This window comes from Nyctereutes procyonoides, unplaced genomic scaffold (genome assembly GCF_905146905.1).
Source record: "Nyctereutes procyonoides isolate TBG_1078 unplaced genomic scaffold, NYPRO_anot_genome, whole genome shotgun sequence".
NCBI classification, from domain to species: domain Eukaryota; kingdom Metazoa; phylum Chordata; class Mammalia; order Carnivora; family Canidae; genus Nyctereutes; species Nyctereutes procyonoides.
In genome coordinates, this window is record NW_026575146.1 from 71,679,932 (window position 1) to 71,818,421 (window position 138,490).

The window sequence follows — 138,490 nt, forward strand, 5'->3', positions numbered from 1 at the left end:
TTTTATTGGGATGTAATTGACACATAACAATAAATCAGTTTCAGGTATATAATGAAATGATTAGATATTTGTAGATATTGCAAAATGATCACCACAGTAATCTAGTTAACATCATCATACATAGTCACAAAATTCTTTTCTTGTTTTGAGGGCTTTAAGATCTGTTCTCTTTTTTTAAAGATTTTATTTATTTATTCATGAGAGACACACACACACAGAGAGGCAGAGACACAGGCAGAGGGAGAAGCAGGCTCCATGCGGGGAGCCCGATGTGGGACTCGATCCTGGGACCCCAGGATCACACCCTGAGCCAAAGGCAGCTGCTCAACCGCTGATCCACCCAGGTGTCCTATAAGATCTGTTCTCTTAGCAACTTTCAAATATGCAACACAGTATTGTTAACTATAGTCACCTTGTTGTACATTATATCCCTGGGACTTACTTATTTTATAACTGGAAGTTTATACTTTTTGACCTCCTTCACCCATTTTGCCCACTACCCTCCTACACCTGTTTCTGGTAATCACCAATCTGTTCTTTATATCTATGAACTTGATTTTGTCTTTCTTTTTTTTCTTCCTTCCTTTCTCTCTTTCTTTCTTTTGGGGAGGTGTGTTTTTCTTTTTCAGATTCCACATATAAGTGAGATCATATGTATTGCTTTTCTCTGACTTATTTCACTTGGCATAATGCTCTCAAGTTCCATCCATGTCCTCATAAATAATATGTCCTTCTTTCTTTTAATGCTAGATAATATTCCCATATATATTCTATGATATATATATCATGTATGATATATGATTTCTATATCTCTCACATTTTCTTTATCCATTCACCCATCAGTGGACACTTAGGGTGTTCCCATATCTTGGCTATTATAAATAATGTTGCCATGAACATGGGGGTCCAGTTTTCTTTTTGAATTAGTGTTTTCTTTTTTTTTTTTCAGATAAACACTCAGAAGTGGGATTACTGGATCACATGATAGTTCTATTTTCATTGTTTGACCAAACTCCATAGCATTTTCATAGTTGTTGCACCAATTTATATACCCACTAACAATGCCCTGGGGGTCTCCTTTTCTCCACCTTGTCTATTTTGGAGAAATAAGGCCAGATTATTTACTGCCCACCAGCTCTCCGTCAGAATACAGGTGTGCCCTGGGGTGAACGTTCTAGATCTCTGACATTAGGTGAAAGCTGGAATCTCCAGGGAGTTTTAATTAGCATTTCCCTTATTATAAATGATGTTGCACATGATTTTATATAATGACAAGTCGCTTGTGTTTCTTTTCTCTTTTTTCTTTTTTTAAGTAGGCTCCATGCCCAATGTGGGGCTTGAACTCAGCACCCTGAGATCAAGAGTTGCACGTTCTACCAACTGAGCTGGTGGGGAGCCTCTGTGTTTCTTTAATTTTGGCAAGTCTTTGCTTTTTTTTTTTTTTAAGTCTTTGCTTATATTCTTTGCTCAGTCTTCCACTGTGTGACTTGACTTTTATTATTCATTTTTTGACATTTTTTTTCAAGTTAGAGAAATTAGCTGTTTATCTGTAATAGGAGTTGCAAGCACTTAACTGGGTATGCTACTGTGATTGTTTGGGTTTTTTGTTTGTTTTTGTTTTGGGTGGTCAGTGATTTTTTGATGCTTGGGGATCTATTTATACCTGTAGTAAACATTTATCAATCTTTTCTCTTACAGCTCTGCTTTTCCCCACTTTGAGTTCATAAAAACAAACTCTCTGCCTTTCCTCCTGTGCCCTGCTCTCTGAAGGTTTGCCTCACTCCACACACTCTAGTTCTGACCCTGCAGGTCTTATTATATTTTCTCTGGGCACACACAGGCCTTGGTCATCTTTGCATTCTCTAGTCTTCCTTCTTGCAATGCCCTGCCACAGCCCTATCATCATTTGGCTGTCCCTGCTTGCCCCTCCCACTTGACTTCAGAAGCTGCCTCCTCCAGGAGGCCCTCCTGGACTTGCCAGTCTCATTTGTGTTGCCATCTGCAGGGCCTGCCCAGCTCCGTGTCACTAACACCTCAACATGAGTCATGTGGTATTGGGAGCTCCTGGGTCCCTGTTCCCCACCAGACTGTGAGTTTCTAAGAGTGAGCCCCCTCAGAGATACTGCATTAAATCAGTAAACTCGTGTCAGGTGGAAATATAAGTAAAAGGACAGAGTTTTCTGGGTCAGTCTGGGTTCTGAATGAAGGACTTGGAATTTAGGGTAGGGCTGACAATGTGCATGGGTATCCTGAAAGCCCAAGACCCTCTGTCTGTGCTTCCTGGGGCCTACCTCCAGCCAGATTCCATCAGGGCAGGGATGAATCTGCATCAATGAGTGCAGAGAAAGAAGGACCTAGGCAGCCTCTTATGTTCACTCCTCCTCTCTGGGTTCCTCTCTGAGTCTTGGTCTATCTCAGGCTATGTCTATGTGCCCGACTCTATCCCTCTCTGCTGGTCCCCATTTGCATCCATCTGCTTTCTCTCAGCCTCTTTGTCTCTTTTACCCTCTCTTTCTCCAGCACCCGCAGTCCTTGGAGAACGGTTTGTCTCTTTCAGTCCTGGAGGGCTAATCCCTGCACCTGGTCTGTGTGATCAACAGCAACCCCCCCCCCCCCAGCAGACTGAGCTGCACCTGGGGCAGCCTGACCCTGAGTGTCTCAGTGTCTCACAGCCCTCTCCACCCTGGGGTGCTGACACTGCTACAGGTACACAAGGGAGATGAAGGAGGATTCACCTGTTGAGCTCAGATGCTGTGGGTTCCCAGCCCGTCTCCCCGAGTGTCTCTCTGAGGAGTGAGTGTCCAGGGACTGCACACTGGACTTTAATGCCAGTGCCCTTCAGCTCCCTGGACCCTGAGCAGGCAGTCCCAGAGCCCTCTATCCAACTGCTGGTAGGGCACGGGGTGGGGTGAAGCCCAGATGCAGGTGGTCCCACATCCAGGGGTGCAGCAAGGCCTTGAGAACCAATGTCCAGAGCCCTGCTGGGAGCAAAGGACATAGGGTTGCAGTCAACCACATGAACACTCCCCCAGGGAAAGGGGAGGCATGGGGAGGGCGGGGACATGTGGCTGAGTCCCAGAACCAGTGAGGAGGAACTGAACAGGTCAGAGAGCAGGGCAGGCAGGAGGCCCACCAGGGGGGAGGATTCCACTGAGTGTGCAGATGGAATGTGCCTCCTGGGCTCAAGGTGATCTGTGGGACCAGACCTGCCCTCTCCTACCTCAATCACTCACTTCCAACCCCTTAACTGGGAACACGAGTGAGTCAGTTCACCCTGTACCACCACAGGTAGACTGAAAGACCCTGGTCTCTTCTCTCAGACTGAGGTTCCTCAGGAAGGAGACAGCCAGGCCTGCAGGGGTCATGGAGGCAAACACCATCCCCAGTTAATCCCTCAGCTGAGCGATGTGGGCAGCTCACCATCCAACATCCCACCAACACCTCCCCCAGGATGGCCCCAGGATTGTTCCACTCAGCATGGCCAGAGCTGAGCTGCCACATTCCTCCCAAGCCCACTTCTCTGCTGGGTTTCCCTCACATGGCTGACCTGGCCCCCATCTCTAAGACCAGAACAGGGGTGTGGCTCTCCACCGCGACCTCCCGCCTTTCTGCCTGATCCAGTACCTCACTCAATCTTGCCCATCCTCCCTCCTAAGCTCATCCTGATGCTGGTCTCCTCCCCATCCTGACCTGCTTATTCCTGTGGCCTCCTCTCTTCCACGTGCCTCCTGCCTCCCTCTCTCTCCTCAACACACTGAGCCTTGGAAGACGTTTAGCGTCCACTTCCTCCCCAGCATGAACAGCTATGATTCCTCCTCAGGACCAAGAATGAGGTGCAAACAGGCTGGATTTGAAGGCCAGGCTTGGTCCATCCTCCACTGGACCCTCCACCCAGATCTCTACCTCTCCCTACATCTTGCAATGTCTCCACACACAGCTGGACCAGGGCCTTCATGACTGTGAGACTTTGCATATGCTGTTCCTTCTCAGGAAATGCCCTTTCCTCCCCATTTTTGCATCTTCAGAGCCTGATCATATTCAGGGTCAGTATTAAATACCACCCACCTGTGTGTGTGTGTGTGTGTGTGTGTGTGCCCACGTGTATATATATACACACATGTAGTTGTATGGTTTTGAATGGAAGAATGATATTCAGTCATTTATTCACAGACTCATTCAGCAAATACACCTGCTATGTGCCAGCCTTGTTATAGGTGCCAGAAGTACATTTATAAACACAGCTTCAAAATTCTCTGTCATCCAAAGGACTTGAATAGATGTTCTGCAAAGAAGATATACAAATGCCCAAGGATAACACTAAATAATAATTAACATCATTAGTCACTAGAGAAATGCAAGTCAAAACCACAGTGAAGCAATACTTCACACCCATTAGGGCAGATCTCCTTGAAAAAAGAAGAAAAAGAAAAAAGGTAACAAGTTTGGCAAAGACATGGACAAATGGGAACCCACACACTTTGCTTGTGGGAATGAGAAATGGTGCAGCCTTGTGGAAAACTCTTTGGAATCTCCTTTAATAGTTAAAGAGAAATCAGGATGCCTGGGTAGCTCCATTAGATAGTATCTGACTCTTGATTTCAGCTCAGGTCATGATCTCAGCGTCGTGGGATTGAGCCCCATGTCAGGCTCCTTGCTGGATGGGGAGTCTGCTTGTGACTCTCTCTCTCCCTCTGCCTCTCCCCCTGCTTATGCAGTCTTTCTCTCTCTTTCTCAAATAAATGAATACATTTTTATATATTTTTTAAGGTTTTATTTATTTATTCATGAGAGACATAGAGAGAGAGGCAGAGACATAGGCAGAGGGAAAAGCTGGCTCGCCGCACGGAGCCAGAGGTGGGACTTGATCCCAGAATCCTAGGATCACGGCCTGAACCAAAGGCAGATGCTCAACTGCTGAGCCAACAGGCATCCCATAAATAAATCTTCAAAAATAAATTAAACAGGGATCCCTGGTGGCTCAGCGGTTTAGGGCCTGCCTTCAGCCTAGGGTGCGATCCTGGAGTCCTGGGATCGAGTCCCACATCGGGCTCCCTGCATGGAGCCTGCTTCTCCCTCTGCCTGTGTCTCTGCCTCTGTGTGTGTGTGTGTGTGTGTATGTCTTATTAAAAAATAAATGAAATCTTTAAAAAAATAAAAAAATAAATTAAACAGAATTACTGTATGACCCAGCACTTGCATTCTCAGGTATATACTCAAGGAAATTGAAAGCATCACCTAAAACAGATACTTGTGGATCATTGATCATGGTAGCATTACTCACGGTAACAATGGAACCAGTCCTGATGTCCATCATCAGAAAAATGGATGAGCCAACTGCAGTGTAGACACACAATGGAATATCATGCAGCCACAATAGGGATTACCCTTGAAAACAATATGCTAAAGGAAAAAACCAGACACAAAAGGACAAACACTGTTTGATTCTGCTTATCCGAGCTACCCAGAACAGGCAAGCTCATGGAAACAGAAAGTAGAATGGGAGTTGTTCTGAGTTTGGGGATGGGGGTGGGTGGAGGTTGTTGGGCAACTGTGCAGAGTTTCTGTTGGGGATGATGAAAAAGTTTTGGAGAGAGTTGGTGGTGATAGTTGCACAACATTGTGAGTGTACTTAGTGTCTCTGAATTGTACCTTATACAATGTTAAAAATGGCAAATTTCAGGACACTTGGGTGACTCAGTGGTTAAGCATCTGCCTTTGGCTCAGGTCGTGATCCCGGAGTCCTGGGATCAAGTTCCATAATAGGCTCCCTGGAGGGAGCCCACTTCTCTGTCTGCCTATGTCTCTGCCTCTCTCTGTGTGTCTCTCATGAATAAATAAATAAAATCTTTTTTATAAAAAGATCCTGGGTCTCCAGGATCACACCCTGGGCCGAAGGAGGTGCTAAACCGCTGAGCCACCCAGGCTGCCCAATAAATAAATTTTTTTTTAAAAAAAAGCAAGTTTTATTTTGTGAGTGTTTTACCACAAAACAAAACAAAACAAGGGAACACTAAGCACATCTGTCATCAAGGTGCTGCTCTTATGAGACAAGAATAAAAAAGTAAATAATAAATAAAAATAGAGTATGTCACATATTCATAGAGGCCTGGAGAAAAAGCTCTCAGGGAAAGGAGCATGCGGTGCCTTGGGCTGGGTTTTCTGGAGCTGAGAGGCTGTGGAGGTTATGTTTGAACTAAGACTCCAATGTAGGAAGAAGCAGACTCTTTGCTTGCCTAAAAGGAATCCTCTTAGGGGAGCAGTGAGTGCAGTAGCTCCAAGACTGGCAGCACAGAAGTGCAGATGATGCAGGTCCCGTGGAAGACCACTGCAGACCACTGCAGCCTTCAAGGAGAGCAGACACATGCTGGGACCCTCATTTAGGAGGATCCCCATGGCTACTCAGTTCAGAATCAGCCAGACTGGGTCCGTGGGAGCAAAAAAGAGATGTGGCACAGCCCTGGGGGTGGGGGGTGGTTGTCCAGGTGCACTGGGCCAAGGATACACTGCAGGTGGGGGAATATTTAGATATATTCTGAAGGTCAAGCTAACAGCATGTTCTAATGGAGGAGGGGGTGGGGGATAGAGAAGAGCAAAAATGATGCCCAGTATCTCCCCTGAGCAGCTGGAAGGGCAGAGTCCTCTTATGGGGAGGATTTCAGAGAGCTGGGTTTTGAAGGATGATGTTCATTCTGAGAAGCCACTTGACATCCAACTGGGGATGTCAGGGAGGGCTGAGTTTGAACGTCCAGAATCACAAGAGTAGTCACAGCTAGCTTGACGTGGTAATAGAGAAGGTTCACAAAAGGGTATGGCCTTTCCTCAAGAAATTAGTAATAGAGTTGCCATATAATCTGGTAATTCCACATCTGGGTACATATGCAAAAGAATTGAGAACAAGGGGCAGCTCGGGTGGCTAAGCGGCTTAGCACCGCCTTCAGTCCAGGGCGTGACCCTGGAGACCCAGGATCGAGTCCTACGTCAGGCTCCCTGCACGGAGCCTGCTTCTCCCTCTGCCTGTGTCTCTGCCTCTCTCTGTGTGTCTCTCATGAATAAATAAAATCTTAAAAAAAAATCTGTCAAATTCCTGAAGACAAAACATGCAACAGTGGTTGCAGGGACTGGGAGGAGAGGGAAATGGGGAGTTGTTCTTTAATGGGTATAGTTCAAGTTTTGCAGCTTGAAGAGAGTTGTTCTTGTTTACTACATGTCAAAAAAAATCTTGTACTCATATTTTTAGAAAATACCTAAGGACACATGGCAAAGTCACAGGTGCCTGCAGCTCTGAACCCCCCAGGGACAGTACTGTGTGGCTGGGGAGGAAGTGGCACCCTGGGTGGGGACCATGTCACAAGGTGGACCAGGTTAGACCCAACTGGCTTGTCTCCAGGTCCCCCAACACAGATGTTCACGAAGTATTTGGGGAATGAATGAATGAATGAATGAATGAATGGCTCCTGCCTTCACTACACCCAGGACTCCTTCTTTTCTTCTGCTCCGGACACTCACACAAACCTAAAGAATCCTTTAGAACCTGGAAGCTCTAGATGAAGCTGTGACCCCTCCAGATCTAGCCAGGAACTGACTAGCTCCCAGGTATAGACAATGCTGCTCAGACAATCACCTCAGTTGGAGGACGAGGAGACTCACTGTGTCTCATGCCTCACATGTCCTCAGAAATCCCAGTCCAGGCTCTGGTGCCATAGGGAAGTGCCAAGATGGGGGCAGGACACACGGTCAGGTGCTGGCCTCTCCTTCCTGGGGAGGGCGTCTCCTGGGTCTCTGGCCAGGAAATGTGGCAGGCTCTGTGCAGAGAGGGGGCCAGCTCTGGGGCTGCAGTTCCTCTTCTGAGAACCACCAGGACTCAGGCTCCTCCCTGGCACCTCTCCTTCACCCACAGGAAGCCCACACACCCTCCATCTCAAATATGCTGCTGCTGCCGCTGGTGCTGCCCTTGCTGTGGGCAGGTGAGTGGGCCCAGGGGAAGAGGCTGGGCAGGTAGAAGCCACTGCCTCCATTGCCTCCACTGGCTCCATTCCCTCCAGGGTTCTCTAATTCCGATTCGAGGTACTGGCTGCAAGTTCAGGAGTCCCTGACAGTGCAGGAGGGCCTATGTATCTCTGTGCCCTGCAATTTCTTCTACCCCAAGAATGGCTGGGCTGACTCTGACCCTGTTCATGGCTACTGGTTCCGGGAAGGGGCCTCTACGTCCCAGGATGCTCCAGTGGCCACAAACAACCCACATCGTAAAGTACAGGAGGGGACCCAGGACCGATTCTGCCTCCTTGGAAACCCCCTGGAATATGACTGCTCCCTGGAGATCAAAGATGCACAGAGAAGGGACTCGGGGGACATACTTCTTCAGGGTGGAGAGAGGGTCTTATGTGAGATATAATTACCTACAGAACCAGCTCTCCGTGCATGTGACGGGTAAGAAATGGGGCCAAGAAAAGGACATATGCCACATGCATGGGTCCTGAGGGCTCCTGGGGCAGGACTAGGAGGGGATCCCTGATTTCCATCCTGTCTGGGGAGGAGACAGCTGGCCTGGAGGTAAAGGCTGCTTCTAGGGGCACACTCAGGTACCATCTCCAGGATCTCTGTCTCTGTCTCTCTCCTCCTCAGCTCTGACAAAGACACCTGACATCCACATCCAAGAGCCCCTAGAACCTGGCCGCCCCAAGAACATTACCTGTAGCGTGCTGTGGGTCTGTAAGAGGGGAACACGCCCCACATTCTCCTGGATCGGGGTTGCCCTCACCTCCTGGGGCTCCAAGAGTCGCTATGCCTCTGTGCTCACCCTCACACCAAGGCCCCAGGACCACGGCACCAACCTTACCTGTCAAGTGAACTTCCCTGGAGCTGGTGTGAGCACAGAGAGGACCATCCAGCTAAACGTGTCTTGTGAGTGCTAGGGAGGGGGAGGCAGGGCTTGAGTGGGATACTTGGGAAGAATTCTTAGAGCCACAGAATCAAGATGGAGCAAACACTCAGGCTCCATCCCCTCGCTCACGGCCACCTCATCATACTGCAGGTGGCCAATTATTTGTTTCTGTTTCAGATGCTCCACACAACCTGACCATCCTCATCTTCAGGGGAAACAGCACAGGTGGGTGAGGTCTGAGGCACAACTGACACCTCAGAGGTCAAATAAGGGAATGTTGCAAGGGTCTGATGGGATGAAGCTCCATTGCTCCTTAATCGCTCCCTGGTCCCAAATCTGCCTCACCCCACCGCCTGGCTGGACTCTCTGGGGTCACTCTGAATCCTAGCTGACCACTCACTGTCACCATGGCTGCTTTCTCTCCCCTGACCTCTCTCCTCTCATTTTCCCATCGGACCCTTTTCGTGATTCTCCACTCTCCCTGTGGCCATGACATCTCTGTCCCACCAGGAGCCTTAGATACAAGTTCCTATAGCTGGGCACTGGGCCCCTGGCTGCTTTCTGCATGACGCCGTGAATAAGCCTGTGCCCTGGTGCTTCCAGTCCTGTGTCTGCCCAGGGATCCTCCCAATCTCTGTCCATCTCTGTCCAGTCCAGATCATCCTGAGCCCCCTCTGCTACCTTGGGGAGGCCTTTCCCACCTGAGCAACCTGAGTCCATATCCTGGATGTCACTTTATTTATTTTTAAGAGATTTTATTTATTTATTCATGAGAGACACACACAGAGAGAGGCAGAGACACAGGCAGAGGGAGAAGCAGGCTCCATGCAGGGAGCCCAATATGGGACTTGATCCCAGGAATCCAGGATCACGCCCTGAGCCAAAGGCAGGTCTCAACTGCTGAACAACTCAGGCATCCCTGGAAGTCACTTTAGACATTTCTGTGCCCCACCCAATGCTCCCCCACGACCAGTGAGTTTTGCAAACTCAACTTCAGGAAAATGTCTTAAGTAACTCTTTCTCCATCCCCACGGCAGCAACCCCACCTCGGGCCTCCACCTTCTCTTACCTGGACATGGTGAGACCACCTACATCTGGACCAGCTTCCTCTCTGGCCTGCCAGTCTCTGCCCCCATCCCCACCGTCCCCTCTAGCCCACCCTGGCCCAAAGGTGCCTCCACCTGCCCTAGGTCTGGCCCTGTTCCTCCCCTGTCTAGACCCTCCCATGGTTCCCTGTGGCCCTCAGAGGAAAGCCTGGGAGCAACACCTGTGTGCGAGTCTCCAGGTCAGACCTACGTGTGTCCCTGCCCCTCTTCAGAATCATACATCAAAGGGCACCGCCTCCTGGGATGTTCTCTGCCATGTCCAGACATGCCAGCTCTCGCTCAGGGAGCCATCCACCTGTCCTGGGCTCATTTGGTACCATGCCTTCTCCCCACCCCACCAGATGGCTTGTCACTCTTACTTGCCTTTGCTGGTAACACTTGTCTGAGAGACACTATTTTCCACACCCGTGTCTGTGGAAGGCCAGAGGGAGAGAAGGGGCCCTCATCTGTGCCCTTCTGGCTCTCTCTGTCCCCTAGTACCAGAGGCCCTGGGCAATGCCACCTCTCTGCGAGTTCAGAAGGGCCAGTCTCTGCGCCTGGTCTGTGATACTGACCACAAGTTCCCTGTGATGCTGAGCTGGTCCCGAGGAAGCCTGACCCTAAGCCCCTCCAAGCCCTCGGATCCCAGGGTCCTGGAGCTGCCCCGGCTGGTCCTGGGCGATGAAAGAGAATTCACCTGCCGAGCTCAGCACTTGTGGAACTCCTACCACGTCTCCCTGAACCTAGTTATGCAGGGTGAGTATGTGCGGGACACCTGCATTCTGACAGGGGGCTGTGAATGGGACTAAGGTGTGGAATTCAGGAAACTCCCTCTCAGTGAGTGGGTGGCTCAGTTGGTTAGGCGTCTGCCTTTGGCTCGGGTCATGATCTCAGGGTCCTGGGATTGAGTCTATCATTGGTCTCTCTGCTCAGAGGGGAGTCTGTTTCTCCCTTTGTTTCTCCCTCTGCCTCTTTCTCTGTGATTGTCTGGCTCTCACTCTCTCTCAAATAAATAAAACTTTTTTTTTTAAAGGAAACTCACTCTCCTCCTCCTCTCTCTCCTCCTCCTCTAGGTACCTCCAGTTCCTGCCCCCAGAACTCAGGGGAGCAGGGGGGAACCTGGCCTCTGGTCCTCACCCTGATCAGAGGGGCCCTCATGGGGGCTGGCTTCCTTTCCACCTATGGCCTCACCTGGATCTACTATACCAGGTGAGAAGTCCTTTCTCACAGCATCCCAGATTTTGGGACACCTTGGGTGGTTTCACTCTTCTTGTCCTCTCCAGAGCAAGCTACCCACAGAACTGGCCTCTTATCTCAGAATTGTGTTTTCCCTACAGGTTCAGAGGCTCCAAAGAGGGTAAGTCTGCAAGTTGTAACTGAGGTTCTGTCAAACCACAGTATCCTAGACTCACCCCTGCACTGCTCTGTGGAACAAGGAAATACTAGAGGACTCGACCCCACCTCCTCTCCAGAAATAATACCTCTTCACCTCTGATCCTTAAGATTCTTCCTGATGGTTCCACATCCATGGTGGGGAGGGTGAATGAGGACATAGACAGATATTTTTGTTATTATTGATTGAATTATGTATACTCCATGTAATATTTTGCTTCTGTGTGCTTATTGTAATTTGACTTGGATAAGTCCAAAATTCAACCCCATAATATATTGTTATAAATCTCATAATATTTCTCAAAGCAGTGAATTTTAGGACTGCCTGGGTGGCTCAGTGGTTGAGCATCTGCCTTTGGCTCAGGGCATGATCCTGGAGCCCTGGGGTCGAGTCCCAAATCAGGCTCCCTGCATGGAGCCTGCTTCTTCCTCTGTCTATGTCTTTGCCTCTCTCTCTCTCTCTGTATCTCTTGTGAATAAATAAATAATCTTAAAAAAATAGCTAAGCAGGGATCCCTGGGTGGCGCAGTGGTTTGGCGCCTGCCTTTGGCCCAGGGCGCGATCCTGGAGACCCGGGATCGAGTCCCACGTCGGGCTGCCGGTGCATGGAGCCTGCTTCTCCCTCTGCCTGTGTCTCTGCCTCTCTCTCTCTGTGTGTGACTATCATAAATAAATAAAAATTAAAAACATTAAAAAAATAGCTAAACAGTGAATTTTAAAGAGATTTTTTAAATTAGAAAAATAAACTATTTCATATTTATCCACATATTAACCATTCAGTAGCTTTTCATTCCTTCGTATACCTTCAGGTTTCACTTTCCTTTTGCCTGAATCTTTCTTGTGATTGTAGGTATGCTGGTGGCGAATTCTCTCAGCTGTTATTTATCTAGAGGAGTTTCTGTTTTCCTTAGCTTGCAAAGATATTTTTTATGGGATAAAGAACTTTAGGGTAACATTTTCTTCCCTTTCAGTTCTTCAGATTCTTTTGTCTTTCATAGTTTCTTGTGAGAATTCTGTAAAGTTTTTCCTTCCTTCCTTCCTTCCTTCCTTCCTTCCTTCCTTCCTTCCCTCCTTCCTTCCTTCCTTCCTTTTTTTTTTTCATCTGTAGTTTGTCTTTTTCTCTGGCCAGTTTTAATATTTTCTCTTTTTTCCCTCGGTTTAAATAATTTGATTAATATATGCCTTGGTGTGTGTGTGTGTGTGTGTGTGTGTGTGTGTGTGTGTGTGTGTTGAGAAGGGACAGGGAGAAAGGAAGAAAGATATTATCCTGTTTGGCATTTGCAGAGTACCTTGAGTCTGTGGTTTTACAATTACAATCAAATTTGTAAAAGTGAAGCCAATATTTATTTAAATGTATATATATTCTATTCTTCCTTTCTCTCATATTCTCTGGGCCTCTCCTTTTACATATGTTATGTGGCCTGATGCTATCTCACAGGGCCCTGAACATCTGTTTGCCATTTTACAGACCCTTCCCCACTCTGTCTGCTGTTCGAACAGGATCTACTGCTACATCTCCAAGTTTGCTGATCATTCTTCTACAACGTTGAATCTATTGTTTATCTCATTCAATGGAACTCTCATTGCAGATAATGTATTTTCTTCTTTAAAAGTTACATTTCTCGGGGGCACCTGAGTGGCTCAGTCATTTGGTATCCATCTCTTGATTTTGGCTCAGATCATGATCTCAGGGTCATGAGATCCAGCCCTGCATTGGGCTCTGTCCTTAGCAGAGTCTGCTTGAGATTTTCTCTTCCTTTCCCTCCACCCTCCCCTGCTCTTTCACACACACATGTATGTGCTTTCATCTCTCAAATAAATAAATAAACTCTTTTTAAAAAGTCACATTTCCAGGACACCTGGGTGGCTCAGTGGTTGAGTATCTGCCTTTGGCTCAGGTCATGATCCAGGGGTCCTGGGATTGAGTCCTGCATTGGGCTCCCCTCAGGGAGCCTACTTCTCCTTCCACCTATGTCTCTGCCTCTCTCTCTCTCTGTGTCTCTCATGAATAAATAAATAAAAATCTTTTTAAAGATTTTTTTTTATGTGGCTGACTGCTTGGTTTTGTTTTATTCCTTAATTAATTAATTAATTAATTTACTTATTTTTAAAGATTTAATTTTTTTATTCATGAGAGATACACAGAGAGAGGGAGGTGGAGACACAGGCAGAAGTAGAAGCAGGCTCCATGCAGGGAGCACGATGTGGGACTCGATCCCGGGTCTCCAGGATCACGCCCTGGACCGAAGGTGGCCTAAACCGCTGAGCCACCCCGGCTGCCCTAAAAATCTTTTTAAAAAGTTACACATCCTGTTTTTAATCTTATACTTCTTTGCTTATTATATAATGGTAATTTTTTCCTTTACATCCTTCAATATTTCTGGCACATACTTGTAATAACTCTTTTAATGTCTTTGTCTCCTAGTTCTGCCCTCTGTGTCATGTCTGACTCTGATTCCACTGGAGGACTTTTCTCTTGTTGAGTGTGTTTCTCATGTGTTCATACTTCTTTGAGTGTCTAGTAATTTTCATCGAATACTGGAAATTATCAATTTTATGTGGCTGACTGCTTGGTTTTGTTGTATTCCTTTATTTATTTGTTTATTTTTAAAGATTTTATTTATTTATTCATGAGAGACACACACACAGAGAGGCAGAGACACAGGCAGAGGGAGAAGTAGGCTCCATGCAGGGAGCCCGACGCGGGACTGATCCCGAGATTCCAGGATCACGCCCTGGGCCAAAGGCAGGCGCCAAACCACTGAGCCACCAGGGATCCCCTGTTGTATTCCTTTAAAAAAACACTGGTCATTTTTTTAAAAGCAGTTAAGTTACTTGCATGTTGGACCAATTTTAAAAAATATTTATTTATTTGACAGAGAGAGAATGAAAAAGCACAAGCAGGAGGAGGGGCAGAGGGAGAGGGAGAACAGGCTCCCTGCTGAGCAGAGAGACCCATGTAGGGCTCAATTCTAGGACCCTGGGATCATGACCTGAGCTGAAGGCAGGCGCTTAACTGACTGAGTCACCCAGGCACCTCTGGGCCATATTCCTAAGATTCTTTAATTTTCAGCTCCTCCTAAGACAGGTCTAGTGTTTGACTAATTTTCTTTCACTTGAATGCCATGGCCCTTTTGGTGATTTTACTGAATGCCCCATGGATTCAAGGAGGTATTTTCACTCTGGCTAGAGGGAATATACACAAGATCAAGCCCTTTGTGAACATTGGGAATCTCCCATCTAATAACTCTCCAGTAATTATTCTCCCCTTAGAAATTACTCAGGGCACCTGGGTGGCTCAGTGGTTGAGCAACTGCCTTTGGTTCAGGTTGTGATCCCAGGGTCCTGGGATCAGAGTCCCACTTCAGGCTCCCTTCAGGGAGCCTACTTCTCCCTCTGCCTGTGTCTCTGCCTCTCTTGTGTGCCTCTCATGAATAAATAAATAGAATCTTTAAAAATATATATATTCTCATTTGGCCTCATTGGGTTTTACCCTGTGCACATGTAGATTGCTATTTTCCAACCACTCAAGGACCTTTCTTGGAGACCTTGAACCCTTTCTTCACAATACTCTCTATTGTCTGAAACTCTGACCTACATATGTTAGCTATGTCAGTCTCCTTATCCCTCAAGTTTGTCTCTTCAACCCAGTGAAGTTTCAGTCCCCCTCCCTTTTTTAAAGATTTTATTATTTATTCATGAGAGACAGAGAGACAGAGACACACAGGCAGAGGGAGAAGCAGGCTCCATGCAGGGAGCCTGATGTGGGACTTGATCCCGGGACTCCAGGATCACGCCCTGGGCTGAAGGCAGGTGCGAAACTGCTAAGCCACCCAGGGATCCCCATTTTCAGTCCCTTTTATTATGACCTCATCCCCTTCTCACTCTGCTAGTTGCAAACAACTGCCTCACAAAAAAACTGGGTGATTTTATGGTTCACCTCATTTTTGTCCTCTCAAGGATCACAGTTCTTCCCTGCCTGTGTTTCATGTATGAAAACAGAGGCTTCTTATATTTTGTTTGGCATTCCAGTTTTTTACAGGAGGAGAATTCTGGACCCTATACTCTCTTATGCTAAGAAGCAGAAGTCCCCAGCAGACCTTTTTTTTCTTCTTAAGATTTTATCCATCCATTCATGACAGACACACAGAGAGAGGCAGAGACAGGCTGAGGGAGAAGCAGACTCCCTGAAAGGAGCCCGATGTGGGACTAGATCCCGGATCCCGGGATCACGCCCTTGGCCAAAGGCAGACACTCAACCACTGAGCCACCCAGGTGTCCCCCAGCAGACTGTTAATAACTGCTTTATGGAGGTATAGCTTATACAGTGTAAAATTAATTCATTGTAAGTGTACAGTTCAGTGATTCTTGGGTAAATTTATAGAGTTATATAGTCATTGTCACACATTTTGATTAGCCTAAAGAGGACTCTTATGCCCATTTGCAATAAATACCTCTCCCTTCACAGCTCCAGGAAATCATTGATCTGCTTTCAATCTCTAATGAACTGATGAACTGTTTTTATAAATATTTCACATACATGGAATCACATAATGTAAAGTCTATTGTGTCTGCTATCTTTCACTAAGTATTACATTTCTGAGGTTCAACCACGTTAGAGCACACACTAATAGCTAATGACATTTTGTTCTCAATATTATTACATTGTGTGAGTATATACCACATTTCATTTATGTGTTCACCAGTTAATGGACATTTCAATCGTTCCCAGTTTTGGCTTTTAAGAATAATGTTGCTGGTTCCCCTTCCATCCCTATTCCAGTTCAGGATAATGGAAACTCTATTCCAGGTAGGTAGAGCAAGAACACAAGGCTTCCTCTCCTCCAAGTCCCAAGTCGAGAATTATGGTACCCTCCCAGGAAAGGGCAGGCTGCCAGTACTTTTCATTCCCTGCCAGCTGTGTGTTAAAGGGACTAAATATCAGGTGAATATAGCTGAGAAGGTAGGGGCTCTCTTCCTCAAGCTGCTCCTTATCCACACGGCCAAGACTCTAGCTCTGAACACTGGCATTGATAGGAAAGGGCATGATGGACAGTATTTTCTAGAGTCAGAAGTGTTCAATCACCTTGGTAAGGGTTTTAGTTAGATGAATATATGCCAGTTTACCAAGTGATGTCTCAGCTCCAGTAGGTATCTGTCTTAGTCAGTTCAGGCTGCTTTAAAAGGGCACTACAGACTGGATAGTTTACAGACATCAGAAATTTATTTCTCACAGTTTTGAAGGCTGAGAAATCCAAGATCATATCTGGCACCTGGTGAGAGCACATGTCCTGGTTCACAGGGACAAGGGTACTTTCCGCAGTCTCTTTTGTAAGGGCACAAATCTCATTCAGGAAATGACCCTCACAACCAAATCATCTCCCAGATGTCCCCTCTCCGAATACCAACACACTGGGGAATAGGGCTTCAGCATATGAATGTTGGGAGGAATACAACATTCAGTCCATAACAAAGGTTAAAGCTGTAAATGATAAATATTCTGCAGTCATTCATGTTATCCTGGACTGGGGTGGGGATGGGGGCTATGTCGTCATTTTGTGGCTTAGACAATGTGTCTGTGTTAAGGCATGACTATGGAGTAGTCTTATCCTTATCTTATTCTACTCCAGTCACAAAGTGGGTTTGTCTGGTGTGAAATCCTGTGAAATCATTTATATTTAATAGGAGAACACCAGGGCCTGCCTGTCAATGCCAGCAGAGGCTGCTTTACACTTTATTAAAGGGAAAAAAATTAAAGTAAAGAGATAGTAAGCTGGGGAAGTAAACAGGAACCAGATCACAGAGAGCCTTGGGTCTTCACATAAAGAGTTGGTATTTCACTCTGGAAAACAGATAGTTGGAGATCCGTGGGTGGCTCAGTGGTTTTGCGCCTGCCTTTGGCCCAGGGCATGATCCTGGAGTCCTGGGATTGAGTCCCACATCAGGCTCCCTGCATAGAGCCTGCTTCTCCCTTTGCTTGTGTCTCTGCCTCTCTCTCTCTCTCTCTCTCTCTCTCTCTCTCTGTGTGTGTGTGTGTGTCTCTCATGAATAAATAAATAAAATCTTTTTTAAAAATAGAAAAAGAAAAGAAAATAGTTCACACGGACTGTCAAAACACATGCCAGTGAATAGCAATTACATCTGAAAACAAAGCACTGAACTTACAAAATTTTTCCTTATACTAGAAATTAGCAAATCCAAATTTATCCTGTAGTAGTATTTCTCTCACCTTCTTGCTTTTTAATACGCTATCTCCACTTGAAGAGAAAAGGGTGAAGGTCCAGCTGAGAACACAACCCCAACCTAGACAATTCGAAGATGGGACCTGATAACACCACATGCTATATACTGTGTCCCCCCCATCAATCTGTATGTTGAAATTTACCGGACCCCACATGTGATGGTAGTAGGAGGTGGTGCCTTGGAGAGGTGATTAGGCTGTGAGGCTGGAGGTCTCCTGAATGGGACTTAGTGCCCTTGTAAAAGAGGCTCCAGAGACTCCCTGGACCCTCCTATCACCCTGTGAGGGCAAGGCAGTCTAGAAAGTTCTCCTCTGTGAGTCAGGAAGTGGGCTCTTCCAAGATACAGAATCAGCCAGCTCCTTGATCTTGGACTTGCGGCACCCAAGACTGTGAGAAGTGAAAGTTCCCTGCTTAAGCCACCCAGTCTGTGATATCTCTGTTACAGCCCAGATGAAGCCATCACAGGAACATGTTTTCCCCCCCTGGCTGTCACATGGTGAGTGTGCCTGGGCAGGACTCCCATTTGAGAATGATGTGTGAGCATGGGACAGTACTGAAGTGTTTTATTTGTTTATTTTTAAATATTTTATGTATTTATCTGAGAGAGAGAGAGAGAGAGAGAATGGGAGAGAGAGAATGAGGAGGGAGGGATGCAGAGGAAGAGGGAGAAGCAGGCTCCCCGCTGAGCATGGAGCCAACTTGGGGCTCGATCTCAGGACCCCAGGATCATATACTTAACTAAGCCACCCAGGCGCGCCAGGCGCGCCTACTGAAGTGTTTTAAATTTGGGGAGGGTGGGTTTGCAGTGAGGGAAGGAGAGTGGTCACGGCAACTTCTTTAATAGCTTTCCCCCACCCCCCGCAGAGACTCGGTCTATTGAGATGCAGTGAAAGAACAGTCATAATTTGCAGGTGCAATGAGAATCAATGTAGCCTCTTGGGAAGAGCCGCGTTTGCAAATATATGCAGCACCAGGGAAATAGTCCCCGTGGAGCTGCGGCTTCTCCAGCACCAGCACCACCAGCTGCACCGGCCCTGGTGCCCGGGGCTCCGCGGGGGTCCTCAGCGCTTCGGAGGTGGCGCGCCTCCTGGCGGCGGCGCCCTGAAATGCGGTGGAGGCGGCGAGGCACCGGGTACAGGTCCTTTGCGGACAGATGACAGGAAGAGGACGGTGTGTGTGTGTGTAAGGGTTGGGGAGGATAAGATGCCCCTTTCCCCTACTAGAGTCTCCTCGGCACTCAGGGCCTCAACTGCAGCCAGTCCCCGACTCTTCATCCTTAACTGGGACCCTTTCCTACATCCCCTCGATGCTTCGCTCCAGTCTCAGGCCCACACCCCTGCTTCCTCCCCAGGCCCAGTCCGGAGCTAACTACCTCTCTCTTCCCTCTCAACTTCTCCCGCCCCATACCCGCCCGCCACCTCTGTCTCACTTCCTCTCAAAGTCTATCTTAGCGCCTCCGTTGTGCATCAGGGGTAGATGGAGCAGATGCAACATTTGTCAATGAGAGGAGAGGGGAGGCCTGCAGAGCTGCGTAGTTTTTTGTCTTTTTTTTAAAGATTTAATTTATTTATTCATGACAGATACACAAAGAGAGGCAGAGACAAAGGCAGAGGGAGAAGCAGGCTCCCTGAGGGGAGCCCGATGCGAGACTCGATCCCAGGACCTGGGAATCCCGACCTGAGCCCGAAGGTAGAGGCTCAACCACCGAACCACCCAGGCGCCCTTGTTCGTTTGTCTTAAAGGAATATGTTCAGAGAGAATCTGAACACTCCTGGGCAGAGAAGAGAGATGTTAGATGAAGGAAAAAGATTTCTGGGGGCCTTGGGTAGCCACCTGGCTCTTGTCTGGGCAAGCCTGGGAGAGGGGTGGAGGTGGTTTGGTCACTTAGAGGAAGGGCCCCAGAAGCCACAGGAAATTCAGAAGGCTGTGGAGGAGGGGAAACGTGGACGACTTCGAACTCAGAAGGGTAGGAGGGGCAGCCCCCCCCCAACAGCATTCTGGACAACCCCTAGTGTCATCCCCCCTCCAGTCCCCAGGTGTGAACAGACTTGCTGTGGGTGAGAAACACAGTGGGGATCCCTGACAGAATGCGGAAGCAAAGCAAAAGAGGGTTCAAAGTGAGCTTGGGGAGGTCATAGTGAGATAGGGTGAGCAGTTTGGGTGTTCTCATGAATATAGCAAGACACCATTGAAACGTTTAAGTAAGAGAGGGACCTGGATGGATTTATATTTGAAAAATAATAACTCTGTTGTGTTGAGAAGCCACCATGGAGGGGGCAGAGTGGGAGCAGCGAGAATAATCAATCACTGCTGTCACACGGAGGAGTGAAGGTGGTGGCTGGGATGCGGGCAGTCATTCTTCATCAAGGGGTAGGTTGCCATCGGAGGATAGGCGGCGATGTCTGGAGACATTTTTAGTTGTCCCAGTCCCAGCTAGAGTGGACGGGGTGCTGCTGGCATCTGAGGGGTGAGGCCAGGGCTCTTGTTGGACATCCTGCCATGGTCCCTATCCCTCCCCTCCCAGAACCATCAGACTCAAAATGTCAATAGTGCTAAGACCGATACATCTTGCAGGAGGTAACGAATGGTAGTGGGGGTGGGGGTAAATGGATAGAGTTTTTTAATACCTAAGAAGTTGAGCTAATGGGTTTTGTGGGTAGTTGTGTATGGAGTGAGGTAAAGGAAGCAGTCAGGACTTGGTGACACATAAAAATATTTAGATAGCCGGAAAGGTTTGTGGTGAGAAATAGGGCTGCACGAAGCACGTTAAGTTTGAGATGCACGTTACAGATTTCTGAGCAGGTGTCTAATAGACTCATCAGACTGTTTGTTGTTGCTGTGCTTTGGGATTATCTATTTTGGTTTGCTTTAAAACATTTTTTTAATTTAAATTCAATTTGCCAACATATAACACCCAGTGTTCATCTCATCACATGCCTTCCTTAGTGTCCATCACCCAGTTACCCTATCCCCCCACCCACCTCCCCTTCTGCAACCTTTTGTTTCCCAGAGTTAGGAGTCTCTCATGGTTTGTCTTCCGTTCTAATTTTTCCCCACTCAATTTACTACCCTTTCCTTATGGTCCCTTTCACTATTTTTTATAGTCCATATATGAGTGAATATTTTAGTTTGCTTTTAACTTCATTTTGAAAAAACTATAGACTCATAGGAGGTTGCAAAGAAATGTACAGGGACATCCCAAGGATTCAAACCTTCTCCCCCTGCCATATTATCATCTTCCGCAACTAAGGACAATATGAAAATCAACGATTTGGGCACCTGGGTAGCTCAGTGGCTGAGCATCTGCCTTTGGCTCAGGTTGTGATCCAGGGGTCCTGGGATGGAGTCCCACATCAGGCTCCCATCAGGGAGGCTGCTTCTCCCTCTGCCTATGTCTCTGCCTCTCTCTCTGTCTCTCATGAATAAAGAAATAGAGAAAGAAAGAAAAGAAAGAAAGAAAGAAAGAAAGAAAGAAGAAAGAAAGAAAGAAAGAAAGAAGAAGAAAGAAAGAAAGAAAGAAAGAAAGAAAGAAAGAAAGAAAGAAAGAAAGAAGAAAGAAAGGAAGAAAGAAAATCAGGGAATTGTCAGTAGCACAATCAGAATAAGCCCATATGAAGACTGGGGCACCCTTCCCTCCCTCTCCCTCTTCTCTGTGGGAGGCCCTTCCTCTCTGAGTTTGCGTTGTAACCCCTGGACAGGAGGCTCCCTGGGAGAAGGGATCCTGGGTCTCCCCTGATAAAGCCCAGGTTGGGGAGCAGGGACCTGGATCAGAGTGCCAAAGATGGATATTATGGACTGACTGAATTGTGGCCCCTGCCCTGGTCATATGTTGAAGTCTTTTTCTTTTTTAAGATTTTATTTATTTAAATCATGAGAGTCACAGAGAGTGAGGCAGAGACATAGGCAGAGGGAGAAGCTGGCTCCATGCAGGGAGCCCGATGTGGGATTCAATTCTATGATTCCAGGATCACACCCCAAGCCAAAGACGGATACTCAACCACTGAGCCACCCAGGAGTCCCCATATGTTAAACTCTTAACCCCAGGATCTATGATTGTTACTATATTTGGAAATAGGACCTTTAAAGGGGTAATTCCCTTAAAATGAGATCATAGAGCAAGCTCAAATACAGTAGTACTGGTGTCCTCCTAAGAAGACATCAGAGGGGGCCTCTGGATGGCTCAGTCAGTTATTTGTCCAACTCTTGATCTCAGCTCAGGTCTTGATCTCAGGGTCATGAGTTCAAACCCTGAGTTAGGCTCCACACTGGGCGTTAGCCCACTTAAAGAAGGAGAAGGAGGAGAAGTAGAAGATCAGGACACAGACATACACAGAGGGGCCACCCCATGAAGACACAGCAAGAGGATGGTGTCTATACCCCCAAGGTGAGAGGCTTGAGAAGAAACCAACCATGCTGACACTTTGATCTTGGGCTCCCAGCCTTCAGAAGGATGAAGGATAATTTTTCTGTTGTTTAAGCCATTTAGTCTGTGGTGCTTTGTTATAGCCACCTGAGCGCATGAGTACAGTGAACATGAGAGCAAGGACAGAGGCAGCCACATGTCACCTCCTCCAGGAGACCTCTCCTGGCTTCTGCATGAACATCTGTCCCAGCACCGGCAGGGATGAGGGGGTAGGGGGAGTGGTTATGAGCACTTCAGTGCTTTTCTGTTTCTCAGAAGAAGCTTCATTTACCAAAATGGATCCCCTTGAGGTCAGACACTGTGTCTGATTTGCCTGTGTCCCCAGTGTGCAGCATGATACCTGCCACCCCCAGGTTCAGTGGTTGGAACCCTTGTCTCTATGTGGCCAAGGTCATTTCAAGGGGAAGGGCTGGGTGAGGAGGACATCTGGGAGTTTATCCCACTTGCTCCATATCCCCCTTACCTGTGAGAGCAGGTGTTCTTTTCAGAACGAGTATTACAAGTAAGTGCATCCAATCTTAGGGCAGAAGAAAGGGAGCCTGAGAGGAGGACTGAGGTCCTGGGGGTGGGAGCCTCTGGTGGACCAGGGGATCAGTGAGACCACCAGCCAGGATGGAGGGATGGGACAGAGACCAGCCTAGGGTTACCAGATTTAGCAAACAAAAACACAAGGCATCTAGTTAAATTTGAATTTCAGATATGAACAACAAATATTTTTATTTTTAAAGCTATATTTAAAAAAATAATAAAGCTGTATTTATTTATTTGAGAGAGAGATAGTGTGCAGGAGCAGGGAGGGGAAAAAAGCAGAGTGGAAGCCTGCCTTCATGGGGCTCCATCCCAGGACCCAGGGACCATGACCTGAGCTGAAAGCAAGAGTCAGGTGCTTAACCAACTGAACCACCCAGGCGCCCCACAACGAATAATTTTAATACAAGAATGTCCCATTGTAATATCTGGGACATATTTCGTTAAAAAAAATTCATTGTTAAAAAAAAAAGAAAGAAAAAGAAAAAAATTCATTGTTTAATTGAAAGTCAACTTCAGGGGCGCTTGAGTGGCTCCATCGGTTTAGTGTCTGCCTTAGGCTCAGGTCATGATCCCAGGATCCTGGAATCGAGTCCCACATCAGGTCCCCTGCTCAACGAGAGAGTCTGCTTCTCCCTCTCCCTCTGCCCTTTCCCCTTTCTCATTCTCGAGTCCTCTCTCTCTCGTGCTCTCTCTCGAATAAATAAAACCTTTTAAAAAATAGAGAAAGAAAGTCAACTTTATTATTTTTTTTAAAGATTTTACTTACTTATTCATGAGAGACAGAGAGAGCCAAAGACACAGGTAGAGGGAGAAGCAGGCTCCCAGCAGGGAGCCGGATGTGGAACTCGATCCCAGGACTCCAGGATCATGACCTGAGCTGAAGGCAGTCTCTCCACCACTGAGCCACCCAGGTGTCCCAGGAAAGTTAACTTTAACTGGACATTCTATATTTCAAGACCAGCCCTTCCTCCACCCCCAGAATCCATCTCTGCACCAACCACCATCCCTAGAGGCACCTCTCTGAAGAAGGGTTCACTGTGCACTTTCACTTCTGCTTCTTCAGTGACCCAGGGCCAGCCCAGTGGGAGAGCCCCTATCTTCCACCTGCCCAGACCCCATGGCCTCACATGCCATCCACGCTCTCCCCCAGAGCTGGCTCCCCGAAGGACCAGCTCTGCAATCCTCAGCACCAGGTAGGCCCCTGAGGGAAAGACCCAGTCCTAGTGGATGAGGTGGGGTGGGGAGTGGGGAGGACAGGGACTGCCACGTGGGGCCCAGTATCAGGAGCAGTTTACACATCACGGGAAGCTCAGCTTCCTCTGTCTTCTCTGCACGGTGCTTCCTCTTCTGCCCTGCCTGTTGACAGTCACAGCGTCTGGGGAATGAGCCAGTCTGAGAGCAGGTCCAAGGACCTCCTAGTGCAAAGATGCTCCTGCCGCTACTCTTGGCCCTGCTGTGGGGCGGTGAGTGGGTCCATGGCCAGCAGGGGCCTGGATGGGTGGGGGTGGGGTGGGAGAGCCCAGGCAGGGTGGGTGGGGTGGTCTGGGCTGGGGGTGTAGCTTGAATCTCTGTCTCCTTCAGGGTCTCAGGCTCAGGACCCAAGATTCTCACTGCAAGTGCAGAAGGTCGTGAAGGTGCAAGAGGGCCTGTGCGTGCATGTGCCCTGTACCCTCTCCTACCCCCAGATAGGCTGGAGGGATGATACCCCAGCTTTCGGCTACTGGTTCACAGCTGGGTCAGACTCGGCCATCGGAAGGCCGGTGGCCACAAATGACCAGTATCGAGAGGTGCAAACTGTGCCCCCGGATCGATTCCAGCTTATTGGCGATCCCAAGAGTCAGAGTTGTTCCTTGCTCATCAGAGAGGCCCAGGTGGAGGACACAGCCATGTACTTCTTTCGGGTGGAAAGAGGCAGACACGTGCAATACAATTTTGTGAGAAACCAGTTCTCTCTGCAAGTGACAGGTATAGAACTGGCTCCAGCTGGGCAATGGGGTGGGGTCTCTCTGCCTCCCTGCCTTCCCCGCCACCGCTCCCCACACTGGGAAAGGGGAGTCTGTGGGGGAACAGACCAGGGGTCACCCCTTCCAGGGCTAGGATCCTGCCCTCTCTCTGTCTCAGCCCTGACGCAGAAGCCAGAGGTCTTCGTCCCAGAGGTCCTGGAGTCGGGGCGCCAGGTGACCCTCATCTGCGTGTTTAACTGGGCCTTTGAGGAATGTCCAGCCCCTACTTTCTCCTGGATGGGGGCCGCCGTCTCCGACCAAAGGAGCAGACCAACATCCTCCTACTTCTCCATGCTTATTCTCACACCGAGGCCCCAGGACCATGGCACCCACCTCACCTGCCGTGTAGAGTTCGCTGGGAAGGGTGTGAGCACAGAGAAAACCGTTCAACTTAATGTTGCCTGTGAGTCTGGTGGCGGGGCATCAGGGTGCGCAGGCAGGAACGGAGAGGATGTGCAAGTGGAGGGATGTGTCTGGCGGTGGGTCCTGAGAGGCCAGTGTTGAGCCCCACCATGCTGCCTCCGCCCTGAGGGGCTTGGGGATGCAGTCTGCTCCGTGTCCACAAGCATCTTTGGCACTTGTCCGTGGCTTGTGTCCCGCGGATAGTCATACTTTCTTTTCCCGGAGGGTGCTCTCTCTTACTGTGAGGAACTCCTCGTCCCTCCCCAGAGCCAGATCTCAATCTTGTTGCAGATGCTCCCAGAAACCTGGTGATCAGTATTTCCCGTGACAACACGTCAGGTACCTCGGGCCTGAGAGGGAGGGGCTGGTCCTCCTGGCGTCAGGAGGACGAGGGAGGGAGGGAGGCAGGGAGGGAGGGAGGCGGTGCTCCTCCCTGCAGACTTCCTCTAGTTGCTTCTGTCTCTACAGCCCTGGAACCCCAGGGTAACAGCCCACATCTAGAGGTTGAGAAAGGCCAGTTCCTGAGACTGCTCTGTGCTGTGGACAGCCAGCCCCCGGCCACACTGAGCTGGGCCTTGGAGGACAGAATCCTCTCTTGGTCCCACCATCGGGGCCCTGGAACCCTCGAGCAGCACCAGCTGGTGCTGCTCGGGGTAAAGCCTGGGGATTCGGGCCGCTACACCTGCCGGGCGGAGAACAGGCTTGGTTCCCAGAGCCGCACCCTGGACCTCTCTGTGCAGTGTGAGTGCCACTGGCCGGGGGCCTGGTTTCCAGAAAGGGAGAGGGATGAGGGGGGCTGCCAGGGCTGGGGGCAAGGTCCCAGAGCTCTAAAGGCACTCAGAACCCCAGGCCTTTGGGTACTGGCAATTCTCTGACGGCCAGCCCAGTGTTAATTCAACTCTACTGAACGCTGTCTACCTGGAGACATGTCAGATCCCACAGGTGAAGGGGCTCAGTCCAAGAGCCTCCCTCCTCTTCAGAGGCCAGTCACAAGCCCAGGTAGACCAACTGGCTATAGATTGGAGTTTCCCATGACTCTCTCCTTAGATTTAATTTGATAAAGTAGCTCACTGAACTCAGGAATATTTTACTTCCTAGATCACGGGTTATTATGGAAAAAAAAAAAAAACCCAGCAGGTGGAAGAGATGTGTAGGGCCAGGTGTGGGGTGAGGGCCCTAAGCTTCCATGCTGCTCTCCGGGTACGCCCTCATCCCTGCACCTCCACCTGTTCACCGACCTGGAAGCTCTCCAAACCTCATACTTTTGGGTTTTTATGGAGGTTTCAATACAAAGGCAGGATTGAGCAAATGATTGGCCTGACTCCACCTCCAGCCTCCCCAAACATGGAAGTCAGGGGTGGGGTCTAAGTCCCCAAGCCTCAGGTCACAAGGTTGGTTCTCCTGGCAACCAGCCACCAACCTGAGGTGCTTTCCAAAAGTCCCCTCGTTTACATAAACCCAGCTGTGGTGGAAAGGGGTTTGTTAGGCATATCAAGAGAGTTTTATTGGTCTCTTCCTTTAGGACATTCCTAGGGTTTTAGGAGCTCTCCCTACCAGGAACAGGACAGAGGCCAAATATATTTTATAAATTCCAAATCACAGAAACCAGTCCTTCTTACCAGTCTATTCCCTCCGGCCACTCAGGGGAGAATCTGTCAGAGGATGATTCGACCCGCCCCTCCCCATCTCTGTCCAGAGGGATGCCCCTGGCCAGTCTAGAGCCAGTACCCTATCTCTGTTTCAGATGCCCCAGAGAACCTGAGACTGATGGTCCTGCACAAAAATAGGACAGGTAGGAAGGGGAACAGAGAAACTCGGTACTACACAGGGGCATCGGTATCTGGAATATTGGCATGCAAAGGGGTCCCTGTGCCCTCAGCTGACCATCTGTCCTGCCTCTTCCCTCCCCTAGTCCTGGAAAACCTCGGGAATGGCACATCTCTCCCAGTCCTGGAGGGCCAAAGCTTGCATCTGCTCTGTGTCACCCACAGCAACCCCCCAGCCCGGCTGAGCTGGGCCCAGGGGGGACAGACTCTGAACCCTTCGCAGCCTGCAGACCCTGGGATCCTGGAGCTGCCTCAGATACAAATGGAGCATGAAGGAGAACTCACCTGCCGAGCTCAGAACTCGCTGGGCTCCCAGCACGTCTCCCTGCACCTCTCTGTGGTCTGTGAGTGTGGGGACCCCTGGGGGCAGGATGCCCAGGGCCTGGGGAGCAGGGGCACTGCTGACCCCTTTTCCTCCCTCCCTCAGACCCCCCGCAGCCGCTCAGCCCCTCCTGCTCCTGGGAGGGCAAGGCGCTGCTGTGCACCTGCTCTTCCCTCGCCCGCCCAGCCCCCACCCTGCGCTGGCGGCTGGGGGAGGGGCTGCTGGAGCAGAACCACAGCAATGCCTCCTTGACCATCACCTCCAGCTCTGAGGGGCCCTGGGCCAACAGTTCCCTGAGCCTCCGTGGGCCCCTGGGCTCTGGCCTCAGACTCAGCTGCGAGGCCTGGAATATGCACGGGGCTCAGAGCGCCGCCCTCCTGCTGCTGCCAGGTTAGGGGACCAACTGGGTGCCCCCCAGAGGTGGACACAGAGTGGGGCCGGAGCCAGAGTCCTGTGGTTGAAGCAGGAGCTGGCAGAGGACAAGCAACTCCTGTGGCTGGGGATACGAAGGGAAATCCAAATGGGAAGGCCTGTCAACTGGTCCTGGGGTGCAGCAGGGTCTCCATGACTTGGACATGAGGGGTTGCAGATAAAACCTCTGAAAAGGGAGCTGAAAGCCTGAGTGCCCAAGGGCAGGTGGGTGTGAGGCCCCACGTTCATGGGACAGGCTCAGAGATGGCTGTTTCCTTGTGCAGATAAGGGGCTCGTCTCAAAAGCATTCTCCAACGGAACATTTCTGGGAACTGGCATCATGACCTTTCTTTTCCTCTGCCTCCTCCTGGTCATGTGAGTTAGGAGCCAGAGCAATGGCATGTGGGATCTGGGGCTGGGGACAGGGGAGCTGGTGGGGCGTACTTGCAGGTGGGTTGTTTCCCTGGCAGGAAAATTCTGAGGAAGAAACAGACCCAGGAAGGGACTCCAGACCAGGCAGGGATCCCTCCAAGGCCCAGGGCCACACGGAGAAGTACGATCCTGGATTACATCAACGTGGTCCCTAACTCTGGCCCCCTGGTGAGTGGCTCTTGCTGCCTGCCTGTTCTTTTCCTGCTCAGACTTCTACCCTGGCCCCTCTCCTGTCCCAACCCAAGATGGTCCCAACCATCTTCCCAAGGGACGGCAAGGTGGAAAAGGTATGAGTGTTGGATTCAAGTCCTGATTCTGGCACCTACTATTTGTGAGACTTGGACCAAATCATTTGTATCCTCTGAGCCTCCATTTCTCCCCCTGCTTCCTTTGAGAATTGGTTTGAGAGTTAGAACACATACACTTACTCAGAATGGAGTAGCTGACCCATTATTACCACCTTGATGGTGTTACTAATTATAATTAATGATGTGATAATTCTTAATATCACTGAAAAGCAGATTATATTTAGTGATTAAGATCAGGGCTCTGAAGCCAGCCTGTCTGGGTTCAATCCTGGTTTTAACGCTGTGTGTTCTTGGACAAGTCTCTTAATTCTCTGTGTCTTAATTTCTTGAACTATAAAATGGGGAAAATAGTAGTAGTTATTACCTAGGATCATTCTTCATCTTTTTTTTCCACCTAGGATCATTCTAAGTATTCACCTTGCTTATTGTACCTGTAAAACATTTAGAATAGTGCCTGGCACCTAGTTAGGTGTTCTACAAATGCTGGATATTTTCAAGAGAGAACATTTACTGTGATGACTCTAAATTTTACATCTCTCAAGCTCACCCCTGAATCTTAGACTCACAGCCAACTGTTGAGGCAGCATCTCTGTTTGGATGTCTACTAGGGCATCTTGGACTTAGCCTTTCTGAGACAGAACTTATGACTGAGTAGGCTTCTCCTCCACTGGGACTATCTTAACAAATAGCACCATATCTGCCCCGTTGCCTAAGCTGAAATTCCTGAGGTCATCTTTTGCTCTTCTCTTCTCTACCCCACAACCAACACATCAGCAAATCCCCTTCAGAATACACCCAAACTACCTTCCCCAACTCCTGCAGTTCCATGCACCTCCTCACTTCCTGTGTGTCCTCCCTGCTTTCACTCTTGCCCCTCGCCCCTGCACCCCCCCTTTCTCTGTGCCTGGTATTCTTTAAAAGTCCAAACAAGTACATCTAACCCCATGGGATACTTCTCAGCGATCAAAAGGAACAAACATTTTAAAGAAGCTACCAGTTAGGGGCTCCTAGATTGAGCATCTGACTTTGGCTCAGGTCATCCCGGGGTCCTGGGATTGAGTCCTGCATCAGGCTCCCCGCAGGAAGCCTGCTTCTCCCTCTGTGTGTGTCTCTTCCTCTCTCTCTCTCTCTCTCTCTCTGTCTCAATGAGAGACAGAGAGAGAGAGAGAGAGAGAGAGAGAGAGAGAGGCAGAGACACAGGCAGAGGGAGAAGCAGGCTCCATGCAGGGAGCCTGATATGGGACTCCATCCCAGGACTCCAGGATCATGCCCTGGGCTGAAGGTGGCACTAAACCGCTGATCCACCCAGGCTGCACAAATAAATAAAATCTTAAAAAAAAAAAAAAGCTACCAATTGGAAAAACTTAGAGACCAAAAAAGGGGAAAAAAAGCCAACCTCAAATGGTCTTTGCGCATCACTCCATCTTTATAACACCGTGGAAATGGTAAAATTATAGAGATGGAGGACAGATTGGTAGTTGCCAGGGTTGGAGACAGGAGGATGCTGAGGACTTTAAAGGAATAGGAAGCAGGGGAACTTGGTGGTGATGGAACAGTTCTCATATTGAATGGTGGCGGTGACATGGAACTGCCTGTGCCTGTTTGCTCAGGCTGGCACAGCAAAGAACCACAGAAAGGTGGCTTACAGCACAGACATTATTTATTGCCTGTTCCTGCCCCAAGATGTAATTCCCAGTTCCTCAATCAGTGTCTGGCACATGGTAAGTAATCAAGCATTTGTGGAAGGAAGGAAGGAAGGAAGGAAGGAAGGAAGGAAGGAAGGAAGGAATAAAAGAAAGAAAGAAAGAAAGAAAGAGAAAGAAAGGAGAAGGAAAGGAAGAAAGAAAGAAAGATGGTTGTTTTTCCCTCAGGCTCAGAATCGGAAAGCCAAACCAAGCAGCCCTTCTCAGGCCCCTCCTCCGGGTTCCCTGGACTGTAAGAAGAACCAGAAGGAGCTACATTTTGTTTCCCACACTAGCCAAGGACCCAGATCATTCACTCAAGCCTCAGAATCAAATAACCTAGAGGAGCTCCATTATGCCACCCTCCACTTCTCAGACCCCAGGCCGTGGGAGCCCCAGGAGCCCCAGGATACCTATTCAGATTACGCAGACATCAAGTTCCATTGAGGGTCTCCAGGGCGGGAGCTGCAGGGCGGGGATCCAGGGTAAGCAGAATGGAGAGGGTGAGGAGAATAGCAGCCAGTCTCTCTCTCTCTTTAAAGAAAATTAAACTATCTCTTTGTGAGGTGAGCAAGCTAACCTCAGAGGTTAAGTCCTACTGGCTTGCTACCTATTTTTGAGCATAGTGTTTTTTTACACTTTAAATGGTTGGGGAGGGACACCCTGCTGCCTCATTCAGAAGAGCTTGTGACTGGATCTCCCTGTCCTGAATTCGAGCCCCATGTTGAGTGCAGAGATTATTAAAAGAATAATAATAGTAATAAACTTAAAGAAAATAAGTGGTTGGTGGGAATATCAAAAGAAGAAAAATATTTTGTGATATGTGCAAATGATATGAAATTCAAATTTCAGTGTCCATAAATAAAGCTTTGTTGAAGCACAGTCGTGCCCATTCTTTTATGTATGTCTATAGCCAAAGTCAGGCAGAGTGGAGTCTGAAATATATGCTGTCTGGTCGTTTCCAGGAAGAGTCTGCAGAATCTTTAAACTCAGCCACTTATTTTTACAGAAGAGGAATAGAAGCAGATGTTCAGAGTGAGCTCAAGAGCAGCCACTGCAAAAAGAGGCTAGCTGAGTGACAGGACCGGAAGTCCCCAGAGTGAGGTCTCTCTGGGCTAGAACATGGAGGGTGGGGGCAAATGCATTCTCTGACCCATCTAAGGATGAGCAAACACATGAGGGGCATGGAGGTGGAAATACTTTCAAAATGGAATAGAAAACAAACTTCACAATGTGCTCTGAATCAACCTGCTGGTGAAGAGAAAAGATGGCTCTATTTCTCAGAGAGGAACGTTACCCTTTCCTTCCTCCCTCCCCCAGAGATCTGTCCTAATTGCCTCCTAGAAAGCTCTCTTGGGGGATGGTTACTCCTTGTCAGGCTGAAAACTGAGGATCCCAGCATAGATGTTGGGATCTTTGCATTTAAAAAAAGAAAGAAAAAAAATAAAAATAAATAAAAATAAAAAATAACAAAAGAAAGAATGTGTTTTTTTGCCAGCTCCATTCCCAGCGTGGAGCTTGAATTCACGACCCTGAGAATGAGATCTGAGCTGAGATCAAGAATCAGATGCTTCCTTTTTAAAGACTTTATTTATTTATTCATGAGAGATACACAGAGAGAGTCAGAGACATAGGTGGAGGGAGAAGCAAGCTCTCTGCAGGCACCCTGATGTGGGACTCAATCCCAGGACCCAGTGATCTTGTCCTGAGCCAAAGGCAGATTCTCAACCACTGAGGCACCCAGGTGCCCCCAAGAGTCAAATTCTTAACTGACTGAGCCATCCAGGCCCCTCTCCCCACAAAAAACGTTTTAAATTATACAATAGAAAGACCAGAAGAGCTGGGGGGGAAACCCCCACAAAAGTAAAGCAGAAGAGGTTAAGGGTAATGCTGAAAAATATGTATGGGGGTAAAGCAGGTCAAAGAGAGTTTTCTCAGGTAACTCACCTTGTGTAAGTGGCAGTGTAATAAGAGGAAAGGAAGGGGAAGGAAGGAGAAAGTGACATTTTTGAGCACCTACCATGTATCACATTGTAAGCCAATTATTAGTAATTACCTCCTTCAGTAACAACTGGTGTCTGGTAAAGAGTGATGGAATTTTGGAATATAGGTGAAGTCCGGAGCCAACGACCAAGAAAAAAATTCTTGAGATGTCTTTGGTGCAAAATGGTGGCTTTATTAAAGCCTGGGGACAGGACCTGTGGGTAGGAAGAGGGGCTGTCCCAGGCCTGTGAGGGGTGGCTGATTATATACCTGGGAGTTGGGAGAGGTTTGAGGATAGCGTACTGTCTAAGGAATTTTGGAAGTAAAGTTTCCAGGGCCAGAGGGAGCTAGCTATTGTTGGGAAAAGGTCACTTATTACCGTCTAATAAAACCTGAGTCATGAGACACTTTAGATGTGTATCAGTGAGCCATGTGCTTGGAGGATGATCGCCAACATGTATCTTGGGGGTTTACAAATAATGGAAATCTCTTTTTAAAAATACGTTATTTATTTATTCATGACAGACAGAGAGAGAGAAAGAGAGAGAGAGAGACAGAGAGAGGCAGAGACACAGGCTGAGGGAGAAACAGGCTCCCTGCAGGGAGCCTGATGCAGACTCCAATCCCAGGATGCCAGGATCACAACCAGAGTCAAAGGCAGATGCTCAACCACTAAGCCACCCAGGGGCCCAGAGATAAAGGAAATTTCTAAAGGAATTTTTTATATGTTAAAGTAGACTTACAGGCTCCTGGGGGTCAGGCTAAGATTGCCTTTTGCCCTTAGCAAAGTATGAACATCAAGGCGGTTGAGTCTGTAGAAGAATGTCCCTTTGCTATTTTCAAGGACTTGTCAATGTGCTGCCCCAGACTCGTTTCTTGTCCTCAGCTAATCCTGTGTTCCGCCATCAAAGAGTATCCCCACTGGGGATGCCTGGGAGGCTTAGCAGTTTGGAGCCTGCCTTAGGCCCAGGACGTGATCCTGGAGTCCCGGAATCGAGTCCCGCGTCAGGTGCCCTGCATGGAGCCTTGCTTTCTCCCTCTTCCTCTCTCTGTCTCTCATGAATAAATAAATGAAATCTTGTTTTTTAAAGATTTCGTTTATTTATTCATGAGAGACACACAGAGAGAGGCAGAGACACAGGCAGAGAGAGAAGCAGGCCCCATACAGGGAACCCAATGTAGGACTCGATCCCGAAACTCCAGGATCACGCCCTGGGCTGAAGGCAGGCGCTTAACCGCTGAGCCACCCAGGGATCCCAAATAAAATCTTAAAAAATTATAAAATAAAATAAAGCCACACAGGAGAAATCTGTGAAATGAGGTGTGCATCCACCCCCAGCAACGGCCATCTGGCTCTAAAATCACAGCTTTTGGGGATCCCTGGGTGGCTCAGCAGTTTAGCGCCTGCCTTTGGCCCAGGGCGCGATCCTGGAGTCTCAGGATCGGGTCCCGCGTTGGGATCCCTGCATGGAGCCTGCTTCTCCCTCTGCCTGTGTCTCTGCCTCTCTCTCTCTCTCTCTCTCTCTCATAAATAAATAAAACCTTAAAAAAAAAAATCACAGCTTTCTTCACTGTTTTGCAATCCCTCCTGAAGGAGACGCTCTTGAGTGGAAAGGACTCAGAGCCCCAGGTGGGAATCCAGGGCACTTAGCTGGACTGAGATGTAAAAGGCCCATCACTGACCAAGTTTAGAGTGAACAAGATCACGAACTAAAGAGCAGGAGTGCCTGTGTGGCTCAGAGGTTTAAGCATCTGCCTTCGGCTCAGGTCCCAGGACCCAGTCTGAACTGGGGCTTCCTGCTCATGGGGGAGTCTGCTTCCCCGCCCCTGCCCCTCCCCCATTCCTGTTCTCTTTCGTACTCTGTGTCTCAAATAAATAAATAAAATCTTAAAATGAACTAAAGAGCAGGGAAAGGTTTAGAAGGGAAGCCATATAATTTCAAAAGGTTACAACATCGATGAAATGGAAGAAGCTGGTGGTTGGTGGTGGATATGTTAATGCTTTCCAACCTTGTGCAGAGGTGTTTGGCTGAGGTCCTGAGGTCCTGAGGCTTCGTGTCCCAAGTGAGAGAATAACAGGATGTTCACAGATAAACCCCACTTCAGCTAAACCCCACTCAACTTCCAGAGCTATTTCTTTGTGGAAATGTTTGGAACATTGACTAATGTATGTTGAGCACTTAGCCCACATGCTTTGTTTCATGCTTATATTATCCCACTCAATACATAAACTCTTTTTTTAAAAAAAGATTTTATTTATTTATTCATCACACACACACACACACACACACACACACACACACACACGCAGAGGCAGAGACACAGGCAGAGGGAGAAGCAGGCTCCATGCAGGGAGCCGGATGCAGGACTTGATCCCAAGTCTCCAGGATCACACTCTGGGCTGAAGGTGGCGCTAAACCGCTGAGCCACCCAGGCTGCCCCATAAACTCTTTTTAAAAAGGTTTTATTTATTTGTTTGTCAGAGAGAGATAATGAGCACAAGCAGGGGAAGGAGCAGAGGGAGAGGGAGAAGCAGAGTCCCTGTTGAGCAGAGAGCCGTACTCAGGACTCTCTCCCAGGACCCTGAGATCATGACCTGAGCTGCAGGCTGACCCTGAACTGACTGAGCCACCCGGGCACCTGTTAATAAGAAACTCTTAAGGTAGGGACCGCTGCATCCGGCTCTCTGCAGGGAGCATGCTTCTCCCTCTGCCTATGTCTCACCTCTGTGTGTGTGTTTCTCATGAATAAGAAAAATTTGAAAAAAAAAGAAAGAAACTCTTAAGGTAATTTTTGACTGAAGCCTGGGGAGGTCTCCATCTTGGGAGATTCTGATTAACTGGTTCATATAAGGCAGCCAGAAAAGTTTCAGAACTTTAAGAAAGAACAGATATTAATCCAAAAGAGTTCAACAAAACCTCTTAATTTGTCTAAGAAAATAGTCAATAATAACGAGCTGATTCTTGCTCTGGTTTCTTAGCCGCTACTGGCAAGATTTCTTTATCTAATTCTGTTCATCCTTTTGAGGAGTAAAGACCCCTTCTTCCCACCCCCACCACCATAATCTTAGAAAGACAAAAACAAAACAAATCGTCAACGGTGACCAGCTGCATCCTCCCCTCTCTTTTTTTTTTTTTTTAAGATTGTATTTATTTATTCATGAGAGACACAGAGAGAGGTAGAGACACAGGCAGAGGGAGAAGCAGGCTCCCGGCGAAAAGCCGGTGTGGGACTTGATCCCAGGACCCTGGCATCATGACCGGAGCAGAAGGCAGATGCTCAACCACTGAGCGATCCAGGCGTCCTGACTCTCCTCTTTGTATCTGAAATGACTGACAGGTCTCATGTCCAATCACAACTTTCCCCCTCATGTGAGCCACTAAGAGGCAGGTTCTGACTTTTCTCTAATATAAAAATTACAAAGAAGTTAGCATGTAAAAATTCTTATGACATAGGGCCAGATGTGAAAACTGAAGAATAGCTCACAACTTTATTCCTTTTATTAGTCACAACTTATAAAACTTCACTCCTGTGAATGAAATGACTGGAGCTTTGTGGTACCAAGGATCTCTTGGTGACAGTTTAACAAATCACAAGATCACTACACAGCAAATAATGAAGAAGAAGGAGAAAGAAACGAGGAGGGAATGGGGTGCTTAGGTGGCTCAGTTGGTTAAGCACCTGCCTTCAGCTCAGGTCAGTATTCCAGAATCCTGGGATTGAGATCCATCTGGGATTGAGTCCTGAGTCGGGCTCCCTGCTCAGTGGGGAGCCTGCTTCTCCCTCTCCCTCTGCCCACTACCCCCCCTGCTTGCGCTCTCTTTTTCAAGTTAATAGATAAAATCTTTAAAAAAAATCCTGTAAACCATCACCCAGACATTGACTATGATTATCTATTTATCACTAAGTGTTTTTATTTAAGTACGGGGGGGGGGGAGTACTCTTCTTTGATGCAGAAGAAACGAGAATGTATCTATTGAGATCAAATATCAAATAGTTCGTTTAATGACAACTATAACATTTTACATCTTCTCAGCTTATAAAAGCCTGCCTAGTTGCATTAGGGTCCTCCAGTCTGCAGGGGGGAATGCAAATAGCTTCAGAGAGTAAGATAACAGAGCAAGGGCGAGCACCATACTCACTGTCTCCTATGTCTCCCTGTTCTTCCTCCAGAGTCACCCTACGAGCCCTGGTTGGGTCGCTACTGGGTGCCTGATGGTATATATGGTAGGGAGACCCCCTCAGACATGCTTGGTCTCTTCAGTGCTCCAACACCTGCTGGGGACCGCCCAAGATAATTAGCTTCGAGGACTGAAGTTGGCCACTAGGGGCCAGTATCCACAGAGCAGAAGAATAGAAGACAGGATGAGGATCACCCAATGCAACCACCTGTGTTAGAGACGGGCTTAGAGAGGGACGAGGTCTTGCCTAAGGCCACGCGGGGAACCGGTAGAAGTGAAATTCAAACTCAGACCGGTCCTAGAATGGATGAGCACTGCACATCATGAATTCCTTTTAACAGATTTGAGAGTGGGGAGGATGCTGCAGTGGTTTTCCCACCCTGTACCCACAAATCCTACCATGAAAGCCATCCTTCAAAGTTTGTGTCACCTGGTAAATTCCAAGAGTGTGTTGCTACGGCAACAGGTTCAACCAGGGGTCAATAATTTTGAAATATGTGAGTTAAGGTCCTGACTCCTGCAATAATGACAGGACTTGGAGGTGGGGGAGGGTGTCATTGGGGATTTCTGATGCAAAGCTGTGTAAATGAAAACAACAAAAGCGATAATAGGCTTGGAGGCAGAAGTCTCAGCGTGAACTTTCCACGTTGCCAGATACTTCCTCTAATTACCTGGGAACTTTCAACCCCGGGAAGTATAAATACAAAACAGGTCTACGTTTCTGATCACTGACTCAATTATTCTCTGTCAAAACATTTTTTTCTTGGCTCCTAATGGTGTCTCAGATACTCTAACTTTCCAATCAGTTCTGATTACTTTTTTTTCCCCAAAGATTTTATTTACTTTTTCATGAGAGACACAGAGGGAGAGGCAGAGACATAGGCAGAGAGAGAAACAGGCTCCACACAGGGAGCCCGATGTGGGACTCCATCCCATGACTCCAGGATCACACCCTGGGCCAAAGGCAGGCACTCAACCGCTGAGCCACCCAGGCATCCCTCTGATTACTTTATTAAAGATTTTATTTATTTATTTGACACAGAGAGAGAGAGTACAAGTGATGGGAGGGACAGAGGGAGAGGGAGAAGCAGATTCCTGGCTGAGCACGGAGCCTGGAATGGGGCTCCATTGATCCCAGGACCCCGAAATCATGACCCGACTCCAAGGCAGATACTTAACCAACTGAACCACCCAGGCATCCTGTCAGTTCTAAGATTAAAACTCAGCCTGATCCTACACTGTCCCCTCAGATTCCCTCTCTATCCAGTGGAGATTCAAGCTGGGACTTGCGTCCTTAGAGAAGAGAGGGAGACCAGTTGTCCTGAACACACTTTTTCTGCATTCCCACTTAAAGCCCTAGCTTTCCAAAGTTTGGGGGCCTGGAAGAGAGACAGGCATGGGGACAAGTAACTCTTAGCCCAACTGGCCACAGCAGTGACCTCTTATTGGCTGAAGCTGCTTCTCTGGCTAACCTTGGCTGTGCCCTGCCTGGTAGGTGTCCAGAGATTGGCTCTCTCATGATGCAAAGGTGTGAGGACTCAGGTGGGCCCAGTGAGGTTTCCTAGATCCTCTGTTGACATGAGAGTGCTGGCCCCACTCTCCCACCCTGTATGTTTCTCCTTTACCCTTCCCAGCTACAACATTTCACTTCTGACACCAGAGGTCTGAGTTTTCCGCACGTTGAGCCATTTTTTGACACCAGGTTGGTGTCCTACAATTTATTATTTTATTTTTTTTAAAGATTGTATTTATTTATTTATTTATTTATTTATCTATTTATTTATTTATGAGAGATACAGAGAGAGGCAGACACACAGGCAGAGGGAGAAGCTGGCTCCATGCATGAAGCCCGATGTGGGACTCGATCCTGGATCCCGGGATCACGCCCTGAGCCAAAGACAGATGCTCAACCGCTGAGCCACCATGATGTCCCTAGTTTCTATTATTTTACATACACTTTTTCCAACCCACCACCTGCAGACACCACATGGCCTCTTGCTGCCCTGTTGGGGGAGATTCCTTTCTAGACAGCTAATCCTAGCTATGCTCTATGGGATCCACTTGACTCACAAATCCTAACAATGCTGGACCATGGAGGGTGCAGGATGTACTACCCCTACTCTCTTTGGACACCAGCCATGAACTTGAGATCCCCAGACCACCAGTGCTTCTGAGCCACTGGCTATAAATTCAGGGATTCCCATAATCACCTATTTAATAATTCTTTGTTAACAACTCACAGAACTCAGGAAAGCACTCTTTACACTTATGGCTGTATTTAAAGGACACAAATTCAGCACTCTTTACACTTACGGCTCTAAAGGACACAAATTTGTTTCTTTTCTTTCTTTTTTTTTTTTAAGATTTTCTTTATTTATTCATGAGAGACACAGAGAGAAAGAGAGAGGCAGAGACACAGGCAAAGGGAGAAGCAGGCTCCATGCAGGGAGCCAGACATGGGGACTCAATCCCGGACTCTGGGATCAGGCCCTGGACCGAAAGTGGTGCTAAACTGCTGAGCCATCCGGGATGCTCCCAAGGACACAAATTTGTACTAGGTCAATGAGATGCACAGTGGGACGTCAGAGAGGGTCCCAATTGTGAGGTTTCTGTGTCCTTGAGATGCGTTGCCTTCTCTGCATGTCTATGTGTGTCACCCACCAGGAAACTCACCTAAGCCTTGGTGTCTAGAGGTTTTAGTGGTTTGTTTTGTTTTGTTTTTATGTAGCCACAATGGATTGAATCATTGAACACGTGACGTTGAACTCAAACCCTAGTCCTTCCCTCTCAGGGGGTCAGGTTGATATCACAAGGCTCAAAGCCCCAAAGCCCTAATGACATGGCTGGTCTTTCCAGCATGGTCAGCCCCCATCTTGGAACCATCTAGGGGCCCACCATGAGTTGCCCTGTAACCATAAATTTAGGTATGGTTTTAGGGCCCACCATAAATATCAAAGACACCTCTATGGCTCAGAAAATCACAAGGGTTTAGAAGTTCCCCCACAAAAGCCAGGAACAAAGGCCTGACAAAATCTATTGTACAACATATGCCAGCCTTGGACTACATTTTTTGCCTTAAATCACAGGTGTCCTCTCCTGTTCCCTCTGAGCCACTTGCTTTCCCAGAAGCTATCACTAGCTCTAATTTTCCACTGATGGATTTCCACCTGATTTGTCACCTCAAACTTCGTTTTCCTCAAGGCCCCAAGAGAATATAAAACCTAAGAAAGAAGGTAGCCAGAGCAGCTCAGAAAGGCCACACATTTAGCGGTGACCTTGGGCAAGTCATTAACCTCTCTGTGCCTTTGTGTCCTCATCTAAAAAATGAGACTAATATCTATTTGGGTTGCTGTGAGATTGAGGTAGATAAAAGCACTTGAAAGAGAATCCAGGACCTATATGTTTTCAAAAATGTATTGTTTTCTCCCACTCTGACATCATCGTTACCATCATCATCACCATCATTGGTCCAGAATGCAGCATATGCAAGAAGAAAAGGCTCTGGATTTACAATGATAGTTTTGGTCCTAGCTGGTTTTGTTTGCAGTTTGCCAATATGACATGGGTAACCTCTGAGCCATTGTTTATTGGTCAGTAAAATGTGGGAGAATAGAGGTCACCCGGATGGCTCAGTTGGTTAAGCATCCAACTCTTGATTTCAGCTCAGGTTCTGATGTCAGAATCCTGGGATCAAACCCTGCAGGCTCCTTGCTCAGCAGTGAGGCTGCTCAAGGATTCTCTCTCTTCCTCTGCCTCTCCCCCTGCTCGTATTTTTTATTTTTTTATTTTAAAATTTTTTTAATCCTTTCTCTCTCTCAAATAAATAAATCTTTTTAAAAACTCGGGGTAACTAATGCATGCATAGGTAACCCACTGGCAGTAGTAATGTCAGGTCTAAAGTGCTGTGCCTCTAAGTTTGCTAGATAAGGACAAACCATTCTCCAAGAGATGCTGTGTTTTTTTTTTTTAAGTCATTATAACAAAGGGACAGCACAAGAGAATTTGCAGAGGATAATAGAAGTATTCTGTGCCTTGATTATGATGGTCATTACATGGCTACGAATTTGTCAAAACTTGGAACTGTACACCAAAGAGTTCATTTTGCTGGATTAATAGAATATGAATACAAAATAGATTGAGCACTATTTATTTATTTATTTTAAAGATTTTATTTATTTATTCATGAGAGACACAGAAAGAGAGAGAGTCAGAGACACAGGCAGAGGAAGAAGCAGGCTCCCTATGAGGAACCTGATGTGGGACTTGACCCCAGGACCACAACTTGAGTGTGAGTGTGGGAGACAGAAGAACGGCAGGGAGGGGGGGAGGGTAGTGCTGGGTCTTCTGAGAGTAAGAGGAAACCCAGGAGTCGGGGGATCTCTGAAGCTGAGGGAGGAGGATTTCTGAGGCTGAGGGAGGCCCCAAGGGTCACTCTCTGAACCCAGAAAGTTCTGCTTTGAGGGCTAAAGGGGACTGTCACTGAGTTGGGGATTGCTGTGTGGGAGCTCTCCAAATGTAGGGAAGCTCTGTAGGTGACCCCCTGAATGCAGGTAACCCTGAACAAAGCTGACAATACACAGACCCCTGGGTGGTTCAGTGGTTGAGCTGTCTGCCTTCTGCTCAGGTCATGATCCTGGGGTCCTGGGATCCACTCCCACAACAGGCTCCCTGCTCAGTCTGCTTCTCCCTCTGCCTGTCTCTGCCTCTGTTTCTTATGAATAAATAAATAAATAAAATCTTTAAAAAAAATGACAATGAAAAAAAAAGACAATGGAAAGGATTGTCCCAAATATACATCCCAAAGGGGAAGCGGCAATTCCAAAGGGGAGAGACTGATTTTTACAATTTTACAAGTGTGGGAATCCTGACCTGTGGGCTGGGAACCACTCCTCAGTCAGCAGCATTCTGTTAGGAAAAACGTAGAAGTCAACGTGTAAAGGTGACCCCTGTGCCTTGAAGCAGCTGGGAAGAAAGCAGTGAGGTCAGAGCCCCCAGAGGTGGGGAGATTCTCCAAGGGGAGGCAAGGAAGGGAGGTAGGGGGGACTTTGGGGACAGGGAGGATGTAAAGGTAGGGGTGGCAGTGAGAGGAGCCCCCAAGACCCGGAGGCCCTGATGCCTTCCCTGCACTTGGGAGGATCCCCAAGTTGGAGGGATTCAAAGAATTGGTAAGGCTCAAGCGAAGGCATCCCAGGGTCCCGCGGAGGGGGATGGAAGCGGAGACCTGAGGGAATCCGTGAGCCCAGTAGGCTGGAGGACCTTAAGGTCCAGTCTTGGGACTTTGTCCGAGACACGTGGAGGACAATGCAAAGAAGGGGATCCTAAGGTGGGGATGAGGCAATGGGGCTCCCTGGTGGGCCAAGAAGACCCCTGCAGGGATCCTTCCGCTCAGCCCAAGGCCGGTCTCCCCTCCAAGCTTCGCTCGTCATCTCTAGCCCTGGGACGGGTCTCCCAGACGCAGCAGGTGCCGCACAACAGTAACAATGGCAACCGACAACCCTAGACGCCGCCTCAAGAGAGTCCGGGGAAGGTCCCGATAAACGACAGCCAATCAGGGAGCGAGGGCGAGGGCGCGCTCAGAAATGTAGCCAATCAGAGAGCGAGAATGCTGGCTCGCGGATCTGACGGCGACGGGAGGGGACTCGAAGGCAGCGCGAGCTCCCTCGCCAATCAGAGCCAAGGATGACGCTCTCGCGCTGGGATCTGTAACGCGGAGGGGCGGAGCTTACACGAAACGCCGCCAGAGTTCCCCAGCCAATCGGAAGTTTTGCTGCCTCCGTCTCAGGAGTTGATTGGTCACTTTCAGAACTTGCCTGTCGCAGGCCCAGGGGCTCAGCGGTTTAGCGCCACCTTCGGCTTGAGGTGTGATCTTGGGGACCTGGGATTGAGTCCCACGTCGGGCTCCCTGCGTGGAGCCTGCTTCTCCCTCTGCCTATGTCTCTGCCTTTTTCTGTCTCTCATGAATAAATAAATAAATAAATAAATAAATAAATAAATAAATAAATAAATAATATATATATATATTTAAAAAAAAAAAAACAAAAAGGGGAAACAGTAACAGAGCAAATAGAGTCCGTTATGCTGGAATGGAGCAGGAAGCGCCAAGTCACGAAGAAATGGGAACCCAAAAAGCTTAAGCAGCTTGCTTTAGATTACGCATTTCTAAGTAGGGGCGTAGATTCAAACCGTCATTTCCGAGCCCCATTTCCACAAAATAGTCTTGCCCTGCCTCTTTGAGATACAACATAAGGGATGGATGAGACCTGAATCCTAATCACACTGGCCAGGAAAGGAAAGCCCTCGCTTCATGGTAAAAATATTTTGGTTCCAGCCACCTGGCCTTTGCTCACACCATTTCTTCTACATCAAATATCCACTCAGTCTAGAGCTAGTCCAAAGTCTACCTCCCCTAAAACCAAAAAACAAAACCGCCAGAGAACCACCCCTTGCCTGCAGCAACAAGGTTTTCCTGCCCGCCCCCCCTTCACCGGACATCAATCCACCCATTTGGGGCTCTCATTGTCCTTTACCTGTTTCCAGGCTCTGATCACCCTGGAATGTTACCGTCCCTCTCTGTCTGTCCCCCACCCTTCACAAAGCCCTTTGAGGACAGGTGACATCTCTGAGTCACCAGCATCATCCTGCACAGGGCCTGGATTCCAAGGAAGTCAAAAAGTGAAAGGTGGTATCTGGGCTTTCCCATCCTTAAAATGGGATGTTGTGGACTTCTGTTAAAAAAAAAAAATCATATTCTGAGACACTGCTCTGGCTGAAAACTTTGCATTATCTTTGATCCTCATTAGTCACCCCCGGGAGCCCTGCAGCAAATTCTGATGGTTCTTCTTTCAAAACACATCCTAAATCCACTCACATCTTCCCATCCCCACTACCCCCACTCTCCTTGGGAGTCACCACCACCACCCCTGGCCTGGAGAATAGCAATATCCTCCCTGGACTTCCTGCGACCACTCTAGCACTGCTCTTCCACCAGGGCCTGTTTTCCAAACCACTGACACGGTGCTTTTCTTTTCTTTTTTATTTTTTTTAATATTTTTTATTTTATTTATTCATAGAAACGCACAGAAAGAGAGAGGCAGAGACACAGGCAGAGGGAGAAGCAGGCTCCATGCAGGGAGACTGACGTGGGACTCTATCCCGGGTCTCCAGGATCACGCCCTGGGCTGCAGGCGCGCTAAACCACTGCGCCACCGGGGCTGCCCTTTTCTTTTTTAAAGATTTTATTTATTTATTCATGAGAGACACAGGGACTCCTGGGCGGCTCAGCACTTGGACAACTGCCTTCAGCTCAGATCATGATCCCGGGATCTGGAATCGAGTCCCACATGGGGCTCCTGCAAGGAGCCTGCTTCTCCCTCTGCCTATGTCTCTGCCTCTCTCACTCTCTGTGTCTCTCATGAATAAAAAAATAAATAAATAAATAAATAAATAAATAAATAAGTCTTTTAAAAAAGAGAGAGAGAGACAGAGAGACAGGCAGGGACATAGGCAGAGGGAGCCAGGTGTGGAACTCGATCCCAGTACCCCGGAATCATGACCTGAGCCAAAGGCTGACGCTCAACCACTGAGCCACCCAGGTGCTCTCACAGTGCTTTTCTTAAAACATTAATCAAATTACGTCATATCTCAGCTTACAAATGTTCGAAGTCATCTGAGTGTTCTAAAATTTAAAAACATAGGCACAACCCCCCCAAAACCCCAAAGTCTTCACTGCAGCCTATCAGGTCCTACAAAATCTGGCTACTACTTGTGTCTCCATTAGGAATGCAGATTCGGGGATCCCTGGGTGGCGCAGTGGTTTGGCGCCTGCCTTTGGCCCAGGGCGTGATTCTGGAGACCTGGGATCAAATCCCATGTCAGGCTCCTGGTGCATGGAGCCTGCTTCTCCCTCTGCCTCTCTCTCTCTCTCTGTGACTATCATAAATTAAAAAAAAAAGCCTAGCTCTGTGACCTCAAGCAACTTTTTTAGACTCTTCTAAGGCACAGTTTGATCACCTGCGAAGTGAATTTATTAGAATTCTAAAAAAAAAAAGAAAGAAAGAATTACTAATGAAAATAGACTCCTATTTTATAATGTAACTAGTATTCCTCAAAATTGATAAGGTTGTGAAAAGCCAGGAAAGACTGAGAGGAGACTAGGGAGGTGTGGCGATAAATGGTATCCAGCAACAGATTCTGAAACAGAAAAGAAAGGACTTTAATGTGAAAACTGGTAAATTCCAAATAAAGTCTGGAGTTTGGTAAATAGTCGTGCTAGTTTCTTAGTCCAACAAAGGTTCTATAACAATGTAAGAGGATAACATTAGAGGAGCTGGGTGAGGATTGTATGGGAACTCTGTATTATCTTTGTAACTTTTTCCATAAGTATAAAGGTATTCCAACAGAGGTGTGCCTGGGTGGCTGAGTCCTTTAAGTGTCTGCCTTAACTCCAGCTCATCTACTTTTCCTGCTGCTCCAGGAGTATACAGATGTTCCGATTTCCCTATCTAAATATCCCTTTAGTCCTAAGGAACACCAGCAGGCCCCCTGAAGAAATGGCTATAAATATAGACCGAGAGAGAAGAGGAGACTGAGGGCTCCACCTGCTGGGTCTGAGGGAGGAGGAGCTGGGGCCTGGACTCCTGGGTCTGAGGGAGGAGGGGGTTGGGGGCCTGGACTTCTGGTCAGAGGGAGGAGGGGCTGGGGCCTGGACTCCTGGGTCTGAGGGAGGAAGAGGCTGGGACCAGGGCTGTTGGGTCTGAGCAGGGAGAAGCTCAGTGGCCATACTCCTGGGTCTTGGGGACGTGTGAACTGTGGCCTGAGATGGGGGGTGGGAAGCTGGGGGGGATGGGGGGATTTGAGGAATTAGATCTCGAGATCTCAGCGTAAGATCCCAGCGTACTTTTCCGCGGCTCCGCGCGCCGACAGGCCACGCCCCCCTCTGGACAAAGTCCCACCTACTTCCTTCCCGACCCCTCCGCACCTCCCTGGACCTGGGAGAACTCAAAGGGAAGGTTCTAGAAGAGACTTGAGAGACTCCTGTAAAGATGGAACAGCAGGAGGAGGGGACTGAGCCCGAAGGGTGAGAGACACAAGACCTTCTCCACGGGGAGGAAAAAGACCAGAGAGGGGAGGGGACGGAGAAAATCAGAGACAGAGTGGACAGACCCAAAGAGAGTATCAGAGAGGGGAAAAAAAAGTCAAGTATCATCAGTTAGAAACAATCTTAGCGATTTTGTTGCTAGAGCTGAGCGAGATACAAACAGGGATTCAGTTAGGAACAGATACTCGCGGAGCAGGGAGACATTTCAAGAGGGAACCAGGAGAATCAAAGATCCCAGAAACAGCGGTAGAGCTGGAGACAGCATAATAATTGTCAGACCTGGGCCTTTCGTATGCGCCTTTGACACTCCCAAAAGCCATCTTTTGGTGGGAAAAATTAAGGTTCACCACAGAGAAGTGAGGGGCCCAGAAACATACCCTGAGGGAAGTGGCCCTGGAGCTGGAACTGTGTTTTTATATATATATATATATATATATATATATATATATATATATATATATATATATAACTTATTTATTCATAAGAGATCCAGAGAGAGAGGCAGAGACATAGGCAGAGGGAGTCCGTTGCGGGACTCAATCCCAGGACCCTGGGATCATGCCCTGAGCCAAAGGCAGATGCTCAACCACTGAGCCACCCAGGCACCCTGGAACTTTGTTCTCTCTGGTGCTAAAGTTCTGCCAGAGCTGGCTGTCCCTCTGTAGAGAAATGGGAAGAAAGAATGAGAGAGAGATTGAACCGGCAGGGACGTCAGAGGTGGATGCAGGACTCCCAGGAAAAGTGCTGGACTATAGTAGGAAGGATAGAAAGAGTTGGCGAGCCCTGTGGACCTGTCGTCTTGTCATTCCAGGAACAGGCCGCCCTTGTCTTCCCCTGGGACGGAATTTTGGCCACCTGCACCTTTTCCAGCCTTGCCACCTTTTCCCCTGGGCACCCCAGATCCAGCCCACTTGGGGCTCCCTGAAAGCCTGGCTTCTGTCACCATCCCCATCCGCCTGGACGCCCTCTCTTACCTCCTGCACAGTGCTCTGCTGGGGGCCTACAACCTTCAACAGTCCTTGCCCTCCTGCCCCTGCACCACCCAAGCATGCTGCCCCCAGCCAGGCACCGCCATCAGGCCATCCAGGGGACGCAGGGGCTGGGGCGTCCAGCGCAGGCTAGGCCGGGGCCAGGGCCCACAGCAATGGCGACCTGGCAGGGCTGAGAATCCAGAGAGGGGCTGGCTGGGGAGGTCTGGGGCTGGCCCCAAGACTCCTCCAGTGATCCCAGCATCACCACCAATACTGCCCAGACACGATGAGAAGAAGGAAGACAGAGATCAGGAGTCATCCCAGGACATGCCGCCTGCTGTAGCAGAAGACTGGGAGGCAGAGTACTAGGACCTGAAGGTCCAGCTCCCCAAACTCCTGAGTGGGCCCACCCAGGGTCACCAGGAGGGTTTTCCTGGTGCCCAGGGTGACCTCAGCTGAGGCAGAGATACTCCAGGAAACATCCTGTTCCCATGTTTCTTCTCCCAAAACCACAGCTTCAGAAGTGGGTCCTGCGAGCCACCCCATGAGAACTGGAGCTGACTTAGGATTCCACGCCAGAAAAAACCCTGAGCCTCATGCCCATGCCCAAAGCCATACCTCTTCCCATTCCCAACACCATCCCCAACTACAGTGATGACCCTAACCCCATCCCCACCTGCCCAACCCCCACTCTCAATATCATACCCCTAAACCCACTCATTCCCATTTCTATTCCTACCTCTCCCCTCAGGCCCAGCTCTGCACTCTCATTCTCTACCTACTTCAGGCCAACCCAATCCTCCCTCATCCTTAACTGCCTCCTAAACTTGACCCCAAACCTAGCCCATCTGTGACCCCAGCCAACCCTGTCCCATTCTTATTCCAGTCCCAGCCCCAAATGTGACATGCCCTGTGACCCACCTGCAAAGAACCCCATTGGCCCAGCGTACCCAGACACCTGCCACCCCCCACTCCCTTTCCTGCCCCTGGGGATGGGGAGCCCTGGTTGAACAATAAATGGATGACTGGCCCTATGTCTTGTGTCTCTGTGTGTGTGCTTACACAGCTCAGGCTAACCCAGTGGGTGCTGTGAGCAAGGCCTGTGAAAGGGTGGGAGGGTTGCTGGGAGGGTCACAGAGAGAGGTCAGTGGAGCCAGGGACTGCAGGGAGGGAGTGCTTGGATCCCTGTTTCAGCGAATTCCATTTGGGGCCTCTGCCACCACTGCACTTCTGCCTGCTGGAAGCTGCTGGGCCATGGGGTCATTGTGTGGGGAGGCTTAAGGGATTTGGGGGACCCAGGGAGCAGAGAGGCCAGTGACCTGGCTCGGCTCAGTCTGCACAGAAGGGCCGAGGCAGACAGAGGGCTTGTGACAGGCTCTGCCATTCAGGTAGGGACCAGGCATTGGACCTACAGGCCCCCTCCTCCACCAAGACCCAGGGGGCCATCCTCTAGCTCCTTCCTCTCCCAGGGGCCTGCTGGGGTCCCAGCCCCTAGCCCCCTCCTCACCCAGGACCCGGAAGCCCAGGCCTCCAGCCACCCCCTCCCAGGATCCAGGGGCCCAGGCTCCAGTCCCTTCCTCTGCCAGGACCCAGGAGTCCAGCTCGTGACCCCATCTCTCCCCTTCTTCACAGATCACCATGTACAGCTTCATGGGTGGCGGCCTCTTCTGTGCCTGGGTGGGAACCATCCTCCTGGTGGTGGCCACAGCAACAGATCACTGGATGCAGTACCGGCTGTCAGGGTCCTTTGCCCACCAGGGCCTGTGGCGTTACTGCCTGGGCAACAAGTGCTACCTGCAGACAGAGAGTATCGGTAAGGCTCTGGGGCGGGGTTAGAGGCCCTCTGGGGATAGAGCCAGAGCCCCCCACCCACCCACCCACTCACCCAGGACACAGCCTCTCCACCTGTTTTGCAGGTGGAGAACTCTGTGCCTCGGAGAGGGAAAGGCACCAACCAAAGATCACTCAGCAGAACTGGGATATCAGGATTTTTTTCTAGTACAATTATGAAATGTCCTAGAGGTTAAGTAGAGACGTGACATTTCCTGGCATGAAGTCAGGTAGGGCAGGCGGGGTTAGGGTTGTCAGACTAGCATTTTCTAAATATCTACTATGTATCAAGAACTAGGTTGGAAACTGGGTTACAGAAGAAATATGGATCCTAAATTTGCTAAAGACTGGATGGTAGTATTTAATACATACTGTGTGCCAGGCTATGTAATCTATCTGTCTATATGTACATGTGTATGTATATATGTGCATGTTACAATATATGCTGTAAAAATGGGGAAAAATAGCTCTCCCAGCATAGAGTTCTTGCAAGCTACATTATAATAATATATATTTTATATAAAAGATAATACATATTATATAGTATATTATATAATATATATCTATGTATCTCTCTCCATATGTATATACATATACCTATGTGTATTTATACATATATATGGAGAGATACATTCATTGTATGTTATATTATATAATATATAATGTGCATTATATATTAATATATTAATAATATATAAGGTTACATATTTTATATTTACTAAACAGTAGTAATAATAATAGTAATAATAATAATGATGACTGGCATTTATCGAATATTATTGTGTCCTATTCACTATTCTAAGTGCTTGACATGAATTAATGCCCTTTAGTCTCTCAACAACACTGAAGGTAGTACCACTGTTTCTGGGAATAAAATATGAGACTTGCCCTCAAAAAGCCAGACATTGGGGATCCGTGGGTGGCTCAGCAGTTTAGCGCCTGCCTTCGGCCCAGGGTGTGATACTGGAGTCCTGGGATCAAGTTGGCATCGGGCGGGCTCCCAGCATGCAACCTGCTTCTCACTCTGCCTGTGTCTCTGCCTCTCTCTCTATGTCTTTCACAAATAAATAAATAAATAAATAAATAAATAAATAAATAAATAAATAAATAAAATCTTAAAAAAAAAAAAAAGCCAGACATTCTCTCCAGGGAGTTTTTGAGAGGAAGAGCCAACCCCCCTGAGCCCTGTGATGGGCCAGATTTCAGGCATCCCATCTCATTGAACCTGCCTGGGAGAGGCAGCAAGATGCCCATTTTCAGAAGGGGTAAACCAGGGCAGCAAGCAGTGGAAAGATTTGCCCCAGCCTCCAGCTTCCGAGCTCAGTTGGCCTCCTGACTTCATGTTTCCCTTTCATTTCTGGAGGTCTCATTCATGCCTCTACCTACCATTTCTCCCACTTCAGTCTGGGAACACCCTGGGGGACACCCATATTCCCTGTCTTAACTCTGCTGGGGATGGGGAGAGGGAGGCATGATGGAGCTTTGCAAGTGCATTTGACCTCAAACCCAAGATCCTCAGGGACACACCTTACCATGATGGATTGCTGAATATCTGTCCAAGCAGTTGGCTCACTTTGCACATCAACTCTCAGGAGCTCATGAGAATCAAAGCAGGAGATGTGAACTTGCAGTGGCCGAACCCAGCTGCAGATGTGGGTGTATAGAGTTTTTAAAGTTTCTTAAGTCTCTGCCAGAATTTAAAATTTTGTATAAAAATTTTTATGTATAAAATCTGGGCTTGCAGCTCACTTAGAAAAATCCAGTTTTGCAACCTTTAACTGTGGTATATCTGTCAGGGGCCCCTCAGGGAAGCACATTGCGATTTAAACAGGAGAATTTTCTCTCAAGATGGAGCAGAGGGCCGTAGTGGGTAACTGGTGATGTGATGTTCATGCCCAATTCACAGCAACACCCCACCGTAGCCCACTGGACTTATTTGCAGCTTTAGGCAGGCCTCAGAGACATTTGCTCTTTCCAGTCCCACCTTAGCACACCATGGGAAGGGCATAGACTAAAATGTACCTGGTAAGCCCTCCAGGTTTGCATTTATTTATTTATTTATTTATTTATTTATTTATTTATATTTATTTTTATTTGTTTATTTTTAAAGATTTTATTTGTTTATTCATGAGAGACAGGGAGAGGCAGAGATATAGGCAGAGGGAGAAGCAGGCTCCCTGTAGGGAGCCTGATGCAGGACTCGATCCCAGCACCCCGGGATCACAACCTGAGCCAAAGGCAGAAGCTCAAACACTGAGCCACCCAGGTACCCCTATTTTTATTTTTTAAAGATTTTATTTATTTATTTGAGAGAGAGAGCAAGCACAAGGGGGGCGGGGAGGAGCAGAGGGAGAGAGAGAAGTAGACTCCCCACTCAGCAGGGAGCCCAGTGTGGGGCTTGATCCCAAGACCCCAGGATCAGGACCTAAGCTGAAGGCAGAGGCTTAATGGACCTAGCTGCCCAGATGCCCCTCCTCCAGACTTTTAAATACCCAGAGGCATCTGTAGTTTCCTGGGGCTGCCATTACAAAGGACCACAGACTGAGGCTCAAACCACAGAAATGTACTGTCTCCCAGCTCTGGAGGCTGGAAGTCCAAAACTAAGGTGTCAGCAGAGTTGGTTCCTTTTGAGGCTGCCTGGGAGAGTCTGTTGCTTGTCTCTCGCCCAGTGTCTGGTAGTTGGCTGGCAGTCTTTGGCATTCCTTGGCATGTCAGTGCATCATCCTGATCTCCATCTCTATCTTCACATGGTGCCCCATCCCTGTACCTGCCACCCCACCCCATGCTGTATGTCTGTCTTTTTCCAAATTTCCCCATTTTGTGGGGATACTGGTCATTTTGGATTAGGAATACACCTACTCCAGTAGAACCTTATCTTAACTAATCACATTCACAATGACCCTATTTCCAAATAACGTCCTATTCTGGGTATTAGAGCTTCAACGTCTGAATTTGGGGGTTGGGAGAGAGACACAGTTCAACTCCGTAACAACAGCCATAGAGAAACAGCCAGCAATTTTTCTCACTGACATTTGCACAAAACAAAAGCGCATTTTGCAAAGATCCAGACTTTTTATCTATTTTACTATTTTTTAAAGATTTTATTTATTTATTCATGAGAGACACAGAGAGGCAGAGACATAGGCCGAGGGAGAATCAGGCTCCCTGTGGGAAGCCTGATGCGGAAGTTGATCCCAGGACCCCAGGGCCCCAGGATCACGACCTGAGCCAAAGGCAGACACTCAACCCTTGAACCACCCAGGTGCCCTCAGACTTTTTACTTTTCAAGTGGCAGGACCCAGGCTCTGTCCCAGCTGCAGAATTGTCCTGGGTGTTCTGAGAGACAGACTAGGCAAGCAGTTAACAATAAGAGCTTTGGTGCTTGACTTTCAATGCCTGTCCTACTGCCAATTATGAGACCCTGGGTGAGTCACTTTACCTCTCTGAGCCTTAGTTTTTCACCTGAAAAAAATGAGGTCAAAAATAGTACGTATAGCATAAGGGCTCTCAGAAGGAACAAATAGGCCCATTCACAGAATGCATGCCTGGCACATATTTAGCAGGTGCTAAACAGAAGATGAGATCATAACTATTATTCTCAGGGCATGTCCTATAGGGCAAACCCAGAGCTAAGCACAGAAGAATGATTCTCATGTCTCCACATTCATTCATTCAGCATTTGCCCTGAGCACCCACTATGTGCCAGGTGCTCTGTGCTAGGGATGAAGCAATGAATGAGGAAGCAAGACCTTTGTCCTTGCAGAACTAAGAAATCAGGGAAAGACAGATATAAAGTTAAAAATAAATAAATAGGCCATTTTCAGGTATGGGCAAGTGGTATCAAGGAAATGAAAGACAGTGATGGGGCACACCTGGGTGGCTCAGTGGTTGAGTGTCTGCTTTTGGCTCAGGTCTTGATCCCAGGTCCAGGAATAGAGTCTCACATCAGGCTCTCTGCAGGGAGCCTTCTTCTCTCTCTGCCTGTGTCTCTGCCTCTCTCTGTGTATCTCATGAATAAACGAATAAAATATTTTTTAAAAAGACGGTGATCGAGAGAGTATAGGAAGTAAATAGCAGGAGGATAGCAGGGAATCAACACTCATTCATTATTCATTCATTCATTCATTCATTCATCCAACAAACATTTCTCCACACCCATTAGCAAACCTAACTTGAGCTGGGGGTGTTCTCCATGTAGACTCCTGGCCTTAGGGAGCAATCAGGCTAGAAGGGAAAACAAGCCAAGAGCCACAATCCAGAGCAGGAGGGAAAGACCATGCCTGATGGGTGAAAGGGTGCTTCCCAGAGGGGATTTGGGAGCTGGACTGTGGAAGATGAATAGGAGTTTGCCAGGTGCAGAGAGTGTTGGTTTGCAGAGAGGCGAGGGAGAAGCTGGGTCAGGATATGGAGAGAGGCAAGACATTCCAGCCCTCAGAGGTAGCAGTGTTCGCCACTGAGGGCAGGAGTGGCTTGGGAGCCTGGGAGTGACTGTTCGGTGCTACCACAGCTTATTGGAATGCCACCCGGGCCTTCATGATCCTGTCCTCCCTGTGCGCCACCTCGGGCATCATCATGGGCATCCTCGCCTTCGCTCAGCAGCCCACCTTCACCCGCCTCTCCCGGCCCTTCTCCGCAGGCATCATGTTTTTCGCTTCCAGTGAGTGGACCCACCCTCCCCCATCCCCACCCCCACCCCCAACTTCCCTGCCCATTTCCATCCCAAGCACTTCTTTCTGGGGGGTTTCTTCTCATTCTCAGCTCCATGACCCCAACCTTGATTGATACCAACAACCAGAGAGTTTCTGGCACCAACCACCCAGAGTTGATGCCATACCCCACAGGATTAAGGGCATGACCCCTAACAAGGCTGTGCCTACTTGGGTGGCAAGAGGGGGCCACAGGCCATCTGCACTTTTGGCCAACTGGCTATAGATTCGGGGGTTCCCAGAACCCAGGCAGATTAAAAAATTCGCTAGAAGTCACAGAACTCAGGAAGGCACTACACTTAACAACGAACATCTCAGCACTGGCTAAATAAAGAGATGTCTAGCATGAAGCTGGAGAGGGTCCTGAAGACAGAGCTTCTGCACCCTCCCCCTTTGGGGTCAGGGCACACTCCCCTCCCAACACACTGCTGTGTTAGCAGCCAGAAAGCTCCTGCACACTTGGATATCCAGAGTTCCTGCTGGGGTTTCATTGCCAAAGCACAACTCAGTCATTGATTGTGTGAGCGAATTTAATCTCCAGGTTCTTTCTGCAGAGGGTGATCTGATAGCTAGTGGCTCAAAGCCCCTACTGTCTGTTCTGTTTCTGTGGCTGGTCTTTCTGGTGACCAGTTCCTACCCTGTGTCATCTCAGCTCCACATAAATCCAATAATAACAAAAACACTCGTATTACTCAGGAAATTCCAAGGATTTAGTGTCTCCCTCCCAGGAACCAGAGACCAAAACCAGCCCAGTCAAATTCTATTACACAGCACTGGCCTGACCCATCCTCATCCAACCCTACTCCCCAAGCCTCCTCACCCTTTACACCTTCCCTCCCCTACCTGGGCCTCCCCCTTCCTCCATCTCATTCCCATCCCATCTCCAAAACCCATTCCTGCCCCCTTTCCCACCCATTACCCCCTACCCTCTCTCCCCAGCCTTTTTTGTCCTGTTGGCCTTGGCCATTTACACTGGAGTCACTGTCAGCTTCCTTGGTCGCCGCTTTGGGGACTGGCGCTTTTCCTGGTCTTACATCCTGGGCTGGGTGGCCTTGCTCATGACCTTCTTCGCAGGTACGAGGGCTTGGGGGTGGGAAAGTCAGTGTCCCTGGCAGAGTGGGCGGCACTCCAGAGGGCAAGATGATGGGGTGTCCCCTACAAGTCCCCTAGCAGTGAGCCAGAAGACAGACTCCAGGTTCTGCCAAAACCCAAGGAAGAAGGGAGTGCTGTGCTGGGGTCTTGGGTTAAGAGCCCAGGTTAGGAGGACTTGGGAGGTCAACTGGGATCTCTTCTCACGCAGGGATTTTCTACATGTGTGCTTACCGGATGCATGAATGTCGGCGCCTGTCTGCTCCCCGCTGAGCCCAGTGTACTCCCAACTTCATCTGGAAGTTAGAATGGGGCCACTGAAAAGGAGGGGGAGGGTCTAGAGGCCTGAAGTCCTGGTTCCTGTGGGCATGAGGGGGTTCAGTCCTGGACTCCGGGTGGGGACCTCTGACTCCTGTGTCCCAAGGGGGAAGGAGGAAGAATGGGGCCTGGTGGGAAGCAGCTGAGAAGACCCAAGGCCCAGCCCACAAAGGGGGAGTGTTAGAGAAATGGGATCTCCATTAGAGCGACTTTTTGAGAGTCTAATAAAACTGATGTGAAACTACTAAGGTGTGGTCCCTGAGGGGCTGGGGTGCTGAGAAACACGTGTGAGAGGTGGATGGGGTGGGAGTGGTTGGATTACTGCAGGTGAACCTGCTCAGTCTCTATAGGGATGGGGACAGACATGAATCACACAGTCCCCACCAGGGGTTAACTATGACTTCTAGGAAACAGATGTATAGGTACAATTCTGACACCTATTCTAATGTGTGTGTGTGGTTTTTTTTTAAGATTTTTATTTATTTATTCATAAAAAGCAGACAGAGAGAGGCAGAGACATAGGCAGAGGGAGAAGCAGGCTCCCTGCCAGGGAGGACCCTGGGATCACAACCTGAGCCAAAGGCAGATGCTCAACCACTGAGCCACCCAGGTGCCCCTGATGTGTTTTTTTTTTTTATCCTACATCACCAAGCAACTCCGTTCTGACACTACCCAAGTGGAGGTAGTGTCAGATACCACAGAGGAAGGACTGGGTCCTTAAGACTGCCCCACCCCCTACCTCAAATATCATGAGAAGTGCAGCTTATCACTTGGGCTTCTGAAGGTCAACCAGCAGTAGTTGGAGATTTCCATGACTCACTCTTTGGGTTTGATTACTTTGCTAGAGTGGCTCACAGTACTTAGAGAAAGCTTCTACTTACTAGATCACCAGTTTACTATAAAAGGATCTAAGTCAGGAACAGCCAGATGGAAGGAAAGTGCAGGGCCAGGTGTGGGGAAAAGGCCAGGGGCTTCCATGCACTCTCCAGGGGGCCACTCTCCCCATTATGCATGCATTCACCAACCTGGAAGCTCTCTGAACCCAGTCCTAGTGGGTTTTTATGGTGGCTTCATTATACAGGCATACTTGAGTACATCATTGGCCACAGGTGGTTACTGAGTCTCCAGCCCCTCCCTCTCCAGGTTGGGGGCTGGACTCCCTCTAGTCACCTGGTTGGTTCCCCTGTCACCTGCCCTTACCCTGGAGTGCAACCCACTTCCCCCAGTCGCCTCATTAATGTAACAAATAGACCTTCAAAGCCCTTATCACCCATGAAATTCCACAGCTTTGTGCCAGGAATAGTACAAAGACCAAATATATATTTCTTATTATGAATCATATCAGTGGGATAATACAATAAAAGAAAAGATCTCACTGTCCACTCGCAGCATCTTCAGGCAGCATTCCTAACAGGCCCTCCCCTCCTGGATGCCTCCCCCCCCCCCCCATCTAGAAGCACCAGATCTCTGATCTGCACATCCTCCTGCCTCTTCGCACACCATTCATCATGACCTTGATCTTCTCTTCATTACTTCATTCAATAAGCTGCACCCAATTGCCATGAGATTTACTGATATCTATCATAAAATAATAAGGCCATTTAGCAAAGCTAATTCTAATAATAAGAATATTAATTACAGGGATCCCTGGGTGGCTCAGCGGTTTGGCGCCTGTCTTCGGCCCAGGGTGTGATCCTGGAGTCTGGGGATTGAGTCCCACGTCGGGCTCCCTGCATGGAGCCTGCTGCTTCTCCCTCTGCCTGTGTCTCTGCCTCTCTCTCTGTGTCTCTCATAAATAAGTAAATTTAAAAATCTTTAAAGAAAATAATATTAATTACATCCTACGCTAAAACTGTCATATTAATAGAAGCTTACTCCCTAGAAATGTTTATTGAGGCATCCACAAATAACAATAGTACCATATTTATAGAGGCTTCCTCTACTAATAATGGCAATTGAAGCCTTCTCTAATCATAATTTATTGAGGCCTATTTAAGGAGTCATATTCAACGAGGCTTATTCCAGTAATCATATTTATAGAGGTTTATTCTAGCAATAATAATGATGTTGCAACTCCAGACTCATCTCCAATATCCGCTGGAAGAGCAGAGGCATCTCAAATCTCACGTGTCCTAGTTTCTTCCACGTCCCACACTAACTCCTCCCATATCTCCCTATCCTGCCCCACTGTCATCCAGCTACTCCAGCCAAGAGTGTTGGGAACATCCTCAGCTGCTTTGTTACATAGCACATCTGATTTATCAGCAAGCAGCTTTGGCTCTGCCTTAAAAATGTGTCCAGAATTTGATTCCTTGCCCATCCAGTTACCAGTCTGATCTTATCTCCCTTGGCTTATGGCCTCATCCTCCTAACCAGCTCTGCTGGTGTCTCTACCCTCCTCCTGCCACCCCCACAGTCCATTCCCTACACAGTATTTAGAGGGATTTTTGTTAAAGCATGATTCAAGTCATGTCACCCCTCTGTTCCAATGAAAAGCTAGTCTATAGGGGTGCCTGAGTGCTCAGTGGTTGAGCATCTGCCTTTGGCTCAGGTTGTGATCCCAGGGTCCTGGGATGAAGTCCCACATCGGGCTCCCTGTAGGGAGCCTGCATCTCCCTCTGCCTATCTCTCCCTCTCACTGTGTCTTTTATGAATAAATGAAAGGAATCTTAAAAAAAAAAAAGCTAGTCTAGCAAGACCATACAAGGTGCCACATGTTCCAAACCCTGCTAGCTCTTTGACTAGACCAAGAGCACTTTCAATTTCAATAATTCACTAGAAGAGACCACTGGAAAGCTGTTATAGTTACAGATCATCATACACAGCCAAAGGTTAGAGATGAAAAGCAGCGAAATGAAGAGGCTTGCAGGCGGCGTCCAGGAGACCAGGCCTGGGCTTCCAGTCGTCTTCTCCCAGCAGAGTCACACAGATAGTGCTTACTTACTGCTTCCACCAACAATGTATGACAATATACACAGAGTCCTGCCCCCCGGAGAAGTTCACCTGAGCCTTGGTGTCCAGGGGTGTCACTGTCCAGGGTCCAAGGCAGTTTTGTAAGCATGGAGAAATCATGTGGCTGACCTTAGCTACTCCAGGGGTCATCCTGATACCGTATGGCCCAGGGTCCCCACCATATGCCACATGGACAGTATATACCATTTAGTGTGGCCCAAGGACCCCAGGTAATCAGAGACACTCTAAACAGACAGGACATGCCAAGGATTTAGAAGTTCCTCCCTCAATCTCTTGTCAAGGCTAATGCTTGGCTTCCCACTCTTCTCTGAGCCTTGCTGGCCACCATGTTGGCACAGGCCTGGGCCACCTCTTCCTGGATGGCTCTTTCCAAGTGTCTGTCAGTTTTTTGTCTCAAAGTTAACTTTTTGCTGAGATTCCACTGGCCACCTTATCTGAAATCACAACACACTTCCTCTCCCACTTCCCTACTTTTACTTAGCTACAGCACTTTTCACAGTTATGCTGTTTTTCGTGGACACCATGTTTGTCTATCCCCAGCTGGAATGTAAATGTTACCAAAAGGGAGATTTGTATCTGGTTTTGGTCACCACTAGATCATCTTATAAGACAGTACCTGGTATATAATTATCACTCAAAAGAATGTTGCTAAAAGAAAAAAAAAAAGAATGTTGCTTAAAATACGTTTATTCAGGCCAATTAATGATACTATTTATCATCTTAGAAAAATATTTGTTGAGCTCTACCCTAATGATATTTATTGAGATTTAGTATATATGTATATTTTTATAATTAATCTGCTTATTTAATATATATATTTTAAATAGATTTTATTCATTTATTCACGAGAGACACAGAGAGAGAAAGAGAGAGAGAGAGGCAGAGACACAGGCAGAGGCAGAGAAGCAGGCTCCATGCAGGGAGCCTCCTGCAGAACTCGATCCCGGGACTCCAGGATCATGCCAGGCCGAAGGCAGGTGCCAAACCACTGAGCCACCCAGGGATCCCCTAATATATATATTTTTTCATTTATTTTTATAAGGATTTTATTTATTTGAGAGAGAGAGTGAGAGAGAGCACAAGCAGGATGTAGGGACAGAGGGAGAGGGAGACACAGACTCCCTGATGAGCAGGAAGCCTGATTTGGGACTTGATCCCAAGATCCTAAGATCATGACCCAAGCCAAAGGCAGATGTTCAACCCACCCAAGTGCCCCTATATTTTTTCATTTAAAATAAACCAAAAAAGTAAAACAGAGGTGGAAGAGCATATAATCCCTTTATGAGTTATAGGCTACACAACCAGAAAACATTACTTTTCCAAAGATAATATACAAAACACATATATTGCCTGTTTTACATATGGTATCAGACACTTTTATTACTATTAATTTTATAGTGAGACATTTCATAAGATCCTGACACACTGTATAAAAAACCTACTTTACTTTTTTAAACTCTGAGAAGTTAAGAGAGGGACACTGAGAGGAGGGAGTGCTTGTTGTAAAATTGATAAAGCTGAAAAAAGTAACCATAAATACAACAAGGAGAGAGTAGTGCTTGCTTGGGAGAACGTCGCCCATCTGGATAAATCTGCTTTTTTTTTTAATATTTATTTGTTTATTTATTTGTTTATTTATTTATTTATTTATTTATGATAGACATAGAGAGAGGGAGAGAGAGAGAGAGAGAGAGAGAGAGAGAGAGAGAGAGAGAGAGAGAGGCAGAGGAGGAGGGAGAAGCAGGCTCCATGCCAGGAGCCTGACACGGGACTCGATCCCGGGACTCCAGGATCGCGCCCTGGGCCAAAGGCAGGCACCAAACCGCTGAGCTACCCAGGGATCCCCTGTTTGTTTTGTTTTGTTTTTAAAGATTTTATTTATTTATTCATGAGGGACACAGAGAGAGAGAGACAATGCAGAGAGAGAAGCAGGTTCCATGCAGAGAGTCTGAGAGTCCGATGGGAGACTCGATCCCGGGACTGCAGGATCACGACCCAGCTGAAGGCAGATGCTCAACCGCTGAGCCACCCAGGCTGCCCCCTGTTTTGTTTTTTTAAAAGATTTTATTCATTCATTTGACACACACACAGAGAGAGAAAGAGCACAAGCAGGGGGAGCAGCAGGCAGAGGGAGAGGGAACAGGCCTCCAGCAGAGCAGGGAGCCCAATGTGATGTGGGGTTTGATCCCAGGACCCCAAGATCATGATCTGAGCCATCAAGGTGCCCTTGTGTGTGACTCACAACCTGGAGATCAAGAGTCACATCCTCCACCCACTAAGCCAGCCAGGCACCCCTCAGCTTACTATTCTTAGCAGAGAGTTTCCATCTAATGAGTTATTTTTTATGTCAGAGGAGATACATTAAGCTGCATTCTACTAGACAACAACTAAATTAACAGATTTAGTACATTTTTATTATCATAATAGACTGCCTTAAATATTGATGGAGTAGGCCTCAGTAGAAATGAGAGTGTCTTCCATAATAACTGTTTATAAGCAGCATTCACATCTTTTCTATAGGTTCAGTGAGGGTGAGGGCCTCATGTGCCTTGGGCGCTGCTGTTTCCTCAAGGCCTGGCCTATAAGCAGTGCTGATTGAATTCACTATTTCCAGGGGCACCTGAGTAGCTCAGTTGTTTGGGCATCTGACTCTTGATTTTGGCTCAGGTCATGATCTCAGGGTTGTGAGACTGAGCCTGGCGTTGGGCTCTGCTCTGAGCGTGGAGCCTGCCTGAGATTCTCCCTCTCCTTCTCCCTCTGCCCCTTGCCCTGGTGTGCAGTCTCTCCTCAATCAAACAAAACAAAACAAAACAAAACAAAACAAAACAAAACAAAACAAAACAAAATTAAGTATTTCCAGAGGCCTCCTATGAGGGGAGCCCCTGGAGTCCCGCAAATTCATCAGACTTTGTTTCTGCCTTGGAGTTCTTGAGGTCTGAGGACGTGTGGAAAGTGGTGGAAGGCAAAACACTTTGGATCAAGCCAAGTGAACAATGTCCTGGGAGATAATAATTGGGCTAGGGCTATGGAATAGTGCACTGGACTGAGGGTGGAGCCTGGAGCCTTGGCACTGGGGGACCTCAGGTCTGGAGACAGAGCCCATAGAATAAAGACCAGGTGTCTAGGTGGTACAGGTGAGCCTGAGGACTGGGCAGAGCTTCTGCAGGGTGGGGGCCTCAGAAGGAATTCCCTGAGTCTGGGAGAGGCTGGGAGCTGGGGACTTGAGGTCTGGGGAAGAGCTTCAGAACACACACACATCTTGTCAAGAAAAAAGATGGAGGTTCTGCAGGACAAGTGCATCTTCAATGTCACATTGAGTTGCTTCGGGCTCTCCTGCTGGCCTTAGTCTGATTCTACTGGTTTGAGGTGTATGGTCTGGTGGGCACCAAGATCATGGGCCTGCAGTCAGCCTGTGATGCCTATAAGTGCAAGGAACCTGCAGGAGCACGGTATGGCCACGTGTGTACATGTGTGTGCTCCTGTGTATGTGTATGCTGTGGTGGTGATGGTGGGATTTACAGATATGAAACAGGAGGGGTGCCTGGCTGGCTCAGTTGGGAGACCACGTGACTCTCAATCTTGGGGTCCTGAGTTCAAGCCCCAGATTGGGGGTAAAAATTACTTAAAGAAACAAACTCAAAAGTAAAGGGAGATGAAATAGGGTTACAGGCATGGGCCTGGAGGTGGGATGGAGAGAAAAATGAGTAGGGTCGAGATAGGAATTATGGGGGGTGAGGTAGGGGATGAGAAAGTGGGGGTGGGGCTATAAGTGTGATCTGGCATGGGGATGGGAATGTGGATAGGGTTAAGTCTCTTGGGATGAGGATGGGTTTGAGTTTAGGGCTAAGCTTAGACTTGGAGATGGGGTTGGGGCAGAGTTTCTTTCTCCAAGAAGTTGAAGGTTAGGTTAGGTTGGAGGATGGGATTAAATTAGAGGTTGGAACTGGGGTTAAGGAGTGGGTCATATTTAGGGTTGGGGATGTGACTGGCTTTAGAGCTGGTCTTGATGATGTAAATAGGGCTTGCTTTAGGAATCAGGTTGGGGTTGAGTTTGTGTGTAGAGCTGGGTTATGGATGGGGTTGAATTTGGGAATGAGAATGGGGTTGGATCTTAGATGGGGTAGACATCACAGAAGGCCTCTGTGCCCTGACATTCCCTTCACCACACACCCATGGCCCAGACTTCCTGAAGCCTGTCTGCTGCTCTTCATAGAGTTATATGCACTGCCATTTTGTATTGGTGCCCTTGTTATTGCTGACCTGAATTTGCCCCTGAGAGCCTGTCCTTGTGAACATGTTCTCAGGAGTGGCCAGTTACGTCAGTGGTGAGGGTCTGGGTGAGAGGTGGGGGACTGCAAACTGGAGTCTCCAATGATGGAAGATGGAAGAAGCCCTGGCCACTTGAGTCACTCTTGGGTCTCCCTTTTACCAGCTGTTGTGGGACTGCTGGCTTAGGTCATCTTCATAACAGGGGTCCTCTTCTAGGCCATGAGGAATGGCCTGCACCTTCTACCTGGGCTATGGCACCTTTACCTTATACCTGCTCATTGGTGAGGTGAGGCACTGCTTAGAGCCCATTGCTGGTATGGGAAGAGGCAGCTAGTGATTGGAGGGTGGGAGGGTCCTGTGTGCCTGCCTGTGTCCCTCAGGCACCCTGATCCTGGCAATGAAGCCCATCACACTGGAGGCCCTGCTCAAAGCAGAGCTCTGTGAACTCTCATCAGAGGAGGATGTGGGCATGTCATGCTCTCCACAAACTTTCAGAATTGTGATTCTCCACTGTTTGCTTGTCTTGGGTAAAAGCTCCAGGCAGGGATCCAGGAGTCTGAGACCTGCTTGCTCGCCTCTTCCTCAGGACCCAAGTCCAGGCCTCCAGCCCTCTATCCCTTCAGTTGCAAGCATCCTGGCCTCCAGGCCCCTCCTTCCGCAGAGACACTAGAGTTGGGGCCCCCTCTTCCAGAATGGAAGGTTGCAGAACCCACAGGAAAGCATGACACAACCCCTAACTGTCCCCTTTGGCCACATCCCCCCCATTTAACTCACACCCTGGTCTCATCTGTCACCTTCCACCCTGAGGCCCCCAAGCCTCTCTCACACCTCTTCCAGGAAGAAGTCTCCTCTGATGTTGAGGGTTCCAAGGGTGGGAGGTATAGAACCTAAAACAGAGGTAAGTTCTGAACCACCACCCAAACCACTGATGATATGACACCCTCCCCCACCACACACTATGAGGAGAACCGGACCTCTGCGGGGGGAGGACAGGGCAACCAGGAAGGGAGGGTGTAAGGCAAGAGTCCGTTACCCGGAACTGTGTAAAACCAAACCAGCTTGGTTTTAAAGTCTTGAGTCTCTTTCTTGAGCTCAGAGGACCCATCCGCCCAGGTTACCAGCCTCTTCATCTCCAGGACCCAGACACCTAGTGCTCACCTACATGGAGCCCTATCGGTCCTTGGCTCTACTCACTGGCTCCCTGGGCCTGGTGACCATCCTGATTGCTCTGAGTACGGATTTCTGGTTCGTGGCTGTGGGGCCCAGCTTTACATTTCATTCGGGCCTCTGGCCAAAGGGGGTTTATAACAAAGTAGCAGGTAAGGGAGAGGGGTCTCTTGTTGGGGGCGGTGGGCTGCCAGAGGGGCAGGCACCAAAATCTCACCTCTGAACAGACTACATCCGTGCGACGCAGAGCCTCACCATTCTGGCTGGTCTGTCGGTCCTGGTGTCGGTGATCTTCCTGGTCCTGTCCTACATCCCCTTACTGTCCCTTCCAGGCCACGGGCGCCTCGTCTCCTCTGTCACAGCCTTTGCTGCAGGTAGACTCTGGGCTGTACTTGGGCACTGGGGACCGGAGTTTCTGCAGAGGGGCTGAGCCCTGTCTCTCCTCTCCATCCTCAGGCCTTTTTGCGATGGTGGCCATGGTGGTCTATACCAGTGAGCGGTGGAACCAGCCTCAAAGCCCCCAGGTCCAGACCTTCTTCTCCTGGTCCTTCTACCTGGGCTGGGTTTCGACTGTCCTGTTGCTCTGTACAGGTGACTGTTGCTCTGGGAACTGGAGGCGGTCTGGGGTCTGAGAGAGCAGAGTGGGGGCAAGCGCTAACCTCTCTCTGCCACACCAGGTAGCCTGAGTCTGAGTGCTTATTGTAGAGCCTCCCGGCCTGGCTATGACACCTTGTGAGCTGAAGGCGAGACCAGGAGGAAGAAGCAGTAGTCACAGAAGATGTCGTCAGGAGCCGCAGGCACCCACAGGCCTCCCTCTAGCCCTTACCCCTAGCCCTCCTGAGACCCCTTCATTTGTTTCTTCATCCGTTCAACAAAAATTTGCTGGGATCTGGTTATTCTTTCTTTTTAAGATTTTAGTTATTTATTCATGAGAGACACAGAAAGAGGCAGAGACACAGGCAGAGGGAAAAGCAGGCTCCCTGCAGGGAGCCTGATATAAGACTCATCCCAGGACCCTGGGGGGTCATGACCTGAGCAGAAGGCAGACGCTCAACCACTGAGCCACCCAGGCATCCTGGAATGTGGTTATTCTGAGATTAATTCTGACACGACATAAGCTGAGCTCCATGGTAGGGACACTAGGCACACAGAAAGGAGTCAGAACCCCCACCTGTGCTCAGGTAGCTCCCGGACACAACGGTGTGGATTCAGGCACGGTCCCATGTCTTTTCCTTCTCTTGCCCTTATCTTTCTCCCTGTTTCCACCTCAAGACTCTCTGTACTTTCTCTTTCTTCTTTATCTTTCCATCTCACTCCTGCTCTGATTTTGTCACCCTGGTCTTCACTCTGGTCCTCCTTGCCCACTTCATTAATTCACTTACTCCTTCAGCTGGCTTTTCCTGAGCTCATCTTTCCTGCTGGGTCTCACTGGGGATGCTGATGGTAATCTGACCTGGGCCCTGCCCACTAGGGCTGCTAGTCCTGGTTGGGGAAATTGAGACCACAGGTAGAGTCTAGGATGGTGGGAAGAAAGACTGTCGGGGGTGATGAAGGTGAGCTTTTCTGGGGAGAGGGTGTTTAGGGGCTTCTTGAGGGCCAAGGAGAGGTCATCCAGGCAGAGGGACACAAAGGTGGAGGTGTGGAATGGCTGGATGTTTTCAGGGATGGAAAACAGTGCTTTGTAGCGGAATGTGGAATACAGGGTGGTGGAGCATGAAGATGGAGAGGCAGGTGGGAGGGCCCCTAAGGCCACTCCTGGGGGCAATGGGGATCTAGGAGAAGGTTATGAGTTGGGGAGGGGTGACACCAGTTCTAGGTGCCAGAAAGACCCCTCTGTGGCATGGAGGGAGGCCAGAGGGAGAGAGAAGCTTGGCAACATTACGGGTGTGACTGGGACCAGGGCATGAGATGGGAAAGAGGGAAGGAGCCAGAAAGATTGGGGCAGGAGTGGGTGGTGGTGGCAGAAGGAACCGGATTCAGGGATCCAAGGGCTTTGTGGAGTGATGGGCAGGAGGGGGAAGGAGAGTACTCAGGCGTCTGGCATGGGCGATGGGCAGGATAGCAGGGTCATCCCTGGTTTGGGTGGGGGATATTGAGCTCAGTTGGGATATGTTTGTCAGGGGTCTTGGAGGGAGACTTGGGCTGGAGATGGTTTGGGTTGTTATCAGAGAATCGGTGGCTACTAGTGGAGGTGAGGAAGGTCCTCTTGTGGGCATGTGCAGGATGGAGGCTCTAGGAAAATTGGGAGGATGGGGAGCAGGAGTTTGCATGGGCATCTAAGAGGGCAGTCAGAGAGCTGGGAACCTGGAGTGCTTATGTGATCAAGGGAAGAGTTTTCAGAGGGATATGGTCTACCATGTCATGGCCTTTTGGCTCCCCCCAGACTCTGAGCTGTCTCTGCTAGAAGAGTTATGTGTGTGTGTGTGTGTGTGTGTGTGTGTGTGTGTGTGTGTGTGTTGTTATCCCTTTAAATGGCTCATGGGAGAGGGAATTCTGGAACTCTTCCTGCCTCACAGAGACCCAGTCTCCCTTCCCCCACCCCTCTGGACTCTGTGTCTAAGAAGCCTGGGAGCTAGGGGTGAGTCACTTGTCACTTAGGTGGGTGTGTGCATGGGGGAGGTGAGGAGGGCACTGGACAGGCTAAAGGGACATTCCACTGGGGCATGAAGATCTTTGAAAGATGGGGAGGTTTCTAAGCAGTGATTCCTTGGGGGTAAGGTCTCAAGGCCCCCATGAAGAGCAGTAGGCCAGGGGGAAGGAGGTCTGGGAAGGAGGTTTGGGGAGGGCCTGAAGAAGGGGTCCACAGACAGCAGTGCCCGGGGTGCAGTCAGATATGGAGAGACAGGTGGGAGGGGATCTCAAGGAATTGCAGGACCTGGGAGAGGGGTCTAGGGGCGGGAGGAGTGTTGGCCAATCTTGCATGTGTGGCCCTTGGCAGCAGCCTCCTTGGCATGGGGGTGAAGCGGAGCCTTCAGAGAGGGGGCATCTTGCTGGGCTTCTTGGCCAAAATCCTCATGATTCTCTCCACTGCCACCAACTACTGGATACGCTACCCTGGGGGCCACCGTGGCCTGTGGCAGGAGTGTAATGCCGGCACCTGCTCCAACATCCCCTGCCAGAGTGAGGCCCGGCCGGCCCAGGTGTCCCCCACTGGACAGACAGCCCCCAGCACAGACCACAGCTGGCACAACAGCTGGGCACATCCCGCAGTGCCCCCACCCTCACCCCTTCCACTCCAGTCTCAGGCCCACCTGCTCCTCCACGACAGAGACTACCACAAATCCCTACTTTGGGACCTGCTTGCCTGTTGTGACATTAACTGCCCCTCATGAAGTAACTTCCAAGTCCCCATCCAAACTGTCAACTCTGCTCCCGCCCAGTACCGGCGGGTCGGGGTGGTGGCCAGGGGCCGGCGCAGGGCTGAGGTGCCCCCTTTCCCCAGCCATGCTGGCCGTGACCGGGGCGTACATGGTGCTGGCGGCGGGCCCCGGCCTCGTGGGTTTGGTGATGGGGCTGCGGATCCTGTGCCACGAGGGCGACGCGCGGGGCCAGACCACGAGCAGCATCTTCTTCCTCTGCGGTGAGAGGGCAGCGGGCCCTCAGGCATAGGGCGGGCCTGCCGCTTGCACCGGGTTAGGGGCCCACGCGTTGAGCTTTCAGGCTCTGAGAGGGGAGTGGGAGGAGGGGCCGGAGACCCAGAGGAGGCTGCGTGGCCCCGGCTAGGACGCAGTCTGGGTGGGGCCAGGTCCGCGCCCCCTTCCCGCTTGGGCCCCGGCCACGCTCACTGCGTGCGCGGGGGCCCAGGCCTGCTGCTGCTGCTGGCCTTGACAGGCTACACCGTGGAGAACGCGTGGAAAAACGACGTCTTCTTCTCGTGGTCCTATTTTTCGGGGTGGCTGGCTCTGCCCTTCTCTATTCTCGCGGGTAAGCTGCACAGCGGGAAGAGGGTGGAGGAGAGGACCCCCTCAGCGCAGACTCTCGGCCGCCACCCCCCTCCCCCGGGACTCCCGAGCACACTCCGCTCCCGACCCCCGCAGATCCCCGGCAAGGGCGCCCTGGGGGCTCCCACCCGCCCAAGGGCCCCCACCGGCCTTCCGCTCCCCAGGCATCTACTTTCTGCTGGCGGACATGGTCGTGCAGAGCTCGGATGCCATCAGCGGATTCCCCGTGTACTTGTGAGCCTGCCTGGGGCAGAATAAAGGAACCGCTTTCACCACCTCGGCTGCGCGTGCCTTTCTAGCGGGGGTGAGGACGCGGACACCGGGGGCACAAAAGCACGCGGGAACATGGATAGGAAAAGGACGGGGGACTGGGACATGGGGGGCACCTGGGGGTTGGGGGACACATAAGCACATGAATCTATAGGGAACAAGGAACATGGGGACACGAGCATGGAGTGGACAAGGCGCGTGGGCTAGGAGGGGGAACGGGGCACGGGGGTTAGGGGATCAGGAGAGCGCATGGGCGCGTGGAGGGGATTTAGGGACATGGACGCGGGAAGACGGATATAGGGGAACGTTAGAGGCATGATCAGGGGACTAGCGACATGGCAAGAAGATAACGGGGAGACAGACATAAGAGGCCGGGGTGGGTGATGAAACACAAGCATGGCGACTTGCAGAGTCGTTGGGAAAAGTTTAGAAGGCTCGGGAGGAGCTCCGCCGCGGGAGCTCCAGCCTACGCGCACGACCTTTCCCCTAGTTCCCGGCCACGCCCCCTTCCCTGAGTCCCTGTCCCTTCCCCTCAGGTCCCGCCTCTTTCTCCGGGATCCGGTTCCCATTGGTCCGGATCTTCTTGCCTCACCTCCCTCCCCTCCGGGCCTCCGATTGGTCCTCTGTCAGGAAGGAGGAGGTACCGCAGCGGTTGACTGGCTGGCGGCGCGGGGCGCAGACGCAGAGAGGGGCGGTGGGAGGGGTGGGGGCGGGACGTCTGGATTTGGAGGCCGAGCGAGCCGCCTGACCCCGCAGGTGGCAGCAGGAAGATGGCGGAGCTGCGCGCGCTCGTGGCTGTAAAGAGGGTCATCGACTTCGCCGTGAAGGTGACCGGGCCCCACTCCCCACCTCCCCGAACCCCGCGGCCATGTGCTTCCGGGGTCACTGGCTGGGGGGTCTTCTCGTACATCTGATCTCTGCCGCTCTTCCCCAAACGTCAAAGTCACACCTGAGGGCAAAGATCAAGGACTGTGAGGTTCAGACTTCAGATCCCTCTTCATTCAGCCCCGGCCCTTCTGGGGTCATGACCCCGTGCCCTTTTCTCAACTTCTGGACTCACTGTCTTAATAATCGTGTGCAGTACGAGTTGCTGGAGGTGCCATGGCCCCTGTGGAACATATTGGAGAAACTGAGGCGCAGAGAGGTCACCCAGCTAATGCGGTAGAGCTGAGATTCCCCTCCAGGTCCGTCTGGCTCAGCCCAACTAGTGCTTTGCACGCAAGCCACACTGTCACCTGTCAGGACATGCACACTCAGTTGACTGTTACTTGGGAACCCAGAAGCTTTCACCCTACATAGTCGCTTGGTGAGCAAGGAGGCTCTAGCCAGGAAGGGAGGGAGAAGTGTTTGCTAGAGATGAAATCCTGTTTGAGCTGGTGGAATGGCTCCCACTCCCCATGAGAGGGCTTGGGGGGCAGTGTGTCTGAGGGTCTGGCTTGCCCCAGAGAAAAGCTGGTCCAAGCAGAGGTGAATCAGATACAGCCTCTCAGGCCAGTTTCTCAAAATACTTGGCTTTTTTTTTTTTTTTTTAAAGATTTTATTTATTCATTTGAGACGGGGAGAGGGAGAGCGAGCAAGCATGAGCAGGGGGAAGAGACAGAAGCAGAGGAAGAAACAGACTCCCTGCTGAGGTGGGAGCCCAATGTGTGGCTTGATTCCAAGACCTGGGATCATGACGTGAGCTGAAGGCAGATGATTAACCATCTGAGCCACTCAGGCACCCCTTGAAATACTTGGCTTTAAGCAGACTGAAGATGGTGACTGCCCATCCGTGTCTGTCCCCACTATTAGACTGGATTCCACCTCTCTGTCCCCAGCATTGCCCAGCACAGGGCCTGGCATGCCAGAGGCCTTGGGGTGCATGAAACCAGGGCCCCTATGGGCTTGGGGAGTGAGGTGGGGAGGAGGGCCTGGGAGCCGGACCTGGCATGGAAACTTCAGTGGTCATAGCTGCTTAATGGTTAGTGAGTGATTATTCTTCAGGGACAGGGACTGACTCATTCAGTACTTTCAGTATCTCCTTGATGTTATGAGTCCTTTTGGACCGGTGAGGAAACTGAGGCCTGTGGCAATTCTATGACTTGCCAGATCACCCAGCTCCAGGCAGCCACAAGCAGGATCTAAGTGCAGGCAAGTCCTGCTCCAGTCTCTGCTCCTCCTCCTCCCTCCACCGCCCCCACTGGGTTTTTAAAGATTTTATTTGAGAGTGAGAGAGTGTGTGCAGGTGCACTTACAAGCAGGGGAAGGGGCAGAAGGGGAGGGAGAAGCAGGCTCCCCGCTGAGCCGGAAGCCCTACACGGTTCTCAATCCCAGGACCTGGAGATCATGACCTAAGCCAAAGGCTGACGCTAAACTGACCAAGCCACCCAGGCGCCACTCCTCCCCTTCTCACTCCATAGCTAGAGCACAGCCCTGGCAGCAAAGGGCAGGGATATTGTCTTTAGCTGCTCTTGGCGTCCTGGGACCTTCTCTCTTGATTTCCTCCCACCTGTAGCTGTTGCTTCGGGCTCTTTCTGCCCCATAGGCCTCCCTGGGCCGCAGCCCTGGTCTCCATGGCTGAGATGCCTGGGTAGCATCTGTTTCCCTGACCTGGCAGACCCGAGTTTGATGGGCTTTGGGTCCCAGCATCACCCAGCACAGCGCCTGGCATGGGGGTGTGTGCTGAGAACAAAGTTCGGGTATCAGCCTCTGCCCTATCCCAGGGGTGTGTGCTTCCTGCTCTGCCATCCACGGTGCCCTATCCCTCCCTCACCCTTTGTGTGTCCACAGCTCCCACCTGATCTTTCTGGACATACCAGACCCCTTCTTGCCTTGGGCCTTTGCCCCCACTCTGCCTTCTGCCTGGGTACCCTTCCCTCTCCACCTCTGTTGCTTGTGCCTCCCTTGTCATGCCTAACTCTGACCTGTCAATTGTATCAAAGTTTAGTGATTCTCTGGTGTCACCTCCAGAAAGTCCCCCTACCCCAACCCTCTCAGGCCTCTCCATGTGTCCTTGAACACTCCTGCAGCCCTCCCACCCCCACCCCCAGGCTTGCCTCTCTCAGCTCTGCTTCCATGCTGGATTGGGATCTCCTGGTTCACCCATGTACCCGCCCTCAACCGCCCCTGCCCAGAATGGCAGCTCCTCGAGGTCAGTGCTGGGTCTCATTCGCTCTGTTCCCAGTGTGACTTTTTCACTTCCTTCCAAGCCTTTGTTCAGATGTCACCTTCCCTGTGAGACCTTTCCTGGACACTGACTTAAAATTGCAGCTCCCATCATCCCTGTCCACTATCTCGTGGTGATTCCTCCCATACTCTTATTGCTTTGCAATCCACAGTGTAATTAAAAAAAATTTTTTTTTCTACGGTGTAATTTATAACTGCTCACTTTGGTGTCTGTCTCTCCTTCCAGACAGCTCAAAGACTGCTTTGAGCTCCAGCAGTTGAGAGGAGAGTCTGTCTAATGTAGTCACCACTGTCTGAGATAGCAGAGACCCTGCCAGAGAAGCTCAGGGCCGACTCCAGGCCATCTGCCTGGGTCTGCTTCCTGCTGTGTGGCCTTGGGGCAGTTGCTTAACCACTCTGAGCCCTATTTTCCTCTTCTTTACAATAGGAATGACAGTAATACCTCCTGTATCAGGTGGCAGTGAAAATTAAATTAACCCTTTAGATAATGCCTGGCCTACAGTAACTGTTGGCTTTGGCTAGCACTCAGTGAGTGTGGTTACCATCGGTAGAACTGGTAGTGGAAATTCATTTGCTCATCTGTTCAGGACACAACAAACGCTCTGCTCAGTGTGTTTGTGTATGTCTGAGATTGTGCCTCTGGGGTATTAATACATCAGCATTTGGCAACCCAGGAATGCTCAGTTCTGGCCAGGGATACATTTTCCATGAGGCCGAATGAGGCCGTAACCTTCAGAGTTTCTTTCAAGGCCCAGGAAGAGATTGGATCAATTTTGCCTTCATGATTTGCTGTGTGTTTTCTCTTTTTTCTTTTAATATTTTAAAAATTTATTCATGAGAGGCACAGAGAGAGGCAGAGACATAGGCAGAGGGAGAAGTAGGCTCCCTGTAGGACTTGATCCCAGGACTCCCGGATCACCACCTGATCCACAGGCAGATGTTCAACCACTGAGCCACCCAGGTGCCCCTGGTATGCATATTCTTAAAGAACTTCTCCAAAAGGCTGGAAACCTCAGGCCCCAGAAAACCTGTTTCGACCTCTGGGCCTAACTCCAACCAGCCATGCCTTCTCTCAGTTCTGGGAGCCCATGGCCTTTTCCACATCTCCTGGCCCCTCCCGGTTCTTGGCAAGGCTGGCACCTCCTCATCACTCCCTCAGGTCACACATGTCAACTCCGGGAGTTTTTCATCCTCTTTGCCTGCCCCACATGTGGTCTCCTGTAGAAGGGTCTCAGAGCACTGACCACTGCCTTAGTCATCTGTCACTGTCATCACTCCCTGGCCACCATCTGCCTATCTGGCCTTGGCTGTCCTGATCACTGTGTGTCCTGGGTGCTCTGTGCTCTGTCCAAAGCTCTAGCACATGCCCAGTGAGTGACTCGCTTGATGGAAAAAACTAGAAGACAGAACCATAGAGAAGTCCTTGAGCTGTGTCAAGAGCTCAGGGAGAGCTTTTGGAAGTCACTTTATAAACACCTGCTCTGATACAGTGGGCCGTGAATAAAAGGACTGGCTACCCTACCTCTTGAGAGCCCATTTTGTGTCCTGGAGAGTCTTGTGATTCCCAAATCAAACTCGGAGTTCGGCCCCTTGGTCCTGGTATGTGATCCTGGGCAAGGCGCTTGGCCTCTCTGTGGTTGTTCTATCTGTACAATGGGAATGGTAATGGCAGTAACTAACCTCTAGGCGATTAGGACAGTTAGTTAAGTTAATACACAAAAAGCCCTTGGAGCGATGCCTGCCTGACTCAAGGTTATTTTTGTTAAAGGTTAATGTTCTGCACTTTTATAAAAAAATATTTTTTTATTTATTTGACTGAGAGAGAGAGAGAAAGAGCACAATAAGCAGGTGGAGCGGCAGGCAGAGGGAGAGGGAGAAGCAGGCTCCTCTGTGTAGGGAGCAGGACATGGGGCTGGATCCCAGGACCCTGGGACCATCACCCCAGCCTAAGGCAAACATTTAACCCACTGAGCCACTCAGGCGCCCCAATATTTTGCACCGTTAAGAGAAAGGGTGGAAGCTTCATGATCATCTCTGATTTATAAAACCTCGTTACTTAAAATAATAAAAAGACTGGCACTAATTTTTCGGACTGACCATGCTTTCCTGACTTACGTAATTTAACTAAACAGTGGTTTTGAAGCTTGAAATCAACTCAGGCTAAAGGGTCTTCCATGGAGAAGATGAGCTGCCATGTTTCCCTGGTGTGGAGGGCTCTTGTCTCCTCCTTGGGAGTTAGGAGGTTGGTGCTGGGAGTCCTGCCAGAGCAAGAGCAGGCCCAGCGCCCTCCACTGGCCCCTGGCTCACCAGCACTGGCCTTTTGCTGGTGGGGGCTGCTTTTCTGTTGAAAGGGGAAACCTCTGACTTGTATTTTATTTTTGTAACCAGAGGGCTTTTGTGTTTTAGTTTCCTACCATTTTCAAGTCTTGAGTGGTTCTAACACGGGTTCTCATGTGTGTGTCTGGCGAGTATTTAACTGTGTGCCTGCAGTGTGCCAGGCACTATGTTAGGCCTGCGAGTTCAGTTGTGAACAGAGCTGATGGAGATCCGTGTCCTCGGGGAGTTGACATTCTGGTGAGGAGAAAATTGACTCTTATTAAGTCCAGCGTGTGTTGATTGTCAGGGGTGGTCAGTGCTATGGTGAGAGTTAAAAAGGATAAGAGGGGGTGGGGAGAGTCGGGAGGGACAGGGTTTACATAAGAGGAGGTGGGACAGGGATAGCAGAGGAGGTGGGAGTCAAGCCAGGGCATATTCCAAGAAATTCTGGGGATCATGTGCAACCCCCACGGTATGGTTTGGGAAAAAAGCATGGATTCAGAACATGGTGTTTCTTCCAATTGGATTTCTGTAGAGTGAATTTATTCAGGTCTGAAATTGGAGCCTATTTTGGTGCTAAAATGACTTTTTTTTAAAGAGAGATTTTATTTATTTATTTGAGAGAGAGAGGGCACAAGTACGGGGAGGGGCAGAGGGAGAGAGAAGCAGACTCCCCACTGAGCAGGGAGCCCAATGTGGGGGTTGATCCCAGGACCCTGAGCTTGTGACCTGAACTGAAGGCAGATGCTCAACTGGCTGAGCCACCCAGGTGCCCCTGACTTTTAAAAAAGGAAATAACAGTGATGGAAAATGATAGTTGTCCTTTTCTCCTCTTCCTCCGCCTCAGTATTTACTGGTCCATGAGGCACATCCAGGCTGGGAAGAGAGAAATGTGTAAGAAGATAGAAAGAGACAGTGTCCCAGTGTCCCCGGCTGGGCCAGGCTATCATCCCAGGTCTGCACTGGCTGAGGCCTTGGCAGCAGCCACGGGGAAAGAGAGAGGCAGGCCAGATCCTGGTGGATTGTGCAGGCTCCCGAGCAAGGCTCCTCTAGGCATCTCATGGGTTTCTCAGACACAGAACCCACCTCTTCCCCTCCCCTGGCTTCTAGAAACCCCACTCTGTCCCTGTCACTCCCACCTCCAAAGGCTTCTCTAGCCCATCCACTTCTCCATCTCTGCTGGCACAGCTGACCAGGCCACTGTCATTACTTATTTTGTTGACTAATAGCCACCCAGCTGGCTCCCTATTTCTGCCCTTACTGTGTTCCCGTTCTTCTCCACCAAGAATCCAGAGTGATCTTGTGAAAACTTAAGTTGGATTCACTCGCTTCTTTTTTTTTTTTAATTTATTTATTTATGATAGTCACAGAGAGAGAGAGAGGCAGAGACACAGGCAGAGGGAGAAGCAGGCTCCATGCACCAGGAGCCCGATGTGGGATTCGATCCCGGGTCTCCAGGATCGCGCCCTGGGCCAAAGGCAGGCGCCAAACCGCTGCGCCACCCAGGGATCCCAGATCCACTCACTTCTTGATCATCATTGTTCTTTGGATCGAGACCCAGCTCCCCTTCTGTAGCCTGCTGGGCCCTAAGAGTTGTGTTAGTTTCCTGTTACTGCTCTAGCAACTCTGGCAAACTCAGTTGCTTTAAACAACATAGACTGGTTCTCTTACCACTCTGCACATCTGATAACTGAAATGAGCCTGCTGAGCTAAGATCAAGGTGTCCTCAGCCCTACATTCCCTCTGGAGGTGCGGAGTGATGCGCGTCCTTGCTTTTCCAGGTTCAAAGTCAGCAGCACAGTGTCCTCACTGTCTCTCTGACCCTGACACTACCTCTCCCACTGACCTCTCTTCATTTACAGCAACCCTTGTGATTATACGGGGCCCGTTCCCAGACAACCCAGGATAGTCCCCCTCTCAAATCCCCCTTGCAAAGTCCTTTTTGTCGTGGCGACATTCACAGGTTTTGGGGATTAGGATGAGGACATCTTGTGCCCATCACAATAGTCCCGGCTCTCTGGCTTGATGGCAGACTACTCCTGTGGCCACACAGGCCTCCTTAGACTCCTTATACCTCAGGGCCTTTGCACATGCTCTGCCCTCCACTGACCGCTTTCACACTTACCCTATTCAGCTCCATTTCATCTTTCAAGCGTCAGCTCTAGGGCCACTGACTCAGGGAAGCCTTCCATGATAGCCTCCAACCTCAGACTCGGTGAGGCCCCCAACATCCTCTCTCAGAGCTCCCCAGACTTCCTCATGGATTGTCAAGTGGCATAACAGGGAATTTGAGTGCTTGGGTGCTAGAAACCAAACCAGCTACTTTGCTTGAGTGCCTCAGTTTTCTCATTCTCCCATGGGGATAATGACTGCTCCTCCCTCATCAAACGGTCACCCATGAGATGAATGAGTTAGGATAATTGCTTAGAACACGGCTCCTGCCTGAGGCTCCTTCAGTGCCCGGTGGCCAATAATATTCTCCCCGTTGGCTTTTAAGAGGAATGTGATGGGCTAGGAAGTGCCCCCCCCCCACCAGGCTATCCAGGCCCTGATCCGTGGAACCTATGAATGGTAGCTAATTTGGAAGTGGAGTCTTTGCAGTCGTGGCTGAATTAAGCCTCCTGAGATGGGGAGGTTATCCTGGATGGCCCGAAATGCCATCTCTAGAGTCTTCATAAGAGAGAGGCAGAGGGAGCAGGAGGGGCCCTAGAGTCTCCAGAGGGGCTGCGCCCTGCCAACACTTGCTTGCAGCTCCCTGAAACTGATTGTGGACCTCTGGCCTCCAGAGTGGTGAGACAGCAAGCCACTGGGTTAGTAATTTGGAATGGCAGCCATGTGGAAACTAATAGGAGGATGGTTAGTTGTTTATACTGTCCTCCCTTAACTAGACCCGGAGCTCAAGGGCCGGTGGGCCTCTCTCCCTTGCTCGTGGCGGTATCCCCAAAATCCAGCTCTGGGCCCACATACAGTCGGTGCTCAGTAAAGACGGACCCTGTGAGGAAAGGAATGAGCGGGGTTTGCCTCTTTGGCAGAATAGGCCTTTGATACTGGTGTTTTTCATACTAGATCATGACCATGTGTCAATCATGAAATCCCCCAAGAGGACTGACATTTATTTATTTTTTTAATGACATTTATTTATCTTTTTAAAAAATTTATCTTATTTTTTAAGATTTTATTTATTTTTTATTTTTTTATTTTAAAGATTTTTATTTTATTTATTCATGAGAGACAGAGAGAGAGAGACAGGCAGAGACACAGGCAGAGAGAGAAGCAGGTTCCCCACGGGGAGCCCAGGGCCCCAAGATCACGACCTGAGTCATAGGCAGACAGTCAACTACTGAGCCACCCAGGCATTCCGAAGGCTGACATTTAAAGAAAGAGTAGAAAATGTCAGGGTATGGTGTATAAAGTAAGGTTAAGTATTGTTTTTTTATTTATTTTTTATTTTTTTATTTTTTTAAGGTTAAGTATTGTTCACTGAACCTCACATTGCAGTGAAATTTATATCTATATATAAGTATATGTTATGCATTTGTGATATACTCAGGTGTATCACAAAATGTATTTCACACTGTATTATGGGAAATAGAAATTTGAGAAACGTTCTCTCAGGCCCAAGGAGAGCAACAGAGTCTGATGAGCCTGTCAGATGTCCCTGGTGCTCAACAAATGTCTGAATGAGACCATGAGAGGATGACCCTCTACCTACCTGAAATTCTCTGCTGTGTTCCCAGAGCTGTGGAACCTTGGACAAGGCCCTGCCCCTTTCGGGGGTCCCCCTCTTGCCTCCTTGCCTGTTTCCTTTGACCCCGCCCCTTCCCTTTCTGGTTGGCAGATCCGGGTCAAGCCTGACAAGATGGGCGTGGTCACAGATGGCGTGAAGCACTCCATGAACCCCTTCTGTGAGATCGCAGTGGAGGAGGCCGTGAGGCTCAAGGAGAAGAAGCTGGTCAAAGAGGTCATCGCTGTCAGCTGTGGGCCTGCCCAGTGCCAGGTGCCCAGATTCTGGGGAGAGGGTGCCAAGGCCCTGAGTCCTGGGTCTGAGGGAGGAAGGACTGGGACCAGGCTCCAGGCATCCCCTTGGGGCTGGAAGCCAAGTCAAGCCCCTTCTCCTGGCAGGAGACCATCCGCACTGCTCTGGCCATGGGTGCAGACCGAGGCATCCACGTGGAGGTGCCAGCTGCAGAGGCAGATCGCCTGGGTCCCCTGCAGGTGGCCCGGGTCCTGGCCAAGCTGGCAGAGAAGGAGAAGGTGGACCTGCTGCTGCTGGGCAAGCAGGTAAATGTGCCCACCCCCCATACACACACAGGAGCTGAGACTACAGGGGGCCCAGGCTGAGTGGAGGGCAGGGTGACCATGGATACAGAAAGACTCCCGGGATCCAGGGGGTATGATCGGAACTCCAGAGACTTTCAGGGTTCTAGGGGCTATGATTGGAGATCTGTAGACTCCCAGGGTGCTCTGGAGTACAATTGGAGTTCTGGAGACTCCCCAGAATCCTAGGGGTATGATCGGAGCTCTGGAGACTCCTGGGGTCCTAGGGGTTATCATTGGAGCCCTGGAGACTGTGGTGATGGCCTGTGTGGAAGAATAGGAGGCCAACATAGAGCAGACAGATGGATAGAGCAGATATATGTGGCTGGAGGGGTCACTGTGCTTGAGCTGTAGGGAGTGAGGGGGAGGGAGGAGGTACAGACAGTGCTGGGTCTGGCTGGGAGACGCAGAGGGGCACTCCTGGAAGAACAATCAGGAAGACACGGGGATTTGGTGTGTGGGGAAGACAGCCGTGTGGTTCAGACAGCCTGGGCTACGGCAGAGACCTGAGGCTTCTGGAGGGTGCTGGGGAGCCTCCGGAGGCCTGTGAGCAGGGGAGGGACCGGATCAGCTCTGGGTACAGAAAGACCTCTCTGAGGCCATGAGAAATGAATTGGAAGGGGAGAGACTGGAGGTTAGGAGTCCTGGGAGGGGCATGGAGGCTAACGGGGAGCTGGAACCCTGCCTACTATGTGGTACCCCCAACCTGAGGAGGATGTGAGTCTGGCTCAGCTGTTCTTTCAGGAGACCAGGCAGGTGACACCCTCTGGGTAGACTGTCCACCCCCTCCTCTTTGAGGACAGACCTTGTGGCCTCACTCAGGGTGGGGGCAGAGGGTCATCAGAAGAGCCAAGCCATAGATAGACAGCAGTGGGAGGGGAGAGACCAAAGGGCAGAGACTCAGGGACAGAGGCTGAGAAAGAATATCAGAGCCTGGGAGAGAAGATGAGGCACATAGATGGCACAGGAGGTTCAGATATAGAGGCTGAGCCCTGGCAGGAAAAGACAGTGATTCCAGAGGCTGGATCAGCACCTGAGGATAGAGGGAGGCTGATGGGTCTATGTAGGTTGTTGGGTGTCGTGCACAGCCTTGCACAAGTCAGGCAATAGAGAACAAGACATGACAATAAGGGAATCAGTGTAAGTCAGTAAGCTGAGGCAAAGGGCCTGATCAGAGAACAGGCCAAAAAGGCATGGTTTGGATAGGGCTCAGGGCTCTGAGGACCCAGGTCTCACACCAGCTCCCCAGGATACTGCTGGTGGCAGCATGGCCAATGGAAGCCCCCCTTCTGCCTGTCCTGGTTGTCAGGGACAGTTCCTGGGACCAGGACCTCCAACTGAGAAGATAGAGGATAAACTGGTCAAGACATTTTTCATTGTAGGTGACAGAATCAAACTGGCTTAAGCCATAAAGTGAACCTGTTAGTTTATAGAATCAGGCTTCAGGCATAGCTTGATCCAGGGTCACATGTCAGCTCTAGGCTCTGTTCCTCTGTCTTATCTTTACTTTCCACATCTCCAGGCTCACACCCCACAAGTCTAGCACCTTCAGTGAAAAAAAAAAAGAGCCTCTTTCCCAAAGATTCCAGCAAATCTTTCAGGGCTCCGAAGAGCTTTCAGGGCCCTTCGTTGGTCCAGCTTGAGTCAAGTACCCATCCCTGAACCAATCACTAGGGTCAGGGGATAGAATGTTCTTCTTGGCCCAGGTCCTGCTTATTCAGTTCCCCAGTGTGGCTGGTCAGGTCCTGGCTTCTATGAATATTTATATGGTGGGCAAAGACCCCTATTTGGCATTGAGGATGCTAGATGTCCTTATGTGCCCCTGGACAAGTGGCTGCCTATCTTCAGACCCAAGTGGGGGGATGGGATCATTCTAGACCAAGAGTCAGCAAACTGTGGGCCATGACCACTGCTGATTTTATAAATAAAATTTTATTGAAACACTATCACACTTGTTGCTTTATATAAGCACATTGTTGTGGCTGCTTGTGTACTACTGAAGTGGAGTTCAGTAGCTGTGACAGAGACTAGGTGATATTTGGAAAATGTTGGCCAAACCTCATCTAGACCAAGGCCCAAATGATATGTGAAAAGACCCGTTGTAATATAGTCTTCTCTCTTTCTCCACTCAGGCCATCGATGATGACTGTAACCAGACGGGGCAGATGACAGCTGGATTTCTAGACTGGCCACAGGTGAGGCTGGAGTGGGGAGCACCTGCTGGAGGTCAGATCTGGGAGCTCAGAACAGGGCCACCCTTGTCCCTGTCCTTTTGGAAGGAGGCAGGCTTAGTAAGACAGGATGGCTACTCTGGTGGGCAGGAAGGAGATGTGCCCAGCCAGGACGCCATGCTTCTCATCTGGGCGTTTGGTCCTCTGTCTTTACCTGCCCTGTCACTTGTCAACCTCACCGAATTCATCCCTGCCTCAGGGACTTTGCACTTGCTGTTCACTCAGCCAAGACATGGTTCCCTCAGATTGCCTCATGGCTTTCCCACTCTCTCCTTTAGGTCCCTGCTCTGTTATTACCTCTTTAGAGAGGCCTTCCTTGCCCACCCTTATGAAATCCTCAGATCCCCTCCTCAATGTCAGATTCCCTACTCCCCACCTATGCCAGCCCAATAGAAACACAAGCCACCTAGGTAATTAAAAATTTAAAAAAAAAAAAAATTTTTTTTTCATAGCCAGATTAAAAAAAGTAAGAAGACACAGGCAAAACTAATTGCAATAATATTTTATTTAACTGAACACATCTAAAATATTCTTAGCATATGATCAATATAAAAAATACTGAGCTATTTTATATTCTTTTTTCTTTTTGTATTAAGTCTGCGAAATCCAGGGTGGATTTTTATATGTACAGCATATCTCAGTTCAGATGCTGAAATTCCATCAGAAATACTTAATTTAGGGATGCCTGGGTGGCTTAGTGGATGAGCATCTGCCTTTGGCTCAGGGCACGATCCTAGGGTCCTGGGACCAAGTCCCACATCGGGCTCCCTATGGGGAGCCTCCTTCTCCCTCTGCCTATGTCTCTGCCTCTCTCTGTGTCTCTCATGAATAAGTAAATAAAATATTTTTAAAAATACTTAATTTAGATTCCTAAAATTCACACTTGAAAAAGTAGGTTCAGGGTGCCTGGGTGGCTCAGTGGTTTAGCCTATGCCTTTGCCTCATGTCGTGATCCCGGGGTCCTGGGATCGAGTTCTGCATTGGGCTCCCCATGGGGAGCCTGCTTCTCCCTCTGCCTGTGTCACTGTCTCTCTCTATGTCTGTCATGAATAAATAAATAAAATCTTAAAAAAAAAAAAGGAAAAGTAGGTTCACACACCTAAGTTGTTCCAAATGGACTTAAAAATTTTCCAGGGACTGCATTGAGTATCTTTTATTTTTTAACCAGCATTATTGAGATAAGTGACCTACAATAAACTGCATATATTTAGAGTGTATGGTCTGGTAAGCTTTGACACATGGGTACACCCATGAAGCCATCATTACAATCATAATGTATCTGGCCTGTCAATCTTTAAATTTATTTATTTATTTATTAAAAAGATTTATTTATTTATTTTAGAGAGAGAGAGAGAGAGAACGAGAGAACACACAGGAAGGGGCAGAGGGAGAGAAGCAGGCTCCCTGCTAAGTGAGGATCCTGTCACAGGACTCGATCTCATAACCTTGAGACCATAACCTGAGCCGAAATCAAGAGGTGGGCGCTTAGCGAACTGAGCCACCCAGATGCCCCTCGGTCTTTATATTTAAATTAAGTAAGATGAAAAACTCTATCCCTCAATCATGGTAGCTACGTTTCTTGTGCTCAGGAGACACCTGGGTCCAGTGGCTGCTGTGTATCTCTTTGGTTCCCGGTGGTCTTCCTGGCCAGGATAGATGCCCATGAAAGCCAGGGTCTTGTTGGTGGGGGTCACAGTGTATCCCCAGGGCTGGGTCATGAGGCACTCAGATGACACTGGGAGTGATGGAACATTCCAGCTAAGACTTGGAAGGTTTGTCTAGTGAATAAGTGAATGGAGAGAACAGGTTGGTTGGACAAAGAGGGTGTAGGTACATCAGGAAATGTTGATTCAGAGCTGAGGGCCAGAGGAGTCTTGGCCAGAGCATTGGCACTGAGTGAAGAAGATGGGGTCCTAGAGGAGGTTTCCAGGGTCAAGGTGAACATAAAGCTGTGGTCAGCCCCACAGAGGGGCCTCACAGGGAGCTCCAGGGGACAGAATGGTGGGTAGTGGGAGCACTGCCTCGAGCCTAGAACCAGACGGCCAGCTCTTGGATTTAACAGTGGTGGGTGACAGTGAGCACATTTTGGAGCCTTCCTCTGCTTCAGTTTTCTTCATCTGTAAGGGGGATAATAACATTTACCTTATAGAGTTCCTGTGAGGCCTGATGACTTAGTGCATGTAAATTGTTTAGAACAGTGCCTTTCCTACTCCATATATGTTCATCATTATTAATTTAGGTTAATAGTAGGAAGGAGCCTAACTGGCAGGTTCAGATCATTAGGACCCACACCTTGGCTCCCAGGGAAAGTACAAGATACCTTCCCTAGGTTTCTGAGATCTCTTTCTGTGGCTTCCTCATGTTTGTGAACTTGATGTCTTCAGGTTGCCTTGCAGGACTGTCTTTTCTGTTCTCTTATTTGTTCACTCACCTGTGTGCATGCACACCTGCAGCTCTGTTCCTGCCTTGAGTTAACCTTATCCATCCTCTCATCTCCCCAGGGCACATTTGCCTCCCAGGTGACAGTGGAAGGCGACAAACTGAAAGTGGAGCGGGAGGTTGATGGGGGCCTAGAGACCGTGCGGCTGAAACTGCCTGCTGTGGTGACTGCTGACCTGCGGCTCAATGAGCCCCGCTATGCCACATTGCCCAACATCATGGTGAGCGCTTAGTGGACGGGTTACAGAGGGCCCGGGAACGGGTGAGTGCATGGCAGGCCCAGTGCCTCCCTGGTAGGAGAGAGGATCTAAGGCTCTTCTTATCCAAAGGGAGGGATCACCTGGCTAAAAGGAAGAGTTCACTGTTCATCATGGCCAGTAGGATGGGTTCATTGGGTCATCTCAGCCAATAGGAAGGGTATAGTGGGTCATCTCATCCAGTAGGATGGATTCAAGGAGTTATCTCAGCCAACAAGGAGAATTCAGTGGGGCATCTTTTCCAGTGGGATGGGTTCAGTGAGTTATCTCATCCATCCAGCAGGGTGGGTTCAGTGGGTCAGCTCGGCCCAAAGTTCATGGAGTCATTACTACCAGAAGGTTGACTTTGCCAGTGTACTTCAGCCAGTGAAGGGCTTTCCAGGACATCCCTGCCAACAGAAATGATCTATACCAGGCTCTGTAAGAGGTCACAGATGTCCTGGCTAGTGGGTAGGTCCAGGAAAGTTCAGGCAGTGGCATTGGTTCTGCAGATGTGGCACTCATGGGCAGGAGGCTGTGGGAGGGTGGGCAGTGCCTTCAGCAGCCTGTAAACTGTGGCCACCCATGTGCAGAAAGCCAAGAAGAAGAAGATTGAAGTGATCAAACCCGGAGACCTGGGTGTGGACCTGACCTCCAAGCTCTCCATAGTTAGTGTGGAGGACCCACCCCAGCGAACCGCTGGCATCAAGGTGGAGACTGTGGAGGACCTGGTGGCCAAGCTGAAGGAGATTGGGCGGATTTGAGCCCCTTCCCTGAAACCCAGCAATAAAACTATGACCCTCTCGACGACTGTCTCTGTTAACTCATTCCCTGGAGACCTGTTCCTTGATTCATTCAACAGACATTTACTTAAGTCTCCTGTGTGCCAGGCCCTGTGCTGGGTGACGCTGGGGACCCAGGTGAGTCACATCTAGTCCCTGAGAAGCTTCCATGTTGGGGGGGGGGTGGGATGGACGCGGGCAGAGGCAGCTGTAATGCAGAGTGCTGTGTGCTCTAAGCACAGGTGACACCACACACTTGGGAGCCACCTGGGGCACCTGACCTGGCTCTTGGGGCCAAAGAGCTTTCCCAGGGAGTGGCTTCTTGGTTGAGTCTTGAAAGACACTTATCAGTGAGGTGGGAAGAAGAAAGGCTTTCATCTGCAGAGTTTTTGCTGGGGACTCCCAGGTGCCAGGCCCTTCTGAGAGTCGGGATACAAGAGAGGACAAAGCTGGAAGCTCAGGTTCTGGTTTGGGACACAGACATACCACAATCAAAACCCCTGTGGGAATAAAGAGCAGTGGGGCCTGGAGTCAGACATGGTGATTTTAGAGCCTCTCTCGCATTTACCAACTGTGGGATCTTGAGTGAGTTACATTTGGTGTCTGAGCTTCAGTTTCTTTATCTAGCTGATCAAAATAGTAAGAGCTTAGTGTAGTGGTTAGGGCTTCGGGTCTGGCCAGGCCACTTCCTGGCAAGTTCCTATTCTCTGAACCTGTATTTCCTCCTCTCTCAGGTGGAGTTAGTAATAAGATCTGTGTTCTGGTTGTCTGGCATGGCATAATGAACCACCCCAAAACTCTGGTGTAAGCCAGCAATAATTTATTTTACCCATAAACCTGAAATTTGGGCAGGGCTTGGCAGGAGAGCTCACTGCTCTACGTGGCATCATTTGGGGTCTCAAGAAGTGGCCAGAGGATTGACATCCAAGATGATTCAGTCATGTGGCCCACAAACTGGCCAGGGTTGTTGGCTTGAGCTGACTGTTGACCAGAGGCCATGATTCCTCTCCATGGGGCTGCTTGAGCTTCTTCACAATATGGTGGCTGGGTTCCAAGAAGAAGTGTTCTTTTTTTTTTTTTTTAAGATTTTATTTATTTATTCATGAGAGACACACAGACAGAGAGAGAGAGGGGGGCAGAGACATAGGCAGAGGGAGAAGCAGGCTCCCTGCAGGGAGCCTAATGTGGAGTCGATCCCAGGACCCTGGGATCATGCCCTGGGCCAAAAGGCAGATGCTCAACCACTGGGCCACCCAGGCGCCCCCCAAGAGGGAGTGTTCCACCACACATGAAGTGGAATATGCGTCTGCAGGCTGAGATGCAGACATTGGTGTGGGGTCACTTCTGCTGTACTCCCTTGATCTAGTAGTCCGAGTCTACCCCGATCCAAGGGGAGGGGGCATAGACCCTACTCCTTGAGGGAGGAGGGTCGAATTTACAGGCATCTTGAAGCTACAAAACTTACCCCATGAGGTTTTGAGGGAATTAATGTGGCTCCCCCAGAACCACATCTGACACACAGAAAGTGCTCACAATGTATTATTACCATTGTTGTTACCATCAGCATGGTTAGAACTCCCTGGATAAGCTCAGAGGACTGACTGGGAGCTTGAGCAGAGCTCAGGGTGGTAGAAGCTTTCAGAAGGAGTAAGCATTCTGACCACCTGAGCCAAAGCCCAGCTCCTCTGGCTGTGCAACCTCCTGCAGTTCCCTTGACCTCTCTGATCCACAGTCCCCTGGCCTGTAAGATGATGATAACGACACCCAGCTCTGAGGGCATTTGGAAGTGTTTGGGCAGATAATGCCTGGGTAGCATTTTGCATGGTTCCTGGCACAGAAGTGGTAATTATTGTTATGATTCTTAAGCAGGTGAGGTTGCAGGACAAGTTGGGGGTGGGGGCTGGGCAGGGAGTGAGCAGAGCATTCCAGGTAGGAAACCTGCCTGCAAATCTGGGAGGGGAGAGATGGCGCAGAAGAATGGCAGGATGTTCAAAGAATTAGAGGGTGGAGGGCGTGGCCAGAGCGGGTGGGTCTGAAAGGGCCCTTAGATGTCTCTTGAGGGCACAGGGGAGCCACAGGAGGGGCAGGGACAGAAAGGGTTTAAGTGTGGATCCATAGGCTGGCAGAGGCTGGAGGGAGGAGGCTGGAGGAGAGGATGGGATCTGTGCTGGGGTCTGGCCAGTGGGAATGGAGAGGGAGGGGGAGAGAGGAGGGAAGAAGGCTCCCCAACCTGTGCATAGATGTGGAATGGCACTTGAGATGGAGAGCCCAGGAAGGGGTTGTATTGGAGGGAAGATGCTGGGTTTAGTGGGATGCAGGGCATTTGAGGCCATGGGGGGCACAGAGATGCAACTCTAGGTCTCAGGAGAGGGTGGGAGACAACCAATTGAGACATATTCTGAGGGCAGCAGGGAGCCATAGGAGGAGTTGAAGCATTTGGGCAATTGCAGGTATCTGAGGCTGCAGGGAGGACAGAGGAGACTCAAGGCCAGAGGGTGGGGAGAAGGAAGGCTGAACTGAGGCCAAGGCCATCAGAAGTGGGGCTCTCCAAAGGGTCACCTCACCCTCCTCCAAGAATTCTTCCTGGCTTCTCTTCCCCATGGGTTTGCTACCCCATTTCCGCTGGGACTCAGCAGCTTTCACTATCTTCACCCTGGGTGTGGGGAGTGCAGGGGTCATATGGGACCAGCTGATGAGGACCAGTCAGGTGGGGTGGCTGGCTCTGCCACTAGATTGGGGTTGGGGGATCCTGGCACCGCCCACTGGGTCTGGCTTCCTTCCCCACCCAGGAAGCTACCAGTCCTGTCAGACTTGTTGACCAGGGAGGCACTGGAGTCTCGCTCCAGTGTCCTCACAGGTGCAGCCAGCACCATGGACACCTCATGGGCTCTGCTGCTCTTCCTGTTTCTGGGTAAGTCCCCTGCTCAGCCCCTTCCCACCTGTTCCCCTTCTCGGGACCTCCTCAACACCCTCCCCTCCTCTCCTTGCAGCCTCTGGAGGAGAGGTCCTCACCCATGGAGCCTCTTCTGGAGTTCAGCAAACCAATTTCTCCTTGGACTCAGAAAGCTCTTCCCAGGGCCCAGGTTCAAAAGTCTCCTACATCAACCCCCCCAGCTGGAAATTTCCAGATCAGTCTCCAGGTTCAAATGCCACGGCTGCTATCCCTCATCTCAAATGGTTTTCTGAGTCCTCAGATTTTAACGATGTGCCTAGGTCCGTCTGGTCAAATGTTTCTGCTGAGGGCCAAAAGTTGAGCCTGGATCCTACCTTCTCTGAAATCCCTGATTCTGAAGTATTTTCTGATATCTTGGGTTCTCAAGTTCCTGCCAAAGACTCAGAGCCCTCCTTCTCTGTTAAGACCCCAGCTTTGAACATTTCAGCTCCGGTCCCAGCTACTGAAGTACCTATTGAGACCCCAGGTTCAAAAGCCTCCCCTGAGGATCATGATCTTGAAATCTCTGCCCAGAAACCTGAGTCCAAAGTAATTGCAGGAGCCCAGCCAGGGGAAAGCTTCCCCCAGCAGGTGGGGAGGCCTCTCTCAGTGCTAGTGGGGACCACCATCCAGCTTCCTCTAGTTCCAGTTCCCAGCCCCGGCCCTCCTGCTCCTCTGGTTGTCTGGCGCCGGGGCTCTAAGGTGCTGGCTGCAGGAGGCCTGGGGCCAGGGGCGCCCCTGATCAGCTTGGACCCTGCTTACCGAGACCGCTTACGATTTGACCAGGCCCAAGGGGGCCTGGAACTTGCTTCTGCCGGGCTGGAGGATGCTGGTCTCTACACTGCTGAGGTTATCCGGGCTGGGGTTTCCCGGCAGATTCGGGAGTTCACGGTGGGTGTATATGGTAAGTGGGCACTGAGGCTCAGAGTGCAGGCTGCAGGGTCTGCTGTGCCAGACCTTTGGGCAGGTGGCTGCTGTCCATGTTTTCTCCCTTGATGAAGGGGTCCTTTGACAGGGGAGAGAGCACTTCTAGGTTGGAGGGATAAGAAGGGCTGGGGGTCAAGACAGGAGTTCTTGAGGGGAGGTGGACCTGGGGATCAAGACCCCTGGGGCCTTGGAATCCTGAGTCTCTGAGAGGACAGAGTGGGGGACTCACTTAGGGGTCTGGGAGGAGGAGGACCCCTAGGGCTGGGCCTCAAAGTCTTGGGTGGGAGGAGTGAAGGCTGAGGTTTGGAGTCCTGGATCTAGGGGACCAGGGGGCCAGAGACCCGGTCCTGAGTCTGCTCCCTTCTCCAGAGCCCCTGCCCCAGCTGTCGGTGCAGCCCCAGACCCCCGAGACAGAGGAGGGGGCGGCCGAGCTCCGGCTGCGTTGCCTGGGGTGGGGGCCTGGTCGTGGAGAGCTGAGCTGGAGCCAGGACGGACGCACCCTGGAGGCGACAGACCCGGAGGGAGCGGAACCACCCCGGATCCGCACAGAGGGCGACCAGCTGCTCATCATGCGCCCCGTGCGCAGCGACCAGGCCCGGTACACCTGTCGCGTCCGCAGCCCTTTCGGCCACACCGAGGCTGCGGCCGACGTCAGAGTCTTCTGTGAGTGTGGGTGTGCCTCGGGTTCGGGTCCGTGATCCGGGAGCTCAGGTTCCTGAGTCCCTGGGGCGGAGGGCGGTTGGAGGTCCAGCGCCCCGGGGTTGTGGCGGGGTCCCGGGTAACCCCGCCTCTCCTGGTCCGGACCCTTTCCTCCGTCCAGACGGCCCGGATGCGCCGGTCATCAAGATCTCCTCGGACCGCGACGCCGCCCCCGCCCTCTTTGTCACTGCGGGCAGCAACGTGACCCTGCGCTGCACCGCCGCCTCGCGGCCGCCCGCCGACATCGCGTGGAGCCTGGCAGACCCGGCCGAGGCCGCGGTGCCCGCCGGCCCGCGTCTCCTGTTGCCCGCGGTCGGCCCGGGCCACGCCGGCACCTACGCCTGCCTTGCCGCGAACCCGCGCACTGGCCGCCGCCGCCGCTCTCTGCTCAACCTCACCGTGGCGGGTGAACGCGGTGGGGGCGGGGTGGAATACCTGTGGGCGGGGCCTCCCCGCAAAAGGGGCGGGTGCCGGGGAAGGGGCGGGGCCAACAGGGGCCCGAGGGACTGGGCGGGTGGGGCGGGTGGGGCGGGAAGGCCAGGGAGGGCGCGGGGCCAGCATTAATAGGGCAGAGATTCCTGGGCAGGAATCTCAACAAATTAAGCAGAGCGTCGGATGGCAAGAGTGGAGGCCAGAAAGGGAAGGGGCTTAGGGCACTTGAGCCAGTAAGTGGGATCAGCAAATAAATTGCCTGGGAGTTAAGTCATAAGAAAAGGGGCCTGGACCATTCTAGAAATGGGCGGATTGGTCTTAGAAGAGGGACGGGGCGCACCAGGAGGGGCGCAGAGGTCTGGCTGAAGGCGCTGAGTAACTTGGTGGAGGGGGCCGGACTAGGAAGAAAGGGGCGGGGTTATGTTTGCAAGGAAAGAAATCCGTGCAGAAATGTAGTTTCCTTAGGAAAGAGGTGCGGTCAGGGGTCTGCAGCTGCCCACTCAGCCCGGAAGTTTCTGGGAGAGTGAGCTGGGGTGACAGGAGAATGGGGCGCGGACGGCGCCGACGGGGCGGGGCCAGGTGCCGAAGGGTTGGTGTGCGGCGCGGAGAGGCGGGGCTGGAGGGCTGAGCGGAGAGAGGCTGACCCCTGGATTTCCCTCCGCGCCACAGATCTGCCTCCCGGGTCCCCGCAGTGTTCAGTCGAAGGCGGTCCGGGGGACCGCAGCCTGCGCTTCCGCTGCGCGTGGCCCGGCGGGGTCCCCGCCGCCTCCCTGCAGTTCCAGGGTCTCCCCGAAGGCGTCCACGCGGGGCCGGTGGCCTCTGCGCTCCTGGCAGCGGTCCCCGCCCACCCCCGGCTCAGCGGCGTCCCGGTCACCTGCCTTGCCCGCCACCTGATGACCACGCGCACCTGCACTGTCACCCCAGGTGAGAGCCGGTGGGACTCCTCTCCTATTTCCTGAGGGGGTAGGGGGTGTATTTCTTAGCTCCTTTAGGAAATGAGAAAGGCAGACTCGAAACTCCCGGAAAAGAGAGTTCCTGTGTCTTAAACCCTACAGAAGGACTAAGGTTTTCCCATACCTCAAACAGGAGAAGGGCCACAATTTCTTTCCTGGACCCAGGAAGAGACACCTTCCTACGTGTCCAGTGCAATAAATGGTTGAGAATAATACGAGTTCCGCAGTCTAGAACCTGGCTGCTAGTACGTATGTAATAAGTCGTCTTTATTAAAGAAATCATAATGGTGATTGAATGAGAGAGTGAGTGAATGGGCAGTGCTTCCTTGTTTGGCTAGAGTGCTGGGGTCTCACAGCAATTTACTTCACCAAAGGGCACAGGACTTGGTCTCCCACTCCAGGGGAAGGTCTTGACTCAGCTGGGTTTCTTCTACCTGCAGAGGCCCCTCGGGAAGTGCTGCTGCATCCCACAGTGGAGGAAACACGGTCAGGGGAGGTGGAGGTGGTGCTGGAGGCCACTGGCTGCCCTCCACCATCGAGAGCCTCTTGGGCCCGGGCAGGGCAGCCTGTGGCCCCAGGAGGTGGGAGTCGCCTGCGGCTCAGCCGAGATGGGCGCAGGCTCCTCATTAGCAACTTCAGTCTGGACTGGGACCTGGGAAATTACTCCGTGTTGTGCAGCGGGGCGCTGGGTGCTGGGGGCAACCAGATCACTCTCACTGGTGAGTCCATCCTTTCCCAGAACCTCCAGCCTTCTCTTCCCTCACACTCGGTCCCCAGCTCCTTTTGCCTCAGACCCAAGAGTCCAGCCCCTCAGTCCCTTGCTCTTGTAGGCCTAGAAGGCTCCCCAGCAGACCCTCAGGACCTATGAGCCCAGGTCCAGAGCCCCCTTTCCTCTCCCCTCTAGGATCCATAAATCCAGCCTTCACCTTAATCTCCTCAGGACCTTCCATCTCCTCATGGAGGCTGCAGAGAGCCCAGGATGCAGCAGTGCTTACTTGGGATGTGGAACGTGGGGCCCTGATCAGTGATTTTGAGATCCAGGCACAAAGAGAAGGCCCTGATCTGGGTCGAGCCACTATCTACAAGGACTGGATTTCTCTGCTCATCCTGGGGCCTCAGGAGCGGTCAGCTGTGGTACCCCTTCCCCGTCGGAACCCTGGCACCTGGGTCTTCCGTGTCCTGCCTATGCTGGGGGGCCAGCCAGGGACCCCATCACAGAGCCAAGTGTACCAGGCCAGTGAGTTGGGGCTACTGGAGCCTTTTCCTGGGCTGTCTCCTCAGTTTGTTGCATTGTATCCCGCTTGTCTGCTTGTATCCATTTTCTGGGGCTAGTGTAAGAAAGTGGCTTGGACCCAACAGAAATGTATTCTCGCCCAATTCTGGAGGCCAGAAGTCAGAAATCAAGGTGTCAGTGCTCCCTCTGAGGGAAATTGGGGCCATGCTCCCTCTGAGACTTGAGGTAGACTCTTTGTCACCTCATCCAGCTTCTGATAGTGGCCATCAATCCTTGGCTTATAGCTGCATCACTGTGATCTTTGCCTCTAGCTTTCCACAGCTACCTCCTCCCTGTGTGTGTGTCTCTGTCTTCTTTTTTCTTTTCTTTTTTTTTAAAGATTTGTTTATTTATTTATTTATTTATTCATTCATTCATTCATTCATTCATTCATTCATTCATTTATGAGAGACACACAGAGAGAGGCAGAGACATAGGCAGAGGGAGAAGCAGGCTCCCTACAGGGAGCTCGATGTGGGACTTGATCCTGGATCTCTGGGATCATGCCCTGAGCTGAAGGCAGACACTCAATTGCTAAGCCACCCAGGTGTCCCTCTGTCTTCTTCTTGTAAGGACTCTAGTCATATTGGGTTACGGCTCATCCTAATGATCTCATCTTGAGTTGATTGGTTGAGATGTGTTTCCTCCTGAAAAGATATATTACGTTTTAACTCTCTGTGCCTGTGAATGTGAACTTATATGGAAACAGATTCTTTGTAGAAGATTGACTCTATTTCTATGATAGCACATTACTTCTGGCATAGCACACTTACTTTCTTTTTAGTGCCACCTGTAATTGTTATTAATTTGGGTATTCATTTCTGATTTCCCTAAAAATTAATCCCCCTGAGAGTAGATATCCGGGTTTGCTCATCAGTGGATCATTACCATCTGGTAGAATGCCGGACGCACCACAGTGATTTAGTAGATGCAAAATGAATTGGGAGTCTGGGATCCCAGATTCCCGAGTTCCAAAATAGTTGGAGCAGAGAGCTTAGGAAACTTGGGTCCAGCCCTAGCTCCTGCTTCCTTATCCTCCATCTCTTTGCCTCTTCCAGGTCCCCCCCTGGGCTCTGGGGCCATTGCTGGCATCGTCCTGGGTTCCATACTGGGCCTGGCCCTCCTAGCAGCGCTTCTCTACAAGTGCATCCGCTGCCTGTCCAGTTTTAGGGGTAAGTGAGGGGCCCACTGGCTGAACCAGTCAACCCAGTCATAGGTCATTCACCCTGTCTTCTACCATTATCAGCCAATCAGAGTAAGGCCCCGCCCCTCAGCCCAGCTTCCCTGGTCATTGGCTGGGTTGGAATGTTGGAACAGCCAGTCACGGTTTCTGTTTCTCTTCCTTCTCTTTACAGAAGACACTCTTAAGAAAAACAAGTGTCCTTCCTCCTTGACCCCTGTGGTTCCCCCACAGGAAAAAAAGATGCAGAGCATAACCCCAGTGCAGACCCCACAGCCTCTGCCCTTCAAAGTGCCGCTGGAGGACCCTAGCCCAAACAGGGCCCACCAGGTGAGTGTAGGTGCTCCAATGTCCTTCTGGAAAGGGCATGGAACTTCCTGTGTTTTATTTTATTTATTTATTTTTTTAAAAAGATTTTACTTATTTATTCATGAGAGACACAGAGAGAGGAAGAGACAGGCAGAGAAGAAGCAGGCTTCCTGTGGAGAGCCTGATGCAGTACTCCATCCCAGGACCCCAGGATCACCACCTAAGCCAAAAGCAGATGCTCAATCACTGAGCCACCCAGGTGCCCCCTTCCTGTGTATTAATCGGGGAGAGAAGACGGTCTGAGTCTTCTTCTAGCTTTACTTGTTGATTTACAACGTCGGTAAAATCCCCCCTCTTTTAAAAAATGCATAAAAATTGGACAGGAATTCCCATCCAATTTTTGTTATATTAAGAGTGAAATTCCAGTTTTAGGGATGCCTGGGTGGCTCAGCAGTTTGGTGTCTGCCTTCGGCTCAGGACGTGACCCTGGCGTCCCGGGATCGAGTCTTGCTTCGGGCTCCCTGTGTGGAGCCTGCTTCTCCCTCTGCCTGTGTCTCTGCCTCTCTCTCTCTCTCTGTGTCTCTCATAAATAAATAAAATCTTTAAAAAAAAATTCCAGTTTTGGAGGAAAAACACCTTATTCTTTTCCATAGCAATTGGCAAATTTCCCTTTTCTATCAGATGTGGGATGGAATATCTTCCCCATAAAAGCTGGGTTGTTGCTTGTCTTATCTCTCCCAAGGGTAGGTGGACATTTTTTCCTTTGGTAAATGGAGGTAACCTGGTTAATGTCCAACTGGTGTGAGCTCGCCCTAGAAAAGCATAAGTTGTGTCACATTCAGGGTAACCCCTGAGATGGTCCCCTTCCCTTCCTTTCTCTTCCAGGTCACTGGCCCCAGTCCAGTCATCTCTCCGGGTGGGGGCCTAAGGACTGTTCGGGCAGCCACACAGGTGTGACGGGGCCCACTCTGCACAGGACTTTTTGGTAGGACCTCCTGTTTCACCCCGACAGCAGGCAGGGCCTTCCCGCCCTGCTGAGATTGAAGACTGGCCATAGAGCATGAGACTTCTAATCTCCCTGTCAGCACAGAAGACTCTACTCATATTTGTGCAACTAAGGAGCTGTGGTTCCCAGGCTGGGAGATATTCCTTGCTGATGTACCAGTGTGATTTGTACAACCTCCAAGCAGGCAGGACGTACAGGCTTGGTGGTGAACAGGCAGGGCTTGTCCTTGCTGTTCTGAGCCCCAGAGAGGGCCCTGCCTCATTCTCTCAGAAGATCTTCCTATGTCCATTTGTCTCCTCCAGGCCATTCCCCATCCAGTAACCAGAGTCTTCATCTTTAAAACAGCCCAGATCACATCCACTTCTCTTTGAACCCTTCTATGGCTGCCAATTGCCCTTCAGATATTGTCCTGATTCCTCTCTGTGATTTTCAAAGCCTTGTGGTTTGGCTTCTGTTGGCCTCTGACCTTCGCTTCCAGTCCTTTCACTCCTGCTACTCAGGATTAACAACAGATTTTCTGTCCACACAGCTCTACATTGCCTCCAGGGCTTTGCCTCAGAGTTTGCTTTGCCTAGAACACCACTCTTTGCCCTGGGTCGTCCACTTCTCAAGTATAATGGGAACTGAGATACAGTGATTTATAGGACACGTATATTTGATTATCATTTGGTTTCTCAGATAGATTTGGTCGTGATCCACAGTTCTTGAAAACGGTTCAGAGTCATAAAGGTGAAATGAGTGTCTTATTATTAATGGAGGTGACTTTTTGGGTTGCACCCAAAGGCAGGACTGGTTGCCTGGAGGACCAAACCTGTGATTAGAGGATTGGAAATTTCAGTTCTACACGCTCCCCACCCCCACCTCCAGGAGGAGGAGGGACTGGATGTTGAATCAACCAATGGCCAGTGACGTAGTCAATCATGACTATAAAATGAAGCCTATGAACAAACCCCCGAGGACAGCTCTTTGACCCATTTCAGCAGAGCTTCCATGCTGGGGGAACCAGAATGCCCCCATGTACCACTAAACTGGGTCCCCAAGCCCCACAACGACAGAGATTCCTTTGGGAGCTTGCCCTGTGTATCTCTTCATCTGGCTGTTGGTTTATATCCTTTCTCATGTCCTTTAATAAACTGGTAAATGTAACTAAGTGTTTCCCTGAGTTCTGCTTGCCAGTCTAGCAAAATAATCAAATCCAAGGAAGAGGTCTTTGGAACCTCCAGCCTGTAGCCAGTCAGTCAGAAGTATGGGTAGCAGTTTGGGGCTTGCAGTTAGTGTCTGATGTGGGGAATAGGGGTGGCAGTTTTGTAGGGCTGCATCCTTCACCTGTAGAGTTTCATGCTATCTTTGGGTAGACAAGTCAGAATGGAGTTGAATTCTCAGACACCAATAGGCATCTGACAATTGCTTGTTGTTGTTGTTGGGGGGGGCGCGCGGAGAACATTAGAACATTCCTCTAATGTTGGAATCAGGTGCAGAAACCCAAAAAAAAGTAACCATTACCAGCTTGGGAGACCCTTCCCTAACCCATGACCTTAATCCCCACAGCCTCTGAACCTCTGGCCCCTTGCACATAAATCTGTACATACATGTTTAGCCTCTGACTCATTCTCAAAACTGAGAACTTCATGAAGGCAGAGACAATGTCATTATTCCCAGCTCTTAACATAGAGCCTGGCACACAGCAGGCAATCAATAAATATGGATTGACTGAGCAATTGTTTTGGTGCCAGTGGAAGGCTGGGCTTGCAGCCACTCTTGCCAGCACGATGCCTTTCTTTCTTAGCTGGGTTTCTCATTAGAAATTTAGGGAGTGCGTCAGTGAAGATTCCCTTGGCTGCAAGTGACAAAATATATGGTGGCAAAATAAAGTGGTGGTGGTTTCAGGCTGGCTCAGCAACTTCGAGACCCCGTCAAGGACCTGAGCTCTCTGCATCCTTCTGCTTGACCACCCTCAGTGGGTTAACATATTTGTCTTATGTGGTAAGATGGCTGCTGGAGCTCCAGGCATCACGTCTTCACACAACTGTATCTGAAGACAAAAGGAGAGGGGTAGCCAGAGTCCCTTCTTACACCCCTTCCCTTGACCAACCTCATGAATGAGGAAAAAAACTTTCCTGGAATCCCATCAGCAAACTGCCCATATTGGTCCAAAACTAGCCACATCACTGCAAGGAAGGCTGGGAAACCAAACATCTCAGCCTGTATCATGGGAGGTGGGTCTGATAGCAAAGGAGGAGGAAACAACTAAAGCGTCTGTTTCAGGGAAGGAAAGGGAAAGGATGGAAGGTATTCTGGTTGAAGACTGGGATGAAAGAGGCCTTTAGGGAAATAAAACTCTTGATATATTCGGAAAGATGAAGGCTGGGGTCCTGGGTACCTGGAATCTTTCTGTCTTTTCTGTTTCAGAGCTTTCATTTCCTTTTTGATTGAAAAGGAAATGAAAGCTAATAACAAACCTAGCACAACTTGTTTTATACAGATAGGCGACTGTATTGCTTATGTAAATAAAGGTGGGTGTCAGGTCAGTTTTGATCCAGCTTCTCAATGTCACCATGGACTCAGTTTCCTTCCTCTCTGTATTGTGTAGTTTCTATCATTCTCAGGCTCTATGTGCTATCTTCCCCACCATTGCTATCCCCACAGACCCAAGATCTTCCATGTAATGGAGAAAAGCAACTATGCAGATCTAGATAGATCTCACATCATTGAGCTACATTATCCAGTGGAAGAGCATCTTGTGAAATCCATGCAGCTATGGTACTGTCTCATTAGCTGAGGGGCTTAAGTCAATCAGGGGCCACCTCTGTAATGGGTCAATTCCAAATCTACCAAAAGAGAGGGTAGAGATGATGCTGGGGAGGCACCACCGATGACCCTTCACCCTCGACTCACCCAAATCCTCAATGACACTGACATTTGCAGGCAGAGACTTTGGAAAAAGGCGTTTATTGGTGTGGTGGTCTCAACACTCCCCATGAATCAGAACACACGGCCCCCAGGGCCCCCCCGCCCCCTTCCTCGCATCCCTCCCCCTCCCCTCCCCAATCCCTGGACCCTGGGAATGGAAGACAATGTGGGATGGGGCCCACGCCCCCGTCTGAGGTACAGTCACTGCCCCTTGCCCCCCTGCCCCTGCTCTGAGCTCTTCCTCCCCAAGCTCTGGGTAGTGTGATTTGGGGTGGGTGTTTATAGCGGGTCTCCCAGGAGTCAGAGCTGGTGACCTGACATCTTGGTCTGGATGGGGGATGTTTGCGTGATGCCTCTCTCTTCCCCACGTTGTGTGGTGTGGTGTGCCAGGATTGCATATTCCTACAATTGGAGCTGAGGTTATGGCCTCTCAGCACCCCCTCCTGACAAGCTGCCCACCCTCGGGGGAACTACAGCTGGTCACCAGCTACAGGGCAGCTGGAGCCAGGAGCTATTGCTGGTCATTCGCTGGTATGTGTGTGTGTGTGTCTATCTGAGTGTGTGTGTGAGGGCAGTTGGGTCAGCCTTTGGGAGGTGCAGTTGTTGGAGAAGCCAGGGAGTGGTAGACCAGCAAGCCCACACCTGGGGGTGGCTACAGGGGCACTGAGGGCAGCTGGTTGGTGCTTGCGGGGGGCCAAGGGAGTTGGGGGTGGGGTAGGGCAAAGCACTGAGACAGACAGGTGACCACAGGCACCTGTCTGACAGTTGGATGGAAGCACCGATTGGCCCAGAGGGGACCAGAAAGTCAGGGGGCAGGGGAGGGAGGGCTGGCAGGGAAAGTGGGAAGGTCTCAGACTGCTGAGCCAGTGACGGGGACTCTGGCTACAGGCAGCTGGTGGTTGACGGCAAGGAGGCCCAGAGCCACGATGGGGATCCCCCACCTGCTCACAAAGGCTGAATGTTGAGCTCGACAGGTGAGCGCGACACCCCTCCTCACTCTCAACCTGGCCAGGAGACGCTCTTTCAACAGGGAGGGGGAGGGTGGTGTGCGTGCATATATTGGGAACGCAGGGAGCCTGGAAACCTCTCCTCACAGCTTCTGCCACGAAGCCCACATACCTACCTCCAGTCAGAGGTGAGAGGCAGCAGCATTGGGGGGCAGTGGGCGTGTGGGTGTTAGGGGAGGGAAGATTGCTGAGCCCCTTCCCTCCACACACATACACATACGTGCAGGCTCATGCTCACACACACCCACTACATACACACGATCCAGTTGACAGCCTGAGCTAAGAGAGGGGTGTGGGGTGGCCGGGGGTGGGTCACAATCGGAAACGTGAACAGTGGCGACAATGGCTGTAGAAAGATGCATAATTTTGCGTTATCCCTCACAGTGATGGGTTCTCTAAAGAGCTTTCCTCCTCTTCCTCCTCCTGCTCCTCCTCCTCTCTTCTTCCTCCTCGGTGGCAGAGAGCTCTTCCGCCCCCTCGAGACCCACGGTGCTTGCTCTCCCTTTTGCTCTCGCTCCCGGCCTCAGGCCCCGCGCAGGGGGAGGCGAGCTGCACTGGGTTCTTCCTACATCCTCCACCACAGCCAGCCCAGGGCGGAGAGGAGGGTCAGGGGCCCCGGGGGCCTTGGGGCTGAGTTCTCCAGGGATCCTGGGCCTGGGGAAAGAGAGAGGGGGTCACGGGAGTGACCTGGGAAGGCGAGACTCCGTGTGCGTCCCGCGGGGCTTTGGGTCTGCCGGGTCCTGGTCTCCGAGGGGGCTCTTGGAGCCTTCCTCTCTAGGGACCTTTCCGGGGCTTCCACTCTGCTCCTCCCACTCGGTTCCGAGTCATCTCGCTGAATATCTGTTTCTCTCTGCCACTCGGTCCCTCTCAAGAAAGGGACTTAGACAGAAAGATCTGTCTTTCTCAGATCTTCACGTCGTATGGTTTGGATCTACCCAGTACCGCCACGAAGCGTCTCGCAGTCGGCACGTCTGAAGTGGTACTCCTGACGTTTCTCCCCAAGACTGGGTACTGCCCCCACCCCAATATCTCTCCACTTCAATACTTTGTCACCACATCCCCATTCTCTCGGCTGCCCGAGCCAAACCTTGGGATCGCTTGGACGCCACCTGCTTCTTCCTGCCACCCTCAAAACATCTCCCACCGGGAGATGTGCCACCGCCCCCACCCCCCCGCCTCGGATTTCTGCAGCCACCGCCTCCTCGGTCCTCGGGCGCCCATCCTGCGCCCCCCTACAGGCCATTCCTCAAATAGCAGCCAAAGTGATTCTCTATAAGCATCAACCACTTGGTCATACTCCCCTGCTTCATAGCCTCCAGGGGCCTCACCCTGCGGTAGAATAAAACCCCAGATCTTTCCATGGCCCACGAGACTCTGCCTCTCCCTTCCTCTTCAGCCTCAGACTCCACGGTGATCACTCTGCTCAGGTCATGCTAGCCTCCTTGCTGTGCCTTTGCACACAGATACTGTTCCCTCTGCCCGCAAAGCTCTTCCCGCAGATCTCAGCGGGGCCGACTGCTTCTTCCCATTCCAGTCTCAGTTCCGCCCCCTAGTGGGGGCTCAATGAATCACATTCATTGAAGGAATGGGTTTCTCGTTTAGTCGCTTTGCTCGGGTCTCAGCGTCGGTCACTTCCCGAGCTCGCGGGGGTCTGGGGCAGTTCCGGCGCCGGCCCCGCCCCGCCCCCACCCGGCCCCGCCCCTCCCTCTCGGACGCACGCAGTAGCCGCATGGAAGCGCTGGACGTTCCCAGCCGGTTGGCGGCGCGACACGTGTAGTTGCCGTAGTGCCGGGCGCTCACGTTGGCGAAGAGAAGCATCGAGCGGGTGCGCTCCGTCTGCACCTTCAGGCCCTCCGCGGTGCCGCTGATCAGCCTGCCGGGGATCCAGGTCAGGGACCGCGCCGTGGGACCCTGGCCCGGGACCCCCTCGTGGCGCAGAGCCCCACTCCCCGCGACTCTCAGGTTCCCCGATTTCCCGGAGACCCCGAATCCTGCCCTCTACCCAGATTCGGGCTCTAGCTCCCCGCGGGTCCCCAGGCCACTTCCACAGACACCCCTCTCCAGGGAGCCCTGCCCCTCACGGTCACTGGACTCTCCCAGTGTGTCCCAGACCCTGCTAGACCCCAACCTCAATGGTCCTCTGAAGCTTCCCCACCCCATTCTCAGCATCGACCCCCGAACTTGTCCCTGAATAGCCCGAAGAGATCAGGCTCCAACATTCACCATGGGGGGACCAAAGTTTCCAGTAACCCTCGAGATCTCTCTGGGGCGCACCAGATTCCATCCCCCAGAAGCTGGATCCCCCAGTTCTCGGGACCTAGGGCTCGGCTGCGTCCCCACCCCACTCCCTCGGCCCGCCGCAGTGCTGTCCTCACAGTCTGTCATCCTTGTACCACTGGAAGTCCGCGGGGGGCACCGCCATGGCTTCGCAGCGCAGGAGGGCGGCCCGGCCCAGGGCCGTGCGGGCACTGGTCACGTCCGTGATGGTGGGAGGATCTGGGAAGGGCGAGAGTCAGCGAATTCCAGCGAGCTGGAGATGAAGGGGTTCTGTCCCTGTCCCCCTCCTCCCTCCTTCGCAGGGGTCCAGAACCCCCTTCCCCCTCCCCAGGGGCTGCCCCCCTTTCGTGCCCGGTGCCAAGGGGCTCACAGTTGACTGTGACCAGCACACGGCGGCTGTCGGGCGCCGAGTTAACGCCGTTGTGAGTCACGCACTCGTATTCCCCAGCCTGGCCTCGCTGGATGTCGGAAATCTCCAGGATCTCGCCCTCTGAGGTGAAGCCGTCTGTGCGGGGAGGGAAGGGGAGGGGGCGAGGCCGGACACAAACACTTAACACGGGACAACACGGGCACAACACGGACATACATCAGCGGGGCAGGCACCGCAGGGCCTGGAGTGCCCGGGGCAATGAGAGCCAGGAGGGGTTCGCAGGGCTTTGGGGTGGGGGTGTGGATCGGTAGGCCTGGGATCTCCTGCTAGGGGTGGGGCGGGGAATGAGGGTCTGGCGCCTAGTAACTAGAACCCAATGGGGAGGGTCCTAGAATTTGGGGATGCAACGGATCCAGGGATCTGGGAGCTCACGATTCAGATCATTAGGCTCACAGTACCCAGTAGGGAGGATCCCAGGTTCTTGGACCTCAGAAAGATCCAGATCATACAGATCCAAGGGGGGTGGGTCCAGAGGTCTGAGATCTTATTCTTGGGTTCAGGGAATCAGGATCTAGTAATTGGGATCCTCAATCTAGATATTTGGGGTCTGATGACACATCATCAGGCTCAGAAGACCCTTTGGGATCCAAGGACCTACAAGGATCCAGAATCTCAAGCCCAGGATCGTGGGGCTCAGATGACCCAGTGGGAAAGGATCTAGGATCAGAGACCTAGTTTTTGGGTTCTGGGGTCTCGGGGGATAGAGTGATTGGCACCATTGGTCTCTAAAGACTCAGTGAACAAGGGCCTAGGGATCTGGGGGAATGGTGGTGGAGATCCAGGTAAAAGGGGTGGTGGATGTCCAGGATCTGGAATGTCATGTTCAGGTGCCTTGGTGATATGTTTGGGGGAAGCCTAGAGTAGTGGTTCTCAGCTCTATCACCAGAATCACCTGAAGGGCTTGTTAAAACAGACTGGTGGTGGTGGTGGTGGTGGTGGTGGTGGTGGTGGTGGTGGTGGTAGGGGGAAGTTCTAATTCCTAAGGCCTGGTATGGGCCCAGAATGTGCATTTCTGGCCAGCTCCCAGTGATGCTGATGCTGCTGGCTTGGGCACCACACTTTGAGAACTGCTGGGTGAGAGCATCCAGCAGAGGAGATACAGTGAGGTGACCAGGAGATGGAAACAGGGGCCTGGGCCACTGTTATTGTTACTGTTACTGTTGTAACCTGATTTAGGATTAGTGATAGCGATTCTGCACCCAGAATTATGTGAACTGGTGGGGAACATGGGGACAGAGGGCAGGCTGCGGTCTAGCGGGTGAGTTTGATAAAATGGTTCAGGCCAGCAGGTGGTGAAGACCCTAAGGCTCTGGGGGCTGCTGGTGAAATAATGGGATCAAAGTGGGAGGGGGAAATCAGGTCATGACAAGGATTGGGGGGTCAGGGGAAGGGGGACTCTGGGAATCTAGCTAGGGACATGGGGAATCGAGGGGCCCAGATTGTGGAGCGGGGAAGGGGCTTTGGACCAGGGGTGGGATCCTCACCTCGGAGCTGCCTCCAGGTGACTGTGGGCTCTGGCCGTCCCACGGCCAGGCAAAGCAGGTTCACATTGCCCCCCTCATTCACCGTCACAGGTGAGGAGATGTTCACAATGCGGGCGGGGACTGTAGGCCAGGAGGGGAGAGGCCAGTGAGAGGCTGAATATGGCCTCCCAGGACCCAGGAATCTAGGCCCCCAGCCCCCTCTTCCCTCAGACTTAGGAGTCAGGCCCCCAGCCCCTCCTCCCTCAGATCCAGGGGTCCAGACCCCAACCCTCTCCTTCCTCAGACCCAAGGGTCTAGCCAACATTCCCTCTGTCTTTCTAAGAATTCCTCTGTGTTTCTCACTTGCCTCTGGGTCTGGCTCCTTGTCTAACTGTTGGTCTCTCTCCCATTCTTTCTGTCTCTGTCTCTTTCTCTGTCTCTGTCTCCCTTCACCCGAACTTGGTTTCTCTGCCTTCTCTTCTGAATTCCTCCCACCTTATCTCAGTCTGCTTTTATTTATTAATTGTTATTATTCTTATTTTAAACAATTAATTTCTATAACATTCATATGGGGCTTCCAGCAATGGTAACCCTGTTCTAAGTGTTTTACACAAATTAGCTCATTAAACCTTCACCACTCTACCACCCTCTGGGGTAGATGTTGCTATATTCATCAATTCTAACACATATGGCTGTTTCTCCCACCCATCTGAACATTGTTCCAATCAGGATGGCCTGACAACCTAGGATGCCAGAGTTTAACTGGTAGAATTATTTTTCTTTTCTTTCTTGGCAGAGGGTAAAATAAAGATGCCCTTTTCTGTTGATGATGCTTTGAATGTGATGCATGACAGAGTCATCCTCATTTTGCAGATGAGGAGTCCGAGGCCGCCCGCTTGCTCAGGGTCCCTCAGCAGCTGGATGGTCTGGCTCCTGAGTTGGGGCTTGTCATGGCCCGGCTGGGCTGTCTCTGTCTTCCTATCAGTCCAACTGTTCCCTGCCCTCCAGACCGTTTCTGATGCCATGTGGGGCAGCCACCTGAGCTTTTTCCCCCATTTCTCTGTCTTCTGCCCACCTCTCCCTGTCTGAATTCTGGGGCATCCAGCCCTGTGGGACCCACTCTGCACATCTGACTCATTTTCTCCCCTGACCCCTGCAGTGCCACTTTTTTTCCCAGTACCAGTCTGTGGGTCACGGGTCTCAGCTCAGACACTATGTCTGGGAAGCCACCTCCTTAGAAAGTCAGCTTCAAAAGGTCAGGGGCAGCCTGCCTGGCTCCTTTATCTTCAGGGCCTAGAGCAATGCCTGCACATAGTAGGTGCTCAATAAACAGAGCTGAGTGAATGGCTGCAGTCTTCTCTGTGCACTCCCTGACCTCTGTAGCTCTCCTGTCCTAGAAGCTGTCATGCTGAAGGGTCACTCTCCAAGTGACTGTCCCTCCTGTTTGGCTGAAATCTGCAAGGGTAGGGTGTGTGTCTGCCTTCCACACCATGTATCTCCAGGATCAGAGAGCGGGCAGTTGGTAAGGGTGTGCGAATTCCCTCTCCTTCATGCCCTCCACCCCCTTTGCCACCCCAGGCCCAGTGGAGGGCTCACCGTGGACGATGAGGTAGACCTGAGTGGTGTACGGCTGGTGGCGGGTCTGGAAGGAGCAGGTGTAGAGGCCCTCATCGCCGAGCCCCACCTGGGTGATGAGGATGGAGAACTCCTCGGGTGTGTTGATGAGCAGCCTCACCCGTGGGTCACTGGTCCAGCGGTCATTGCCCGCGTACAGGATGTTGGAGCGGTTCAGCCAGGCCACGCGGGTCACATGCTCGTCAATGAAGCAGCTTTAGGGAGGACAAGGGAGGAGGGCTCTTCTCTCTCCCACCCCAGAAGGCCCTCTGGGTTCTGCCATCTTGGGGGCTTGGAAGTGGGTAAACTCAGCCTTAGACGGAGTTTGAGCCCAAGTGCACAATGAAGGGGTAGCTAATGGTTACTGAGTGATTGTTGTGTGCTAGAGACTGGAAAAGTACTTGGAACACTCTGGGAGAGACAGAGATGCTGGACAGAGATCCAGAGACAGGAGGACAGAGATCCAGAGAGTGGGGACAGAGATCCAGAGAGAAAGGGGATAGAGATCTAGAGAGAAGGGGGACAGAGACCCAGAAAAGGGGGGACAGAGATTCAGAGGGAGAGGGGACAGAGATCCAGAGAGCGGGGGACAGAGATCCAGAGGGAGGCAGGACAGAGATCCAGGGATAAGGGGACAGAGATCCAGAGACAGGGGGACAAAGACCCACAGAGAAGGGGGAACCAAGATCTAGAGAAAGGAGACAGAGATCCAGAGAGAGGGTACAGAGATCCAGAGAGAAGGAGGACAGAGATCCAGAGAGGGGGGACAGAGATCCAGAGAGGGGGGGAACTGAGATCTAGAGAGGGGTGAACAGAGACCCAGAAAGAGGAGGGGTAGAGACCAAGAGAGAGGGTGACAGAGACCCAGACAGAAGGGGGGCAGAGACCCAGAGAGAGGGGACAGAGATCCAGAGAGAAGGACAGAGACCCAGAGAGATGGGGACAGGGCCAGAGAGCATGGCTGACCCAGTGTGGGGAGCAGCATTGATCTGGGGAAATAAGCCTGGCTCCATCTTCTAAGCAGTCAGTGTGCTGAGCTCTCTGAACTGGGAGTGTGTGTGTACAAAATGTTAAATCCCTGTGACAGCCAATATAGTGGTTATCTTTCCTCCACCCACTAGACAGATGGGGAGACTGAGGCCCAGGCATGGAACCAGGCCCAGAGTCCATGCCCTTAACCACCTCTCCTGACTGACAGGGCCAGGCTGTGCCCCAGGGAAGGTGAAGGAGCAGGACTGGGTGATTTCTGAGTCCCTGAGATGGAAGGTACCTGAGGGTGGCGTTGTCACCTTCGCACACTGTGTAGTTGTCCGCAGGAGAGCTGAACTCCAGGCTCTGGGACAGCAGCCCTGCAGAGGGGAGGGCCAGCTCAGCTTGGCAGCTCAGCAGGGACTGTACATGTCTGCACATACACACACATGCCCTTGCAGACATAGACATTTCCCACACTCACTGGCACACAGTCATGGATGTTTCCAGAGACACACGGCAGATGTGCTCAGAGCAAACATGTGCAACGTGTTCCTTTCCACAAGCTCACAGAGACTCAGACAGACTGGGACACACAATCCCACATACCTCCAGAGACACTGAGACAACATCCCAATCACAGCACACAAATACACATATACACACGCATACCTATTCACAAATGCAGTGTACAGGGGAACACACATATACATATGCACAGATACACAACTGCATAAATGTATATGCAGATATACACGTACACAGCAGGCACATGTACACAGATGCATATGTACACATTCACAGTGTACAGACACACACTCAAAGTTCAAGAACACAGATACATATATGCAATAAACACAGATACACACAGATTCCATGTACATGGGCATACACATATTCAAACTTATGACACATATATACACACAGATGCACACATGTACACGTCAATTCAGAAATATATGGAAATACACACAGAACTCCCCACGTATGTACACAGACGTACAGACACATAATCGCAAACACATGCACACGAACACAGATGCATGTGTATATCCACTCAGACACACATCTGTCACAGATGCACAAATACATCCTTGGGCCTTGGGTTTGTACAGCCACACAAACCTTCGCAGACACATGCGTCTACAGACACACCCGCCTGCCTGCCTGCTCACAAGGCGCGCTTGCAGGTAGGTGCACGCCCACGCCTGCCCGCACCCTCCAGCACAGCTCAGGGGCACCATCGCCTGGCAGAGCCCCCACCCCCACCCATTCATCTCTGTGGACCACGGCCAGTGGGCTGGACCAGGGCCAGGGAGTGGGGGCTGGGCATGCGGAGGCGGAGGATGGAGGATGGAGCCGGCACCAGGCGGGGGAGAGGAGGCTGGATGACCTTGGATGCCTGGGAAGGAGGGCCTGGTGTGGGGTTGCCCTGCCCCCGCCCTGGCATGAGGAGCTAATTAATCTAATGAATTAATTGCCCGTGCCGCCCCAATGACTCCCGGGGGCCCTCTCCATCAGCAGCCCCTCAGGACAGCGCTGGGGAAGAGCCAGTGCAGTGGGCTCACCAGGTCCTGAGGTTTGGGGTGGGCCCTGCAGCCCCTCACCGTGGCCGGAGTCACTTCTGGATGCAGGGAAGGGGCCTGCCTGTCCTGAGCTGTGCAGAGTGGACGCTGCCACACACAGCCCTGGTAAGAGAAGGAGACCGCCAGGAGGTGGACACACGCAGAGACAAGACACATCGCTGGGGCCCAGGGAGGACACCCAGCGCCAGGGCTGGGCCAGGAGACCATCCCACACTCCAACACATGGAGGGCCATGTGGCCTGTTCAGAGGCACAGGTGCACACACGCTCCTGCTGACACACAGCCCCGAACACAAACCCAGCAGAAGGTCACCCCACCATATACAACTAGATGCACACAGTTGTACTGACACTAACAGTCCCAGATGCAGTCTACATACAGGCAGTTAGAGCCCCATCCAGAGGGCCATCTCTCTCTCTCTCTGTCTCTGTCTCGTCTCTCTCTCTCTCACACACACACACTAACACTGGCCTAATCAGTCATGCTGACACTACCAGCCCAAGGGCTATGCTCACCATCCCCCGCCCCTGCACTCTGGAAAGTCGTGCAGAAAGCTACAGCGTGCAATGAAACAGCTATACTGTCACAGCCTCTCCAATACAAAGGAGCTGCCCTGGGCCAAGAATCAGGCGCATGCAGTCACGCTGTCACCTATGATCAGATCATACACAGCCACATCCACACACACACATCTACACACACACCACAGGACCTGTCATACTCCTGCTCACACATTCCTAGATCAGGGCCTCTCCACTTTGGCACCACTGATGTTTGGGGTCGGATGATTCTTCACCGTGGGGACTCTCCTGTCCCCACAGGGGACAGTGGGGACTATGCACTGCAGGATGTTTAGCAGCTTCCCTGGCCTCTACCTACTTTGCAGTGGTGACAACCACAAATGCCTCTCGACGTTGACAGGTGCCCCACAGGGGGCAAAATTTCCCCTCATCGCCCTGGGACAGCCACTGTCCAAGGCTACAGGAGGAACATCCGGCTCAAGTTGAAGATGGAGCTGTCCAAGGTCCCCCAGGCTTCGGGACCCAGGGCTACTGGGCTAAGCCCTGGACAATACCCAGGTGCTGCCCGCAGGAGCTAGGCCCACAAACCCAGGCAAGTAGGACCCCAATCACATGTCCTGACATACAGAAATACAGACAGACACACACCCCTTCCAAGGGGATCTTTCCAACACTCAGAACTGCCCCCAGGACAAAGGCCTAGCCCCTCAACCTGGGTCCAGGGCCCTGGGGTCACTGCGTGGCCCAGCTCTGTGTTCCTCACTATTCCCCTCATCCCTCTGTCCCACCGTTTATGACAAAAATGCTTCTCCTTCTTCAGGGGTCTAATATAATGAGGCCTCTCCTAGGAGAGACAGCCCCGTATGAGCTCCTGCCCTCCTCTCAGGGCAGCTTGGAACAGCGTCATCTGCCTCCCCCACCTGCTCCTCCAGGGCAGAGCTTGGTCCAGACCATCTGTGTCCCCAGCACACCCAGCTCCAGGCTCAGCTGAGGGCAGTCCCAGGAGGTACATGATGCAGGAATCCATGTCTGAGGCAGGTCTTATTCTTGGTCCCTGTGTCTATAAATGTGGATATCCTGAGTCTGCATTCCTGTCTCACACAATTCCCAGACTCCGGGATCAGGAACTCCCTCCCTTCTCCCTGCTGTGTGACCTTGGGCAAGTCCCTTCCCTTTTCTGGGCTTCTGTTAAGTGGAGGTAGGGGTTGGGTTAGTCATTTCACCACCCACTCTGTCCCTGAGCACGGCTCTTCATTCGGTATCAGTTCTGATCACCCCAGGATCCTGTCTGAGCCTGTTTCCCTCACCAGATGGGAGCCTCTCAGGGTGGAGCTGGGGTCTGACCCACCTGCAGGGTCCCAGCATTGCTGGTTCTGGGTCTGTCCCACAGAAGACCACAAAAGATACATAATGTATAAAAAACAAGCTGGTGCACATGAGATCCACTCTGTAGGAATTATGCTTGAAAAACTCTCTCTTAATTCTGGGAACTCTCCCTAACCCTCTCTGAACCTGATCTGTATTCCGAACAATGCCTGGACTACCTCCAGTAGAGCTCATATCACGCCACAGTGACCATCTGTGCCTGTTTCCCCCAATAGACTAGAAGTTTCTTGAGGGCAGAGCCTGGGTCTGACTCAGGTCTGTATCCTCAGGATTTCTCAGCCTAGGGCCTGACCCTGGTAGGCCTTGGGAAATATTTGCTGAGTGAATGTAAATAGATACCTACAACTTGTGTCTCCAACTCTTGAACTCCTACTCATTCTTCAAGACCCAAACTCAAATGCCCTTTCCTCCAGAAGGACCTCCCTGACTGTTTAAGATGGAGAGTCTCAACCCTTTCTACTGGTCTCTTCCACTCATCCCCCATAACTTTTATCACCCCAATACTTCTAACCCATTCACCAAATTCATATACCTACATTTAACTAACTCTATTTCTATAAAATTTTCTCCCATCCATTAAATCTCTTTATTAACCTCCCCTCTCTTACAATAATCATTTCTCCAATAATCACCAAACATATTTTATCCCTCACTCACCTCATAAAACCCTAAAACATTTTAAAATATCTTTCAAAAATCTCCCATCCTCCCCCCATAAACTCACTCTAACTCTTCTCCTTTCCACCCATACTATAAAAAAAAAAAACAAAACCCCCCCCCAAAAACCCCCAAAAACCCCCCCCCCCCCCCCCCCCCAAAAAAACCATACCCCACCCCAAATATAACACCCCCCCCCCCCCCCCCCCCCCCCCCCCCCCCCCCCCCCCCCCCCCCCCCCCCCCCCCCCCCCCCCCCCACCCTTCCCCCCTTTATTCCCCCCCCCTTCCTTTCCTTATTTTTTCTTCCTAAGAGCACCTTTTTAAGAAACACCTACTGCTATCCCTGGTTCGGTGTCAGTCCCTTGGGGGTGGGGGTGGGGGCGAGGGCAGAGCGGCTGTTGCTCAGTACCCAGCACCCACCAGAGTCGGCAACTCATGTACAGATGCCCTGTCAGCTTCTGCTCTAACGCCACCAAGCCAGCATAACCAGGCCACTCAAAGAACAGACTGGGGACCTGGGCTGCCTGGGTTTGAGTCCCAGCACTGCTGTTTAGTTGCATGAATCACTTCACCCCGCCAGGACTCATGTTTCTCCCTCTATGAGTGGGGATGATCATTGTGCCTCCCTCATCGCATTGTGGTGGGGAGGATGAAAAGAGATCACCCCAGCAACAGGTTCAATGCAGAGCCTGCTAGCTGAGTGCTTGCCAACAGCTGTACATGTGCTGACTGATGGGATGATAACGATGATGTGGTAGGTGCCCCAGCCTGTCTGGGGGGGTGGGGGGCAGGGAGTGGTCCTAGAAGGACCACTCAGGTCTCTGCCAGTCTGGACTGGTAGCCCTCATCCCTGCTTGATAAATCAAGGGATGGAGGTCACAGGTAGGTGAGCTTCCTCCTCTAAAGAGAGAAAGAGATTTCGAACCAGATGGAGAACAATTGGGTTGAAGATAAGCACCTCCCACCCCCCCCAAGGGGGGAACTTTGGTGAAGCTGGAACCCTCCAACGGGGCTTTCCCAGGACAGATGCCCGGACTCCTAGAGTTCAGATGCTGAGCCAAGAGCCCTAGAACTTTCCATTACATGTTGGCTGCTCCTTTTTGCTGGTTCCCACCTCAGGACCTTTGCCTCTACTGTCATTCCTTCGGGATCTTTGATAGGCTGAATTCTCTTCTTTCAGTGTGAACTCCACTCCCGGCAGCTTAGAGAGGGCTCCCTCGACCACCACACCTCACATGCTCAGCTCATCCCTGAAGTCACTCCCAACTTCTTTACACTACCTGTCACTCTCTGAAATTACCTGTTTACTCATTGCTTGTTTTTAGGTTTTGATCTCTCTCCATCCCTCTAGGCTAGAAGCTCCTTGAGAGCTCCTCGACTTCATCTGGCTTGCTCACTGCCCTGTGTCTATAGATCTCCAGTGCCCAGAACAGAGACTTTGTGCTCAGTAAATATCTGTCACATATCCAGTCCGGACAGACCAGGTGCCCAGAGGGCGGGGGACAGTGCCCCATGCCTGCCCCCTGCCGTCAAACACCCCTCACCAGCTGCCCAGGGCTGCCCTGCACCGCTTCCTGCAGCTACCTCTGCAACTGAATAGATACATGTGAGTGTGAGTGTGTGTGTGTGTGTGTGAGTGTGAGTGTTGGCATAAGGAATTTACAAGACACTAAAGATAGAGCAATATCTACACATGCCAGGGAGCTGAAGTTAGGTGGGAAAAAGCCAGTTGCAGGGAAATGGGCTGATTTTGTTTCTATCTCGGGAAGCAACATTCCGGAACAAACCAATACCTTACATATGTTCAACTCGGTGTGTCTGCCTGTGTGTGAGCGAGGGAGAGCTGTGGCCCTGGCTCTCTCAAGAAAGTGTGTTTGGGCAGGGGCGGGGCCAGGGTAAGGTAGGTTTTGCTCTGATACATGTTTGTAGTGGAATGCTCACTTGCATGCATTCCTTCTGGAATTTGGGAAAGAGCAAATGAATCGGAGGAGAGAAGAATGCAATTTTGTCTACGTGGCCCCCCTGCTTTTTCTCAGAGCGCCCCAACTGGCAGTGGGTGCAGCTGCCTTGCTGCCACCTAGTTTGGTCTCAGCCTACCCCTGCCCTGTCCCTTTTTGCCCCCCACCCCCACCCCAATCTCCCACAGAGAACCCAAGGCCCAGGAGTGGGAGAGGACTTGACCTAGGTCACCGGCGGCCTCCGGGCGCCCAGAAGCTCCCCCCAGGTGTGTGTACAACAGTGATTTCTGGGATCTGGAAGATCCAAAGTGGAAAGTGAGAAGTTATCTTGAGACTGGAGGAAACAAGGAGGTGGTGAGGGGTCAGGGGAGGAAGGACAGTGGGAGTGGGGGGGCACAGAGACAAGGTGGGATGGGGGTCACGAGGAGCAGGGGAAGGAGAAGGCAAGAGACAAGGAAAGGCCAAGGACAACAATGGGAGCCGCCAGTGATGGTGAATTCCCAGGAGTGAAAGGAGCGAGGGTCAAGGGACCTGTGAGGAAGTGAGGAGAGGACACAGACACGCGTGTGTGACAACGGGAAGCAGTTCCCGAGGCAGGGAGGGACAGATGTGAAATTGTGCTGAGACCAGCAGGGACAGAGAGACAGGGACCCAGAGACAGAGACAAACGGGATGTCCCCCAGAGCTAGGGAGCCTCTGGAAATGACCTAAAGAGACAGACAAGTGAGAGACAGGGCAACGCAGACAGGCAGGCAGAGTCAGACCGTGATTCAAGCAGGTCAGGCCAGGGGAACGCTCAACCCACCGAGGCTCCAGCCTGCCAAGGCCCTAGGGCTGGGGGGCCCGGGTGCGTGGACAGGCGTCCCGCGGGCACAGAGCCATGTTGGTGTGGCTGTGGGCGTCTGCGGGTGCGGCCCTGGGTCAGCCTCGGTGACGGTGTTTATGTGTCTGTGCGTGACCCAGTGTGTGTGGGTGGGAGGCTGAGAGTGGCTGCCTCCTTGAGGCGGGCTGAGGACTCTAGGTTGTCCCTGACTGTGTGTCCCTGACTATAATCCTTGGTTCAGGGCAGGGCCTGGGGGAATCCTCCAGAAGCATTGAATTAACCCTGATCTCCTGCCTCAGTGCTCTGTTCTCCCCTCCTCAGGGGGCACCTCCCGGACCATCCCTGGGCTGCCAGCACTGGGGAGACTTAAGGTCCCGCAGACATCCACATCCTCTGTGCACAGACAGCCTGGGGTCACCCCTCCCCAATCTTCCCCAGTCTCATTAACCCTTTGACCCCGTGTTAACCCTTCCCTTCCTTCCTTTCTCAATCTGCCCCTCTCTTATCCTCAGTCTCTGAACCCTGCTTCCTACATCTGAGTCCCCAGCCCAGTGTCCCCAACTTCCTGGATCACCAGCTCCATTCCCCTATATAACTGCAGCTTCCCAAACACCAGCACTTTCTCCCAATCTACATGACCCAGCTGGGAGGCCAGAGCCTCTCTTCTTTTCCTGGCCCTGGGATGGGGGTCTGTGGATACCCTTGCCACCTTCTCTTACACCATCCCCCCACCTTTGCCCAGAAACGCCTACCCCAGCCTTTAGGCCAGGACCCCCTCAGGGACTGTCTCTGCTCAGAGATGAAGACCCCCCGACGGGGCATCCCACTTCCCCTCCACACCCCAACTCAGTTCAGGGATCTCGCCCAGGGACCCTTAACTTCAGCTTGATCCCATTCCCTGATCGGGAACCGCAGACCCCCGCCCCCAGGCCGGGATCAGGTGTCCGCGACCCCCTCACCGGCCCGGAGAAGCCGACCTCCGCCCCTAGGCCCAGGCTCGAGCCCCAGGACGCGGAACCCTGCCCCCGGGCGCGAATCCAGATGTCCAAGACCCCCCTTCCCAGCCGGGGGGCTGCAGCCCCCGCCCCCGGGCCCAGACCTCCGCGTCCGGGAGCCTCCCGTTCCCCGCCCGGGATGCAGCCCCCGACCCCCAATCCCCGCTCGGACCACGGCGTCCCGGCCGAGCCCCCCGCCCCCCTCCCCCCGCCCCCGACGCTGCGGTACCTCGGCTGATGACGGCCAGGCCGGCCAGGGCGGCGGCGGCGAGAAGCCGGAGCCGGGCCCCGGGCGTAGGGGGGGGCATCGCGGCAGCGGCGGCGCGAAGGGGGAGGGGATGGGGGGGCCGGTCCGGGGCGCGCGAGGCCGGGGGGAGAGGGGGAGGGGGAGGGGGGACCCCGCCTGCGGCTGCACCGGCCCGGGGGGCGGCGGGGGCGGGGGGAGGGGGCTGGGGGGGCGCGACGAGGCGGCCGGAGCTGCTGCAGACCCGGGGAGGGGGGCGGCGCTGACGGGCAGGACGGCCGACCAATCAGGGGAGGCGGGGGGCCGGGGAGGCGGGGCCGAGGGGGGGTTGCTTGTTGGAGGGAGAGGCCTTTGTTACTGCCGCCCGGCCCCTACCCCCTCCCGCCCCGGGCGTCCCCGCGTCTTCCCACCTCGGATCCCCAGAACCCCGGGTCTGGGACACTTCCTGAGCCCACCTTCTTTCTGCTTCGTGTACTAACATCATCCTCCCTCAGACCCAGGAGTCCAGCCCCCCAGCCCCCTCCTCCCTCAGACCCAGGAGTCCAGCCCCCCAGCCCCCTCCTCCCTCAGACCCAGGAGTCCAGCCCCCCAGCCCCCTCCTCCCTCAGACCCAGGAGTCCAGCCCCCCAGCCCCCTCCTCCCTCAGACCCAGGAGTCTAGGATCCCAGTTCTTGTGGGACACAGTTCAGCTTCTCCATCTACTTTCATGAATAACACTGACTTCTGGGGTGAAATTTCCTTTTTCTCTTTACTCCAGTACTCATCCTCAGGATAACAGGGGGAATAAGGCAGGACCAGGAATCTGGTCATGGGAGTGGGGAGGGGATGGTAAGGTGCAGAAAATCTGGATTCCCCATTCTTTCACTTACTTGGCTGTGTGACCTTAGATGAGTCACTTCTTTTCCTAGAACCTCTGTGTCTGCCCTGCAAGAGGGAATCATCTCTATTTCTCAAGCTATTGAGAAGAGGAGAGATCCTGGGGAAACTGCTGCCTCTGTCCAGTATCCCAACAACCTGTGGTTCATTCTTTCCACCTGGTCCCACCATGTACTCACTAGGTGATGTGGGAAGCAAAGGCAGAAGAAAAATTATTAAATTTCCTTATGATCTACAGCCCACTGACAAGTCCTTAAAACAGGCAGAGTGACACATTCCCCTAGGAACTCAGTTGCCTTGATGTTAACACTTCGCTAAGCGCAACAGGCAATTCTTGCCCGACCCCCAGGATCCTATAAGTCTACTTTTATAAAAACTCCTTTGGAAACTTCCTTTATTTCTATTCTGCCAAGATACATGTTGACAATCATCCCCCAAGCATATGGCCCACCAATATACATCTGAAGGGTCTCATGACTGAGTTTTTATGAAACAGTAATAAATGACCTGTTTCCAATAATAGCTAGCCCCTTTCAGGATCCTGGAAACCTTGTTTCCAAAATACCTGGGACCTTACCCTATCCCTAACTCCCTTCCAACTTGAAAGTATATAATGAGCCACCCCTTATGACCCCAGGGCAGCTCTTTCTGCCCACAGATCCTGTCCCTGGGCTGTAATAAAACCACCTTTTTGTGCCAAAGGCATCTCAAGAATTCTTTCTCAGCCATTGGCTTTGAACCCTAACATCTTTCCTACATCACTAGGTAGGATTCTCCCTCTGGGCCTAGCAGGTGAGGTGTCCCCATCCCCTGTATTGACCTCTGAGGCAAGAGAAGTCTCAGCCTCCTCCATGTCTGGCAGTTGCAGGCAGGAGTTTCTGAAGCCACCCCACAGGGGCTGTTTTGCCTCACAAATACATCCATCCTTCCTTCCCTCCCCACGTCCCATCTGTCTGCAAGAGCAGCAGGCCCTGCCTTTAAAACCAGTCTCTGTCCACTTCACCCTGTCCTAGGTCCCTTACAGGTCTGAGCTGCCACCATCGCCCACAGGACTGCTCTGACTACAGCAGTCAGTGTCCTGCTCTACCTTTGCCTTCACCTTCAGAGCCACAGCTACTGAACACGTAAACTAGCTGATACCACTGCTCCACCTTAAACTTTCATTCTGCTGCAGCTGCTCTGGCCTTCCTTTGGTTCCTCAAACAAGCCAAATTTGTTGTAGCTATGGGCCTTTGCACTGGCATTTTTCCTCAGCTGGAATGCTCTCTTCCTGCCATATTGGTACCAGACTCTTTATCGGATGTCACCTTTATTTATTTTTAAAGATTTTATTAGAGAGAGAGAGAGAGAGAGAGAGAGAGAAAGTGCAAGTGGGAAGAGGGGCAGAGGGAGAGGGAGAAACAGACTGCCCGCTGAGCAGGGAGCCCGATGTGGGGCTCGATTCCAGGACCCCAGGATCATGACCTGAGTCAAAGGTAGACACTTAACTGACTGAGCCTCCCAGGCGCCCCATATCACGTGTTACCTTTAAGAAGCCTTTGTCAATCATGTTAGCCAAAGTAAACCCCCTCTCAACACAAGAGCTGTCAGACCCGCTTTGCTTTCTCCGTAGCTCTTATGATTCCTTTATTTCATGTGTTTGCTTGTTTATTTTCAAGCATTACCCTACCCTCAGCCCCTATCTTCAGAATATCTTTGCTAGAGAAGGTCTTCTTGTCTGTTTTTGCTCAAGTCTGTGTCTCCAGAGCCAAGCCCAGTGACTGACACATAAAAGATACTGAATAAATCGGTACTGCATGAATGAGTTGGATGACTTGCCCCATTTAGACAGATGGAGGATATGAAGATCCACAGAGAGGAAGAGATCCACCTAAGTTAACCCAACCAGGTGGTACAAGAGCTAGTGGTACACTGCAGATGGCTTGCACTGGCTCCAGAGACCTGGCTGTTAGATTTCCAGTAATGTTGCAAGCTGGATGTTAAACCATTGTTAGTTTGAAATTGGCTGTGAAGGGAGCATTTACACTATGGCAACTAACAAATACTATAAATCAGAACTTTTTTTTTTGGAGGGCTGTTGTACCAGTACACCACTGTACAAAATCTGTTGTGGCCCTGGCCAAAGACCATTTATCACTCCCCTTGAATTCAGGACCATCCAAATTTAGGGTGAGGATGGCAATCCTCCTCCTGGATTGGCCCATGCCAGACCTCATGACAACATGAGTGCTTACTATGAGCTGGCATCTTTCTGAGCACTTTTTTGATATTACCTCCTTGAAGCCTCGTGACATCCTTACAAGGTGTGTCTTGCCTTTATTTCACAGAGGAGGAAATAGAGACACAGAGAAGTAAAAAAATTTCCCAAAGCCTTAGATATGGCTGAAGATATCTGTCATATGTGTATCTGATAATGAACTAGTAGCCAGAATATATAAAGAACTACTACAAATCATTAAGAGACACTCATTTTTAAACTCAGCAAAAAGACTTGAATAGGCACTACACACATGCACAAGAGGATATCTGATAATCACATAAGAATATCCCATCTCTCCCAGACCAGGCACAATGAATGGATAATCATACTACTTGGCTATTGCTTCTATGCTCCAAAGCTACCCTTTGTTACCTGCTCTGCAAAAATAGAGTTGGAACCTTTAAATATTCCTCCTTGCAGGGCAGCCTGGGTGGCTCAGCGGTTTAGCGCCACCTTTGGCCCAGGGCATGATCCTGGAGACCCAGGATCGAGTCCCACATGGGGCTCCCTGCATGGAGCCTGCTTCTCCCTCTGCCTGGGTCTCTGCTTCTCTCTCTGTGTCTCTCATGAATAGATAAATAAAATCGTTTAAAAAAAAAATTCTTCCTTGCAGTGAGTGGGCTGCTAAGCTTTGTCAGTAGAGGGAGCCTGAAGGACACTGCAGAAGGAACAGGGCTTCTTCCTTGTTCTGAATTTTCCCTTGGGCTTCCTCTTGCTCTTATCCTATGGTCATCAGGGACACATGTGGGGCATATTCAGTGGTGTTCACTTCTATCAGGTTTCAGTGGTGCCCACATGGACGACGGCATCTCATTAGGTTTCAGTGCTGTCCCAATTGATGCCTTCCCAATGTGTCCTAGAAGCTGGCTTCCCAGCCTCACCCTGCCAGCACTTGGGAGAGGTGTTCTCTGCTTGCTCAGCATCTGTGGACAAGCTCTGGTCTGGGCAAGCTAGCTACCTTCCTCACCATCCAGTGATCCACACCCACATCTCTTACAGTGTGGGCTGAACCTCACTGTTAGTGAGGAGACCCCTTTCCAAGTTCCTTCCTTCCTCAGACATCCTCCCTGAATCCTACTGTAGTTACTTTACCCCTTTATAGAATACTACCTGTTATGGTTAATAATTTCTTATATTAAAATTTCCCTGTTCAAATTAAAAAAGAAAATGCTTGGCAGGGCAAATTACTTAATATTTCTTTGCCTTTGTTTCATCATCAAAAAAACCCGGAGGGTGATAATTCCTGCTCCTAGGCACCTGGGTGGCTCAGTGGTTGAACATCTGCCTTTGGTTCAGGTCTTAATCCCAGGGTCCTGGGATCGAGTCCCACATCAGGCTTCCCTTGGGGAGCCTACTTCTCCCTCTGCCTATGTCTCTGTCTCTCATGAATAAAATCTTAAAAAAAAAAAAATTCCTACTCCTGGAGTTCTCTGAGAATGAAGGGAATTTCCTAACACAAGAATAGTACTCATCCCAGCACCCAGCCAGAAGGGAGAGCTCTCCTGGTTTCTGCTGTGCTGCTCTCTCTCCATGTACCACCTTCCCCATCTGCCCGGGCGTCCCGTGGCTGCTGTAACAAATGACCAAAACCACAGTAGCTTAAAACCAGTGTTTCCTCCAGATTGTGGAGGCCAGTAGTCCAACATCAATTCCGTGGGGCTGAAAGCAAGATGTCAAAAGGGCTGTGCTTCCTTGAGAGGCTTTTGGGGCCGGGCAGGGGAGAATCTGTTCCCTGCCTCTGTCAGCTTTTGGTTGCCACCTGCGTTCCTTGGCTTGTGGCTGCGTGGCTCCAAGCTCTGCCCCTCATGTAAAGATACACATGATTGTATTTTGGGCCCATTTGGATTATCCAGGATAATCCCCTCATCTCAAGATCCTTCATTTAATTGTATCTTTTTTTTTTTTTAGATTTTATTTATTTATTTATTTGAGACACACAGAGAGAGAGAGAGAGGCAGAGACACAGGCAGAGGGAGAAGCAGGCTCCATGCACTCCATGGGACTCGATCCCAGGTCTCCAGGTTCACACTCTGGTCCAAAGACAGGCGCTAAACTGCTGAGCCACCCAGGGATCCCCCATTTAATTGTATCTGAAAAGATCATTTTCCCTTAATAAAGTAGCATTCACGGGTCCCAGGCATTAGGATTGGATATCTTTGGGGACTGTTACTCAGCTTCTCACTACGTCCCTCCTCTATCCTTCATGGCCCTAATACATGCCTGGGAGGCTGACCTCTAGTGATCACATCAACAAGTTCCCCTGCCCTTTGACCTCAGGTGGGTCTGGCCAAAGGGAGGCACAGGCTGAACACTGGAGGGTGGCTGGAGAATGTTGTCCTCTCTGCTCACTGCCCTCCCTTCATGGTGGGTAGCCCCTCTGCCTTGGCACTGGTTCTCCGTGAGACCCTAGTGACACCCCTCCCCCCCCCCCGACTCCTCTAGGATGCAGCAGAATCTGGAAGGAGCTCTTTCCTTCTGTTGTTGGATCCTGGGCGTCCTAACCCTGCTCATACTTCTGTAAATGACATCTTTGTCGGGGTGTGTTTAAGAATCTTACTGAAGGGGGTTATCTCTTTCCAGCCAGGACCCTGCAGTGCTAGCATGGGCTTTGTTATCACTCAGTGTTTACCAGGTGCTGGGCATTGCAGGGGGTAGAGCAGCACCAGGGACTTGAGCCCCAGATGTCAGGAGCTCTCTTGCCACCAGTAATGGTCAGGACGACCCAGAGTGTCACCCAGGATGGGGGATATTGCTCCCATGAAGAACCACCACTCTGGGAGGAAGCACAGGAACCAGGGACCCACGTGGTTGTCTCTGGGGAGTGGGATGAGGCAGGGGTCTTGCCTTTTCATTATGCCCCCCTTTTGTAACTTGTTCCTGCAAAGCCTCTTTGAAAATGAGGAATTCAGGGTGCCTGGGTGGCTCAGTCTGTTAAGCAGCAGCCTTCAGCTCAGGTCATAGTCCCAGGGTCATGCGATTGAGCTCCACATGGAGCTTCCCACTCAGCAGGCAGCCTGCTTCTCCCTCTTCCTCTGCTTGTGCCCTCTCACATTCTCTTAAATAAAATCTTTTTTTTTTTTTAAAGAATTCATTAAAACCAAAAGCTGGAAGTTAGAATAAGAACAGGTGGTGCTGGAAGTGGCCCACGCCTTGCTTTTGTGGGCTTTTGGGTGGGTTCTTCTGGAAAATTCTTACACTGGCTTTTTCCTCTCTGTGAACACACCAGGCACTTAGCCCCCAGACTCTTGCTCTTCTCGCCCTCTGCCTGGACTCTCTTCTCCTAAGACCTTCACCTCCTCAGAGAGGCCTTCCATGGCTACCCTTGGCTCCTTGGCCAGGGGCACCCACTGTCTTCCCCACCACCCCTTATCTGTCACGCATCCCATTTATTCCTGCCCACTTGCTCTGTGTCTTTCTCCCACACGGGACTCTGAGCTCCCCAAGGGCAGGGACCTTGTCCATCCCATTCACTGCTATGCCCTCAATGCCTTCACACACAGGGCTCTCAGTACATTTTTCTTAAAGATTTTACTTATTCATGAGAGACAGAGAGAGACAGAGAGACAGAGAGACAGAAAGAGGCAGAGACACAGGCGGAGGGAGAAGCAGGCTCCATTCAGAGAGCCTGATGAGGGACTCAATCCCAGGACTCCAGGATCACACCTTGGGCCGAAAGCAGGTGCTAAATCGTTGAGCCACCCAGGGATCTCCTCACAGCACATTTTTGAAAGAATAAATAATTCCCTACCCTCTTCCCTGGCTTCCGCCCCACAACAGGTCAGGCACAGTCACCCACTTTGTAATATACATTCCTCTTTCCTGCCACAGTCAGGCCCCTGGAACCATGCTGGGTATTAGTAACAGTAGGTGCAGACACTCCCTGCCTGGGGCAGGGGGTGGGGGGATCCAAGCACTGGCTCCAGTGCCTTGACCTCTGTACAGTCATGTGGTCTCCTTAAGTGTCTCGTCCCTCTCTGTAGGATGGGGAGGACACTGGCGCCCACCTCACCAGGTCGGGGTGGGGATCAAATGTCAGGATGGTCACATCTATGTGTGAACGTGGGTGGGCCAGAGTTCCCCATTGGTCCAGCCCCCGGCTAGCGTCGCCCTGAAGGTATTTTGTACATGTGACTGACATCTCTAATCAGTTGAGATAATTCTCAATAATCTGGGGGGGCTCAATTCAATCACTTGAAAGGCCTTCAAAGCAGAACGGAGGATTCCCAGGAGAAATTTCTGCTTGGGGACATAGGCTTCCCATGCTTAAGAGCCTCCTGCCTGCCCCATCAACCTGCCTGCCGGATGGATGTCAGACCTGCCCTGCTAGCCTGACAGTCACATAAGCCAATTCCTTGCAATAAATCTCTTAAGAGGGATCAGCTACTGGTTCTGCTTCTGGGGTTGAACCCTGACCGATGCAAAGACGGGAGGATCTTAACGTGCTTAGAGTAGGACCTGGCGGTTACAAACAGCTCAACAGATGTGAGCTGCCATTCCAGCACCCTCAATGCCCTGCCAGGTACCAGGTGAACCCATTCCTACCCCACGGTGATGAATGATGTTATGCTCCCATTCTGCAGATGAAGCTAGGAATGGGATACATGACTGGCCCACACTGGGGGCAGTGCTGGGGTCCCATCATAGATAGCCCCAGCTCCAGCACCCAGGGGCCCACCACAAAGGTTCATGCTCTGGAGGCCCTGCAGCTACCAGTGGAAAGCCCTCCTCTGGGGAGGCCGGGACCATAGCAGCCCTGTCCATGGCCATCCTTCAAACCTAGTAAGTTCAGGCATACAAAGGGTTAACTGAGAGTAGAACCAAATTGGGATGATGGTGTTGAGTGAGCTGAGTGGAACAGGGTGAGCAGGGACCCCAGCCTGTGCTCCAGCCTTCCTGTATCCCAGATCAGTAGAAGCCATCCCAATGGACTGGGCTCCAAGGACCTGGCAGGAGAGGGTAGAGGTGCAGGACCAGCGGGGAAGGACCTTCCCTGGTCTGAATGTCAGGTTCCTTGTGGGAAAAGGTGGGTTGAGGTGTGACCTTAGGGAGGTTTCTCTCCTTTTCTCTCCTGCATGGAGGTTTTGTAACCTCTCTGGGCCTCAGTTTCCTCTGCTGTAAAATGAACCTGATGACCAGACCAGTTCCACAGTGTCACTGAGATATGGGACCGAAGGAGGCCTGAGGGTTTGGAGTGCCACCATCATCCTCCATCATGGTAGTTCCCATCATCTCCTGAAAGAACAGGGGAGGGTTCTTTATAAAGTCCACCTCCCCTGTGACCTCCTCCTTGGGTCAAGGGAGGAAATGGCGAGATTTAGCCAGTGACATGAATGACTGCTGACCACATAACCAAGGACTGGGAGTTTGTTCTGGAGACTCAAACCTGCTCTTTGGTCCAGACAGTGCAACCCAAGGAGTGATGAGTGAGTCCCATGAGCAGGGGAGCTTACTCTGGCTGGCTTGTGGTGCCTTGCTGGACTCCTTTCTCCCTGCAGTGGCCTCCTGTTGGTGCTGCCCTTGCTGCAGCACTCCAGGCCCCCTGGTTTCCATCCCATGGCTTCCCAGTCACCCCAGCCTGTCTGCCCAGCTCAGATGGCAGTGGTCCAGCTCTCTCCCCAGTGCTGGCCCCTGCCCCTCCCTGAAGCTCCCTGTACACAGGCATAGCCCCTCAGGCAGGGATACCTGGAGGGTCCTTGCGGGCAGGGCCTGGATCTCACTCGTCTGTGTCCCCAACCCAGGACAGGCCACATGGGGGCCACTGCATTTGTTTGTGGCAGTACAAGTGAATGAGGTCCTGGAACTCCTTCTCCATCTAAATAATTCCACCTCATTCTTCCAGACTGAAGCCTCTGGCCAGGGTCTGGGGATTCTGTTTCCACTGGCCAAGGAGCTTGCATTCTGAAAAACAGCGCCTTTAGGCAGGAGGTGTGTTCAGAGAAAAGATGTCTCCTTCGGGTCTGTCTTCTGATCCCTCTTGCAAATGATAGGTCCATATATGGCTTTTCCTGGGCTCGTGCTGCTTTTTAAAAACAGCTACTAAAAAAAATAAATAAATAAATAAATAAAATAATAAAATAAAATAAAATAATAAAATAAAATAAAAACAGCTACTAACAGTTTGAATCCAGAAATTTCACACTGAAATCTAGATGTCTGGATTCTTCTGAAAATAAATAGATAGATAAAACCAAAACCAGGAGGCCCAGCAATGCAGATCTCATTCCTGCGGGGGTGGGTGGGAGCTAAGAGTTGGAGCCGAGTTCGCTGCTGCTGGCGCACCCTTTCGGTGGGGCACCTGCTGTTAAGATGGACTTGGTTTCCACCAGGTCAACTGTACTCATCTTGTTATGTGCAGGGCCCCGGTGGGCTTTTGAGCTTGCAACCTCTGCACTACAGTCTTATAAGGTCAGGAGAAAATTGCCAGGGGACAGGGACAGCTGCTCCAGGGACTAACGATCCTGGGATGGAGGTGTCCTGAGCAGTGCACAGTCTTGCTGTGTGGCCTGAGGCCCTCTGAGCCTCCATTTCCCCATTTGCAATGTGGGGGTGTGGAGGGCAGGCCTCATGACCCCCAGTGTCCTTGCAGTAAGACCACTGGGGCTTCCCTCCTGTGGGTCTCAGTTTCTCTTATTAGAACACTGACGTTAGCTTTGCTTGGCAGTGCCCGAGGCTGCAGGAAGGTCACTGTCACTCTGGGTCACACTGCCTTGTGTGGCCCCTGCAATAGCAATAGCATTAGCTCATCTCCTAGTGCTACCTCCCCCTGCCCTCCCCACAAGGCTCCTGTGTAATGTCATCTGTCCTCCTGGACGTCAGGGTGCCCGCCCAGACCTCACAGTTCAAGGGCAGGGAGCAGGCGTGTTGCTGGGAGGAGCCGACAAACAGACTTGGCTCGTGGGAGTCCTCGGGGGATGTCTGTTCAGTGAATGCGTGAGCTCCTAGCGCTGGTCTCTGGTCTTAGAGTCTCCAATGGAGCTGCTGCTCCTGCTCTGTAGGTCTTTGAAGTCTATAGTCTGCGAGCCACGCGTCGGTCTTTATCCGTTTGGGAATTTGCCTGTCCATGGTGGGTCCTTCTGTTTCAAGAGCCCTAGACTGTGGGAGAACAAGATCCTGGCATTCTCCTGCCTTGGCCAAGCCTTTCCCCGATCTGGGTCCCCACCAATGGAGGGACATGACTAGCATCTTGATGCTTCTGTTACAGGCTGAACTCTGCCCTCCCCCTAGTGTCCCCCCTCTCTACCCCTTGCAGAACTCAAGTGTTGAAGTTCTAACCCTAGTACCTCCCAGTGTGACTTTATTTGGAGACAGGGCCTTTAAGGAGATACTTAAGTTAAAATGAGGCCATTAGGGTGGACGCTAATCCATTATGACTTGTGTCCTCATACAAAGAGGAGATTAGGACACGGACTCATGCACAGAAAGGCCACGTGAGGACACGGAGAAGGTGGCTGTCTAGAAGGAGAGACCTTGGAAGGAACCAACTCTGCAGACACCTTGTTCTTGGTCTTCTAACCTTCAGAACCATGAAAATATCTGTCGTTTACGCTCCTGGGTCTGCCATACTTTGCTATGGCAGCCCTCGAGCAGATTAAGAAGGCCCACTCCCTAGTATTTACTGTTCTCTCCTGGCAGGGCAACAGCCACTTGTGGCCAAGTCTGCCTCCCCAGCTGGGGCAGGGGCTGGGCCTGGAGCCCCTCTGGGTCCTCACCATCCAAGAAAGGGGGCTCTTCTGGCAGGGGACTTGGCCTGAGGAACCAGACAGATACTCAGGTAAGGCCCTGTCTGGCCAGTGGCCACGCCTCAGAATGAATAGGAGATTGCCACCAGCACAGACCCTCTGGGCTCAGACCCTGAGGGGTTGGATTTGCAGGTCCAAGGGCCCCTGACAATCTTTGTTTCTAATGAGTGTTCCCTGGCAGTGCCAGCGGGCAGTAGGTGAGTTCAGGCAGCTTGTTGAGCTCAGCTGGCCTCAGCTGTGCATCAGCCTGGCTGGTGGCCAGTCTGAGCCCAGGGACTTATTTCCAACTGAGGCCCAGTAGTTTTGGCTTCAGACTGCACGTCTATTTCTGGCTCCTCCAGCAGCTCTGGCTTCTGGATGATTGGTGCCTCTTTGGCCTTGGAGATGTGACTGTCCTTCCACCATTTAAGCATCTTCATTCTAAGGTAATGAGTGCTGTGGTTAATACTGTGCTCAGTCTCTGCCTGCCCCCTCCCTCTTCCTAGAAGGAGCCCTTGTCTAGGGGTCAGAAGACACTTTGCCTTCATTTGCTGGTTCTGTGACCAGCACCACCCTCTCCTCAGCAAATGGGCATACAAATCCCTACTCTCTGGCCTCTTGCCCCAGAGCTGGCCTGCATCTCCCCTGTTCCCAGCCCTCCCATGGCTCCCCAGGACCTCATGACGAAGTCCCAGTCCTCCAGCCCAGTGGCTTTTCATGGCTGTGCCTTTCCTCAGCTTCTCTCCCAGTCCTGTCTCAATATGTGTATGCTTTTTTTTCTAGACCAATTTTTTGGTACTTTTCCTCTTTTCCTTAATATTTCTGGTATATTTGTGCATATTAGTACACGGACAGCCTCCTTAGTCTTTTTTATGGCTGTGTAGTGCTCTGTTGTATAGCTGTACCATTGATTACATAACTGGCCCTCTTCCTTTCTTGCCCTGGCAACTATGACTGCCCTGCTCGCTGGTCCCCCTGCTTTGCCCAGTCTGGCTCTTCCCCAGGAGTGGGAATAAACATGGAATTTCATTGTATTCAGGTGTGGTGAAGCCAACAGATAAGGGGATGACTGCCATTGAAAAGATAGTTATTTAAAGTTTCCAAGAGGGGGCAGGCCATGCCACACAGGGCCAAATGGGGAAGCACCAGGGTTGGTCAGAGGTAGGAGTGAGGGGCAAGCACATGTGGGAGCTGTTCTTGTTGTTTCCATGGGACTGGAATGGCACAGTAGGTAGGCTTAGGACTGGCCCACCAAAGTACCTCCCCACCTGGACATTAGTTGAGGACAGCCCCATGACTGAAGCTGGGACAATCAGAGTCTTCTCTGGGATTGATATATCACCAAGGGGAAGACAAGTTTTCTTTCAGCTAGAGTTGCTGAGATGGGATATAATCATGGGGCTGTTCCTGGCCATCTTGCCATTAGGTGGAGAATGCTCCAGGGGTCAAGGGAACACAGAAGCAGCAGAACAAAGCCACGGGGAATAGCAGACTCTTAATAATGTCATTTACATACCTAGATCCAGTCATGCCAAAAGTACAGATATTCCCTGTTATGGGCTGAATTGTGTCCCCCCCCCATTGTACCCAATTCATTTGATGAAGTTCCAACACCCAGTACCTCAGAATTAACTGTATTTGGAGAAGAGCCTTTAAAAAGGTAACAAAGGTAAAATGAGATCATATGGATGGGCCCATATCCATGTAATTTTATTTGGATAGGGCCTTCAATGAGGTGATTAAGTTATATTGAGGCTGTCAGGTGGGGTCCTAATCCAATATTACTGGTGTCCTTGTAAGAAGAGGGACAAGGTGCCTGGGTGGCTCAGTCAGTTAAGCAGCAGACTCTGGGTTTCAGCCCAGGTCATGATCTCAGGGTCATGGGATTGAGCTTCATATTGGGCTCTGCACTCGCATAGAATCTGCTTGTTCTCCCTCTGCTCCTCCTCTTGCTTGCTGTCTCTCACTCTCTCCCTAAAATAAATAAAATCTTAAAAAAAAAAAAAAGAAAGAAAAGGGACAGACACCAGGGGTGTATGTGCACACAGGGATGACCATGTGAAGAGGCAAGATGTGGCCATCTGCAAGCCATGGAAAGAAATCTTAAGATAAACCAATCCTGCTAACACTTTGATCTTGGACTTCCAGCCTTCATAACTATGAGAAAAATAAATCTCTGTTGTTGAAGTCTTAGACTTAACAGATGGTCAATATGTTCCTGCAGCAGATTACATACAGATGGCTGCAAATTTCTGGTACTCTTCCCATGGAGAAATGGGGTCTATTTTCTCTTCTCCTTGAATCTTGGCTGGTCTGTGACTTGCTTGAAGAGAATATGACGGAAGTGACACTCTGTCAATTCCAGGCCTAGCCTTAAAGAGGATTGGCAACTTCTGTCTTGGAAGAGACCATGATAGAAGAGGCTCTGACACTCCATGGAAAGCGAGAGGGGCCCAGCTGAGCCCAGTCCTCTGGCTGTCCCCAGCAAAATGTCAAGTATTTTGAAGGCATTCTGGACCTTTTAACCCAGCCCAGCCCAGCTGCTAGCTAAATACCATCAAGTGACCTCAATGAATACCAGAGGAAGCTGAAGAATCATTCGTTTGGGTCCTACTCAAATTCCTGATCCATGAAATTGTGAGATATACTAAAATGACCACTATTTAAAGTCACTAAGTTTAGGGGACAGTGATACAGCAACAAATAACCTTAACTGTTCCCCTTTTCCTTGAGCTTGCTGAATTCAGCTCTTGTCATTCACAGCTACAAGAGTCCTAACTGAAGTGACTTATCTCCTTTAACCATTATGCATTATGTATTATTCCCCAAAACTTTTCCACCTATGACAGTTTAAATCCCAATACCCCGTGCTCTGCCTAGTTCTGTCCTATTCAGCTTTCTTGTGCTCTCATCCAGCCTTGTGTTCCTATTCTTTGATCTCATAGGTGGAGGCTTCAGATCCAAAACACCACATTCTCTAACCCTTATGAAGGGCCTTCTTGGTTTCTCTTCTTTACCTTCCTGCTCACCAGTTACAAGGGCTATCCACTCAAAGCTCTCTCTCCCTCCAGCTTCCACATCTCTTTTCATCACCTTCTATGGCACCCTGCCTATAAAGACTCAAGCCTAGATCAATGCCACCATTCACTCTTTCTCTTCCAATAGCCACTGCTAGGAGGAAAGAACACACAGCAATGACATTGGTGTTGCTAAACAATGAATAATATCCAGTCATGGTTGGACTTTTTGCTGCTGCTCACCAATTATTTTCCTTGTCCTCGTGTGGATCCCACTCATTCTCCTCAGTGGGTATTCCAACCACCCCATCACCATCACCACTCTTCTCGATTCCTTCCCCTCACCCTTGTTCCCACCCACATCACTTTCAGCAGATGCCCTCACCATACTCATTCACTGTGAAAAAAAAAAAAAGCCTGTGGGTAGGAGGGCCTCACCCCACCCACCAGAATCAGAAATGCCACCTAAAGTGAACAAGAAAAATATGGAACATCTGCCATTGGATTTTGAGAATAATTTTGAGAGTAAGGAAAAAGGACTACTTTAGACAGTGCCATTTCAGTGGCATGGTACTGATTGCAGAGGACTGACGTATGTAAGGGTGATGAGAATCAGGCAGTGGGTGTAAGCTCTTCTCAAAAAAAATTGGATGGTACATAGAGGGAGTTTGTGGGGCTGAGTTAGGAGAGATTTGGGCATGTTTATATCCTTCAGAGGAAGAGCCAGTGAAGGAAGAATGATAGAAAATTTAGGAGACAGAAAGGCTGATTAATGGTATGTGGAGGAGATGGATTCCCAGGCAAAGGAGGTGAGGCTAACCTTGGACAGGAAGAGGGATGCCTCTTTCTCTGAAAAAGGCAAGGAGTAAATCACCAGTGTCAGTGGCAATAACTCTGTAGGTGTTGGGGAGTTGCTTTTTTCCTGTGAAGAAGGCAAAACTTGTTGCTGAGTGAGGAGGAGGAGATAAGAGAAAAAGGGAAGGAAAGAAAACATCTGTAATACTGACAGGATATCACGTTGGGGAGGACTCCCCAGAAGTGTGTGGGAAGAGTTTTAAAAAAGATTTATTTATTTATTTATTTATTTATTTATTTATTTATTTTAGAGAGAGAGTGTGTGTGGAGGGAGGAGGAGCAGAGGGGGAGGGAAAGAAACAGACTCCCCGCTAAGCAAGGAACCCAATGTGGGGCTTGATCACAGGCTCCTGAGATCATGACTTGAGCTGAAATCAAGAATCAGACACTTAACTGACTGAGTCACTCAGGCACCCTGTGTGGGAGGATTCCTAGGCAGTATGGATGCTACCTTCCCCTGCAAGGATGGACATTCTCCCTTGTACATGCTCTAATCTAGCACTTGCTTATTTATCTATATGTCTGGAAAATGCAGGACACAGGCCAAGAGGGAAAACATAGATAAAAGAGGCAAAAAAGATATACACAACAACAAACAAAAAAATATATCCACACTTAGTCATATCAGAATAGAACCATTTGCACAAATAATATCCAAAAGTCCAGATGGCTGTGGGGGCCCTGAAAAGGCACCCAGCCATTTAGAGCTGAGCCCTAAATGGATGACTAAATGTCAGCCAGGTGAGAGGGGAGCAGGGATGGGAGGTGAAGTGCAAAAAAGGTCACTGAGCAGAAGTCACAGTACAACTAGAGGAGAAGTAAACATGATCAGTGAACTTGATTTAAAGCCTATGTATCTGTCTAACATTCCCTTCATCAAATATAGAATACACATTCTTTTTAAGCCTATGTGGAATATTTATAAATCTACACAAGAATAAATAATGCCACAAAGTGCCACAAAGAAAATAAATAGTGCATATATACTCTCTTCACTTACTGGATTTAAGCTAGAAATAAAGAAAACAGGATTATTAGAAAATGTTGGTGTGTCTAAAAAACACTCATGGGTCAAAAAATCATAATGGAAATTAGAAATATTTTAACCATGTAATACTAAAATATATTAAAAATTGTGAGATGCAGCTAAAGTCAGGCTTAGAGGGAAATTTATAGCCTTAATTGCAAATATTGGAGAAGAAGAATGTCTAATTTAAATGATATAAGAGACCATGTTTAGAGGGCAAAGAAGAATAGACTGGAAGATAATGAAGGAAATAAATAATACAAATAAATGTCATAGGTGTTAGAAAAGGTTTGATGATGAATTTTAACCTGATACTCACGTGCGGAGGACAAGGAAGAAGAAGAACAGTGTGGAGACAATAGATCCATACACAATGCCCTGGGCCAATCCTTTCATGAACACACTGGAACCTGAATGCTTATCTGGAATCAGACAGAAATGAGAGTCCCCCCAACCAAGGCTGTGAAGTCTGAGCTACCACTCTTTCCTCTGGCCCTGTGCCCACCCTCATTTTGATCACCAGGTGCTGTCATTTTAGCCCAGTCAGTAGACCCCTGTGTACTTAGCTGGAAGGAGGAAGATATTTGAAGTATGGATTCCATATTGATTTTTCCCCTCACAATGGAGACTCATGACTATTTCTGGCTCCCCAGTGAGGCTGATGGTGCTGTTGTTCCAGGCACCAATTTTGGTGGAAGTCACCTGGAGGCTGCCATCTGTGTTGTTCACACCCACAGGGACACCTTCCATCAACCACTGCATGGAGGGTGTGGGGATCCCATGGAAAGAACAGCTGCACTGCAGAGTCTTCTCCAAGGAACAAGAGGAATAGAGCAGCCTGGCAGGTGCTGTGGGGGGGAGGGTCAGCATTCAGCAAGGCGTCCTGACTTCCTTTCTCCACTTTCTCCAGGACCCAGCCTTCTCTTTAATCATGATTCCAACAAGCTGCAGAAAGACTTTCTGGAAGCCCAGAGGAGCCAGGCTTCACAGACCAGTTCCCCTTCATCCTCTTTCCTCATCTGTCTCTGACTCTGGCTCAGCTCTTACCTCTGGTCTTTCAGCCACAGAAGCTGGTAAGGATATGACAGCTTCCCAGACTCCTTCCTTCCAAACCCACCAAAGGACTCAGGAATTTCTCCTGGGCCTGCCATTTCTCCCAGACTCTGGATCTTCCTTTGCCCACCAGCACTTGCAAACCACCTGAAATGAGACTGTGCTACTTTTGGTCAACATAGCTAGGGAGAAGTTCAAATGACATCTGAGGGCGTGCCATAATCCCGAGGCTTCAAGGTGAAGAGCAGCACTAAGAGGATGAATTGTTGGAGCTATCCGTGTTGGAGAACACGGTGGGCCGATTCTAGGAAAGGAAAGGGGCTTTGCTTTCTTTTCAGGTGCCCTTTGATAGTACAAGTCAAGGTCATAGGATCTCCAGCCACAAGAATCTCTAGGATGTGGAGCTCTGGTTTCTGGGTTTGGTCTGAATGGAATTGGACTGAAGCAAGGGACCCTCATGGACACTTTGCTGATGCACAGTGTTTCCAGGTTATGAAGTACTTTCTCACCCATAAGCTCACTTGGTATGCCTTCCCCACTCTGATAACCTCATGGAACCAGGACTGTTACTGTTGGGTGGATTTTTACAAGTATATTTCCCTTCTCTACTGTCTAGGTGAGCAAACTGAGGACACTTGTTTAAGGAGGCAGAGCTTGAACCTGAACCCTGTCAAGTTTAATTCCTTAAATTCCTAATTCCTTACTTGTCACCTAGCCCAGACCTCCTGGGCTCAGCTCTTATGCTGCATCTTCCCTCCCAATCCAACTCTCTCCTCAGGCTCTGCCCCTTCCCAGCAGATCTGTGATCACTTCCCCCTCTATCTTTTACTTGCTGTATGCTGTGGGGCAAGTCACTTCTTCTCTCTGCCATTTCTATTTGGAAAAATAATTTATTGTACCTATATTATTGCATTATTGCTGTAAAAATGAAGTGCAAGTGCCCTGTGAAGAAAAAATTGCACAATTACCAGAATATCTTCTTCGAGTTCCTCCTTTACAAACCACCCATTGCATAAGATTGAATGTTATCTGATCTCTATAGATGTTAATATCTTCCCACATGAAGCACTCTTGTGTTCTAGATCTGCACAGAATAAGTGTGTCATGCTGTCCCTTTGAAGTACATTGTGGGTAAGCAGGGTATAGTCCTGTTCTTCAAGATTCTAAATGGCTTGCAATCTGCCCGTGGTGGTGTTAAGTTGATTTATAGTTACACAGGAGCTGATATTTTTTATTGAGCCAGTAAGCTATGGGCAACAGAATTGCTGGGGAATTCCTTGAGAAGTTCAAATAGTCAAAGGATTATACCTCTTCCACGGTATCTTTTTGACTTTCACCAAAATATAAGGAAATAACCACATGCAGAGGGCGTGGTTGTCCTCCAGTATTCCACTGATGCATTAAAGAATTAGACTTACCCTAGAAATATTTGGCCCTTGCCCAGCTCTAGGGAGGTTAACCTCTAAGCCCTTGGAATGTTCTCCTGATAAGAGTATCTATTTATCTAGGGCCATGAGCCTTGCCAGATAGTCTACATGAACAAAGTGATTTATGGTGGGGACCTCAGGCCACACGTGGTATCAACTTGACCTCTGGAGGAGCTGGAGACTAAGGCCAGCCATGCCTATAGGATCAGGCCCCCAATAAAAACCCTGGACACTAAAGCTCAGTGAGTTTCCCTGCTTGGGGATACTATGCATATGGCCAGTACAACTCTAGTGGGAGAAGACAACTGAAAGCTCATACCTGGTCTCTCCTAGATCCTACCCTACATGCCTCTTCCCTCTGCTGATTTTATTCTATTTTTATTTTTAAAAGATCTTAATTAATTAATTAACTTATTTATTCATGAGAGATAGAGAGGCAGAGACATAGGCAGAGGCAGAAGCAGACTCCCTGTGGGGAGCTTGATGTGGGACTCATCCCAGGATCCTGGGATCATGACCTGAGCCAAAGGCAGATGCTCAACCACTGAGCCAGCCCCCTCTGCTGATTTTAATCTCCATTTGTTTGCTGTGATAAACCATAACTGAAAATATAACAGTTCTGCTGAGTTCTGTGAGACTTTTTTATGAATCATTGAGCCTGAGGGTGGTCTGTGGACTCCTAACTGAACCACCCCAATTTAGTTTGTTGGGGTTTTTTGTTGTTCTTATTGTTGGTAGTAATTGTACCTTGTGAAGTTGGCCATGTGGTTCCATTTCTGAATATCAGTTTCTCAATCAGAAAAATGAGCACAATACTACCAGTGCTGCAATGTGGTAAGAATTAGAGATATTAACTACTGATGCACATGGTGCCCTACAGTAATTGTAGATCATAACTTAGTTGTTGGCTTTCACTGAACAATTATTCTTTTCCCTTCTTTCTTTATTTCCAGGGTGACAGATCCCTCATGTACAAAATAGAGGGGATAGTGAGCTTCATGGTTCCCGAGGCCACTTCTAGTAATGCTATCCTAAAATTATGGTAGTAATACTGACCTGTGTAAGTATTTACAGATTTCTCAGCATCTTCATAGAAATCAGCTTAAGCCATCGTCATAATGGTTTTATTATAGTCCCTTAGACAGATGGGAAATTGGAGCTCAGAGAGATTAATGGCCTGCTCCAGGTCATAGAGAAAAGACTAACAGCATCAGGCCTAGAACCTGCCCTTCCATACGTTAAGTCCAGTACACTAAAACATCATCACCTGGGATCTCAACGCTCTTGGCTCTGCAACACCATGATATTTTTCTTCTCTAAGATGTGACTTAATAACACCTACCATATAGATGATGGTGTTGAGAGAGCACATGTGAGTACATTTATCATTGAATTTCTAGAGTGACATGGGCATGGCATTAAAATGGAACTAGGAGTCAGAAGAGTTGGGCACTCCAATAGTGAAATTTCTAGACTCACAGCAAGTTGCTGAATCTCCCAGGGCCTGCTTCCTCATCTGTGAAATGAGGACAGTAATTCCTCAGGGAATTGTTTGGTAGATGAAATAGGACACACAGTGGGTCACAGAATATGCACATGGAAGAAGTCTATTACTTATTATTTATCAAGTACTTATTCTCTGTTTTCACCTCTTTACCTTACTCTAGCCCTGCCAGTATTCCACTCCCTACCCATAGCCACCTCACCCCTACCCTTTCTTGGCTTCCTCAGACACTTCCCACCCTGCCTCTCATTCCATTTACCCAACCATAACAGCAGCAATGATAACACCAACAGGATCTCAGGGACAAGAGAGGGCCACAACCTAGCCTAATGCTAACTCTGGCCTCAGAGTCATGTGTTGTAGAGGGCAGGATTTGGAATGGATGAGAAGGTCAGCAGTAAGAGGCATGAGGTGGAGGTAAAGGTAAATTCATAGCCTAAAAGGAACTTTTGTCCCAATCACTCTTAAGTTCTGTTCACCTTGAGAATTAGGAGCTCATAGGAACAGATGCTGAGGAGCTTCAAGAATAGAGAAGTATCTCCAAGACTGTCTCTGAAGCCCCAATACCATGACTTTCTTCTTTCTCCTCCAATCTTCATCTCCAGGCCCTTCCCCCTTTGAAGGACCTTGACTACCAGGTAGAGAAGCTTGGCCTCTCTCTCAAGTTGTTGGGGGAAGTCATGAAAATCACTTTCAAAGGTTTTGAAACATAGGGAACAGGTATGGGTGTCATAAAGATCACCATGGAACTGCATCAAGGAGAAAAAAATAGTTCAAGAGGATAATGTGGCTTGAGCTAGAACAGTGGCTCCGGGGGTGGAGAGGACAGGATATATTTAAGGGATATTTGAGCAATAAAAGACAGTTCTATGGCCAGCAGGATAAGTTCCAAACTCCTTTGCCTTGCATTTGAGGCTGTCCATGATTTTGCCGCACACTTGCCCTACCTCCACCACTTCCTTCCTTAGCCTCGGCTTTTTTTTTTTTGCCTGCCAAAGAGAAAAGTATCTTTCCACATGTAGTCTATAAATTGCCATCTCTGTATGTTTACTCAGGCCACTCATCTTTTCATGGCACCCTTCTGCAACTCTCCATTCTGCCCACATTCAAATGCTCTCTCTTTCTAAGTCCAGGTCAAATGTAACTTCTTTCAGGTTGTCTTCCAGGAGCTTCACAACCAGAAATAAGTCTCCATTCCCAGACTCACTTCAGCACCCCTAACTGTTCATCTCTTTTAAGGCAATGTCTCAGACAAACTCTGAGAGTTGCCCTACCTGATAAAAATCCTCTTGTGTATCCTTATTATTTCAAATTTGTCCAGGTGATAAACCCCCCAGTTTAAAAGAAAAAAACACCTCTATTTCTCTGCCTCCTCTACATCCAGTAATGGCTCTCTGACAGTTGTGGTCAATGGGCCAAGTACAAGAAAAATGTCTTGTGTAAATAAAAGCCTATTCAGCCTTTACCCCACTTTCTTTACCATTACAATTGAGCTCTGAAGGTCTGTTTTTTTGCATATAATACTAGCTAATGGAATTCCAGAGCCTGGTTTTAAAATAAGTTTTCATAATAAAGGAAACAAGTCTTAGAAAGAATTGAAAAAGATATTCACTTTCCTTGAAGCTATAAATCAAAAGATATTGTTCTGTGGTATAAAAGGGCTCAAGGAATCTGATTTGATATTGTACAAAACTGAGAATGTTTATAAGAATATAATTTATGTTCTCCTTTGCAATATACAGTTTTGTATGAATATTCATGACTGTTACTGACTTGTTCTGTTCTCTGTTGATACAAATCCGCCCTTGGAAGAACAATTTAAACAAAGTGGTCTTATGAGACTCTAAAGACATTAGAAATTATTCCATGTCTTATGAAAATGATATCCAAATAAAATGGAATTCTGACCAGTTGTCTTATTTGATAATTTCTTGCTCTGGTAACAATAATATTATAACTGACATCTCTGTTTTCTTAAATTGCACACCAATCTATAGGATTGTACTCTTCTTTTCTCCCACATGTGCAATGTAAAATAAAAACCTTGGACTCTGCTAGATTTATTATTAAGCAAATATTTTGAGAGACTTGTCTACTTAGAATACCAATCATGAGTCTATCCACTGAAGACTGGGGATTTCTGCTTTTCTGATATTAGCCCAACTTTTTCTTTTTCTTTTTTTTTTTAATTTATTTATTTATTTATGATAGTCACACACAGAGAGAGAGAGAGGCAGAGACACAGGCAGAGGGAGAAGCAGGCTCCATGCACCGGGAGCCCGACGTGGGATTCGATCCGGGGTCTCCAGGATCGCGCCCTGGGCCAAAGGCAGGCGCCAAACCGCTGTGCTACCCAGGGATCCCCCAACTTTTTCTTTGTTGCTTTCTTTTTCCCCTTCTCCTCTTGCTTCCCCTTCTCCACCTTCTCTTTCCCTGGAATATGGATGTGATGGTGGAGGTGGAGCAGCCTTTTGGCAACCATGAGATAACCATAAGGATCAAAATCACAGATTGAAGATGTTGACAACAAACAGTACAGGGGTTCTGTTTCCCTGGAAGCCTTGTGGAGCTCCTACATTCACCTTGTACAATCTACTGCTGTGATTCCTCTTCATTTGTTTGTTGCTCTAGTTGGGAAATTGATGAAATATCCTATCAGAGGCACTATTTAAGAATGAGATTCGTGAGGGAAGGCCCTACATCAAATAGATCTTTGTTTTCCAAGGCGCTTAGAAAGGATCTTGTCTGATAAATATTCCCTGAAAAAATGTGCAGGCACAAGTCTTGATGATTTTCCAGCTATTAATTTCCAGTTTAATTACACTGTGGTCAGAAAATATACTTTATATGACTTCAACTCATTTAAGTTTGTTGAGACTGGTTTTTTAGTTCAGAATATGGTCTAGGTGTTCCAGGAGTTGTTGAGTAGAATGTGTATTCATTGGATGGAATATTCTATATATGTCACTTAAGTCAATTTGGTCAACGGTATTCTATACCCATACCAATTTTTTCATCTGCTTTCTCAGTTACTGAGAGGGGAGAATTCATTTGCCTAGTTCTCCTTTCAGTTAGATTGTTTTTTTTTTTAATTTTTGAAATTAAAAATTTTAATTAGAAGCCAATTCTCAGAATCTAATTGAATATAGTGGTTTATTTACAACCTCAAATCCAAGATTGAGGAGAGCTCTGGGGTGGTTCCAGACAGGGCTTTGCCAGTAACTCGCTGGAAACTTTAGGCAAGTGTCCTTACCTCTTGGTTTCCCCTCATTTTCTCCATCTGTAAAACAAGCAGGTGTTATTGTCCAGCGTCTAATGGTCCTTCTGACTTCAAAATTCTGATCTCTTCCAAGTCTCATTCCCTTCTCTAGGGTTTAGCACAGCCACGGGTTATCTCCACAGGAAACCTCTTTGCCTTCCGCTAAATGATCATTTCTTTTTCTAGACTTAGCCTTGTCTTGGGTCCCCATAGTTCCAGGCTGCACCCTCTTCAGCAGGACTCCACTCTGCTATTTCCTTGACAACTCAAAGTCCTCCTTGATTTTGGCTAAGTGCATCATGTGACCGATTGACCGACTTGTTACAGGAACTTACTTTCCAGGGGGCGAATTGATTGGCTGATTTAATGCCTCTTGATGAGCCGGATCAACTGACAGGTGGAATAAACGTGTGTACTACTACTGAGTAACTCACTGGGAAGGGACTAAGGTAGAGGAAAGCTGGTTAGCTCATGTATAACCAGTTCATGAGGTGGCCTCTGAGTCCTCAGCCTCACCAACTTCCCAAAGGCTAGAGGTCGCGTGGAGATGCCGCACCGCCCTCGCCCCCCAGTCCAGCCCTTCAGACGAACCAGTGAGCCCTCGCGAAATCTGTCCAGAGCCAATCAGGGAGGGCCCGACGAAGCGCGTGGGTGCTGTTGGGATAGGGAGGGAAAGCAAAGTAGAACCCTTGGTCTCCTTCGCCTGAGGCAGATTGGAACAACCGGTGGTTCCTTGATCTTGAGCAGGAGGTTCTAGACTGGGGCCCCTAGGTGGCTCAGTGGCTGAGTGTCTGCCTTTGACTCAGGTTCTGATCCTGGGGTTCTGGGATCGAGTCCCGCATGGGGCTCCCTGCAAGGATCCTGCTTCTCCCTCTGCCTGTGTCTCTGCCTCTCTCTGTGTCTCTCATGAATAAATAAAAATAAATAAATAAATAAATAAATAAATAAATAATAAATATTTTAAAAGGAGGTTCTAGACTCCTACCAGCCCTGAAAATGCAGGCCAATCAGGCTTTAAGAGATACTCCTTCCTCAAGCGAGTACCAGGTGATGGGGTGGATTGAAAGCCATTAACCAAGGAAGAAAATGCCAAGTGCTTGATCCTTAGGGCCAATCAGAAAGCATCTTGTTACCCCATTTCCTTTCCTGCAAGCAGGTCCCTATCATGAACAAATCAAGACACATGAGGAAGACCCAGTTGTCCATTCTCTTGTCAAAACTCACCCCCAACCTATTCCCAACCCAGTTCCCATCCTCTCTCCCATTTCTCTTCTAGATGGCATTCTCCACTCCTTAGGAGCCCGCTTTCTGAAATTACAAAGATGCAAGGAAATAACCTCCTTGAGTAAGGATAAAATTTAAACTGCTCACCCAGAGCCTTTGAAGCCTTGAAGGGTCTGGCACTTTCCATCTAAGCTCTGGTACACAGACTCCCTCTGGGCTCTTGAACTTACTAAACTTCATTCATCCCAGAGCCTAGAATCTGCTGTCCCTCTGACCAGCCCGTAATAATAATCTTGGTTTCAGCACAAATGTCACTTTCTCAGAGAGGACTTCTCTGATTCTCTAATCCAAACTAGGTTCCTCTCCCTGGTCTCTTATACTTTCTCATGATATTAGGCTATTTTTCTTCCTAGCACTTGTCAACATTTTAAGCTGCAATCTTGCATTTATTTCTTCATTGTGTACTTGTGTAGACCACAAGCTCAATGGAAGCAGTGCCAGTGTCTGTCTTGGTCACCTCATTATCTCATTATGGTGGATGCTCACATTTCTGTGGAATGCGTGAGCTGCATGCCAAAGGGACGCCCATACATGTGAGGGCTTATGTAAACATCTGCCCTTGAATACAGGATGACCATCACATTGGTGCTGGATGGAGAACCATTATATTTATTCACAAAAAATGCCCCAGGGAAGAGATGACCCTTTTTGCAACCTCTAAAAACTACCATCATCTGGATCCAGAAGGGAGGATGTCATCCATTTTGAGGGGAACAATACACAGTCACAGTCTATTCTCATGCCAGATTCTTGTTCTCATTCCTTGTATGCCTGACTTTCAGCCTGGCCAAGAAATGTTGCACTAAGTAGGCTCTTTGCCTCCAGTCTTACTTTTTCTAAGTACATCTTCAATAACTACTCTTAGAATGATCTTTTACTGTGTAATCTGGCCACTAGTTCTTTTTTTTTTTTTAAGTAGTTTCAGTGGTAGAATTTAGTGATTCATCAGTTGCATAAAACACCCATTGCTCATTACATTAAATGCCCTCCTCCATGTTCATCACTCAATTATCCCTTCTTTATCCCTTCTCCTCACCCACCTCCCTCCAGCAACCCTGTTTCCTAGAGTTCTGTGTCTCTTATAGTTTGCCTTCCTCTCAATTTTCATCTTATTTTATTTTCCTTCCCTTTCTCTATATTCATCTGTTTTGTTTCTTAAATTCCACATATGAGTGAAATCATATGGTATTTATCTTTCTCTGAGTGACTTGTTTTGCTTAGCATAATACCCTCTAGTTCCATCCAGGTCATTGCAAATCAGAACAGTTTGCTTCAAACCAGCAACAGTTTATAATTCACTCAATTATTCTACAAACTTTTTAAATATTATTCTAATACGGTTTTTATTTTTTAAGTTTCAATTCAATTTGCCAACATATAACACCCAATGCTTATCACATCATATCACATGCCCTCCTTATCAACAAACATTTTTGAGAGTCTTATATTCTAGGTACCATTCTAGGTGTTGGTGGTATAAGCAGAAAACAAGACAGACAAGATCCCTGTTCTTGTGGAATTTATATTCTAAGGGAATCAGGATTAAGATCCTGGAAGATAAAACTTCAATGCTTTATCTTGGCATTCAGGGACTGTCTTTGTGTCTTTTCTCCACCTGCACCTCTGGACACCACTTTTAACTCACTCCCCACCCACGTATGCCTCAGGGCAGTGGTGAAAGGTCTTATCCAAAGGTATACAGCCACTAAGCACTGAAGTTGCTACTCAATCTATATATGATGGTTCTAAAGTCTGGTGCTGTTATATGTATATTCCAGGTTCTGAGCATACTGTAGGGGTTCAAAGGCTACTTCTTGGTGGATTATAGTCTCACATTTATTTTGCCTTCCTTTGACACCACTCCAGGCCAGGGCATATTTCTTCTAGTTAACCCGAATTACAGATCATAGAATTTTCTTTGAAAGGTTCTAAGACTAGGTCCCAGAGTAACCCTATTCAATGGAGCATCAGTGTGAGGGACAGATGGGGCTTGAGGGAGCTTGTGAGCTGAGGAGACTCCAGGGACTAATAGACTCCAGGATTTCTGGGGTTGCTGAGGATTCTGTGGACTTTAGTAATTCCACGGACAGGGGACTCCAGGTAGGCATGTAGTTTTCACAGGCTTTATCAGTTCCAGTTTATCTTGCTTTTTCTGGAAGGTTAGGTAAGGGATGCTACAGAGCAGGGGCAAAGAAAGAAGATATTGGAATGGGTCTAGAGGTGAGGTATTCAAATCTTAAAAGGAAAGAATCTTGTCTCTCTCTTTAAGTACAGAATTATGGCAATGTGGAGCAGACATTGGCTTCACCTTTTCTCAGAATCTCATGATTGGAGTCTGTGACCCTGTCTTTCCTGCTGGTTCTCTGTGTGCATTCCCGGCACCAGGAGCCCAGACCCCTGGGCAACCATAACCCCATCTCAGCCCAGTTACTTTAAGGCTGCCTTCCCACCGGCCTGATTGCACTCTGAGGACAGGGCCTGAGTCTCATCCATTTCCGACACCCCAGCATTGCCCAGCATGGAAGGTAGGAGATACTGCAGGACACTTTGGTAGAATTTAACAGATGTATGGTTTATCCACAAAGGAACACCATATCCTAGCACAGTGTGTAAGGAGGACAGCAGGGCATTTCCAGTCCTAGAGAATTATAGAGAACTTTAAATTGTAAATAATACTGAGGCCTGTCTCTTCCAAGCCCTGCTGAGGATGTGGGGTCCAAGGTAAATGAAGGAGTACCTTGGCTTTGGCATAGTTTTCAAGCATTTCAGCCTAACTTGGGCTTGTGGCATCTACAGATTGTGTTGACCAGTCTGCCAGGCACTCAGAGACCAAAACCTTTAGTTTCCACTCTGATGCCACAACCACTCTTAGGGGCTCTTTCAACCTTCTCAATGTGGATTCAGTGTGAAGGGGTGTGTGTATGTGTGTGTACATTGCTGATTTGAATTAGTCTTTATTTGTCTTAATTTTCATCTTCCCTTCTTTGGGCCTTAGCTTCATCATCCATAAGTGGTCTGCCAGCACATTCTGGCATTCTAGATGCCCTATAGGATTGAGGATGATAATTCCTTTAAACACTGTCTGTGTTTCTCTTTGTGAGTCTTATTGCCACTATTCTGATAGAGAAGATTCCAGACACAATGGGTAGCCACCAATATCCAGTTCTCTGAAATTGGGGTGATTGTGGATTTTTCTTATTGCTTAGGCTTCAGAGACATCTTGGATTCTTGGCTTGCTCTGACTTTAGGGCTCTTTTCTGCTTTGATGGCTATAATTTTCTTTGCCAGCTTCATTCTGATAGGTTTCATTCTAAGGAAATGACCCCTTGATCAGTTCTGGCTCTCTACCTCCATGCCACCGCCCCCCCCTCCCCAAGGGCTCTAATCTTGACCAGAAGTTCTGGTTTAGAGCCTCAATGACACCATTGGCTTGGTG

At 50.1% G+C, this 138,490-nt stretch overlaps 10 protein-coding genes across 17 annotated transcripts in view; 8 read left to right on the top strand and 2 right to left on the bottom strand.

Annotated features, from left to right (window-relative positions):
• Positions 1-7,715: 7,715 nt before the first annotated feature.
• Positions 7,716-18,705, top strand: LOC129500099 (sialic acid-binding Ig-like lectin 14). Its single transcript, XM_055310226.1, is given in 9 exon segments — positions 7,716-7,733; positions 7,898-7,986; positions 8,065-8,344; positions 8,346-8,427; positions 8,623-8,901; positions 9,059-9,106; positions 10,465-10,722; positions 11,040-11,175; positions 18,609-18,705. Coding segments are annotated over 9 exon segments (1,287 nt in total).
• Positions 18,706-23,912: 5,207 nt separating this feature from the next.
• Positions 23,913-30,791, top strand: LOC129500314 (sialic acid-binding Ig-like lectin 10). Of its 2 annotated transcripts, XM_055310597.1 has the most exons (11): positions 23,913-24,017; positions 24,136-24,519; positions 24,676-24,960; positions 25,251-25,298; positions 25,428-25,700; positions 26,704-26,751; positions 26,872-27,129; positions 27,213-27,497; positions 27,803-27,893; positions 27,989-28,118; positions 30,130-30,791. In XM_055310597.1, exons 1-11 carry the CDS (start codon positions 23,981-23,983, stop codon positions 30,385-30,387), a joined length of 2,097 nt encoding a protein of 698 aa, XP_055166572.1. In that variant the 5' UTR covers positions 23,913-23,980; the 3' UTR covers positions 30,388-30,791. The 2 variants fall into 2 exon arrangements, with proteins under 2 accessions (XP_055166572.1, XP_055166573.1); XM_055310598.1 differs by lacking the exon at positions 27,213-27,497.
• Positions 30,792-45,107: 14,316 nt separating this feature from the next.
• Positions 45,108-46,541, top strand: CUNH19orf84 (chromosome unknown C19orf84 homolog). The gene is made up of 2 exons (XM_055310227.1): positions 45,108-45,180; positions 46,013-46,541. The coding sequence occupies exons 1-2, from the start codon at positions 45,146-45,148 to the stop codon at positions 46,539-46,541; spliced, it is 564 nt and encodes a 187-aa protein (XP_055166202.1). The 5' UTR covers positions 45,108-45,145.
• A 1,269-nt stretch (positions 46,542-47,810) lies between these two features.
• LIM2 (lens intrinsic membrane protein 2) lies at positions 47,811-54,070 on the top strand. Its single transcript, XM_055312007.1, has 4 exons — positions 47,811-47,985; positions 52,510-52,659; positions 53,648-53,782; positions 54,009-54,070. The coding sequence occupies exons 1-4, from the start codon at positions 47,811-47,813 to the stop codon at positions 54,068-54,070; spliced, it is 522 nt and encodes a 173-aa protein (XP_055167982.1).
• Positions 54,071-62,470: 8,400 nt separating this feature from the next.
• Positions 62,471-63,399, top strand: NKG7 (natural killer cell granule protein 7). Its single transcript, XM_055311209.1, has 4 exons — positions 62,471-62,676; positions 62,752-62,898; positions 62,981-63,115; positions 63,202-63,399. The coding sequence occupies exons 1-4, from the start codon at positions 62,520-62,522 to the stop codon at positions 63,258-63,260; spliced, it is 498 nt and encodes a 165-aa protein (XP_055167184.1). The 5' UTR covers positions 62,471-62,519; the 3' UTR covers positions 63,261-63,399.
• Positions 63,400-65,437: 2,038 nt separating this feature from the next.
• On the top strand, positions 65,438-66,759 carry CLDND2 (claudin domain containing 2). Its single transcript, XM_055311210.1, has 4 exons — positions 65,438-65,644; positions 65,967-66,104; positions 66,329-66,448; positions 66,630-66,759. Exons 1-4 carry the CDS (start codon positions 65,476-65,478, stop codon positions 66,701-66,703), a joined length of 501 nt encoding a protein of 166 aa, XP_055167185.1. The 5' UTR covers positions 65,438-65,475; the 3' UTR covers positions 66,704-66,759.
• A 700-nt stretch (positions 66,760-67,459) lies between these two features.
• ETFB (electron transfer flavoprotein subunit beta) lies at positions 67,460-82,246 on the top strand. Its single transcript, XM_055311207.1, has 6 exons — positions 67,460-67,562; positions 76,055-76,213; positions 76,339-76,497; positions 78,666-78,728; positions 81,266-81,424; positions 82,033-82,246. The coding sequence occupies exons 1-6, from the start codon at positions 67,506-67,508 to the stop codon at positions 82,201-82,203; spliced, it is 768 nt and encodes a 255-aa protein (XP_055167182.1). The 5' UTR covers positions 67,460-67,505; the 3' UTR covers positions 82,204-82,246.
• A 50-nt stretch (positions 82,247-82,296) lies between these two features.
• Positions 82,297-93,082, top strand: VSIG10L (V-set and immunoglobulin domain containing 10 like). 6 transcript variants are annotated; one of them, XM_055311193.1, is made up of 11 exons: positions 82,297-82,359; positions 85,011-85,132; positions 85,212-86,057; positions 86,450-86,743; positions 86,901-87,185; positions 87,881-88,135; positions 88,605-88,883; positions 89,105-89,401; positions 90,496-90,609; positions 90,793-90,947; positions 91,812-93,082. In XM_055311193.1, exons 2-11 carry the CDS (start codon positions 85,093-85,095, stop codon positions 91,881-91,883), a joined length of 2,637 nt encoding a protein of 878 aa, XP_055167168.1. In that variant the 5' UTR covers positions 82,297-82,359; positions 85,011-85,092; the 3' UTR covers positions 91,884-93,082. The 6 variants fall into 6 exon arrangements, with proteins under 6 accessions (XP_055167168.1, XP_055167169.1, XP_055167171.1 ...); XM_055311192.1 differs by lacking the exon at positions 82,297-82,359 and having other exon boundaries at positions 82,455-85,132; positions 90,852-90,947; XM_055311190.1 differs by lacking the exon at positions 82,297-82,359 and having other exon boundaries at positions 82,457-85,132.
• Positions 93,083-94,996: 1,914 nt separating this feature from the next.
• IGLON5 (IgLON family member 5) lies at positions 94,997-110,871 on the bottom strand. Of its 2 annotated transcripts, XM_055311201.1 has the most exons (9): positions 110,760-110,857; positions 104,171-104,290; positions 102,904-102,982; positions 101,616-101,848; positions 100,041-100,160; positions 98,497-98,631; positions 98,225-98,345; positions 97,568-97,722; positions 94,997-96,503 (listed from the first exon to the last, which is right to left on the bottom strand). In XM_055311201.1, the coding sequence occupies exons 1-9, from the start codon at positions 110,836-110,838 to the stop codon at positions 96,415-96,417; spliced, it is 1,131 nt and encodes a 376-aa protein (XP_055167176.1). In that variant the 5' UTR covers positions 110,839-110,857; the 3' UTR covers positions 94,997-96,414. The 2 variants fall into 2 exon arrangements, with proteins under 2 accessions (XP_055167176.1, XP_055167177.1); XM_055311202.1 differs by lacking the exon at positions 104,171-104,290 and having other exon boundaries at positions 110,760-110,871.
• Positions 110,872-138,249: 27,378 nt separating this feature from the next.
• SIGLECL1 (SIGLEC family like 1) overlaps positions 138,250-138,490 on the bottom strand; it is a 2,947-nt gene continuing 2,706 nt past the window's right edge. The window contains 1 exon segment of the mRNA XM_055310229.1: positions 138,250-138,364. Within this exon segment, the coding sequence (XP_055166204.1) occupies positions 138,250-138,364 (115 nt within the window).

Coding starts and splice junctions, on each gene's coding strand:
- NKG7 (XM_055311209.1), top strand. CDS start 62,520: ATGGAGCCCTATCGGTCCTTGGCTCTACTCACTGGCTCCCTGGGCCTG. Junction 62,677..62,751: donor GGTTTATAACAAAGTAGCAG/GTAAGGGAGAGG, acceptor ACCTCTGAACAG/ACTACATCCGTGCGACGCAG. Junction 62,899..62,980: donor TGTCACAGCCTTTGCTGCAG/GTAGACTCTGGG, acceptor CTCCATCCTCAG/GCCTTTTTGCGATGGTGGCC.
- IGLON5 (XM_055311201.1), bottom strand. CDS start 110,838: ATGCCCCCCCCTACGCCCGGGGCCCGGCTCCGGCTTCTCGCCGCCGCC. Junction 101,849..102,903: donor GGTGACAACGCCACCCTCAG/GTACCTTCCATC, acceptor TCCTCCCTAAAG/CTGCTTCATTGACGAGCATG. Junction 98,346..98,496: donor TGTGCTGGTCACAGTCAACT/GTGAGCCCCTTG, acceptor CGCCCTTCCCAG/ATCCTCCCACCATCACGGAC.
- VSIG10L (XM_055311190.1), top strand. CDS start 84,901: ATGGGACCAGCTGATGAGGACCAGTCAGGTGGGGTGGCTGGCTCTGCC. Junction 86,744..86,900: donor GGCCGACGTCAGAGTCTTCT/GTGAGTGTGGGT, acceptor TCCTCCGTCCAG/ACGGCCCGGATGCGCCGGTC. Junction 89,402..90,495: donor GAGCCAAGTGTACCAGGCCA/GTGAGTTGGGGC, acceptor TGCCTCTTCCAG/GTCCCCCCCTGGGCTCTGGG.
- LIM2 (XM_055312007.1), top strand. CDS start 47,811: ATGTACAGCTTCATGGGTGGCGGCCTCTTCTGTGCCTGGGTGGGAACC. Junction 47,986..52,509: donor CCTGCAGACAGAGAGTATCG/GTAAGGCTCTGG, acceptor GTGCTACCACAG/CTTATTGGAATGCCACCCGG. Junction 52,660..53,647: donor CATCATGTTTTTCGCTTCCA/GTGAGTGGACCC, acceptor CTCTCTCCCCAG/CCTTTTTTGTCCTGTTGGCC.
- ETFB (XM_055311207.1), top strand. CDS start 67,506: ATGGCGGAGCTGCGCGCGCTCGTGGCTGTAAAGAGGGTCATCGACTTC. Junction 76,498..78,665: donor TGCTGCTGCTGGGCAAGCAG/GTAAATGTGCCC, acceptor TTCTCCACTCAG/GCCATCGATGATGACTGTAA. Junction 81,425..82,032: donor CCACATTGCCCAACATCATG/GTGAGCGCTTAG, acceptor ACCCATGTGCAG/AAAGCCAAGAAGAAGAAGAT.
- CUNH19orf84 (XM_055310227.1), top strand. CDS start 45,146: ATGGAACAGCAGGAGGAGGGGACTGAGCCCGAAGG. Junction 45,181..46,012: donor GAGGGGACTGAGCCCGAAGG/GTGAGAGACACA, acceptor TTGTCATTCCAG/GAACAGGCCGCCCTTGTCTT.
- CLDND2 (XM_055311210.1), top strand. CDS start 65,476: ATGGGGGTGAAGCGGAGCCTTCAGAGAGGGGGCATCTTGCTGGGCTTC. Junction 65,645..65,966: donor CTCCAACATCCCCTGCCAGA/GTGAGGCCCGGC, acceptor CCCTTTCCCCAG/CCATGCTGGCCGTGACCGGG. Junction 66,449..66,629: donor GCCCTTCTCTATTCTCGCGG/GTAAGCTGCACA, acceptor TCCGCTCCCCAG/GCATCTACTTTCTGCTGGCG.
- LOC129500314 (XM_055310597.1), top strand. CDS start 23,981: ATGCTCCTGCCGCTACTCTTGGCCCTGCTGTGGGGCG. Junction 25,299..25,427: donor TTCCCGTGACAACACGTCAG/GTACCTCGGGCC, acceptor CTGTCTCTACAG/CCCTGGAACCCCAGGGTAAC. Junction 27,130..27,212: donor CCTGCACCTCTCTGTGGTCT/GTGAGTGTGGGG, acceptor TCCCTCCCTCAG/ACCCCCCGCAGCCGCTCAGC.